The sequence below is a fragment of the Staurois parvus genome, unplaced genomic scaffold (genome assembly GCF_062004578.1).
Source record: "Staurois parvus isolate SC_StPar_1 unplaced genomic scaffold, SC_StPar_1.0 ptg000465l, whole genome shotgun sequence".
Taxonomy (NCBI): domain Eukaryota; kingdom Metazoa; phylum Chordata; class Amphibia; order Anura; family Ranidae; genus Staurois; species Staurois parvus.
Genome location: NW_028318261.1, coordinates 26617 through 170795, shown reverse-complemented (window position 1 = coordinate 170795; position 144179 = coordinate 26617). Strand labels below are relative to the sequence as shown.

At 44.0% G+C, this 144179-nt stretch overlaps 1 protein-coding gene across 1 annotated transcript; it reads right to left on the bottom strand.

Annotated features, from left to right (window-relative positions):
- Positions 1-36337: 36337 nt before the first annotated feature.
- On the bottom strand, positions 36338-101709 carry LOC149452763 (uncharacterized). Its single transcript, XM_089688997.1, has 5 exons — positions 101403-101709; positions 82476-82574; positions 61353-61500; positions 58555-58711; positions 36338-36931 (listed from the first exon to the last, which is right to left on the bottom strand). Exons 1-5 carry the CDS (start codon positions 101532-101534, stop codon positions 36571-36573), a joined length of 897 nt encoding a protein of 298 aa, XP_089545123.1. The 5' UTR covers positions 101535-101709; the 3' UTR covers positions 36338-36570.
- Between the last annotated feature and the right edge of the window lie 42470 nt (positions 101710-144179).

The window sequence follows — 144179 nt, the reverse complement described above, 5'->3', positions numbered from 1 at the left end:
AACTGGAATAACTCTATGAAGTTTTAACCAAAAAATATTCCGTATATGAATATGTAAAAAATAAAAAATAATAATAATAATATTATCCCAATATGGATGTAAGTATCGGAATAAAAGGATCATTAAAATGTATATGTGACCTGTAACAATATTTTTAATAATAAATTATTTTATCACTAATAAATAGATTTCCTCTTGATGAATCTTTTCTTCATGCAATGTCTATACAATATCTTCTTTAAGTTCTGTAAAGTAGAAACATTTTTGTTGAATGTGATAAATCAGTCACAAGTGTGAAGTATTGAGCTCTTGTTCAATCTTCTTCCCATATGAAGATCTCTTCTTTAACGTCCAAATTCCTTAAAGTTGGCTTGTAGGAGATTGTTACGCTTCATGTTTGATTTTAGATGTCATTTCTGTAAAGAAATGCAGTATCATTACTTTGGCACAAACATTGCATTATTCTTGCACCTTTTTCAACAAATATGAAAGATTATGGAACAATCAGTTTATGAGTTTGGAACACATATTGTGAAGTATCATTACTTCCTATTTCCTTTTACAGAAAACTTCTATATATCAATCAAAATACTGTCCTAATCCTGTCTAAAATTACCTAAACTAGAATACAAAAGTAGTGTGAAATTTAGGTATGACAGGACGCAATATTTCATCATAGGTCATGACCGCAAAACCCTGTTTTACTAAACAAAGAAAGGTTTTGTATCACCCCAGAGATGACAAAGGTTTATGCCTTTGTTCTCATCCCTATAATATTAGAAATATGTGTAGCTGTTTTCTGTGCTGATGTCATTACTCTGGTGTTAGAGTGTTCTTCAGTAATGCATGTGTTGCTGTGAATGTGAGGTAGAGACTTGTCTGATACAGCTGTATCTATCACAATGTGTTTGGCTAACAGTGCTCTTATCCACTGAGGATACCTTTCACGAAATTCTCTGAATGTATCTTCCTCAAGAATTCTTTTTAGTGAACTGTCAGGAGACTGTAATATGATACTATGTGACTTTACTGTGCTTTCTGAAGCTTTGATTGCATAAAAGAAACTCAACAGTTGTTGTGCCTCTGATGTAAAAGTTCTTTCCAATGGTGATAAATTTCTGGAGAAGTAACTAATTAGTCTCTCATTACCTTCTTTTAATTGAGACAAAGTTACTGAAATTGCATTATCAGATACATGAGTTTTCACAACAAAAGGAGCATTGGAACAAACCTCAATTGTACTTAATGCTGGCGCATTCTGCAAATCCTTTTTCAACACTTTTAAAGCATTATTCTCATTTGGACCCCATTGGTCAACTAAGTTATTTTTACTCTTCAAAAGATGATATAATGGCTTAACTTTCTCTGCGAAACCATGTATAAACTCTTTACAATGATTTATGTCTTTCAAAAATTGTTGCAATGCTTTATGAGTTGTAGGAACTGGAAAGGCAGTGATTGCTCTGACTGTTTCTAGCAATAATTGTCTTTTCCCTTGACCAATCTGCATGTGAAAGCATTTCACCTGACTTTTCATCAGCTGAACTCTTTCTGGGTTTAATTTTAGGCCTGCATCCTGTAACAACATAAATAACTCAGACAAAAGAGTAATTTGTTCGTTAACATTCTGCGTACTTAGCATAATTGTATTTACATGCTGAAAAATGCATTCTGGCCTTGAAAATTGTGATAGAATTTTTGCTATGGATTCATGGACTACACCATCACTGATGTCTAAACCAGCTACTAATCGAGTGAATGCATAGGTCTCTTTCTGCAACTTAAAAGCTAGCTTGTATTGACAACTTTTAGCTAAGGGGATCGAAACATGACTGTTATCGATTTCCAAAACAGAAAACACTTTGGATTCGGCCTTTAAATGTAACTTGATATTAGAATGATCAGGAACAACTGCTTTGTTATTTGTAATATGTTTATTCAGTGTCCTGAAATCAACTGACAAAGAATATGAATTGTCAGCATTTTTAATAGGCCAAATACAGTTATTTACTACTGATTGTGTTTTCTTTAAAATGCCAAGTTGTACAAACTCTTGAATAATGGCAGAAAGTGGTCCTATTGATTCTCGTGGTAATTTATATTGATTAAGGGCTTTAGGATCTTTTCCCTCAATATTCAATTCTGTATCTTTCAAAGTTCCTATGTCATTTTTAAATTTTGACCACAAACTTGGAAAACGTTGTACCAATTCTTTTAAAGCACAATTACCATCAGTATCAGGCCATTTTTGTGCTGTAGACATTTTAGAGTTGAAACCAACATCACTGTATATAGAAGGATCCATTAACATTGATTTGGGCCTAGATGGATTCCTCCAAATAACTTTGGTCATAATATCAATAATCCACTTTTGCTTATTGATAAAATCAATGCCAAGAATATTCTCGGTGGCATTACTATACCAAATATCAATGTTAGTTTTCACTAGCCCAGGTATTTCAAATGTTACATTAGGCACCTGTCTAGCAGTGGAATGACCTGTATTATTAAAACCTTTTATTTTACACATGGGTGAATTTGGTTTCACAGGTACGTTTTCTCTGGTAAGATTAATCTCAGATCCGCTGTCAATTAGGAATTTGATCTTTTTACCATTTAGTAATCCATCTATAAAAGGCCTTCCATTGTCATCCAATACAATTGGAGCGACAAATTCTAACGATATCGGGGATGAATGTGGACGTGATTCTATTTTTGGAACTGGTAATAAACCATTTCTGTCAGTGACAGCCCTTCTCACCCTGTTGTCAGAACAGTTGTTTCTAGTCAAAGTATGAATTTGTTTAACTGTTGAGGCATAAGGCAATTCAGTTACATTTTTATCATTACACAACACAGCAGGTTGTACAAAAGCTGCTTTTTCACTTTTTATTTCCAGTTTCTTTATTTGTGAGTCAAGTTTAAACTTCCAACAATGGCGTCTGATATGACCTTGTTTATGACAGTGAAAGCATGTGCTATACTCATTATGGCTCACTTGCTTGCATCTGTCGTTGTCATTCTTACTGGGACCTGTAGTTCCTGGCATAACTGTAGTCTGACTGTTTTTGTCACTTTGAAGCGCAGCTACCTCATAAGTGAGATTGCTATTTTTCAATTTTCTCCGAATTTTGTCAATGAAACTTACTATGTCATTCAAATTTTGTTTTTCCTCTGCTATGACAATGGTTACTGGGTCTAAATACGTGAATTTCTTTACAAAAGCTTTGATCATAGCTGAGTCTTCCTCATTTTCTACTCCAAATATAATTTTATATGCTTTGGAAAACTTATTTTTAAACTCAAAAGGGTCTTCACCAGCAGTAGTCTGAAGTAAGTCTAGCATTTCTACAGAAGGTACGTCTTCACCTGTTGAACATAACAGCAATTGTCGCAGTCTGTCTGTCGCGTCATTATGTTTTTTCTGATCTTTATTGTTAATAATAGAATTTTTAATTCAAGACATAAATTTAATTGGGAGCCACATCGGAAATAAATAATTTATGTCATGATTTGAAATCTGATGGCATTTGACATGCATTTCATATATTTCCATGTTGCTGTAGATATCTTTATCTGGATCATAAGCAGGGATGTCTTTTAAAACTTTCATTAATTGATTATGTATTTGCAACTTAAGTTTTGCAGTTTTACATAACAATTCTTTATGTTTAATTTGTGTTTCATCATCAGAGTCAATATCCGAACTTTCAGAAATATCGGACAGCCGTGGCTCTGATTTTGAATCACTCTGTTTGTCATCTGTGTTTATCATGGCAACCTGTTTACTGTCATTCTGCAGTCTTAACAAAAGATTTGTCTTTGAGTCAATTTGTTCCTCAAGATTCTCTATGCAATTACAAAAAATGTCACAGTTTGGGCAACTAAGAGCATCTTGAGACAAATTTTCATGCTTTTCTGTATTCTGTACAGTGCTACATTCTGACTGTTTTAATGTACAAGCTTTTTTAACAGGTAAATCAACATTCAAAATCATTTTGTTGAATATTCTTACTAAATTTAAGATGTTAGATATCTTTTTACGCTGTCTATGCACAGTAAATCTAGATTTATCTATCTGAATATTGGCCTGTAAACATTCGTTATACATATAGTGCCATAGCTGACTGTCTTCAGGATATAAAGAAACATCTTTAAACTCTAGCTTACTTTCATTAACTAAGTCATCAATAAATTCCATAATTGTTACTCACCGTAATCAGAAGATTTTCTCGTTTGACCTGGCTCAGTCACTGGACCTCTCGTCCAAGTCTGTTTAATCGCCTGTTCTGCTAGGTTATTTTCACCGTGTTTTCCCAAGACTTGACAATCACAGAATTGTGCGCAGTTTTCCCCCTTAACAAGGCATGGGGAAATCCGTAGAAAAAACGTTCGGCGGTGGCTGGCTCACCAAAATGTTGGATTTTTAGACACATATAATACTTCTTCTAGTGTCTTGAGGCGATTATGAATGAATGAGCCATTGAAATAAAAAATGAAGTGTGATTTTATTCTATCACACAATGGTGTAAAATAACAATGTAAAGCATATTATGAACAGTTCCATGTAGATAAAACTACTGTAAAAATGACAAGCAAACGTTTAAAACAAAGTCACCATTATCTGTCATGGCTGTCCTTGCCATGTGCAATTCTCATGTCCTTCTCCAACTCAAAGTCCGAGAGAGAAGACGGAAGTGACGTTAATGATGATCTCTTGTCTTGCAGCACCTGTTCCAGCATCTCAGACGTGTGTATGCAAGAGTTATGTAGCGTGTAAGTGTGTGTCTCTGTCCCTCAAGGCCCCCTTTATGCAGCATGGGTGTGTCATCTTAATACCTTGTATGGCATAGAAGGGAGGGGACGACACTCACATAATGTCTTTGATGGACAGGAACATATGTATGCTGATGTACATAATATTATAAGCTAATGACGTAAATGTATCAATGTTAGAAACGTATACTAAATATACACAGATACCATTAAAATACGTAATGTAATAGTAAGTCACTTCTAATAACCTTGACATAACTACCAAATACTTTTATGCCTAAATATAGTATACTCAACCTTCAACTAGTATATACTATTTCAGCTTAACTTGTATATCTTTTGGTCTCAGCTATAATTGAAGAATAGTAAATACTACCATTTGTCAAAGACCATTCACACATATTAATATTAATTATGACTAATCATAAAAACCAAATATTTTGCAAGCTTGCCATCAATATAAGTGCCGAATCATAATTTAGATTTAACACACACATATATACAGTGGGGATCGAAAGTTTGGGCACCCCAGCTAAAAATTTGTATTAATGTGCATAAAGAAGCCAAGGAAAGATGGAAAAATCTCCAAAAGGCATCAAATTACAGATTAGACATTCTTATAATATGTCAACAAAAGTTAGATTTTATTTCCATCATTTACACTTTCAAAATAACAGAAAACAAAAAAATGGCATCTGCAAAGGTTTGGGCACCCTGCAGAATTTATAGCATGCACTGCCCCCTTTGCCAAGCTGAGACCTGCCAGTGTCATGGATTGTTCTCAATCATCGTCTGGGAAGACCAGGTGATGTCAATCTCAAAGGTTTTAAATGCCCCGACTCATCTGACCTTGCCCCAACAATCAGCACCATGGGTTCTTCTAAGCAGTTGTCTAGAAAACTGAAACTCAAAATAGTTGACGCTCACAAAGCTGGAGAAGGCTATAAGAAGATAGCAAAGCGTTTTCAGATGTCAATATCCTCTGTTCGGAATGTAATTAAGAAATGGCAGTCATCAGGAACAGTGGAAGTTAAAGCAAGATCTGGAAGACCAAGAAAAATATCAGACAGAACAGCTCGCAGGACTGTGAGAAAAACAATTCAAAACCCACGTTTGACTGCACGATCCCTCCAGAAAGATCTGGCAGACACTGGAGTTGTAGTACACTATTCCACTATAAAGAGATACTTGTACAAATATGGTCTTCATGGAAGAGTCATCAGAAGAAAACCTCTTCTACGTCCTCACCACAAAAATCATCGTTTGAACTTTGCAAATGAACATATAGACAAGCCTGTTCTGTGGAGCGATGAGGTTAAAATTGAACTTTTTGGCCGGAATGAGCAAAGGTACGTTTGGAGAAGAAGGGGCACAGAATTTAATGAAAAGAACCTCTGTCCAACTGTTAAGCATGGGGTTGGATCAATCATGCTTTGGGGTTGTGCTGCAGCCAGTGGCACAGGGAACATCTCATGAGTAGAAGGAAAAATGGATTCAATAAAATTTCAGCAAATTTTGGATGGTAACTTGATGCCATCTGTGAAAAAGCTGAAGTTAAAGAGAGGATGGCTTCTACAAATGGATAATGATCCTAAACACACCTCAAAATCCACAGGGGATTACAGCAAGAGGCGTAAACTGAAGGTTTTGCCATGGCCTTCACAATCTCCTGACCTCAACATAATTGAAAATCTATGGATAGACCTTAAAAGAGCAGTGCGTGACAGACAGCCCAGAAATCTCAAAGAACTGGAAGACTTTTGTAAGGAAGAATGGGAAAAGATACCTCAAACAAGAATTGAAAGACTCTTGGCTGGCTACAAAAAGCGTTTACAAGCTGTGATACTTGCCAAAGGGGGCAGTACAAGATATTAACTCTGCAGGGTGCCCAAACTTTTGCAGACGCCATTTTTTTGTTTTCTGTTATTTTGAAAGTGTAAATGATGGAAATAAAATCTAACTTTTGTTGACATATTATAAGAATGTCTAATCTGTAATTTGATGCCTTTTGGAGATTTTTCCATCTTTCCTTGGCTTCTTTATGCACATTAATACAAATTTTTAGCTGGGGTGCCCAAACCTTCGATCCCCACTGTATATACAGACACACTATATTGCCAAAAGTATTAAGACACCTGCCTTTAAACGCACATGAACTTTAATGGCCAGTCTTAGTCCATAGGGTTCAATTTTGAGTTGGCCCACCCATTGCAGCTACAACAGCTTCAACTCTTCTGGGACGGCTGTCCACAAGGTTTAGGAAGGTGTCTATGAGAATATTTGACCATTCTTCCAGAAGCGCATTTGTGAGGTCAAACTCATTCATCCATATCTTTATGGACCTTGATTTGTGCACTGGTGCGCAGTCATTTTGGAACAGGAAGGGGCCATCCCCAAACTATTCCCACAAAGTTGGGAGCATGAAATTGCCCAAAATGTCTTGGTATGCTGATGCCTTAAGAGTTCACTTCATTGGAACTAAGGGGGCCAAGCCCAACGCCTGAAAAACATCCCCACACCATAATCTTCCCTCCACCAAATTTTACACTTGGCACAATGCAGTCAGGCAAGTACTGTTTTCCTGGCAATCGCCAAACTCAGACATATCCATCGGATTGCCAGACAGAGAAGCGTGATTCATCACTCCAGAGAACACATCTCCACTGCTCTAGAGTCCAGTGGTGGCATGCTTTACACCACTGCATCCAATGTTTTGCATTGCACTTGGTGATGTAAGGATTGGATGCAGCTGCTCAGCCATGGAAACCCATTCCATGACGCTCTCTATGCACTGTTGAGCTAATCTGAAGGCCACATGAAGTTTGGAGGTTTTTAGCTATTGACTCTGCAGACAGTTGGTGACTTCTGCGCATTGTGCGCTTCAGCATGTGCTGACCCACTTCTGTCATTTTACGTGGCCTATGACTTTGTGGCTGAGTTGTTGTTCCCAGTTGCTTCCACTTTGTTATAATACCACTAACAGTTGAGCATGGAATATTTAGTAGCAAGGAAATTTCAAGGATGGACTTATTGCACAGGTGGCAACCTATCACAGTACCACGCTTGAATTCACTGAGCTCCTGAGAGCAACCCATTCTTTCACAAATGTTTGTAGAAGCAGGTGCTTGATTTTATACACCTGTGGCCATAGAGGTGATTGCAACACCTGAATCTAATGATTTGGAGGAGTGTCCCAATACGTTTGGCAATATAATTATGTACAGTTGTGTTCAAAATAATAGCAGTGTGTTGAAAAAAGTGAATAAAGCTCAAAATCCTTCTAATAGCTTTTATTTCCATACACACAAATGCATTGGGAACACTACACATTCTATTCCAAATCAAAACATGAAGAAAAATATATCAAATTTGTGTTATTCCTCTAAAAAAATTTAAGAAAAGTGAATATTAGACTATTCAAAAAAATTGCAGTGTTTGTATTCTTCTTTACAAACTCAAACATTCACCTGTGAACAGGTATTCCAGCCCAGGATGATTGGACTACATTTCACAGTTCTTCTCTATTTCTTGGTTTTGCCTCAGAAACTGCATTTTTGATGTCACCCCACAAGTTTTCTATTGGATTAGCATCCGGGGATTGGGCTGGCCACTCCATAACGTCAATCTTGTTGGTCTGGAACCAAGATGTTGCACGTTTACTGGTGTGTTTGGGGTCATTTTCTTGTTGGAACATCCATTTCAAGGGCATTTCCTCTTCAGCCTAAGGCAGCATGACCTCTTCAAGTATTCTGATGTATTCAATCTGATCCATGATCCCTGGTATGCGATAAATAGGCCCAACACCGTAGTATGAGAAACATCCCCATATCATGATGCTTGCGCAAGCATGCTTCACTGTCTTCACAGTGTACTGTGGCTTGAATTCAGTGTTTGGGGGTCGTCTGACAAACTGTCTCCGGCCACTAGACCCAAAAAGAACAATCTTACTTTCATCAGTTCACAAAATGTTGCGCCATTTCTCTTTAGGCCAGTCAATGTGCTCTTTTGCTAATTGTAACCTCTTCAGCACATGTCTTTTTTTCAACAGTGGGACTTTGCGGGGGCTTCTTGCAGATAGCTTGGCTTCACATAGGCATCGTACTCACAGGTAACTTTAGACCTTCTTTGATCTTCCTGGAGCTGATTGTTGGCTGAGTCCTTGCCAATTTGGCTATTCTTCTATCCATTCCAATGGTAGTTTTTTGCTTTCTTCCACGTCTTTCAGGTTTTGGTTGCCATTTTAAAGCATTTGCGATCATTTTATCTGAGCAGCCTATCATTTTCTGCACTTCTTTATATGTTTTCCCCTCTCCAATCAACTTTTTAATCAAGGTATGCTGTTCTTCTGAACAATGTCTGGAACGACCCATTTTCCTCTGAATTTCAGAGAGAAATGCACTGTAACCAGCATGTACAACATTTGCTGCCTTCCTTCCTTAAATAAGGGCAATAATTGCCACCTGTTTTTCAAAGAATGAATGACCTCGCTAATAGAACTCCACACTGCTATTATTTTGAACATGCCCCTTTCAATTAGTGATTCAATTACACAGAATCAGCAGCATGCATGTCATGACTGTTAGGTCTGTTGGATTTCTATTACTTTACTACACCTGCTAGTAAATTATTTGCCATGTAGAAATATCATTTCTACCAAAAACAGTGATTGATCAGGTTAGTGATGTCTGACTGCTATTATTTTGAACACAACTGTATATATGCTCATGGCACCTAATAATTACATACATGCCCCTGTTGAGGCAATATTTGTGAGGCAACATCACTAATACTGCCCACACAAACTGTTGCTCAGGTCCTATAAGGGTCTAATACTTCTGGTCTTGGTAGGATGCAGTGTCCACAATGCACACTTTGCCTCTGGGGTGTGAAGCAGGGCATGTTTTTGAGCAAGCACGAGATGGCGCTACGCACCGGGGGTCATTTAATAAAACTGAGTGCAAAATCTGGTGCAGCCCTGCATAGAAATCAGTCAGCTTCCAGGTTTTAATGTAAAAGCCTAACTGAACTAGCTGAAGTTAGAAGCCTATTGGCAGTCCTGCACAGCTGCACCAGATTCTGAGTGCTCTAGTTTTAGTAAATCTACCCTACTGTGTCGTCTCTCTGATATCTGAGCCTAATGAGCAAGTGCAAATTGGACAGTGGTCATCGAGATAAGGTCTTGTACGAATAAATACTTAACTTGCAAGTTTTATTTTAGTAACATATCAATTGCACAATGGCTAAGTGGTTAGTACTTCTGCCTGGCAGTATCAGGGTCGCCGGTTCAAATCCCAACCACGGCACCACCTGCCTGGAGTTTACATGTTCTCCCTCTGCCTGCATGGGTTTCCTCTGGGTACTCCGGTTTCCTCTCACACTCCAAAGACATGGTTAATTGGATCCTGTTAATTGGCCCTAGTATGTGTATGTATGAATGTGAGTTAGGGACCTTAGATTGTAAACCCCTTGAGGGTTAGGGACTGATGTGAATGTACAATATATATGTAAAGTGCTGCGTAAATTGATGGCTCTATATAAGTACCTGACATACATAAAATTGTGGACATATGTATTATTAATATTTTCTCTGAACATGTGGACATTTGTTATATTTATGTTTTATTTATGGCAAACATGTAAATTTGCCTGGGTTAATAGTCTGTATTTCTAGTTACAGTGTACAGAAGTAAATAATAGGGCTGGACTTAAAGGGGTTTATTTACTAAAGCTGGAGAGTCCAAAATCAGACTCCCTTCTGCATAGAAACCAATCAGCTTCTAACCTCAGCTTGTTCAATGAAGCTTTGGCAATGAAACCTGGAAGCTGATTGGTTTCTATGCAGAAGGGAGTCTGATTTTGGACTCTCCAGCTTTAGTAAATAAACCCCAAAGTGTCCTGTCTTTGACAGTACATAGAATATGGAATTCCAATTATTTTAGTAAATATAAACTGCTAAATACCTTTTCTCATCAGCAGTTAGACCAGTCTTGTGACTTCCGTCAGTGTCCAGTAGATGTTAAAGCTTGTAAGAAGAGTTTTCATTTTGCTCTAGGAGGATGCAGAACCCCTGATCTCTGTCTGAACAATGCTGATTGGCCCTGGGCTGATTACATGCTCCCTCCCATAGAGAAAAAAAAACTCTCTAGCAATACACACTTAACTGAGCATGTGCAGCGTGACTCCACATGATATGTCTTATCAGGAGATAAGAGGGGGACACTGGAAGAAGTGGATGATCAGAGAAAACAGGATAAAACAGCCTTTATACACAATGCAGAGGATTAACCCCTTAGGTTCCACAGTAAGTATAACAAGCATGCTTTACTGCATATACAGACTGATTTTACTGTTGTGGGTTTAGTAACACTTAAAAAAAAACATGGAACAGCTCATGTGCCACATACGCAATGTAGGTGACAAATAGACTGTCACAAACAACAGAAAATTTCCCAATAAACTTATCAGTTAGCCTGCAGCCAAAATTGGCCCTGTCTAACAGCTTGTGTTAAAACAGAGGTTCTAGTTTAGTTTATGTGAAAACCACAGTGCCTCACCAAGGCCCCTCCGTATACTGTGGTCCTAACTCTATAGTTTTGAGAGTTTCCAACTTGGATCACATATATTAGTGGATAAATTAAGGGCAGGTTTGCCTGGAGGGAGCACACTCCTCCTTAAAAGGCACAGGAACACATTGGGCACCCAGCAAGAGCACAATGGCAGCAGAAGGTATCCAATGTGTCCCCGCGTCAAATTCGGCCAACAACCTGTACAGATAAGTGGCAACCCCCCCCCCATCTATAACTACTGTAGCTTTTACAGTATGGTGCACATGAAAGGGGCTTTGCACACTACAAACAACAGAAAATTTCCCAAATAGACTCTTGTATGCATTATTTTATTTTATATTTTTTTGTTTCAGTGTACAGGGAGCACTGACATACACTGGAAAAATACTGTGTGTGTTCTATAGGATGTGAGCACATTCCTTCCTAATGACACCCAAATGCGTATACACATTGTGAGGCGCTGGAAAATAAATAATTCAAGTGTGCTTTTGGTCTGTACATGTGCAATGGTAGTCATAGAAAATGAAAGGGCCCATTCATAACAATGTGCATCACCACTTCCATCTGAGTTCGCCTCAGCGAAATGAGCCAACACTCCACAGGTCCCAGAAGACTGCCAGGCCAATCAAGATGCGCAGCGCTACTTGTGCATGCGCAGTGGGCACCCGGCTGTGAAGCTGCAAGCTGTCACAGCCTGGCGCCCACAGTTGAGATACCGCACCAGGGAGAGAAGGGGCGGGGTAGGTGAACACATCGCTGGATCTTGGGACAGATGAATGTGTGTTTATTAAAAGTCAGCAGCTGATTGCATAAGCATTTCAATGGCTTTAACCTGCAAGGTTCTGCTGGTGCTGTCAGGGATACCACAGTGGGCTGTACCTTGAGGAATCAGGAACCATTTGATTTGGGGTTTTGCATTAACGAACTACAGTATATATAAAATGGAGGGAATACACATGAACAGGACAGAGACAGGAGATAAGGGGAACAGAAAGCCAGATACTGAGAGCTGGAAGCAGGATACAGGGAGCAGGTCAGAGGATACGGTTTCAGGATCAGGTACAAGGATCAGGCTCAGGCAAGGACATGCAAGAAGATCACTGAAGCGCTGAACCTCAGTTGTGGGAGGGATTATATACCTCCCAGCATCCCAAGTGGGCTCTAATTACTTGGACAGTCCAACTGCTGAGAGATACTCACTGGTGGCCATCGGAACTGCACCCTTTGACTCTGGGAACAACAGTGTCACCAGCAGATGACCAAAGTAATGACACAGGTCCTGACACTTCCCCCCACCCCTTGAGGAGCAGCCTTCAGACACTCCATTCCATCATTAACCCGAAAGCCCATGTGGGTGCAGGATAAGTCCAAAACGTTTTCCCCTTAGTATCTGATGACTTTATTGCACTCTTTAGACCAGAGTCTCTTAATGTCACCTCTTAATGTGGTAATTGGTCATGTGCCCCACCACCAGGGTCTGGAAGTTGACTGGTTACCCCGCCGCTGGGGTTCAAAAGCTATCTGGGTTTCCCACAGGTCGGATCCCTGAAGAGGTGCAACATCCGAAATTTACATGCCCCCAATGCAGAACATGTCCCAACACTGGGACACCAGCTGAAGGCTTAACAGCAAAATCCCTGGCCCATGCAATTACTCTGAGGTCAGGGTATCCCATTGCAACCGGACCTTCTTAGACAGAAACTGCTCCACCCTCTAACAGCCACACAGGTCTACCCAAGACATTGGTTACCCAGCAAAGGTCCCCTAATGCACCTGGGATTGCAGAGATACCACCTAGGTCAGGGCAAGGTTCAGATGGAACAGATGGTATCTAGAGGCAGAAGTGGATTTGTGCATGTTAATTGAAGCTGAATAGGAAATATCAGACCAGGTTTGGAGGTGGGGCTGAACAAAACTAATTTTACAATGCCCTTGTCTCACTAGAGAATTTACTGCATTGATACAATCCAGCAGAGCCTCCTGTGAATATACTGAATAATGTTCAATGAAATAAGGTTTATCATCTTCCAATAGCACACCAGAAATTCCACCTAAGACACACTAAAAGGAGGAGAATAATCATCACCACGCTTAGAGATACTAGACAAAGCCACCTCGCACAGATTTGAAAGAGTAAAAGTAAATAGAAGTGAGCGCTCCTAAAAGTAGCTGCTAAAACACCAAGAGGTACCAATAAAAACTTTGCAAAAACATAGATAAATAAGTGGAGTGTAGTGCTCAAAACAAATAAAAACAATATGTCCACATATATAAACGCATGTAAATGCGTAAACGGATATAAAGTCTGTATCAAGAAGAAATATATCAGATGAACTTGTGGCTCCAACCAAAAGGTGAAAAGTGCGCACTCACCGGAAGCGCATAGAAAATGCGCATATATATATAAATTTCCAGAGTAGACTGGCCAATCCGGTGAACTTTATCCTATGGTGTAGTCATCAAGCCTTTGGGAAACAGTATTGAATCCCTTGACCAGGAGTTCCTTCTTTATTTAAAATAGCCGCCCGGGCTTCTATCCAGCACCAGGCGGCAGTAGTGTGCTGTACTGTCTAGTTCCTCCTGAGGCCTTTCGTGCAAATAGCACTTCATCAGAGGAGAACCCCTCTGATGAAGTGCTATTTGCATGAACTCCTGGTCAAGGGATTCAATACCGTTCCCCAAAGTCTTGATGACTACACCATAGGATAAAGTTCATCGGATTGGCCAGTCTACTCTGGAAATTTATATATATGCGCATTTTCTATGCGCTTCCGGTGAGTGCGCACTTTTCACTTTTTGGTTGAAGCCACAAGTTCATCTGATATATTTCTTCTTGATACAGACTTTATATCCGTTTACGCATTCACATACGTTTATATATGTGGACATATTGTTTTTATTTGCTTTGAGCGCGACACCCCACTTATTTATCTAGATTTAAAAGAGTGGCTAAATTTCTTTGAAAAAAACTCGGTCCTCATCAACAAGAGAGTGGGCCAGATGGATGCATTCCAACAACAGTTCCCTCTGTCTGCTCTTACAAAATTCTATTACAAACCATGCATAATACAAAACCTCCTCAGAATGCAACTTGCAGCAATTAGCAAATGCTGAGATCTAATTCCCAGGCGCAGCCGATCTGATCTGATCTGACTTCGGTGTTATGTCAGGGATACCACAGGCATCCAGCAAGGATGATTAGATCAGTAGGCTGTACCTTGAGGAACCAGGCTGAATAAGGTTAAAATAAGTTTATTAAGACAAATGACACACTTCCAAGACCAACACCAGTAAACAATGTAATTGCCAAATTAACGTGATAGTGCAAACCCCCAAATCAAACCTAACTAACTATATACAAAATGGAGGGAACATACATGAACAGGACAAGGTCAGGACAGAGACAGGAGACAATGGAAGCAGGGAGCCAGGTAATGGGAGCTGGAAGCAGGATACAGGGAAATGGACACAGGAAGCAGGTCAGAGGAGAAGGTCTCAGGGTCAGGCTCAGGCAGGGACATGACTTGCAGGAAGACCTGAACCTCAGTTATGGGTGGGATTATATACTTCCCAGCAGCCCACGTCAAGTGCAGCCTAATTACTTGGACAGCCCAACTGCTGGGAGACACCCACTTGTGGCCACTGGAACTGTGTCCTTGGACTCTGTGTACAACAGTGCCACCAGCAGGTGACTCATGTAATAACATGGGTCCTGTCAGGTACCTATTATCCCAAAAGATGTGTTCAAGGTTGGTTAACCATCACTGTTGGTTTAATTACCTACACACCCAGCTCAGCCAAGCCATTCCTCTTTCTATGTAAGCTGGGCTCATTTCCATTGGGTTTATTTCCTAAAGCTGTAAAATGCAAAATCAGGCTCACTTCTGCATAGAAATCAATCAGCTTCCAGGTTTTATTGCCAAAGCTTAATTGAACAAGCTGAGGTTAGAAGATGATTGGTTTCTATGCAGAAGTGAGTCTTTTATGTTGCCCTTTAGCCACTCCAAAATGGCTTCTCCCTGTTGACTGATAACTTTTAAAAATCAATTTTTCTTATGGTACAATTCCCCCAATTTTTCCTTTGGAAAAATTCTTGGCCCTCCATGTCCTTTGTTTGCCAGTCCCTTGACTTTATGTTTATAAAATGGCCATTACTGAAACATCAACAAACATTTGGCACCCATTGATGTTATCAGGACTCGGATTTTGGATTCAAAATGTGATAACGTTTGTTGAATCAAACCCAGATACAATTGGTTCATCACTATTAGTGGTGAGCAAGGGTGGACGATGATCATTTTCAGTTCCTGGTTAGTGTATGGTAAAGGTATTTAGACTTCAACCCATTGTGCTGTAGATTGCTAGGTATGGAACTCAGATAGTTTGCATTTACTCGGAATTTCAGGTAAATATGAAATATTGCAAATTTATATTATGTGGCCTTTTATCCAGCCAGGTGGAGCTCTCAGCTCCTTTGCAGATTTTATTTTACCACCTGTAATGAAAATGTACATTATATATAGTAAAAATGACATAAAACACCAGCTTACTGATTAATGCAGAGCATATTTTGTATAAATAATACCATCCCAAATATTTTCTCTAAATTATTTTCCCCAATTTACGCTGGGTACAAGAACCCCAAATGTGTGTGGCGTTTGATACATACATCAGCGCTGTATGGTCAATAGACAAGTGAATATATTGTAAATTTCTAGGCGTTAGGAATTTTCTAGTACAAGGGTTGTGATCACAAGCCAGGGATGACATTAATGTACAGCTGGGTCAATGGTGAAAAGCAAGCATACTCAAACTTAAATAAATAGACATCACCCTAAAATCTGCTACAGCCCATTAGCTCAGCATTGACCTAAACAAACAGCCCTAAAATGATTATTTTACCTCTCGTGTATGTGGGAATGTGTAGGGAAGGGGGTCTTTACATTTTTATTTTTTTAATTTTGCTATATTTTACAATTAAAAAAAAAAATTCTAGATATTTCTTTACTTTTTGTTATTATCTTGCCTAGGGTGCAAAGTAGTCTAGCACCATCCCTGACTTTCAGAGGTATTTCTGACTAATGCAGGCCATAGATGGGTCGAAAATCAGCCGATTTTTCTTTTAAAAAAACGAACAATCGGTCGTTCAAGTGGCCGACGTTACCACCAATGGTAAAAAAAAATCGGCCGATTTTCATCCCGTCTACAGCCGGCAAAAAGTGTCCCTGCAGAGAGCTCCGCTATTTCTGACAGTTCCTTGACATTTACAGCGGTTGAAACATTGTATCTATTTGTTTCCATTTAGGATACAGATGTTTTTATTCGGAAACAAATAGATACAATGTTTCAACCGCTGTAAATGTCAAGGAACTGTCAGAGAACTGTCAGAAATAGCGGAGCTCTCTGCAGAGACACTTTTTGCTGGACTGGAATTCTTCTTATTTTCATCCTACTTCTTCTTCTTCTTCTTCTTCATCCTCATCCTCTTCTTCTTCATCTTCTTCATCTTCTTCTTCATCTTCTTCCTCATCCTCTTCTTCTTCTTCTTCTTCCTCATCCTCTTCTTCTTCCTCATCCTCTTCTTCATCCTCATCTTCTTCTTCTTCTTCTTCTTCATCCTCATCCTCATCCTCTTCTTCTTCATCATCACCCTCTTCTTCTTCTTCCTCATCCTCTTCTTCTTCATCATCCTCATCCTCTTCTTCTTCTTCCTCATCCTCTTCTTCTTCTTCTTCATCCTCTTCTTCTTCTTCTTCATCCTCATCCTCTTCTTCTTCATCCTCATCTTCTTCATCCTCATCCTCTTCTTCTTCTTCCTCATCCTCTTCTTCATCCTCATCTTCTTCATCCTCATCTTCATCCTCTTCTTCATCCTCTTCTTCTTTTTCTTCTTTTTGTCTTCCTCTTGCAGGTCACTGCTCATGCGCAGATTTTTTATCGGTAAAAAAATCGGCCGATTAGCCCATTAATGCCGTGAAAATCGGCCGATCGGCCGATATTTTTCCAACTTTACCAAAAAAAAAAAACGGCCAAAATCCCGAAAAACGGCCGACCAAATCGCCCACTAACGATCCGAAAATCGGCCGATTTTATTTTCGGCCGACAAATCGGCCGATTTTCGACCCATCTATGGCCTGCAATAGGCAGGGAGGATTTCTAATTCTGCTAGGAATAACTGATGATGATCACCACCCATTCCAGCTGAAACCAGCTTACTTGGGTGATTATAATCTATGAATTGTGGTTACCTGTAGACCAAGCTGTGTGATCAGTCACTTCTATTCATTAGGCAATTCCTTACCATTTCCTTCTGAATCACACACTAGAAAAGCACTGTCAAGCATTTCCTCTTCAAAGGGCAAATTGGCTGCTTGCACAAGGTAATTATTATCTGAATAGGGAATAGAAGAGGCACCTTCACTACTTTATGACAGGTAATATAGAATGATTTCCTTACAATTGACACTGAAAGATACATATGTCAGCGGGATTCCAGTTCATTCAGTAATAATGACTTATTCAAACAATATAAACCATTCAAAAAGTATTTAAAATGTATTTCCATCCTGTGCAGTCAAATTTGAGAAACTCCTTCCATATGTTTGTTATGTGTTACAATTCACACATAATCAGTGCAGAACCCAAGCCCTGGATTTTTTCACTGTTTGATAGAACACACAGGGGTTGATTTACTAAAACCGGACAGTATAAAAATAAATTAAAGTGTGCTTAGCCTTTAAAAGTCACCCACTGAATCCAAGTGTGCAAGTCTTCAAGTATTAGTGGAATAAAGTTCACCAGAGGCTGCAATTGCATTGTCTGCAATGGCTGGATGCCATGGATATACCAAAACAATTTACACAAACACACAATCCCACAGTCTTTAAAGGTTAAAGCGGTTGTAAAGGCTCAAGGTTTTTTTACCTTCATGCATTTTATGCATGAAGGTAAAAAAACCTTTTGTGTGCAGCAGTGCCCCCCAGCCCCCTCAATACTTATCTGAGCCCCATCGAGATCCAGCGATGTGCACGACAGCCTCAGCTGTCCTGGGTCTCTGCCTTCTCATTGGCTCAGACAGCAAGCAGGAGCCATTGGCTCCTGCTGCTGTCAATCAAAGCAAGTCAGCCAATGAGAAGAGAGTGGGCGGGGCCAAGCCATGGCTCTCTGTATGAATGGATACACTAAGCACTGGGTGCCCCCATAGCAAGCCGCTTGCTGTAGGGGCACCCGACAGAAATGAGCCAAGAGAGCCTGCGGGGGACCTGAGAATAGGAGGATCCAGGCTGCTCTCTTCAAAACCACTACACACAGCAGGTAAGTATAAACATGTTTCTTATTTTACAAAAAAAAATATTAACCTTTAGTATAACTTTAAATTCTCCTCCATTCCTTCCTCTTTTATAAGAGGAAAGGAGGATTCTAAAATGTAAATAGTATTACACTGTTCAGATTTGTGATCACTGTGATTGGCCATCATGGCAATCACATGGCACAGGACTGCTCTAATCAGCTCTGTGTCATTAGGCGATGCACTAAGATTTGTGAGCATGCCGTGGTCTTTTAGAAGAGGAAGTTGTCTGACTGGACATACCACAACAATGGTTCCTCCTGGAGTTCGTAATTAAGCTAAACATATCTTCTCACATCTTAATATTATATAGGAAAGCTATAAAAACTAGCTAATATGTGTCAGGAGGAAAAATATATTAAAAAGCCAAGCAGCAATTTTTAAGTTATTCTATATTTTTTGACCAAATCATCATTTTTTCTTGTTCAAAATTTTTATTTTGTTCGTAGGGAAGGGTAACAAAGATAAAACAAATAAAGTACACAATATACAATACTTATACAGTGAAATTTTTTGGAAGTGCAGTATTAACCGTAAACATCAGAACGGTAACAGGTAAGAACTGGTTAACAATATTAGGTTGGGAATGTGAAGGTGGGAGAAGACAGGGGGAAGGTATGCGACTCTGCTAATGAGAAGAAAAAAAAAAAAAAGAAAAAAGAAAAAGGAGCTGTAAAAGTAAAGGGGAGGGTACCAGAATAGTCAGGGGTGTTGGTTATGGAGTGAGAAGAGTTTCATCAAAGTTAGAGGGTAGAAAGTGTTCTACCCATGGGTCCCAAATCATCCTAAATTTGGGGATAGTATGTAAGATTGTGGCTTCTACTTTAGCATGGATCATCGCCTGGGTTACTTTGTTTCGGACCGCGGTAATGTTAAGCGACGTAGACTTCCACGATTTGGCAATGACCTGTTTGGCAGCTGTAGTAACCTGCAATAGAAGCTTAAATTGTAGTTGCGTGACTTCGGGTGGTCGTAGGTTAAGCAACGCTGTTAGCGGGTTAGGATGGAGGTGTTTAGACAAACTACATGGGCTTTATTCAAGGCAAACGAACGAAAAGCTTTATTACGCTTCTGCGGGACTTTAAGACCCTGAGTATTCAGGGTGAGAATGTTTAGGGAACCCATGGTAGAAACAAGCCGCGAAGGGGGTTGTAGAATGGTACCAAAGAAGAGAATTTTAGGAGCATAAGATAGGAGGATACTGAACGTGAATAGAGAGGAGGTGAAAACGCGGAGTCGCTGAGGGGAGGGGGGAGGGGGAATGTATTAGGGGAAGAAAACATAGGATGAAGGTAAGGGGCCTGAATTAGGCCTAGATGTGGTCCCCAGGTGCACTCTAAGGCAGGTGGACCGGGGAGCAGGTGTAGCCCGAGTGGCGTCAAAAACACGACACCAGGGGGGCTAAAGGCGAGTGCGCAGGTACACGGGCCGCAGGGAAGACAGCACATATACATATTGCAACGGTGTGAACCTGTAGGAGAAAGGACATCAAGAGTAAGGCATAATAATGAAAACATAAAGGAGGGGTTCGGGAGTTTCCAGGGTCAAGCGGCAATGGTTGTCCTACGAAAAAAAGAAAAAAAAGAGGAGGTCAACAGAAATACTGGACCAAAGACTTCTGTGCCGTTGGACCCTGTAACCCCAACCAAACATGGTAGCAACATAAGCAGAACAAGATTGTGTCAGTCAAAATAGAACCAATAAGTAGGGTATAAGGCACTGTGAACATTGAAATCAGTCGGAGAAAAGAGGGGTCGAAAGAGGCAATAGGTTAGAAATTTGAGCCCTGGGGGCTTAAGGAAGGATACAAGTTCGTAGCGTCTATCATCAGGTGTTGAGGGAGATGAGTAGCAACATCAAGTATCAGATCCGGAGGTAGCGAGAGTTCACTACGATGGATGTAGATTTGAAGGCGAGCAATGGAGATCCAGATTCAATCCATGGAGTCTTGCGGAGATGGGGCGGGCGAGGAGAAGCGTCCACGCTTGTGGGCGTTGAGTTGACCATGAGGGATACGCGATGGCTGGACCTTTTGGGGAGAGCATGAAGCAGATCGTCGTTTTGAGGTATCCGATGGCGTCTTGGAGGGCTGTAGTTGAAGTCTCTGTAATGTTTCCTGTAGTTCCTCGGTGGACTTGCAGGTGTGGTCACGAGCCTGGTACTGAAAACGCACTGCGAAGGGAAAGCACCATTTGTAGGGTATATTCAACTGTTGAAGTGCCTGAAGATGTGGTTTCATGGCTCTCCGTTTGGCGATGGTGTTGGGGCAGAGATCTTGATAGAGCTGGTAGGAGTGGCCCTGGAACGTGAGGGAGTCAGCGTTGCGGGCAGCTTGCATGAGTTGCTCTTTTGTGCGAAAATAGTGCATCTTAGCAATGATGTCACGTGATGGCCCGTCAGTGCGCTTTGGGGTTAGGGCTCTGTGGACCCTATCCATTTCCAATCACTCGATGGGTATAGCGGGAGCGAGTTCTTGGAACAAGGCGGTAACCGTGGATTGGACATCTATGACCGACTCGGGGAGGCCACAAATTTGTATATTGGAGCGTCTGGCCCGGTTCTCAAAATCCTCAAGACGCAACTGCAGCATCAAATTTTCGTCACGCAGTAGGTCGAGTTCGTCTCCGAGCGTTTGATGTGAGGTGTCAAGGTCATCTACCCTTTGCTCCAAGTCAGCAGTGCGTTGTCCTATCTCACGGATCTCGCTGGATAGCCTTTCAGTAATGCGGTCTGACGTCTGCTTCAGAGCCCTATGTAGCATCTTTTCAAAACGGGCCAGCAGGTCAGGGGTCGCGAGGTCAGGAGTGGAGGGGTGCATGGAAGTCTCCGTGTCCGGGTCTGACTCACCCTCATAACTGCAGGGATGGCTCGGCTGCTCCTCACTTAGGGCTGCATATTGGGACACTGCAGCTGGTGCAGGCTTGCTGCTATGCTGTGTAGCGGCGGCCATTTTGGTGGAGGCACGAGCCAGCGCCTCCTTAATTGGTTTCCCCGACGGCGGGGCTTGATGTTTAATTGTCCCCCTGACCATGGTAATGTGTGGCAGGGGGGTTCACAGGGCGGCTGCGGCTGATTGCGCCGCGGTACGAGGCAGGATGGCGGGCTGGGACAGCTGTCTTCCCTGCGGTGCGGGGAGAGCCTCAGGGAGACATGTCCATCACCGCCGGCCGCGCATGCGCACTCCAAATCATCATTTTTATGCATATTGCCCAACTCCAAGCTGTGTGAACTTGAATGCTTACTGGATTTAACCATATCAGGTGATGTGTATTTGTGTAATGAGGGAGGGTGTGGCCTAAGGAGATCAACACCCTATATCAAGGTGTGCCTAATTATTAGGCATTATTACTGTAATAATACCAGCCCATATCAGAACCCCACCTTCACCTGACTACCGTCTGAGTCAAAGTGGAGCTCTGTACCCGTTACTAATCCAGCCACAGGCCCATTCATCTGGTCCATTAAAGAGTCACTCTCATCTCAGTCCATAAAACGTTTGAAAAATCTGTCTTCAGATATTTCTTGGCCCAGTCTTTACGTTTCAACTTATGTGTCTTTATTAGTGGTGGTTGAGTTTCAGCCTTATTTATCTTGGCCATGTCTCTGAACATCTTGCACTTCTGAACATTTCAGGTAGGTTGCAGTTCTGGAATATGACAGCACTGGAGGATAATGGCTTCCTGGTAGCTTCACGTTTGGTTAACTTGCGTTTCTTTATCTCAACATGTTTCTTGCTACCCTGTTGACTATTTGCAACAAAACGTTTGATGGTTCTGTGATCAATATCTTAGCAATTTCAAGAGTGCTGCATCCCTTTGAAAGACTTTACAATTTTTGACTTTTCAGAGTCAGTTAAATCTTTTTTTGGCCCATTTTGCCTGAGGAAAAGAAGCTGCCTAATAATTATACACACCTTGATCTCCTTAGGCCACACCCTCCCTCATTACACAAATACACATCACCTGATATGCTTACATCCAATATGCATTCAACTTTATGCAGCTTGGAGTATGGCAATATGTACATCAGATGCAGTGCTGTAAAGCACGCTGCCACTGGCATCTAGAGCAGTGGTGACATGTTCTCTGGAGTGATGAATCACGCTTCTCTGTCTGGCAATCCGGTGGACGTGTCTGGGTTTGGCAGTTGCTAGGAGAATGGTATGTGCCTGACTGCATTGTGTCAAGTGTAAAGTTTGGTGGAGGGGGAATTATGGTGGGGGTTGTTTTTTCTGGGGTTGGGCTTGGCCCCTTAGTTCCAGTGAAGGGAACTCTTAAGGTGTCAGCTCAGTGCACAAAGACGTGGATGAGTGAGTTTGGGGAGAACTCGACTGGCCTGCACAGAGTCCTGACCTCAACCAGATAGAACATTTTTGGATGAATTAGAGCAGAGACTGCGAGCCACGCCTTCTCGTCTGACAACAGTGCCTGACCTCACAAATGCGCTTCTGGAAAAATGGTCAAAAATTCCTATAGACACCCTCCTAAACCTTGTGGACGGCCTTCCCAGAAGAGTTGAAACTGGTATAGCTGCAAAGGGTGGGCCAACTCAATATTGAACCCTACGGACTCTAAGACTGGGATGTCATTAAAGTTAATGAGAGTGTAAAGGCAGGCGTCCCAATACTTTTGGAAATATAGTGTATATATATATATATATATATATAAAAATTAGGTTATATTCCAATTTTGCTGCAAAAGAGGAAAAAAAACTTAAGGGTAACCAAGGATATATCAACACTAAAGTCTTGCAAATGGACTACGAAGATGTTTTAACAAATGAAAAGAGCACCAAATAGACCTGTGCATTTTGTTTTGATCTGTTTTTCAGACGAAAATTTCATTTTCAGAGATTCGGATGTATACAAATCTCCAAATGGACATAGAATTGGAACGTCAACAAATCCCAAAAAAAGTTATAACGCAATTAACAAATGCATTTGTTTCACTCAAATGACGTTACAGGATGCGATAGTAGTTTGGGCCCATGGGGAAATGAATTAAATTTTCAAATTTGTTTGATAATTTGGATTCGGATAAGGAATGGATCTACATGACACCAGTTGATATTGTCCAATCAGCTTACACCATTTCTCTTGGTGGGTTGGACTAGTGTCTGAAAATATAAAATCCTTCTGATTCAATATTATATTGAATACAACGAATGCCGAAGATATGAAACAAATTCCGACCACGAATCAGATCAACATAAAGAATATGACGAAACGAAAGAAAATTTACTAATGCATCCGAAACTAAACAAAATTTTCCACCATGCACATGTCTACCACCAATTCTACCATATGCAGAATAGTTACCAGCTGTATTCAGAAACATATGATCTAAGTTTACTTTTCCTTTGTATTTTTCCAAGTATGATTGTAAACCTGCTTAAAGTAAAGTTTATTCTGGCCTGAGAAGGGCCCAAGGTAAAAACAGCACTACAGTGCAGGCACCATGTGATGCCTGCAAGTACATGTGTTAGTCCTCAAATCAGTTCTTGTAACTTGTGGAACCCTTTGCATCTCAGTCCTAGGATATACATAGGTCCTCAAAATCTCCCTAGTTTAGATTAGACAAAGCCTTAATGGTGCTATACCCTAGCACCTGTCATTGGACTGTAAAGTAGCAGAGCTTCTACTTCCCAATATGGCTTTGGGATTTGAAGGTTAAATATCCAGGCTTGGCAACTGGAGTAGGCAAATAGCTGAGAAATAGAGGCTCTGTGTATTACCTGAGCCTGGGATACAAGGGACTTCATGAGGACATACACTATGGATCCCTTTTAACACTAACACAGATAGTCTGAATTTCAGCACTATTTTTACTATTTGCCCTGATGTTACAGTTTGGGTGAATAGCAAGGCTTGAATACCAAAGTAGATTCTAACATCTATTGGGTACTAAAATAAAGATAAAATAGATACACCTTCCAGCTCCGATAAGTGTAATAACATGGTTTCAGCCTTGTCGCTGGATCCTCCATTTATTTTGGTTGGTAAGTCACAAGTGAAGTCAAAATTCCTAACCTGTATACTTGCTTTGGTTTTTGGGTTGGCCTCAGCATGCATTAAAGCAAGTGAATCAACATGAGAGCTGGCATTTTCCGGAGATCAGGGATGGAGGCCCCCATATTACCGTTATGACAGATTTCCTGTAAACCTGTGCCCAGGTTATGCACGCTAAAGTGCTGACACATGCAAACAGTAAAAGCACTTTACGCAAGCTCTTGCTCACCTTTTTAGTTAGGTGAATTGTGGGGAAATGAATCGTCAACAACAGAAGTACAAAAAGCTTTTGTACCATTATTTTGGCAGTCTGCCAGCCCTCTAATCTTAGAAGCACCTCTAACAGCAGGTGCTTCTAAGCTGTTAAGCCCCTTTCATACTGACGGATCAATTGGGTCCCCCTGTCAGTTTTTCAGACGGACCTGATTGGATCATCCATAGCTCTCTATGGAGCGGTGGATGGCAGCGGACATGTATCTGATCGGATGCATGCGGAGGGAAGCAGTCATCCACCTGCTCAGCAGGGATCAGCGAAGAGTCCGATCTGCTTGACAAAGTCCACCCCAGCTGAGAGGGGCCTTAGGCTTCATCCACACGAGTGTATTAAAATACTCCAATCTATGCTGCATCTTTGTACCAAGAGCTGGCAGAAAAACCCAACATTAAAAAAATGTCTTATCCTGGCAAATAATTACTAGGGATGAGCTCAGTGTTCAGGCAAGCTGTATGTTCAGACCAAACACTGGCTGTTCAGATTAATATCCAAATGCCGAAAGTTTTGGGCATTAGACATCAACAAACACGACAGCTTCCAGATTTCAATGGTTGCTAGGAAAGCAGCCACTTCGTCCTTACCAACCGCTGACATCACCCAGCCCTTCGCTTACATGGCAAGGACTTCCCAGCCTCATAAGGAACAGCGCGAGCTACATCATCACCTAAATATGGCCATTTCTGAGCAATGATGTCACCATTATACCAGCCCCCTCCATGTGTCCTTTTCTGTTTTTTTAGATCTAAACATGACAGATCAGAGGTAGCCTGATGTAAACAGACAGAAGTCCGTTTAAATCTGACCACCCATGGAGCTTTTATGTCCACAGGATACAAACTGAATGGACCCGGATGTCAAAAAACTGACATCTGTCCGTTCAGCTCTGATTCAGCAGGGGATCCATTCATACATCTCCTACTGAAAGGAATGGAACCGCTTCATGTGAAAGAGCTCTAAGGTTTCCTGGATAGCATCAACATTTCACTGTTCTTGCTACTGCTCTTAAAGTTTATTAGCAACCTACCTCCATGGCTGTACTGTAGCCCTTGTTCTAACAATTCATTATCTGTATCCCTGACGTCAGCGATCAAAGTCTGATGTCTATCATACACAGCTGGTTCATATTGTCCAGGAGTATCATGCTGTTTAATTGAAATCACTGCATCCATTGATGTATCATCATGAGAGATTTTTGCAGACATTTCTTTACAGGTGCTCAGTGCTGTAAAACTAAAAAACTGATTTTTATCAAAAACACAAAATTTGTTTTAAAATAATGAGCTAATAAAATCATTAAATATTACATTATCCATTGTCTTTGCAATGGGGGATCTTCTGATATACACCCATGTACCTGACACTAAATGAAATGTGTCTGCATCTATCAAAGAAGGTAAAATCGAAAGACAATTGTATTTATGACTGCAGTGGTGGGGACACAAGTGAAAACATGGTGTCAGGGACCCCAGAGCCGGCCGCGATCGCGCACGGGTTTGCGCATGTGCAGTGTGCCCGGCCGCACTAGCGTGCGAGCATTGGGACCTCTGAGGCTGGTTACGAAGGAATTTCCGCATCAGTATGGGAGTATGGACATTCTGAGCAGGTTCCCACGAATTTTCCTCTGGCCCATAGCCTTTCCACTTGATCAGGTATTGCGCTTGACCACCCCTTTTCCTGCAATCCAAAATTGCCTCTACCTCGAATTCTTCTTCCCCGTTAATATCTATGGCCTCTGGTCTAGATCTGCGGTCTAAAAAGGGATCTGGTACTGCAGGTTTTAGCAGCGACACATGGAAAACCGAATGTATCTTGAGGGATTCGGGGAGTGCCAGTTTAAATGCCACTTCATTAACCTTACCTTCTACTTCCTTGATGGACATGTCAGTTTTAGGTTGGTTGTTGACAACCAAACCCGATCCCCGGGGTGTATGACCAAGTCTCCCTTTCTCCTGTCAAAGACCTTTTTACTATCTTCCTAGTCTCGGCCTGCTCCAAGTCCATCCCCACCATCAGGGGCCCTGGTGAACAAGCAGGTTGGGACTTAGATTCCGCGCCTTGGGAGATTCCGGTCTGTGGAACGCTAGAGGCTACCACCGGCAGGGACACAACACATGGTTTCTGTGTGTATAGGGTGGGGAGGACGCGAACTATATGCAGACTCAGATTTGCCACAAGGCCATATAGACTACGGTCTATGGCACCATTGCTTGCACCAAGCCCATGTTTAGTAGGTTAAGTAAGTGTTCTGGATCCTGTGGGGCTATCCTGCAGGATCCAGAATGGCCACAACTGTCCAGCACTGAAACAATCTCATACCTCCCAACTATGTAATTTGAAAATCAGAATTAACCTAGAGTAGGAGAAACATCATGTGCACAGCACTGTGAAAAGTGAGAGTGTAGAGAAACATACCTAGGGGTCAGCAGGTGGGAAAATATGGGCCAGTATCAATAAGAGAGAAAACCTGGGTCTAGCTATAAGAGGCATGCCCAGGAAACAGTGGGTGGTATAACATGCACCATTGCTAACTGGAGGGAGAGCATGCCCCCGAGTAGTGAATATAATATAGTTGTGCTCAAAAGTTTGCATGCCCTGGCAGAAATTGTGAAATTTTGGCATTGATATTGAAAATATGACTGATCATGCCAAAAAATGCTCTTTTATTGAAGGATGATGATCATATGAAGCCATCTATTATCAAATAGTTGTTTGGCTCCTTTTTAAATCATAATGATAACAGAAATAACCCAAATGGCCCTGATCAAAAGTTTACATACCCTGGAATGTTTGGCCTTGGTACAGACACACAAGGTGACACACGCAGGTTAAAATGCCAATTAGAGGTTAATGTCCCACATCTGTGGCTTTTTAAATTGCAATTAGTGTCAGTGTATAAATAGTCAATGAGTTTGTTAGCTGTTATGTGGAAGCACTGACTAGGCTAGATACTGAGCCATGGGGATCAGAAAAGAAATGTCAAAAGTCCTGCGTAACAAGGTAATGGAACTTTATAAAGATGGAAAAGGACATATAAAGATGTCCAAAGCCTTGAATATGCCAATCAGTACTGTTAAATCACCTATTAAGAAGTGGAAAGTTTGGGGATCTCTTGATACAAAGCCAAGGTCAAGCAGATCAAGAAAGATTGCAGCCACAACTGCCAGAAGAATTGTACAGGATACAAAGGGAAACCCACAGGAAACCTCAAAAGAAATACAGGCTGCTCTGGAAAAAGATGGTGTGGTTGTTTTTAAGGAATACAATACCGTGATTTCTTTTCCTACTTTCTCCCTTCAATTTCCCAATTCTGCCCTACCTAGCTCTACACCTTTCTCTGCAGTGCTCGAGCGGGGGCAACGGGCTCGGCAGTGCTCGGGCGGGGGCAACCGGCTCGGCAGTGCTCGGGCGGGGGCTACGGGCTGAGCAGTGCTCAGGCGGTGGCAGCGCTCGTGCGGGGGCAACGGGCTCGGCAGTGCTTGGGCGGGGGCAACAGGCTCGGCAGTGCTCGGGCGGGGGCAACAGGCTCGGCAGTGCTCAGACGGGGGCAGCGCTCGGGCGGGGGCAATGGGCTCGGCAGTGCTCGGGCGGGGGCAGCGGGCTCGGCAGTGCTCGGGCGGGGGCAGCGGGCTCCGCAGGGCTTGGGTGGGGGCATCAGGCTTAGCAGTGCTCGGGCGGGCTTGGCTGACTATCTCCTGTATCCTATCAGCAGTCTCCTGCATCCTGTCAGCAGACTCCTGCATCCTGTCCGCAGACTCCTGTAGTATGTCTTCAGTATCTGACCGTCTCCTGTAGTATGTCCGCAGTCTCTGACCGTCTCCTGTATCCTGTCCACAGTCTCTGACCGTCTCCTGTAGTATGTCTGCAGTCTCTGACCGTCTCCTGTAGTATGTCTGCAGTGTCTGACCGTCTCCTGTAGTATGTCTGCAGTGTCTGACCGTCTCCTGTAGTATGTCTGCAGTCTCTGAATGTCTCCTGTAGTAGGTCTGCAGTCTCTGACCGTCTCCTGTAGTAGTCTGCAGTCTCTGACCATTTGCTGTACTATGTCTGCAGTCTCTGACCATCTTCTGTACTAGGTCTGCAGTGTCTTACCAACTACTGAGGGGAAGCCTAAAGATGAAGGGGTGGAATTTACAAATTAAGGGGTGGATCTTAAAAAGGAAGGGGGGGGGAATTTAGATGGGGGGGTGCCCGATTTTAGTCTTGCCTAGGGCAGCACAAAACCAAAATACACCACTGTATATATGTATGGTGCTGGGGGGGGGATTAAAATTGTTTGGATGGAAGGTGTATGGGGGTGAGAACTGTATGTAATGGATGCTGTATGGGAGGTAAGAGCCGTATGTATGGATGGTTTATGGGAAGTGAGAACTGTATGTATGGATGGTGTATGATGAGGGAGGAAGGGTAAAAACTGTATGTATTAAGGCTGTATAGTGGAGGGGGTGTAAGAACAGGACATATTGCTGTTGAATGGAAGGAGGGGGGAAATAAGAACTGTATGTATGGATGCTGTATGGGGGAGGAGGGGTAAGAACTGTATGGATGGTGTATGGGGGAGGGGGGTAAGAACTACATGTATGGATGGTGTATGGGGGGGGGGGAGTAAGAACTGTATGTATGGATGATGTATGGGGGGGGGGGGTTTAAAAGATGTATGTATGGATAGTATATGGGGGAGGGGGGTAAGAACTGTATGTATGGATGATGTATGGGGGGGGTTAAAAGATGTATGTATGGATAGTATATGGGAGAGGGGGGTAAGAACTGCATGTATGGATGATGTATGGGGGAGGGGGGTAAGAACTGTATGTATGGATAGTATATGGGGGAGGGAGGTAAGAACTGCATGTATAGATGGTGTATGGGGGGGGGGGTAAGAACTGTATGTATGGATGATGTATGGGGGAGGGAGGTAAGAACTGCATGTATGGATGGTGTATGGGGGGGGGGTAAGAACTGTATGTATGGATGATGTATGGGGGGGGGGGGTTAAAATCTGTATGTATGGATAGTATATGGGAGAGGGGGGTAAGAACTGCATGTATGGATGATGTATGGGGGGGGGGTAAGAGCTGTAAGTATCGATAGTACACTGTATGCTGGAGGGAGGTAAGAGCTGCTTGTGTGGATGCTGTATGGGGGGGGGGGGGGGTAGGGTAAGAGCTGTAAGTATGAATAGTACACTGTATGGGGGAGGGAGGTAAGAGCTGCTTGTGTGGATGCTGTATGGGGGGGGGGGTAGGGTAAGAGCTGTAAGTATGAATAGTACACTGTATGGGGGAGGGAGGTAAGAGCTGCTTGTGTGGATGCTGTATGGGGGGGGGGGAATTAAGAACTGAATGCATGGATAGTGTATGTTGAGTTGTGTATATGAATGCTGTGGCAAATCAGATCATATCCATGCCATGTGGTGGCGGGCTGGAGACTTTCTGGCCTTTGGGGGGTGATGTATAGTAAATGATGATCATCCTGCAACAGATCCAGCCCCCCCCCCCAGCTTTGGCTCTGGTGATCCCTGCTGGCTGTTTGACAGTCAGGGAGGATGTAAACATTGCACTAGGATGGATGCATGCTGGGCAATATAATGGAGGGTTCTAGTCAGGGGATGACATTTATATATAGAGAGAACACTGATCTATACCTGTCCAGAATGTTTACATTTATCTGCACTGACAAGCTGCAATATAACACAGAAAAGCATGAACCATTCCAAGTGTTTTTCATATTTATTTGAGAAATGTAAATAGAAAATCCCTGTGCTCCCCGCCTGTGCTCTACCCTTATCAGTTACATGGTTCCCAGTTTGTGGACTGCAAACGCCTCCCCCTCTGTTATGGAGGAAATGAGAGGAGGAAGTGTTCTGTAGTCCTAACACATTTCTGTCCCAGGGTGCCAACTCTGCTTGTCTGTAAACATGGTACGGTGAGGGAGCGTTGTCACCGGAGAACAGGGACTGTGTTACTGGCATAATCACCAAACGAAGGCAGCCGCCACATCTAAGGACTGGAAAGCTGCAATATCCTGTATAACATTTCTGTTCTGGAGTTTAGAAATGCTTTAATCGTTCAGACTCTAAAATATTTACCTCAGATAAGAGGACCCACCAGCAGACGCTCTCTGTAGGCCTTGGCCTTGTCTGCTCTATAGTGTGTGTTTCCTTTTTTATCAAACAACTTTATTCTTTATAAAGAATGAAATGACAACAAGCAGGGAATGTAATGGTGTCTGCCATCAGTTACTAACGCGTTAGAAACAATTGGTTAGCGCACTTTCTGCTGAGCTTATGTGACCAGACTGCTGCCTGTCAAATATGGAATTGGTTGTAAAGCCTAGGTGTTGTTTTACCTCAATGTATTCCCTGCATTAATGTAAAACTACTAACTATTCCTCCCCCTCCCCACCTCTAAACACTTACCTGGCTCCTCTCTTCCACCCAGCACTGTCAGTGCTGCTCCTCTCACTTCCTGGCCTAACAGGAGACACTGAGAGGAATGGGAGCCATTCGCTCTTGCTGCTGTCAGTCAAATTCTGTGAGGAGAGAGAAAGGGGGGGGGGCGTGGCTGAGCCACACTGTGTATTGCTATGGACACACACTCGCCTGTGCAGGAGCTCCCGTAGTACATGGCTCGCTATGGGGGCACCTGTAGGAAGAGGAAGGAGGTGGACAGCGCCAGCAAGGGACCACCAAAGAAGAGGTAGGGAACAGGCTCTGGGCAATATCGCTGCACGGAGAAGTATAAGCACTTTTTATTTTGTTTTAATTACTTTTAGAATTGCATTAACCACTTGCCCTCCAGAAGATTTACCCCCCCCCCTTTCTGACCAGGTCATTTTTTGCAATACGGCACTGCGTTACTGACAATTGTACGGTCATGCAACGCTGCACCCAAATGAAATTTATGTCCTTTTTTCCCATAAATTGAGCTTTTGGTGGTATTTGACTGCCTTTGCGTTTTTATTTTTTGCGCTAAAAAAAAAGACCAACAATTTTGAGGGAAAAAAACTATATTTTTGACTATTTGCTATTAAACATGTCCAGTAAAAAAATTTTAAAAATCAAATTTCGTCATAAATTTACACCAAAATGTATTCTGCTACATGTCTTTGCTTAAAAAGATCCCAATACATGTAAATTAATTGGTTTACGTGAAAGTTATAGCATCTACAAATGGTGGTATATATACTGGGATTTTTTTAATTATTTGTATTAGTAATGGCGGCGATCAGCAACTTATCAGCAACTTATAGCGGGACTGTGGCAGACATTCTCACACTGGGGGGAACTGACTTGGTGTCACTGACATCCCCAGTGACACCAATACAGTGATCAGTGCTAAAAAAAAGCACTGACACTGTACTAATGGCACTGGGCAGGAAGGGGTTAACATGAGGGGCAATCAAAGGGTTAACTGTGTGCAGGGAGTGTTTTACTAGGGGGCTGTGTCAGTGTGCTTCATTGTAATCACACTGCTCTGGATGGCTGTGCTGCAGCTGTGCAGAGCAGTGGGCCCAAGCTGACAGGGAGGAGAACTGTTAGTAAACAAAACAGTCCTCCTCCCCGCTGGAGATCTTGGAAATCACCAGGTGCCGGCTAGTAATTACTGGACGGGACCCGGTGATTGACGGCTGCGAATGACGGTGCAGGTAAGGTGCGCGTGGCTGCTGTGTGCACCCTACCTGGAAATGAAAAATCACATATATATGCATGGTGTTGTGCAATCGTGCCGCCCTGTAGCAGTATTTCTGACTGTCTGATTTTTTTTTTCATTCAGTCACTGCTAGCAGCTATAGCCGCATGCTGTGATGATTGTATTCTAACAGAGAGGAAACCTTGAGCTTCGTCAGATTTGGCATTGCCAAATATGTACATTGAGCTGTGCGTGCAACACTAATCAATGGATTTCAGTGCTGGCTGCAGTGGAGGCAGCAGCTGTGTGCTACAAGATGAGTATAACGGGGGGAACTATACAACATACTGCCACTTTTTCTTTAGATGGGCAAGATGACAATTTCTCTTTATTATGTAAGCCCTGCTTTATGCTTTGCAGAATACACAATTTTATTTTACTGTTCCGATATTTGTTAAGCAGGAAATGTTGAGTCACGATAATGGAACACAGAATCCACTCCAGTGCCAATGTACAGTATAAAGAATATATCCATAATGTAACTGTAAATGCCACATCAAAATTATTTTCAGGTAAAAATTTCACTGATTAATAAAATACATGCTTACTGAATACACTATATAATTTCCTAATTTCCCCCTTCACTGTTATCTCATGATATACAGTGCTGAGACTAGCCATAGTCAAGGGGGAGATAACTATTATACAGAGGATGAAACTTAAAGCCCAAATCTGGAATTCCCCTCAAGACAATATTTTAGGCTTGTTTTTTAAAATTGCCATATCAAAAAGTCTTCAGGTTCAATGATGGAGAAGGATCTGGGGGTTTTGGTAGATCACAAGCTTAATAATGGCATGCAATCAGTGGCGTCCCGAGGCAGGTGCGGGGGGTGTGGTCCGCACCAGGTGACACCGACCACACGAGGTGACACCGGACACGCTCCACAAAAAGGTAAGTTGTAAAGCAAGGCGACGATCGTTGGCTTTCTTTACAACTTACCTTTTCTTAGAGCGGTCCGGTGTCACCCCGTGCGGTCGGTGTCACCCCGTGCGGACCGCACCCCCCGCACCTGCCTCGGGTTGCATGCAGACGATCAAGGTTGCATGCGGACGATCCTGCGGGGTTACACCGGTGTATCGGCAAGATGTGTCTCACATGTAGATATGTCCCCCTGAAGCAACTGCGCATGTCCCGGTTGCAGGCACGATCAATCGATGATAGAACTACTGCCATCATCGATTGATCGTGCCTGAAACTGGGACATGCGCAGTTGTCCCGGACCCGCTCCAAGAAAAGGTAAGTTGTAAAGAAAGCTGACAATCCCCGCAGAATGGATAGGATCTGCGGATTGAGCATAATGGATCGGAATCTTTTTTCCCAGCAGGAGCAAATTGGATCATGCTTTGCTGGGTTTTTTTTGCCTTCCTCTGGATCACCTGTGGGTGTAGGATTATAACTTTTTTTTTTTTAATGGTTGAACTGGATGGACTTTTGTCTTTTTTAGCCAGAGTATGTAACTATGTAATTATGTGATGCAGCAGGGATCTCTGCTTTTCTGGGCTGGTGTCCTTAATGATGCAGAAAGCAGTACCAATGTAATGATAACAAAAAAAAAAAAAAAGAGCGGAAGGCGCCTCTAAGTGCAGTATTGACAATGTATTTAGAAAACAATGGATAAATTGCACTTACAAGATAAATAGTTAAAAAGACTCATCGTGTGGTAATTAGATCCAGGTGGGACATCCAGCCGTCCAGCAGCAAACTCTGTCTATAAAATCAGGAAGTAGAGTCCAGGATGTGCCTGTGCATCAAAATGAAGCTAGGAGAGCAGAGTCGGATGTAGGAGGTGAAGGGGGCGGTAATGCATTTTGGAGCATGCTCAATAGCCTCCTTCTTCAGACCAAGAGGTCTAAACCACTCTGGACCACACCTCCTTCATTACAATACTACCTTCCACCCACTTTCTATACAATCTGATTGTACAATCTCTTTTAGATCTCCCATCAGCTATGTAGTAGAAAGGCCTATGTAGTACAAGGGCCTGTCTGATTTGATACAAATTGAAAAGATTGTTCAGGTGTGTCCTCTTATTCCATAAAGAAATTGTACAGAGATTGTACAATCAGATTGCATAGTGTATATCCGTCTTTATACAAGTACATAGGAGGGAGTCGAAGGAGACACTCAGTTGTCAGGCCCCGTTCACATCTACAGTAGTGAAAACACCATTATGGCATGTGTTTGTTTTGGGTGTTTTGAAGCATTTTCACTCGTCACGCTTGGGGCAGCCCATTCACTTAAATAGGCTGCACTACGCTTGACAATCACCCCAGAGAAGCTCCAGAACTTTTTTTGGAGCGGAGTACAGTGTGTTACCACGGTTTTTGGTGCGTTTGCTACACTTGGGGTACCTTTTAATATGTAATGACAACACAAACACAATGCACATTTGTAGCATGTTTCTGAAACGCATGGCAGCATGCATTTTATGTGCGGTTTGCCATGTGTTCGGAAACACACAGATGTGAATGAAACCTCATTGTTCTTACGTAAACACACATATTTTACTTTCAGGCTCTATTCACACCTAGAGTAGTGGGAGTGCACATTTTTTGGCTTGTTTTTCCAGTGACACACATAGGACAACCCCTTGATTTCAATAGGCTGCACTACACGTGTAAAGTAGCTCATGGGACATTTTAGCGTGATCTGGGTTGTGTGTTTTTTACTGTGCATTTTGCTGCGTTTGTCACTCTTTTTTTCACATGGCTAAATGTGTGCTTGTTTCTGTGTTTGGTGTGCCTTTAACAATTAATGGCACCAAAAGCACAACTAGTTAATTTTAGGTGTATAAAGGTGGTCATACACTATACAATCTGATTGTACAATCTCTGTACGATCGCCTATCCAATCACTCTGTATCCAATCAGGCAGGTCCTAGCACTACAAAGTTGATGGTAGATCTAAAGGAGATTGTACAATCAGATTGTATAGCGTATGATGAACTGTACAGAACCCAAGACACACGTCTCCCATTTTCAATTCTACAGCTCTATCCACATAGGTTGTTATCTGATCACTCAGCACTCTCTGTTAAATGAATTATCTATACAAACTGAAATTAAGATTAAAAAAAAATGAATGCCTGTGTATTTAGTGAGAACAGTGATCACTGATTTATTGCATTGGAAAGCCGTGCACCTGTGGAAGTGGGTGGTAATAATCTGCTGGCAGGGGGGAATGCAGCCACAGGTGTGTGCTAATGAGGTCAGCTGATGAAATCCTTCCTGTGTCTTTGGCTACGTTCACACTAGCGTTGTGTGCAGATGGCAGAGAGGCATTTGGGAAGCATTTTTACCGCTTCCCAAACGCCTCTGACAATCCTGCACATTGCAGCACATGGTGCATTTCCATTAAATCATACAGTGGCAGCTATACATATGTGTGTAAGAGTTAAATGCTCCAGTTATGGTCACTCTCAGTTTGTTGGTACATTAGATTGTTGTCCCACCATTTGAAATATCTCCATGTAGATTGAGACTACGAGTGTGTAACTGTCACAGGTGGGTTGCTGATTCCATGCACTCACTGATGCCACGTACTCACTTGTTGTCATTCAAGCCAGTAGACTGAGAATAGCCAGTGGCAATAAAAAGAAAATTACACATGCTGGGAGACATTTAACATTTGTCTGGAGTAGGGCTTTAACACAGGGGTTAGTGAAGAGGGATGCTTAGTTTCCCTGGTGGGATTTTGTCTCCGTTTTATTCTTTTGAAGGTTGAGAGATATTAAACCAATTATCATTTAGTTAATGCTGGAAGTAAATAAAATAGAAAACACAATGTAGAGTAAGCTACCAGAGGTAGAAGACATTATTGCAAACATACCCCTTACACATAGCTCAAAACAATTATCAAAATGCAAAAAAATAAATATCATTGCTGTAAATTTAAAGCAAAATATATTACTCTAATAAAAACTTGCACCAAAATATTGGCCCATTTCACTAGCAAGACGTTTAAGTTCTTGGAAATCAACAGGACATGGGTCGTCTGGTTTTTCACCATGGTCATAAAGTTGTAGATTTTCTTCTTCTAAGTTATCATTCATGCCAACATTGAGCTGTTCAGTTTTTGCTTCCACCTCCTCAGCTGTCCTGGGAAAGTCAACAAATGCTAACTGGTCATCTTGACCAGGCCATGGAACAAGATCTGAATCATAGTATGTTAACTCTGCTTCTCGGCGGACTACTGGCTGGAAGAGAGAATCATCCCTGTAGTTTGTAAAATCCATTATGTCATCGGGCTTCTCACATGTAGAAATAAGGTTTCTGAAGATGAAAAAGAAAATACTAACATAAGTAGACTACTATGAACAACAACAGTTCTAAAAAGTGTGTTTGTTGGGGTGATGGCTGCTTGATGCAAAAAAGTCACAAGCATTATGAAGTCAATTTTTATATTATTTTCATACACAGTAAGAATCTAGAAGTAGCTAGTCATGATTGTTCAGTAGCCTTGCCTTAATAGGGGTTGTTTAACAGGAAAATTACATCAGTTATACAGCCATGTAGTAGCAAATTCTGCAAGTGACTATGCATCATTGTACTGACTATACATGTTCAGCTACAGGACATTGTCATACATATCACTTACAATCCTTACTTGTAAAATAAAAAGCATATCCAACACCTTCCCACCCAAGCCTTAGACCACTATACTATACTCCTTAATGCAAAAGTCACATTTGAACCAAGATCACAGTGCTGTAGTGTAGTGCTGCACATTATGTGGGAGCAGGGCACATTACATGAGGGCAAGGCACATTATGTGGGAGCAGGGCACATTACATGGAGGCAGGGCACATTACATGGAGGCAGGGCACATTATGTGGGAGCAGGGCACATTACATGAGGGCAAGGCACATTATATGGGAACAGGGCACATTACATGGAGGCAGGGCACATTACATGGAGGCAGGGCACATTATGTGGAAGCAGGGCACATTACATGAGGGCAAGGCACATTATGTGGGAGCAGGGCACATTACATGGAGGCAGGGCACATTATGTGGAAGCAGGGCATATTACATGGAGGCAGGGTACATTATGTGGGAACAGGGCACATTACATGGGGCAGAGCACATTATGTGGAAGCAGGGCATATTACATGGAGGCAGGGTACATTATGTGGGAACAGGGCACATTACATGGAGGCAGGGCACATTATGTGGGAACAGGGCACATTACATGGAGGCAGGGTACATTATGTGGGAACAGGGCACATTACATGGAGGCAAGGTACATTATGTGGGAACAGGGCACATTACATGGAGGTAGGGTACATTATGTGGGAACAGGGCACATTACATGGAGGCAGGGTACATTATGTGGGAACAGGGCACATTACATGGAGGCAGGGTACATTATGTGGAAGCAGGGCACATTACATGGAGGCAGGGCACATTATGTGGGAGCAGGGCACATTACATGTGGCAGAGAACATTATGTGGAAGCAGGGCACATTACATGAGGGCAAGGCACATTATGTGGGAGCAGGGCACATTACATGGAGGCAAGGCACATTATGTGGGAGCAGGGCACATTACATGGAGGCAAGGCACATTATGTGGGAGCAGGGCACATTACATGGAGGCAGAGAACATTATGTGGAAGCAGGGCACATTACATGAGGGCAAGGCACATTATGTGGGAGCAGGGCACATTACATGGAGGCAGGGCACATTATGTGGGAGCAGGGCACATTATGTGGGTACAGAGCACAGGGCACATTAAATGGGACAGAGCTCATTACATAGGACAGAGCACATTACATGGGACAGAGCACAGGGCACATTACATAAGACAGAGCACATTACATGGGACAAAGCATAGGGCATATAACATGGTTCAAGGCACAGTACATGAAACAGTACATGGGACAGAGCGCTTTGCATGGGACAGGGCACATTGTCTGGGACAGACAGTTGGGCACAGTGTGGGGACACAGTTTGGCACACTCCTGTACCGGCTTCTGTCTTATTCTACCAGGCTTCAGAGGTGGCTTTCAACAGGCCCCCAGTGGTGCGCTGTTCCCTGCTGGCCCCTCCTTCCCATCTCCTATCCTGTCCATCCCAGTGATGCCACATACAAGCACCTGGGATAGACAGGAGGGGAGGAGGGGCCGGTGGGGAACAGTGCGCTACAGCCAATAGTATGCCAGCCGCTTCCCTGCACTTGTGTCCATGCGATCTACCTGTCAGCTGCCTGCGACTGACAGGTAGATTGCCATGGAACCCTGGTTGAGAAACACTGAGCTAGGCAAAGTAGGCTGCCACAAGGCCCTTGGCGACTGCCTACTTTGCCTAATTAAAGAGACACCTCTGCATGCAAAACACATTAAAATGCACACTTGGCTTGCTTTAACCACTTCCTGTCCGGACACTTTTACCCTCTTCCTGTCCAGGGCAATTTTTAGCTTTCAGCGCTATCACACTTTGAATGACAATTGCGCGGTCATGCAATACTGTACCCATATGAATTTTTTACCATTTTTTTGAGACAGATAAAGCTTTATTTTGGTGGTATTTATTCACCGCTGGGATTTTTATTTTTTTTACTATGTAAATGAAAAAGTTCAAAAATTTTGAAAAAAAGTGTTTTTTTAAATAAAATTTTGCAAATAAATAATATTTCATCATAAATCTTAGCCAAAACTTATTACGTTATTTTTTTAGTAAAAAAAAAAATCCAAATTAGTTTATAACCAAAAATTATAATTTTTAAACTTTTTTTTTTACATTTTATTTTATTTTTTTTATATTATTTTTTTTTTTTTTTTACATACTGTCACCCTAGCAGTACACTGTCACCATGGTGACACTACTACTTGTGGAGGGTGATGAAGATTCTTTTTTTTTTTACACTGATTTTACACCCATATAGGATGTAAAAGCAATCATTTCTCTTTCTCTCTGTCTGCATTCTTGCAGTCATTGAGAATTACTGAGTGAGCTGTGAGTGGTCACAGCTTGTCACATGGTACAAGGCTGTTGTGAATAGCCTTGTACCACGTGACCTCTGTGATCATTCACAGATTTCACACATAGTAAGCAATGATGTCACAAGTGACATCTTGCTTACTACTTTGCATGTGATCACTGATTCGCCAATCAGTGATCACATGATCGGGACCTCGTACAGAGGTCCCGTCCGACGATCGGTGTTTCACTGTGTCCGGAGGACACAGCGGGCACCGGATCGCGGTGGTGCGCGCTCCCAGGGAGCGCGCACAGCTAGAAAAGGCGAGTGCCGTTTATGGACGGCAACCCGACCCTGGACTGCCACCGCCCTGCCGTTTATAAACAGCAGGTGGACGGCAAGAGGTTAAGATTTCATATCAATGCATTCAAATGTTCATAAATCCCATGTTTTGAAAATGTATGTGTTCTACCACCAACCAGCTCATTTACTGCCCAGGACATTGCCATTCATTTAAAAAACAAGACAGATGCAATCTGTGATGAAATCATAACTGTTCAGTTACCTTCCCATACCTTAACATACCATGCCTACCACAACACAAGGTTAACAAACTTTTCTATGATGTCCCCCTAACCACCTGCAGTTGGACTCTATTCTCTCCTACTCCAGTCACCCTCTTGCTCTATTCTACACTTTGTAACCCACGTCTTCAATATCTCCTTCCTTGCTGGCATCTTCTCACCCCTATAAAACATTCACTGGTTACCCCCATACTTAAAAATCCCACACTGGGCCCCACCTGCCTGTGAGTAGGTGCAGGGTAGTGTAGCGGCAGTAAAGACACAGAGTCTAGGTGCAGGTAAACTCAGTTCAATGCAGAGATGCAGTGGGTAAAGATGCACCAACAGAGTCTGTCTTCAGAGGGTAAAATTCAGTCTGGCCGGTCCGGTCTCAGAAGGGAGGCTTCCGTGCAGGATTGCGAGTCTCTAGCATGTCCCTACTCATCTGGAACCTTTCCCTGATGTTATCACTTTCGCTGACAGATGGGTGCTGTTTCCCCACTCTAGCCACTTTGCAAAAAGCCTTCAAAAGCCCTGGGGCAGAGACATATAGGATGGCGACCAGAGGACACCTGGATGCAGCGTGGCCAACAGGAACACTGCCCCTAGGGATCAGGAAACCATACAGAAACCAAACTTCTCCTGACTTCCTCTCGAGGTTGTGGTACCGCTCTGGTCGAGCGCCACCTACAGTGGAGAAACCAGACTGCACCTGCCTACATGCCTGAACAACCTAAGACCTATATTTCCTTGCTCCCATATACCTAAAAAACGATTGGAACACCTAGTCTAAAACTATTTGTGCTAGTACCTCATTGATAACAAATTTTTGACACCTTACAGCCTGGTCTCCACCCTCACTGCTCAGGTAAAACTAACCTTCTAAAACTTACTATTGACTTCATAATTGCTGAAACCAAATGGCCTCTACTCTGTATTCATACTATTAGACCTTTCTATTGCTTTTGATGTAGTTGACTAGCCGATCCTCCTCAAGAAACCTTATTGATTTAGCCTCCAAGCCTCTGTTCTTACCTCCTCCTTTAATAGCCTTCCATGGCTTTCATTATTATCCCTGTGCTGCTGACACCCGAATCTGTCTCGCTAGTCCTCAGCCAGCTTCTTTAGTGCCCTTGTATATTTTCCTAATGACATGTCAGCATTTTTTCCAAAACAGAGCTCATAATATTTCCTCTTTGCATACTCACCTCTCCCAAATTCTCCTTCAAGACCTGTAGCACAACTATCAGCCCCCCTCATGCCATTGTGTTAAGTATAATCCTGGACTCTAATCTCTCCTTCTGGCCCAACTTCAACCCTCTCTCCAAATCTTGTCACTTTTACCACCATACCATTTTCAAAATATGCCCATTCCTAACCAATATATCACCAAGTTATTAATTCACGCTCTTGCTGTCTCTTCGCAACTACTGCAACCACCACCTCATTGACTTACCTTTGCACAGTCTATCCCTTCTTAGGTCTATCATGAATGTTGCTGCCAGACTTATCCACCTTAAGCACCATTCAGTATCCACCACCCCTCCCACTTCCATTCAAAATTTAAATTACTACTAACAACAACATACAAAGCCATCCCCAAATCTGCCCGCAGCTCAGAATATCACCCAAATCGTCCTCTTGACCTCTCCCAGGACCTCCTACTATGCATAGAAGCTCCCTTGTCACATCCTCCCATTTCCCATTCTCACCTTCAGAGTTCACTGGAGCATCTGTCATTCTCTGAAGCCTACCCCAATGTCTCCCGCTATCTCTTACTCTTTATGCCTTTAGGGGATCCTTGAAAATTCATGTCTACTGGGAAATCTTACTCGCCTCTACCAAAAAGTAGAACTTTTACTTTCTCCATCTACTCGTCCCTTCACAGCTATTACCATTTGTGAAAGAATTACCCCCCCTTTTTTTCTTGTTTTTTTGAGTGCAAGTTCTCATGAGCAGTGCCCTCTTAACCCTGTTTTGAATTCTTTTGTAACTCTACTGTCTCCCTTTATTTTGTAAAGTGATACGCAAACTGCTGGCAATATATAATTCCTGAATAACAAGCACATATATAGTTAAATCCAGTCTTAGAGCAGGTGTTGCAGCTACTGATATAAGTATTGAAGGTAGAAGTAAAAGTCCTGACAACACGTATTGAGAGTGCACATGCACACCAAATGCAGGTTTGATTTGCTTAATGCACATAATCCAAGTTTTGGAATGGCACTAACAAATATGAGTGAGTTTCTACAGTATATGTTTTATGTGTTTAATAAATATTTGAACTGGTACGTTATAAAAGTTTTATTTCCTCTGGCCTAATGGAAGAATAAGTGTCTTACTGGATGGTAAAATGGTGCTACAGAGCTTTTTATCTCTATAAAAAGCTCTGTAGCACCCTTTTACCATCCAGTAAGACTTATTCTTCCAAACAGGGATTGCTTTTAGGTCTGCGATGACTTTCTAAGATTAAAGTGTTACTAAACCCAGGACCCTGCATTCACTATATCTGGTCTCCCACAGTACTCAGAACATGGAAATGCAATTAGTTTAGTAAATATAAGCTGCTAAATACCTTTCCTCATCAGCAGTTAGAGCAGTCTTGTGATTTCAGCTAAGCACTGGTTAAAGCTTGTAGGAGGAGATTTCTTTCTGCTCTAGGAGGATGCAAATCCCCTGACCTCTGTCTGAACAGTGCTGATTGGCCCTGTGCTGATTACATGCACTCTCCCAAGAAAAAAAAAACCTCTCTAGCAATACACACTAAACTGAGCATGTGCAGAAGGGCTACGGTTCATTCTGTCTTATCAGCGTGGACATTTGAACAAGAGGAGGGGCAGAGAAGTCAGGATCAAGCCGCCTTTTTACACAATGCAGAGGATTAACCCCTTAGGTTCAGCAATGAGTATACCAAGCATGCTTTACTGCATATACACACAGATTTTACTGTTGTGGGTTTAGGTGTCCGTTTATGAACCAGCGGTAAATGATCGCTGCTCAGTTCTCCTGAATTCTCGGAGAACACAGTTCTCCTGCGAATGCCGTTTATGAAGCAGTGTAGATCAGTTCTCCGAACAAAGGGAGAATGGTCTACAAACGCTGGAAAACGGCTGCTTTTACTATAATCTCGCGAGATTACAGTTTACTAAACAGAGGTAAATTATCGCTGCTTAGTTTTCGGTTCCTCCGATTCTCCAGCTCTGGGCTGGAGAATCTGGAGGGAGAACACAGATCTCCAGTGAAGGGCTAAACATGTTCTCCGCTGAGCTCCTTAGTGTCATAAACTGTGAATGACCAGAGAATAGCTGCGATCCTCTGAATCGCAGCTATTCTCTGTGTCATAAACTGACACCTTAGTAACACTTTAACTCTTTAACCACATGCCGCCCAGCCACTGTAGAAATACGTTGGCAGGGTGGCACGGCTGGGCAAAACCACGTTTTAAAACGTGTGTTTGCAAAACAGGTAGGGGGCGCACGTGAGGCGCGCCTCCGCCCTACCTGTCCCGCCGATCATGACTGCGGACGTCAGTCGCCAGGTCACAGCCGGTCGTTTCCGGCTGTGTCCCGCTGATTAGTGGCAATCACTGACAGAGAGCAGGGCTGTAGTAGCTCTGCTCTCTGTCAGTTCCCTGTCAGCTCCTGACATGCTGAGCAGGAGAGAAGAGTTTATCTCTCTCGATCAGCTGCCCCCCCCCCCCGTGCAGAACACACCCCCGCCCCCTAGTTAAACACTCCCCTCACACAGTTAACCCTTTCAGTAAATAAAAAGTTAACCCCTTCCTCCCCAGTGCCATTAGTACAGTGACTTTTTTGCACTGATCACTGTATTGGTGTCACTGGGGATGTCAGTGATCCCAAGTCAGTTCCCCCCCCAGTGTCAGAATGTCCGCCGCAGTCCCGCCGTAAGTCGCTGATTGCCACCATTATTAGTATAAAAAAAAATTCAAAATCCCAGTATCTTTATCGCCATTTGTAAACGCTATAACTTTCACGTAAACCAATTAATTTACATGTATTGGGGTTTTTTTTTAGCAAAGACATTTTGGCCAAAATTTATGACGAAATTAGATTTTTACATTTTTTTTACTGTACAAGTTTTATAGCAAAAAGTCCAAAATATTGTTTTTTTCTCAAAATTGTCAGCCTTTTTTTTTTTATAGCGCAAAAACTAAAAACGCACAGGCAATCAAATACCACCGAAAGAAAGCTCTATTTGTGTGAAAAGAAGGACATAAATTTAATTTATGTTCCGTATTGCATGACCGCACAATTGTCCGTTAAACTAGCGCAGCGCTGTATGGCAAAAAAATGGCGTACATTGCAGTATCTATACCATAGATTGTAGACGCTATAACTTTCACATAAAGCAATCAATATACACTTACTGGGATTTTTTTTACCAAAAACATGTAGCAGAATACATTTTGGCTTAAATTTATAACTAACTTTGAGTTTACTATATATTTTTTATAGCTGAAAGTAAAAAATATTGTTTTTCTTTAAAATTTTTGGTCTTTTTTTTGTTTATAGCGTGAAAAATAAAAAGTGCACAGGTGATCAAATACCACCGAAAGAAAGCTCTATTTGTGTGAAAAAAAGGACGTAAATTTCGTTTGGGTGCAGCTGTGCATGACCGTGCAATTATCAGTTGAATTAGTGCACCGCCAAGTAGCAAAAAGAGGCCTGGTCATTAAGGGGGGGTAAATCCTCAGGAGCGCAAGTGGTTAAAGTCAACAAATCTAGAGACGTATTTGTTCACGAGAGGGTTAAAGTGGTAGGGATATTTTACAGAATTAGAGAATACAAAAAGGAACACAGTTAATGCACAGTTTTAGGGCTCGTTCACACTTGACTGTTTTACCAACTCTTGCCAAACGCCCCTATAGCGTTTGGCAAGCGTTGGTCCGGCGTTTGCGGAGCCTATAATGAAGTTTGGATGGTGTTACCGCTCCGCAAACTCCTCGGAACCGCGTCGCAAACGCCAGCCGGGCGTTTGCGGAGCGGCACCATAGACTAGAATAGGAGGCTTCAACGCCTCCTGAATCGACCAGAGGCATCCGTTTTGCCGCGACGCTACCGCTCCCATTAGAACAGCACCATGTGCTGCAATGGGCAGAATTGTCCGAGGCGTTTGGGAAGCGGTAAAAACGCTTCCCAAACACCGATCTGCCGCTTGAAAACAAGGCTAGTGTGAACGTAGCCTTAATGCTTTTGGAGAAGTTATGTTTAAATGTAGACATTTTTGCAGGTTTTTGTCAAATTTATATTAGTTGGCATTTGATAATATTCATTTATTATATGCACAGTGGTGTTTTTATGTATGACTTATTTGTAACATTGATGGTTAGTTTTTTAAATGCACTTAGATCGCTTTCTTTTTAGATGAACATTGTAGCTTTTTAATATTGCAACATTATAATGTGCTTTGATGCACATTTTAGTGCATTTTAGTCTTGGTTTACACTTAGCAAGCTCGTTGCGGGTCAATCACATCTGCAACCGCCCACAACCAAATCGTGCTGCTCTTACAAGACATCATGAATGACATCCCCACGCATTGCAGCCCACAGTGCGTTTATGAAGTAGGAACTGCAGTGAAAATGCATGGTCCAAAAGACCATGTGATTTCTCTGCAGCCGCGTTTTTAAAAAGGTGCACTTTTGTTTTCGGAAAACGCAGGCACGGTAGCCTGCACAAGTGGGAACCAGGGCTTAGTGAATCAACCCAATGGTGCAACACACAGCGGAAAAAATGTTTTTATGAAAATTGTTAGTGCAGCACTAACGTTCATGCTTGTGCAGATATAAATTTGTATGACAGTTTATTTGCAAGTCTGCAAATAGAAAAATGCTTAGTGACATTGTAAACTCAGTAAGCATAAATGTCATGCAGGTGCCCCATGTACTAGTTATGACCTAACAACTTACATTCTTTTAAAATTAATATTATTAATTTTATTCAATTAAAATTAAAGAATATGTCAACCCTAAGTGTCATATTCCTGATATGTGTCTGCTGTACCATGTAAAAGGTTGCCACCTCATCCCTTTAAACTCAAACACATATTAATTACAAAGGTTCTGTGGCTGATTAAGGTGTTAATTGAACTCACTTGGTGCCATATCTACATTAAATTAGCCTCAGAACCTGTGTAATTACTATGTGTTCAGGTTTAAAGGGATGAGGTGGCAATCAGAACCATGTACTTGTATGAAAAAGTATCCTGTTCTTCCTTTGTGTGAAATACCTGGTGTTCCTGCCAGTCTCTCTGCTTTCCTATTAAAAACTGACCACATTAGGCAGGAGAGCACAGCATGGTCAGTGTTCTGTCTGTGCTGTGAACTCAGCCTGTTCTCTTACATTGATCAGACTTGCACTGTTAAGATCAGTGTACTGTTTCTTCTCCTCCTCTAGCGCTATAAGATCCTTATACAGCAGAGAACAGAGGGTATGTGATCACTTATAAAAAAAAGGGGAAAAAGGTACTTAGAATGTTTTTTTTTTTATATCTATGGTTTGCCTTTCATTTATATTTTAATCTGAATGGGATATTTTATAAGTTCACATATACTTTGAATACATTTTTAATGTATTTTTTTAAAGGGAAGGATTTCATTATTGACACACATTGCATAAATAACACAATTAATTATTTTATTAAATTATTTATTTGTACTGGTTTGTAGATGGTAGTGTTGGTCTTCATTAGGGTGCTGGATAAAATAAGGGAGACCAGGAATTCTGACTTTAGTTGCAGCATGCCTGTTTGGGGATCATGACGAAGGTACCATCGAGAGATGGGCAGTAGCAGTCATTATATTTTCCTTGGCATAACATTTACAGGATAAGTTCACCTTTGGACACATGTTACATGTTCAAACCAGCTGCCACCTGACTGCTGTGAGCACCATGGTTGTTCATTGACTCTTCTTGTCAGAAGTATCGACTTGCCTATATAGGATTTACTAGCAAGCAGATACACTGACAGTCTGAAAGAGACCTGCACGGCACCCATGATCTGCTGATCGCTGGTGCAATGCTTTCCAGGCTCCTAATGCAAAAAGTAATAAATGCACATGTAACACCCTGCTATCTAATGCAGAATGTTGAAGCTAATACAAGATGGCAGTGTCCTGCAGAACAGTAGCATTCACAGGCTAAAGGACAGCCATATGGAACTTGTACACTTGCAGGACTTTACTAAGGAGCAGTGCAACTGGAAACTACATTTCCCAGAGGAGCTTGTGTGTGGGTGGGGGCATATATATCTAAAAGCTCAGGAAACTAAACAAGACGTGAGAGGGGAGAGACAGAGAGAGGAAGAAGTGTGCTGACTGCTGGAGTATTGGACCAGGCCATGGAGACAAAGTCAGAGAGGGAGGAGGAGCGGAAAGAGTCTGTCTTGACCTGTTGCCCAGCGAGCCAATCCGTAAGAAGGATACCAGACAGGACATCGAATCAGGACTGGAGAGTCTGTGGGTGACCCTGATCTGCAGAGAAAGATGGATCGCTAAGACCTGCCGGACACCATTGATCGAGTGAGAGAGTCCCATACACCCACTAACTAAGTAAACGCTGTTAATTTCATCACATCTAGTTCTCCCAGCCGCCATCATTGGAACACATTGCATTACAGTCTAATCATCCAAGCTGACTGCAGGACACACAGCTGCAGGTCAGAATACAGCAGTGCCAACTGAAACAACAATTTACCCTTCCCAGCTGAACAGGATTTCTACTACTGTTGCCTTTGGCCCTTGTCACCCAGAGAAAGTTGTTCTTGTTCACAGACACTTATGCTAACTGTTACACTTCACTACTTCAAATCTGTCCTTGTTTAGTGCCTTAAAGGGGACCTTACAACAGTTCACTACCATTAAGAGGAGAAGTACTTATTAACTATCATCTACACCTTTGATCATCTTCACACCAATTGGGCCCCAACTAGCGTGCAGAAGGCTCCATATTGTTCTTAAAGGGACATTGGTTGATTATAGACAAGAGCTCTCTCCATTTTCAAATCTAATCCCTGCCATCAGTGAGCTTACCTGTTTATTGATAGTTGTTCTCACTCAATGGGCATTCAACAATCACCTCAGATTGGAGGCAGTGGATTATTTCTGAAAGCAGGCCTGCTAACAGTTATTGGTACTTTACTATGGATGCTGTTACTTTTACTTAAAGTTGAGGAGAGTGATTATACCTGATGCATATGCCAATGCTATTTTGTGCTTTTTGATCAAGCTACGTTCAGATTCAATATAAACTTCATATTTGTTTACCCTAACTTGAGTGTGAGTCCATTTTACAGTGGTGACTTATACTGGTCTCAAGAGTATGGTGGTGTCAAAGAATCTGTGAATCCAAAAAATAAAGCATGGAACCATCTCAAATCACTGCCTGGTGTCAAGAGGAGAATGGGAAACAGGAATGGGGTGTGGTGCTGAGCCTTCCTGGAGATAATTGGACGAAAGAGCAGATGTTATCAGCCTGCATTCCTGAACACAGAGGAAGCATCATCGATATCAGAAGTAATCCAGATGCATCCAATGTGTTGGTTGACTAAATGGGAAAAAGGGATCCCTCCTTTGCTTGAAGGTAAGAGTATACATTCGTCTGACACAGTAACGGAACAAGTGTTCCGATCATGTGCTCCTGATACAAGAGTAGAGAGTTCATGAAGAGGTACCACTGAACCAGAGCCATCTACGTCTGCTGATACTGTAGGGGGCATACCTGCCACTTCACTGGCTGAACTAGGGAAGTTCATAGAGACCCTATAAAGAACTCAACATCTATTACCAGTCATAACTACCGCAGACTGAGATTCGTCTCTGGTAAGACCCCTACTCTCCTAGGGGCAAATGACTTTGATATGTGGGTTGACCAAGTCATCCGGGCTATAGAGGAATGGGAAGTAACAGATGCCACGAAGAGACAGAAGGTAGTGGAAAGCTTGCAGCCTCCCACCTCGGACATTGTACGAAGCCTAGAATGAGATAAGCCAGGCTGTACTTCCCATGAGTGTCTTGAGACCTAAAGGGAAGTATTTGGGTCGAGAACTGTACAGAGATGACCTATCTATTCGAGCACACTGATCAACAAAAAGGGGAGAAACTGTCCGACTGTGTTCAAAGGTTGGACAAGATTCTGCACCAGGTGGTTGTTCAGCGAGCGGTGAAGGCAGAAAGCGCCAGCAAGGCCCTATAGACCCAAATTCAGAAAGGAGCTCAACCCTTTTTCCAATTGTATAGAAACTCAGAGTTAGATTTCCCATGGTGCTGTGATGTATTCAAAGAGACCTTTAGAGAGGAAGAAGCTCTGATGGTGGCCAAGGCTAGAAGGGCAGAGGTTCAGGGTGGGACCCAGCCCAGGGCTTCCTTCTGTGTCACGCAAGCTATTTCAAACAGAGAGGAGTTGTCTGAAGCACAGGTCATGGCTTCTGGATGATATAGAGCAGACTCTGTCCCAGTTGGCTCAGGCTCAGGCCCAAGCCATGATTCAGCAGTCTTTCTGTGAAGTCCTAAGATTGTGGGACAGGTTATGGAGGCTCACATTACCATGCAGAAAACCATGTCAGAGATGGGACAAATGGTGTTGGCCATGTCAGCTGGACGATAGGAACCCAGCCCTGGGTACCCCAGATGTTGCTTCCAGTGGGGGAACCAGGTCACTTTCGGGTCCAATGCCCGCAAACCAAGTCAGCAGCCAACCTGGCAGTTAAATGTCTGCGAGGCCTCAATGAAGGAGCCAGCTGAGGGCCCAAAGAACATTCTGAGCTTTAATTCTCAAGGAACACAAATGTTAGAGACCGAACACACCCAGACTTCCACTGTTAGCTGTCCCTCAGAGCCAAGTCAGCTCCCATCTCCACTGACTGGGACCCTAGCACGGAGAATCAAAACACACCACTCCCGGAAAAACTAGAAAAGCCAACTTCCCAGAAGACAGCAACTAAACTTGGGAAAGCTTGCACCAGAAGAGAGACTCCCAGATGAGCTAGTAGGCCCATCTCCAGTGGTCTCTATTCAAGTGGAGGGAATCTACACCCGAGCTTTGCTGGATACTGAGGCCCAGGTGTATCTAATATATAGGGACTTTTATTACAAACACTTGAAGTACATCCCCATACGGAAGTTAAAGGAGCTAGAGATTTGGGGAATCAGGACTCAGAAGTATGACTCATTTGCTCTTTGGCCCCACCTTAACAGTAAGCGCTGAGACCTTTGATATTTTGGCAATCATTTGCCCAAAGTCTGTGGGGATAAAGCAGTGTTCATTACTAATTGGGACCAATACCAACTTGGTTCGCAGGCTCCTTAATCCACTGGCCGAGCAGAGTACGGGCTCCAGAAGTGGGGTAGGTTTGAAAGAATGGGCCTGAAGAGAAAGAGCTCCAGCAGGGGGGAGTCACCTGTCTGAGAGCCAGAGTCATGCTGAACTGGGACCAACTTGGGACCCTTTGTAGTACTGGAAATGGAGCGTAAAGAAGGAACTAATGGGGTGGAGATTGTTCTAGAAGTGATCATGAAAAAGGCTCTGCAGCGCAATAGGGGTAACCTCTTAGTCCAAGTCTGTAAAAACACAACAGACCCCATAACTTTGAAGGCCCGGGCTCTGTTAGGGCAAGTGAATGTAGCCACTTCAGTCAGTACACCTGATACGCCATATGACATTTTTGAAAGAGAGTTCTGCTTTCAAGATTCCCCTCTGTCAGAGGAGTGGAATAAGAGAGCCAGAGATAGACTGACAAGCTGGGAGAGAGTGTTTTCCAGGAATGATTACGATGTTGGACTGCTCAACATTGGATTCGACTCAAGCCATTTTAACAGCGAGCCCAAAAAGTCTCATTGGGGGACTTGGAGGATCTCAGAGAGCAGTTAGCCTGAAAAGGGCTGGGATTATTTGGGAAACAAGGAGTCCCTATGCCTTTCCTTTTTCTAGTGGTCCACAAAAAGAATGGTACCTTGCTAATGTGCATAGACTACAGTGGGGATCGAAAGTTTGGGCACCCCAGCTAAAAATTTGTAATCTGTTATTTTGAAAATGTAAATGATGGAAATAAAATCTAACTTTTGTTGACATATTATAAGAATGTCTAATCTGTAATTTGATGCCTTTTGGAGATTTTTCCATCTTTCCTTGGCTTCTTTATGCACATTAATACAAATTTTTAGCTGGGGTGCCCAAACCTTCGATCCCCACTGTATATGTAAAACCCTGAATAAGCGGACTATCCTGGATCAATATACAACGCCCCCAGATTGAAGATGCTTTGCAGTGTCTGTTGGGAGCCAAATGGTTTAGTGTCCTGGATTTGAAGAGTGGATACTACCAAATCTCTATGCACCCTGAAAATAGAGAGAAAACTGCTTTCGACAGTCCACTGGGGTTCTTTGAATTTGACCGCATGTCTCAAGGCTTATCTAGGGCGCCTGCCACTTTCCAGAGGTTGATGGGTTGATGGAATGTACCATGGGGAATATGAATCTAGTGAAGGTCCTAGTTTACCTAGATGACATATTAGTGTTTGGGAGAACCTTGGAGGAGCACGAAGAGCAGTTAGAGAAGGTATTCTAAAGGCTTTATGAAGAAGGTCTGAAACTGTCTCTAGAAAGTGACAATTTTATGGAAATTTCATTATCTATCTGGGCCATATGGCCTCTGCAGAAGGGGTGGCTACAGACACTAGCAAGCTTGAAGCTGTGGCTACTTGATCTTAACCCAGCAATATTACTGAATTAAGTTTGTTCCTGGGATTCTGTTCCTACCATCGTTGGTTTGTGGATGGATTTGCAAAAACAGCTGTACCCCTCACCGACCTTTTAAAGAATATGGAGGATGAAAGTGAACCAAGCAAGAGCCCTCTGAAAAAAGGACCTCAGGAGAACTTAAGCAGCCAGTGGATTCAGCAGTTTGAGCAAGCTTTTATTAACCTTAAGCAATGCTTAACACAGGCCCCAGTGTTGGCTTATGCGGACCCCTCCAAGACATATGAACTCCATGTAAATGCCAGTTGTAAGGAACTGGGGGCAGTTCAGTATCACGAGCATGCTGGGCTAATGTGACCTGTTGTGTTTGTGAGCCGGAGCCTCTCCCCAGCTGAAGGGAGTTACCCAACACACAAGCTAGAGTTTCTTGTTTTGAAGTGGGCTTTGGTAGACAAGCTGAAGGACTACTTATATGGAGCTGAATTCCTCGTGAAGACGAATTACAATCCCCTGACCCATGTGCTCACCACAGCTAAACTAGATGCCACTGGAGATCAATGTCTGGCTGCGCTATCTGGATTCCATTTCAGCCTAAAGTACAGGCCTGGAGCAGGGAATAAGGATGCGGATGCCGATGTTCTATCTAAAAGACCTCATGGCTGCCATACTACTGAGCCAAACTGGTTGCAGGTATTCCCAGAGGTGGTACAGGCCATGAGTCAGGGAGCTGAGTACGTAGTCAAAGGGGTGGCGTATGCTGTAGTGGTGGGAGCCTGGAGTGCCTGCTTCCCATCATATTATTGCAATGTGTCCCAGTTGAAAGGCGATACAGCTCTCCACTAAGGATATGCAGGAGGCTCAGGATTAAGATCCCCTCCATCAGCTTACAAAAAGAGGCATTATGTGGGAGCAACCAGACCTGCTTTGGGTGGATGATCCCCAGGATGCTAAGGTTATCCATTGAGAGTGAGATAGATTGGAGCTGAGGGATGGGGTGGTCTACTGAAGGGGCCCCTCAGACCGAAGTGAAGATCTATGGCAGGTCTTCATGCCCACAAATTACAGGAAAATGGTGTTGAGGTCACTGGGCATTTACGGCAGGAAAGAACCTATTTGCTGGTGAGAGACCGGTTCTATTTGCCACGTATGAAATCAGAATTGGAGGAGTACTGCCACACCTGCCTAAACTGTATACAAAAGAAGACATTACCTAAACAAGCTGCTCCTTTGAGCCACCTTCAGAGCCAAGGACCAATGGAGCTGGTGTGTATTGATTTCTTGTGTCTGGAACCCAATTCTAGTAGACGGTAGAATGTCTTAGTCAGGGGCGGACTGACAACTCATGGGGCCCCTGGGCAATAGGGGATCATGGGGCCCCTGTGTCCTTGCTCAAACTCAAAAAAGCCTATGAAAAAGGTACCAGGGGCATCTCATGGGGCCCCCTACTGACCCCAGGCCCTAGGGCAGTGCCCGAATTTCCAAATGGCCAGTCCGCCCCTGGTCTTAGTAGTGACAGATCATTTCAGTAGATATGCTCAGGCATTGCCCACAAAGAATCAGCAAGCATCCACTGTGGCCAAAGTGTTAGTAGAGAAGTTCTTTGTACATTATGAGCTTCCACAGACAATCCACTCAGATCAGTGTAGAGACTTTGAAAGCAAACTGAATAAGGAACTGCTGACTTTGCTAGGAATCAAAAACTCCAGAAGTACTCCTTATCACCTTCAATGTGATCCTCAACCAAAACGATTCAATAGAACACTTCTGAACACATTGGGCACCCTGCCTTTGAAAAAGAAGCAACAGTGGAGTCAACATTGCTGCAGTAGTGCACACTTATAATAGCACTGAGAATGATGCCACAGGCTTTTCCCTCTATCGTCTGTTAATTGGGATGGAAGCTAAGTTGCCCGTGGACTTGGCCTTTTTCACCGCTTCTGATGACTTGCCCAACCACATCACATTAGGGGCATGTAGAGAGACTGAAATATCAGTTGGAGACTGCTTATGAGGAAGCCTCCCAATCTGCAAGGCAGAGAAATAAACAATGTTATGATTCCAAGGTGAAGCTACAGGATTTACAACCCGGAGACCGAGTACTATTAAGAAACCTTGGGGTTCCAGGAAAACATAAAATTGCAGCTTGCTGGAAATCTCAACCATTTATCATTTGTAGGAAGTTACCAGATCTACCTGTCTAGCAGATCCACCCAGAGGGGAATACACAACAGAAGAAGAAAAGTGCCTCTAAGTGCAGTATGAAGGACATTTATTCTGGAACAATGAAAAAACACTCTCATGGTAAAAGTGTAAAAAGAAGCTCATAGGTATTGTGGACTGTCAAGATGGTGTCCAATTCCTCGCTGAGTATGCCTTGGTCCTCCCTAGGGGAGACTATAGACGGAGAAAGCTGGCCAGCGTGTGTGTGTCTTGGAAGATGGGCATTGGAACGCACCCTGGAGCGCAATGTCGGTGTCAGTGTGATGACAAAGGACCAGCATGCAATGCGACACGTTTCATTACACTAGCTGCCATCACCCAAGGTGGATACTAAATATTCCCAAGGGACAGTTCTGCCATTTAAGACAGAATTGCACCTCGGACTAGGACTATATCATGGAGAGCCAAATTCTTGGATAAAGGTTATCCATCCACTCTGGTGGAAAAGGCCTTTTCTTTTTATCAACACGGTAAACCACTCAAACCCCACAAAAATGAGATTCATCACCAAATTTCACCAACAATATCACAAAATGGAAGGCATTATCCATAAACATTGGTCTATTTTACTTCAAGACTCCCATCTGCAGGATATAATAGATAAAAAACCCAGCTTCACCTACAGGAAGGCTCCTAGTCTGCAAAATAAATTGCCCCCTAGCAAATACAATTGTACTTCGCTTACCAATAACCCCCTTTGTGTGCTACCAATAAAGGGCATGTATCAATGTAAAAAGGCATTATGCAAGACCTGCAAATTTGTAGAGAACAGACAAAAAATCTTTATCACCAAGGGTAAAAGTTATGTTCTAAGTGATTTTTACAACTGTTCCACTGATTATGTAGTCTATTGCCTGACTTGCCCTTGCAGCCTATTATATATACGCCGAACCATCAGACCACTGCGTGCCAGATTTGTGGAACACCGTCGGCTTATTGAAGACAGAAAGGACAAACATAGTGTCCCCTGTCATTTTTTAGAATTCCATCAGAAATCCACAACAGGTTTAAAAGTTTTGATCACAGAAGCCATACCTAAACATCTTTCTGAATCTGAGTGTTTTCTAAGGTTATGCTCCCAAGAAACATACTGGATTTTTATGTTGGACACATTGTCCCCGGGTGAACTTAATGAAGAATTAGATGTCAGTACCATCTTATAATGTCATTCCATATATGGAGCATTTGCAGTATGTTCCTGCATTTCCACTACCCTTTGTTAAATTAATTACTACAGCCTCAATCATTATAAATTTATTTAATTTACTATTTATTATTATTAATTATTCCTTATACTTGCCAATACATTGTATTTTTATCATTATTTCTATTTTTTATTTTCATTATTTTTATCTTTATCTCTATTTCTATTTTCCTACATTATTTTAATTTTTTTTAATTATTTTATTCATTATTGTTTATTATTTACTATTTTTCATTTCTTTCTCTGCTTTATTAATTTCATTATTTTTTATCCAAGATGTCTTCATTAGAAGCGCTATTTCAATCGGTAGTGCTCATTAGAGTTCTCTCTCTCTCTATATATGTATTCTTCCCATTACTGCATCAGCCTATGCTTGAGAAGGGAGCACGCTTGCCCTCTATTGGCCTCGTGCATGCTCTGAAACGCATCGCATTGCATGCTGGTTCTTCCTACGTCATCACGCTGATGCCGACATTGCACTCCAAGGTGCGTTTCAATGCCTATTTTCCGAGACAAACACGCTGGCTGGCTTTCTCCATCTACAGTCTCCCCTAGCGCGGACCACGGCATACTCAGCAAGGACTTGGACACCATCTTGACACAATACCGACAGCTTCTTTTTATACTTTTACCATGTGAGTGTTTTTTCATTGTTCCAGAATAAATGTCCTTCATACAGCACTTAGAGGCACTTTTCTTCTTCTGTTGTGTCTTCACCTAGAGCCTGCTACAGCCTCAAGAGCTTGCCGTAGTGCTATGTGGACTTACATATATTGGACTTTAATATGTATTTTTACTTTATTCCTTGGCATCATGATTTGGGGAATTTATGATTTGAGGAATTTGTCTGCACTGATTTTTCTGTTCTTTGTCTTTAGCTTCAGAGGGGAAGAAAGGCCCAGTTAAATCTTGGCACCGTAATCATCTCTTGCCTTTTTCTGCCATGCAGACTTCCCCCAGACTTTCCCCTCAGCCTATCCCAGCTCCAGAGGAGGAGAAAATCGATGAGGAAGAGGGGGTAGAAATTGAAATAGATTGGCGGCCTCTTCTAACTGCCAGAAAAGACAGTATGTTGACGCTCACCACTGTTTCAGACTCACCCGCTCCTTTGACAAGTTTTCAACCAGAGATTCCTTCCACTGCAGAGACAGGCCCTGCAAGTCTGGTTGAGCCTACCTCTTTGCCAGACCCCACTTTTGAAGGGTTCTCAAGCAGAGTCTGCAATAGAAGGAGAAAATGTCACCCCTCAGGAGGAGTCCAGGGAAAGAAGCAAGATAAGAGCACCCAACAGACTTATGATGTGTTGGGAGAAAGCTCTGAAGAAGCCTTCCATTCCAGTCAAAGAATTCTAGGAGCTCCCATTTACAACTTATTGGAGCAAATCCGAGAATCTGTAAGCCCCTCTGCTGACACCATCCCTGAAGAGGTTTTTGCAGCTATTTCTTTACTTCTTGAGCAATCAGTCTCCTAACCCTAGGTAGGAGCCATTATTACAGCAATTGATTAACAATGCATACTTGCCAGAGATTCACAGGGAACCTGAAAATTACTAAGCAACCCTTGAGAGTAGTGCTACACACATTTTTTTTACCTGCAAAAAAAATGTGCATTTATTATTTTTTGTAGAAAGGTGAACTTATGCTTTAAAACATGCACTGAGTAGACCCAAACAACAATATCAATTAGACCTGAAGCTGGCAATGCAAAGCCTTCACAAAGAAATCCTCCAGCTGGCTTCTCTTCACACTGCATTTGTACTCTGCAGCCTTATTCATACCTATAGGACAGCAGTACTCATGGCAGTCTCCAGTGGTACTTATGAGTATGACCATCCTGTATGAATGAATGGAGCTATGGCACCTGCACAGTGTGAATAGAAGTCAGACAGAGATTTTTTGGGGGAATGCTGCGCTGGGCAAGCAGGGTCATACAGCAAACATCACTGGATCAGGACTAAAGGTAAGTATGTAACTGGGTAGGTTGCTTTTAGTGGGGTGGTAGAATAAATTAAGGATAACTTCACCAAAGTTTAAATTGTTAAACCCTTTCTTAGTTTTGAATAGAGTGGGGAAGGATTGTAATATCTCTCATTCCTTTATTGCTGTCTATGACTCCATTGAGAACATTTTTCCTCACTTTTTATCATTGTGATACCAGGACAAAACTTTTGGTAATGGAGATAACTAGGGATAGGAAGAGAAAGACAGTAATAAAAACCTTTAGATAGTAAATTTGATGGCACATGAACTCTGTGGACATTACTTGGTACCTACAGTATGATTGGCAATATAAACAACTCCACTAGTATTAGCCCAACACGGCATATGGGTGACATTTTGGACAATGAATATTCCATATATAGCAAAACTCCTGCACAGGCTGCTAGGATATTAGGTAATTTTTTTTTTGTATGGTTTAATTGTAGTCATTGGAACAACAATTGATTTCTATAGGCTGCTTTAGGTTTCACAGGCTGCAGGTTTCACTATTCTCCCTCTGAATTCTGGAGGCTTCTAGAACATAAGAAGTAGAGCGTCAGAAGTGTACCTTAATATTTACTGTATTCAGTACCAGCCAATAACCTGAGAGGGATGGCCCAGTAGGTGACTGGACAGGCTGATAAACAGTGTGAACTGGACAGTAGCAAGGTCTTCCTGTAGAAGGGATTCCACATGTTTGGGTGGGGGATGGCTATTTAATCAAGGTCCTAGCTGTGGCAGGGCTGGGGGGTGCCTACTTCTAAAGTTATCTTCAAAACCCAGAGACCACCCCTGAGGGATCCAGTCTGCAGAATCTCACTAGAAAGCACCTGGATGAAGCTGAATGGGCACAGCTGTTCCCTGGCCTTGTGAGTACTGATTGTTCCACAAGATCCTAGTGACTGTGTACTATTGGGATATCTGAGCAAGCAGTCCTTCTTTCAGTGTCCCTACCTCTGGACTTCCCGTTAGTCATTTAAAGGGGGACTGTGTCATGAAGTTTTAACTGAAGATTTGTTTCTGAGGATTTGAACACAGAGAGGAGTGTCCTCTTATTGCACTTCATAGTCTGGAGTATCCCATACCCTGCACCCTCTCCAGTGTTTACATTTCTAGCAATAAATCATGAAAGACAATCCCCTAGACTCCTCCTTGTGTCAGTGTGCTTGAACTGTGCTCTGTGTGCTGGCAGCCTCCGCACTAGTAGGGGAGAACTCTTATCATCATTATCTGTGCTGTACTCATCATCAACCAGCAGCCCTTCCGGGGGTTCCACTACACAGACATTTCCTTACCCTCTACTGGAGCACACTAGGCCCTCTGTACATGGACAATAATTCAGAGTAGCACCATAATCTTCACCATAGGTAATCACTTTTAGCAGGCTTCTGGTCTGACTGTGGCACTGTTCTCCTTCAGATGGAAGTGGAATACACACCGGAAATGGATATGCTGTCAACAGGAAAAGGGATTGCTGGATTTAGTGCAAAGCTGATTTATAGTTGAATTCTGGGGAAAAAAAGACCCTTGCAGTGGCTCCTCCAGCACTGCAACAATTAAAGTAGTATTAAAACCTCTTTTGTTTTCACATCAACAAACAGGCATCCTTTAGCAGTATGCTAAAAGGTTCCTGTAGAAACTCTTTGAAAAAACTCACTTTTGCCATTATTCAAATGCATCCTCTGATTCCTGCACATTGCCTTCACAAAAGTCCTGTTGGGGAGCATACACTAATAACATTATTTTCATTAATTTAATTATGTTTACTGGGATGTCTCATTGAAACTAGAACCAGCGCACATGTGTCCACTGTCATTAATAAATTGCTGATGAGGACTCTGGGCCAATTTACACATTGCCCTATAATCTGACCCCAGAAGCACGCACCAAAGGGTGGCTCCATGTGTCCCTGTAAGGGAAAAAGAGGCACCCTAAATTCAGATGTTGGGGCTGGTGCTTCTGACTATGAAAGAAACGAAAACTTTAGACTATCAAAGTATAGTATAGTATACTTCGTAAAGCTGGCCACGCATGGATCGAAATTCAACCAGTTAAGAAGGGACCAGCCAAATTTCGATCCATGTATGGGCATCCTGATTGTACAGAAGTCAATCTAGTCAATCTAGTGCCTCCTGGAAGATCAGGAAGAAATTTCTTTCCCTGTTGGAGCAAATTGTGCAAATCATGATTTATTCAGGTTACTTTGCCTTCCTTCGTTCTGGATGTGGGTATAGGATTCTGTCTTTTTTTCAACATGACTAACTATGCAGCTAAAATATCACTTTAAAGGATCAAGGTTTTTACCTTCATGCATTCTATGCATGAAGGTAAAAAAAACTTCTGTGTGCAGCTCCCCTTTTAGCCCCTCCTAATGCTTACCTGAGCCCATCTGGATCCAGCACTGTGCATAGGAACAGCAGCTCTCTAGGGACTCTTCCTCAGCCTCTTCATTGGCTGACACAGCAGCGGGAGCCATTGGCCCCCACTACTGTCAATCACAGCCAATGAGCCAATGAGGAGAGAGCGGGGGAGGGACAGAGCCAAGCTTATACATGAATGGACACACAGAGCAGCGTCAAGCTGCTTGCTCTGGGGGCACTTGGCAGGAGGGGCCAGGAACACTGGCAGGGGACCCAAGAAGAGGAGGATTGGGGCTGCTCTGTGCAAAACCACTGCACAGAGCAGGTAAGTATGACATGTTTGTTTTTTTGTTTTTTTTTAAATCTGCCTTTAATATCACTTTTAAATGCTTGCTTTGTCTAGGGAGAACACATAAAGCAAATATACTTACCTTATTTATCTTCCCAGTTCTGTCAGTTGCATGCATTCTGATACCATAAAGTACTATGCAGGACCAGCATTCCTGCATTATAAGTGAGGATGCTAAAGGCCCACCCAAATTATAGAGGGTCACAGACAGAAAAGAGCAGTGGCTCTCAGGGAAGCAATGGATAAGGTAAGTATATTTGCATAACCTTGGAGAGGAGAGGGGAAGACCTTTCAATCATGCACTCTGTTCCATTTCTGGGTCCTATTTCATTCATAAAATCTGTAGTACATGGAGGAGCTGGGCAACAAAGGTGGGCATAGTCAAGTTCTCTTAATGAGAGCCTGTTATAAAACCTTAGTTTTATTAAAACTCACCAAACAGGAAGATTACAGCTATAGGAGTGAGGGGCACAGACGGAAGAGGATTTCAACTAAAAGAGGAGGCATCAGTACAAGGGACACATGCTATTAAATGTAAGCTATGTGTCTTGCACTTGGTGCTTCTGTTTTTTATGTTGGCTTCACTTAGGCTTTAGGCAAAAGGATTAGCATACTAGTCATTTAACAGAAAGATATCAGAAAGGGCTGCCCCATATTCTCTCATGAAACAGGTGAAAATGAGGCCCTGTATTCAATTTATTAGTAAGTCAGTCAGATTAATACAGAGCACAGTGGCTCCAGTGAGGCTACTCTCAACAAAATCAGGGTAACCCATGAGAATGAGACCTAGAGCTGAAGATCTACCTGTACAAAGTCTGAGAATGCCAAACAAAATGTCTAGGAGACCAAAATCTTTTAATACTGGTATTAGTTTATACCCAGCAAAGATAGCATAGCCCACGCATTTTGTGGGCTCAAAGATCTACTGATCTTCAGATCCTTGGTATTGTTTATAGTTTACACGGTAAATAATGAATCCATTTTTGAGTACTCCCAACTAGTTATAACACAAGCCCTGAAGAAGGGGACATGTTTGAGCACCTGAAACAAGTTGGCTGTTTCCTGTTTTCTTCTAATGTAGTAATATCAATATAAGAAGAATTTGGACTTCTAGTCCTTTTACTTAACACACTCATTTTTGTGCAGCATATTCTCCCATGACCAGTTCTCTTTAATAACAAATGCTTTTAAATCAGTGCAAAGTAGACCAAAACAAACAGTTTTCAGTGGCTTAATAGACAGACTGATTTCTAATTGCTTGTTATGGGTTAATGGGTCTTGCAAATTGATCTTTGTGAAATAGATAGATTAAGATCAGTTCCTGCATTCTTGTTTCACTATGCAGGTAAACATAACTATCTCATTATTCCGTTAACTCACATACTTTGTGTTTTGGAGCAACAGAACCCAGGGGGGCATTGTTCTTCTGAAGGATCACATCTTGTTCTGCCAATGCCAGACACCAGGCGTTTTGTACATCTTCCCCCAGAGCATGCCTGCCCTGAGCAACACTCTTCATCTTGCCCACAGTCCTGATTTGAATGACACAGGGGATCATGAGTGCTTTAAGGCACAGTGTATACTGGCAAGGTGACATTTTAACATATCCAGATAGATAACAATACACCTACATACACAGTAACTTCTCTGCATAAGAATAAAAGAAAAATGCATTATTGTATTAGTTGTCAGAAAAGCACTTCATTTTAGAAATAGTGTTAGAAATAACATATAATATCAATTCCATATAGGAATTACATACATAATACACACACTGTAGATATGCATATAAAAAGATTATATAGTCCTGGCCAAAAGTATTGGTACCCCTTCACCTTTTTCCAAAGTGTTCACATTTGTTGTGAAATACTGTTAGTCAAAACTAACATATTATTATTATACAGTATTTATATATTTAAAGGGCATCCACCATTCCTAATTCTATAGTCCACACAGCAGACACTTTGATTTTTCTTTATGACTTAATATATTCTCAATAATCTTAAACCAAATAAAAATTGCATGTACATAATTTTTTATACCCTTGACTTAATATTTAATTGCACACCCTTCTGAGGAAATAACTGCAATCAAGCATATTCTGTAGCTCCAAATAAGCCATGCTTACTACACTTCTCCAGTGGCAATATATCCCACTCTTCTTGAGGAAACTGACACATTTATCTTAAATTTTAAGTTCTTATTCCAGTTGCGTTTCAATTCTTTCCAAAAATATTGTTTTGGAATCAAACAGGATTTATAGCAGGCCACATCACAACACTCCAATGCCTGCCTTTCAACCACTTTTTGGTTTCTGTTAGATGTGTACTTTGGGTCATTATTCTGCTGGAGGGTTAATGACCTGTGACTGAGACAAAGCTTTCTAACATTGAGTATTTTGTTTAATTCCAGAATGCCTTGATAGTCTTATGATTTCATAGTGTCACACACAGATTCAAGGAATCTTGTGCCAGAGGCAACATTGCTTTCCATTAAAGTGGTTCTAAAGGTTAATTTATTTTCCTTTAAAATAACAAACATGTTATACTTACCTGCTCTGTGCAATGCTTTTGCACAGAACATCCCCCATCCTCCTGTTCCCCACTGGCACTTTTAGCTCCTTACCCTTGTTAAGTTCCCCCAGAGCAAGCTGTTTGCTCTGGGGGCACTCTTATATGCTCGCACCCAAGCCACCTCTGTGTGTCTATAGGACACACAGAGCATAGCTCAGTCCTGCCCCCCTTTCCCTCCTCATTGGCTGTGATTGCCAATGGCTCCCACTGCTGTATCTAAGCCAATGAGGAGTCGAATACCTGGGACAGCCAAGGCTCCCATGCATAGCGCTGGATCATGATGGTGCGCAGGTAAGTATTAGTGAGGCTAAGGGGGAGCACAGCACAGAAGGTTTTTTACTTTCATGCATTCTATGACCTTCACCCTTCACAACCACCTTAACATTGTGAAGCCTCCTTTGCATATTAAAATAGGAACAGTGTTCTTTTCCTCTGTAAATTGCTGTATCTTACCAAAACACTCTAATTGTTTTTAATAAGCCCAAAGTGCATTCTAACAGAAAGCCTGTGGCATGTTAACATACATTTTGGCAAGCTCCAGTCTGGCTTTTTTGTCGTCACTTTTATTCAGATGGTAATAGATATTGCGACTTGGTATTGTTGTACCCTTTAAGATGCAAAGTCAAGAGGATGAAGTATACACATGCCACAGCTTTGAAGGCTTACATTGTGGTATTTCAAAAATTATCCTCGCTATTGTGTTCAGTGGGAAATAGTGCCTGGCAAATGTGACCCATTTAACTGAATGGGGCTGCCCTGCAACCACATGCCATGCATTTGGTTGAGGCACAGAGGTGTGGGTTTTTGGGGGTTTAAATAGGCAGTGAGGAGGTAAAATATTGCCTCCTCACTGCCTGTCAAATACTCTCTGGAAAACAATCCACCCACAGATTTCTCTTCAGAAGGCAACAAATGAGCCATTACTAGTCTATAACCTTCTACCTTAAAAAGAGAATAACTCTACTCCAAGTTCACTATATGGATATGTTGATCATATTCTCTCTTAATCTCCTTCTCATGAGAGAATTCAGTTCAGCTATTCTTTCCTCATAGCTGAGCTCCTTCATGCCTCTTATCAGTTTGGTTGCCCTTCTCTGCACTTTCTCCAGTTTCCCAATATACGTTTTGAGAATTGGTGCCCAAAACTGAACTGCATATTCAGGATGAGGCATTACAAATGATTTGTACATGGGCAAAATCCTTTCTCTCTGGAGTCTATACCTCTGTAGCACCCCTCTAGATAGCCACCGGCAACACAGGAGAAGGACTAAGTGAGTAGACCTGCACCCCCTGGGCCAGATAGGGCAAGGAGCACTCTGGTGGGAAACCAGATTAGTAACTACCCTGGACTGTCTTACTTTACCACGGTAGGCATTGGACCCCCGAATTATGGATTCATCTCAGATAGCTGGATGAGAGGAGGATTCATCTGGGGTCTGGGGTGGTACAACTGGAGATGCTGGCTAGCTCTCCAAAAGAGACTGTTTTGCTGTAAAAAAAAACTTGTATATAGTTCCAGGATTTTGTCCTGGGATTCTCAGTTCCATTGGGCATCCCTTATTCTATCCAAGTTCAATTCCCCTAATAAAACTTCAAAAAACAAGTTCCAGGACTGTTTACTGCCTCCTGGATGCAAGTTGATGTGAAAATGTGTGTTGGCTGGCTGTGCAGGACTATAGGGGGACCCAAAACTATGGCAACTCCTAAGGGGGTAGTGCTACATGTGGGGGCTCATCCAGGATCTCCTATAGCAACCTTTATGGCTGTTGCCCCTAGCAACCAGCAACCAACGAGCCAGAGAAAAGTGCTGCAGCAGTGGAAAGTGTCACGTAATCGGCGGGAAAGGTGTGCTGCTCCGCTGGAATTGTGACTGTCGTGTTTGAAGGACTGTCACTATTAATGTCGTTGCCAATAGCAACCATGCCGGACTTATCTGAAAGTCTTTACACTGTTCCACAGGTAGCTTTTACCAAGGACTATGCTCTGTATGTGTCTGCCAATGTTCATAAAATGTCTACTGCCATTATTGTCTTGCCTGCCATTGTGTGGAACAACTGGAACAGCTCATCAGTCTACAAATGACCCTTTGCTGCTCAAAAACTTGCTCCTACAATAGACTATGTATACTGCATGCCTGCTTATGACAATAAAATATTCGCTATCATCATGCTTGCCATTGCCCAAAGCAACCGGAGCAGCTCATCAATGCCTACAAGTCTTTTTGCTGCTCCTCAGGTGGCTACAACAAAAGACTAAGTTTTGCAAATACTTGCATACTACAGTAAAGTGTGCTCTATTTCTACACTGCTCATCAATGCCTGTAGCAACCAGGGAGGGTTGCGGCACTCGAGTCACACATCTGTGGCCTGTGCTCCACTGACAAAGCTTATGCCTGCATTGTCAGTGTTTGCCACATGTTCGTGCTTGTCATTGCCCGGAGCAACTGGAATGGCATGTAACCCAGTGGATTACATATGCTCAGCTGCCCTGCATCAGTTGAGCTCAGTGACTCTCTTTTTACCATGGTGTTCAGCGGGGGAGGGTATCCCTTGCCGAGCTGTTGTCCTTGGCAACTGCTGCGGATCATCATCTCTACAACTGTTACTGACACCCAGTCATCCAACAATGGCTGGAGCCAAGTGTCCTGTCCTTGCCAACCAACTGCCAAGTGTTACTGCCAGGATTCATCTATAGCAACGCCTGCAATTTAGTCAGCGTACTCCAGCCCGGAGTGGCAGGGGTTAAGTTCCTGCATGGCAGTCTGGCTGGTGCCAAAGAGTCACGAGGAGTGGCGTGGCCATGCCTATACATCTGCCCAGTACACCCAGCATGCTGTGTGAGAATGTGAGAGGAGGAAGATGGCGGCTGCACTTCCCGTGGGTCTGTGAAGTTTCATACTGGAGGTTACTCTAGTAGACACCTGGGTACTCTTACAGCTTAGAGGCTGATTTGCTCTAGGACTCATGGAGGGGTTGGAGACCCCTATAGGAGTGCGGGGAGTCCAAAGTTGCCATTTGGGGGGTTAAGCCTGGAAAAGGCAGTGACCGTGACATCCCTGCCGACGGTTGATTGAGAGGACCCTGACCGAGATGAGAGAGGGATAGTGGACCCAGGTGGATAAGGGAAGCGGCAGCCGGCAGGCGCTCTGGGCACTTCCCCTTCTAGGGACTTCAGTGGAGGGGTGGGCTCACAGTCCACATCCCAGCCATAGGTCATAGCAAGTTGGGCTCACTCTTTTTAAATCTATACCATCCAGCCAGAGTGTTCCTGCCCAGTGCCCATAGAAAAGGTGCTATTCTCTCTCTAAAAACCCTGATCACTATACACTGAGTGCCACTGCACAATATCTCTGACCGTCTCCTGTAGTGTGTCTGCAGTCTCTGACTGTCTCCTGTACCATGTCTGCAGTCTCTGACCATCTTTAGTACGTCTGCAGTCTCTGACCGTCTCCTGTATTATGTCTGCAGTCTCTGACTGTCTCTTGTATTAAGTCTGCAGTCTCTGGCCGTCTCTTGTATTATGTCTGCAGTCTCTGATCATTTCCTGTAGTACATCTGCAGTCTCTGACCGTCTCATGTATTATGTCTGCAGTCTCAGACCGTCTCTTCTATTATGTATGCAGTCTCTGATCATCTCCTGTAGAAGGCCTGCAGCCTCTGATCATATCCTGTAGTATGTCTGTCGTCTCTGAACATCTTTGGTAGTAGGTCTGCAGTCTCTGACTGCCTCCTGTATTATGTCTGCAGTCTCTGATCATCTCCTGTAGTAGGTCTGCAGTCTCTGATCATCTCCTGTAGTATGTCTGCAGTCTCTGAACATCTCTTGTAGTAGGTCTGAAGTCTCTGCAGTTTACCGCACCAGATGACACCAACCCTAGTGATGCCACTGGTTGGAGAGACTGGTTGGACTGGGAGAGACTGGTTGTAGCATGGAACAGGTGCGGGCACTGTGAGGTGCCATTAACCAGGCTGCTACCCAGCGATCTGCCACCGTGCACATGTACGGCCAACCTACATAATGGACTGTGTACTGAGAAGCAGGAACAACGAAAGGTCGGAGGATGTCTTGCTTTGGAGCTTCAGAAAGGGGTAGAGTCTCAGAACCGCGACTCCCCCGCACCAGCAACATACCCCATCATCAGAGGTTGGCCTGCAGTAATGTACCTGCCACTCAGAGATGCTGCTGATGGGCCGGTGCCCTCCAGCACTGCCCAGCACAGGACAGCTGATGTCCCGGAGAAGTCGGTCTCGCCCTCCAGCCCCGCGCAATCCGTTTGGAAGGAGCCAGTCAGTGAGGAAGGCAATTACTCATGGTTCCACCATTAAACTGCCCAGCCCTAAACATTACTAATAGATGGACACAGGATTCCCATCTTGGTGGGCCTTGCTTTTGTGTTTCTCTTCGGACTAAGCCAGACTTTGCTGTTCCAGATAGGCTGATCTTAAAACATCTCAAATACCGCTTTGTTGTCTGATTAGTATACACAAACTTGTAATAAACTACTTGCCCTCCAGAGGATTTACCCCTTTCTGACCAGGCCATTTTCCCACAAATAGAGCTTTCTTTCGGTGATATTCGATTACCTCTGCATTTATTTATTTTTTGTGCTATAAACAAAAAAAGACCAACAATTTTGGAAAAAAAACAATATTTTTGACTTTTTGTTATAAAACATATCCAATAAAAAAATGTTAAAAATCAAATTTCTTCATAAATTTAGGCCAAAATGTATCCTGCTACATGTGTTTGGTAAAAAAAAAATCCCAATACGTGTAAATCTATTGGCTTATGTGAACGTTATAGCATCTACAAATGGCAGTGTATATATAGTGGAGTTTTTATTTTTATTTTTTTATACTCGTAATGGCAGCGATCAGTGACTTATAGTGAGACTGCGGCAGGCATTCTGAAACTGGGTGGGAACTGACTAACTGCCACTGACATCCCCAGTGACACTAATACAGTGATCAGATCTAATAAAAAGCACTGGCACTGGGCGGTGTTAGGAATTCCCTCTTTCCTGGAATCCTTATATTCTTATTTCTTATATGCCGCGCGGCGTCTGGGTGTGGCACGGGCTCGATCGATCGGGCAATCAAAGTAACCAAGCACACGGGTAGGATACAGGAAGATTGCAAAGTTTATTACGTACATTACAGTTTATAAAGGCAAAAACCACAAACCCAAATATCCAATAGTAAAACAGAACCCCATAAGCATCCAATAGTAAAATAAGACCTTACTTATCCAATAGCAAAGCGTACCTGTTATTTTTCTACCTAGATACCAGATGATGTTCACCTTAACTTACTCTGTTAAACTGTTAACCTCAGTCAGTACATCTTGCCGTTTTGGCTGTGTTCCCAGACTTCTTATCTGAACATTTATCTATGTGCTATATACCTGAAGCATACCTGTGTATACCTGAAGCATTAGCCCTAGCTCATTTTTCCCACAGGCGGGAAGGGGTTAATATCCGGGGTGATCAAAGGGTTAACTGTGTGCAGTGTGTGTTTTACTAGGGAGACATGCTGTTTTGTATCTCTCTGTTGTGCAGAGAGATACAAAACAGAATGTCTATGTTTACAGGAGAGAGACCTGTGTTGTTTATACACAGGTCTCTCCTCTGTCAGCTTTCCCTGATGATTGGTGAGTGCTGGCCGGGAATCGCCAGCCAGGACCTGATGATTGACATCTCTAGCCGCCAATAGCAGTGCACTCCCCCCCACTCGGACATGCAAATCACATATATACAGTTAGGTCCATATATGTTTGGACACAGGCACAATTTTCATACTTTTGGTTCTGTGTGCCACCAGAATACATTAAAAGGAAACAATCCAAATTAATTTGAAGTGCAGACTTTCAGCTTTAATGCAAGGGGTTGAACATAAATATCAAGTACAAATTTTAGGAACTGCAACCATTTTCATACACAGTCCCTCCATTTTTAGGGGCTCAAATGTAATTGGACAAATTAATATAATCGTAAATAAAATGTTCATTTTTAATATTTTCTTGAGAATCCTTTTGGACATTACCAAAGACTGGGTTTCCTCCTTTCTGATGCTTTGCCAGGCTCTAACTGTAGCTGTCTTCAGTTGTTCTTTTTGGGTCTTTCTGTCTTTAGTTTTACCTTCGGCAAGTGAAATGCACGCTCAATTGGGTTGAGATCAGGTGAATGACTCCGTCATTGCAGAATATTCCACTTCTTTTCCTTCAAAAGCTCCTGAGTTGCTTTTGCAGTGTGTTTTAGATCATTGTCTATCTGTATTGTGAAGCGCCATCCAATCAACTTTGCTGTATTTGGCTGAATCTAGACTGACAGTTTATCTCTAGACACTGCAGAATTCATCCGGCTGCTTCTGTCTTCTGTCACATCATCAATAAACACCAATGACCCAGTGCCACTGGAAGTCATGCCTGCCCATGCCAACACACTGCCTCTACCATGTTTTACAGATGATGCTGGGTGCTTTGGATCATGAGCTGTTAAAAGCCTTCTCCACATTTTTTCTTCCCGTCATTCTGGTACAGATTCATCTTAGTTTCATCCATCCAAAGAATGCTTTTCCAGAACTGGTCTAGCTTTTTTAGATTTTTTTTGGCAAAGTCTATTCTGGCTTTTCTATTCTTCAGGCTTTTGAATGGTTTGCACCTTGTGGTGAACCCTCTGTATTTGCTCCCGTGAATTCTTCTCTTGATTGTAGACTTTGACAATGATACGCCCACCTCCTGGAGAATGTCTTTCACTTGTCTGGATGTTGTGAATGGGGTTTCCTTTACCATAGAGAGGATCCTGTGAACATCCGCCACTGTTGTCTTCTGTGGACGTCCATGCCTTTTTATGTTGCTGAGCTCACCAGTGCATTCTTCTGTCCTCAGAATGTACCAAACTGTTGATTTGGCCACTCCTAATGTTGCTGCTATCTCTCTGATGGATTTGTCTATTTTTTGAAGCCTTACAATGGCCTGTTTCACTTGCATGGACAGCTCCTTTGAATGCATGATGTCGGTTCACAGCAATAGATTCCAAATGCAAATACCACAATCAACTCCAGACCTTTTACCTGCTTAATTAATGAAGAAATAATGGAGTAGTCCACACCTGGCCATGAAACCGCTTTTGATTCAATTGTCCAATTACTTTTGGTCCCTTGAAAAAGGAGGGATGGCTACTCTTAAGAGCTACAATTCCTAAACCTTCCTCCAATTTGGATGCACATATCCTCAAATTAAACCTGAGAGTGTGCACATTCAGCCCACATCCATGATATAACTATAGCTTGAATATGTTTTGGTAAAAAAACGGATTTAGCACAGCCCTGCTGTCTTGTAGTAGTACTTCTGCTATAGAGTGGAGGGCAAGTGGTTAATAACAAGCAACAGTGCTCAGATCTACAATGGAATAGAAATGTGAGAGTCCATATATATATATATATATATATATATATATATATATATATCTCCACATACACTATATTGCCAAAAGTATTGGGACGCCTGCCTTTACACACACATGAACTTTATTGGCCCACCCTTTGCAGCTATAACAGTTTCAACTCTTCTGAGAAGGCTCTCTGCAAGGTTTAGGAGTGTGTCTATGGGAATGTTTGACCATTCTTCCAGAAGCGCATTTGTGAGATCAGGCACTGATGTTGGACGAGAAGGCCTGTGTCAGGGATCCCGGGTCCTCGGCGGCGCGCGCATGCGCAGACCGCCGATCCGTCCCAGCCGGCGAGCGCAGAATCCTCGGCGATCGCGGCGGCCGCGCATGCGCAGTAGCGATCGCGGCCGCACCAATGGGAGAGCAGGGCGCCCTATTTAAAGCTGCCTGTGCATCTCCAAGTTGCCGCAAGGTCTTGTTCCAGTCCTGTAAGTACGCTTCCTAGTTGCCAAACTCTGCCTGTTCTGACTTATGCTTACCTTCTCCTGCTCTGACCCCGGCTCGTCCCTGACCATCCTTCTGCCTGACCCTCGGTACCTCGTTGCCCGCTACCTGTTGAACCTGGCTTGTGACCCCGACTATTCTCCGCTTACTCCCCCTGTACCACGCTGCCCGCACAATTCCGACCCGGCTAGTCTGACCTCGTCCACTCCTGACAGTTGCCCATCCATCCCGCTCGGATCGGGATCTGTCATCCCATCCATCCCGCTCAGATCAGGATCTGTCATCCCCGTCACAGCAGGCTCAACCCGGGCACATACCCCCAGCGGGACCCCTCTGCCACCGCCGGGGGTGCCCAGGAACGCGACCTGGTTTCAGTCTTGCACCAAGTCCATCCCCACCATCAGGGGCCCTGGTGAAAAGGCAGACTGGGACTTAGACTCCGCGCCCTGGGAAACCCCGTGCCGTGGACCACTAGAGATCCCGTTGGGTGGAGCCTGACAGTACCTTGCGGCGATGACTGAGCCTGGAAGGGGAACTTCCCCTCTGGACGACATCTGCCAACGGATGGAGACCCTTACACTGGGAATTAGGGGCCTACAGGAGGGTTATACGGAATTGGAGAGTCGCATGCAGACTTTAGCTACCTCTACCAGGGGGCCTGGGGAACCCGCACCAGAACCCCGTGTCCCCACATTGGAACGTTTTTCTGGAGACCAAGGGAGATTCAGGGCCTTTTGTAACTCCTGTCAGTTATACTTTGACCTCCAGCCCCGGACCTTTTCCTCCGAATCGGTGAGGGTAGGGTTCATTATTTCCCTACTACAGGGAGGACCCCAGGACTGGGCCCACTGGCTCCGAGAGAATCGAGACCCCCTGTTAAAGTCGGTAACGGTATTTTTTGAGGCTATGGCCCTCTTGTATGACGACCCCCTGCGCACCGCAACGGCCGAGAGGGCCCTATATACGCTCAGGCAGGGTCACCGGACAGTGGAGGAATATGCCGCCGACTTCAGGCGTTGGCGTAGTGACTGCCAATGGAACGAGGCGGCTCTGCACCACCAGTTCCGCGTAGGGTTAGCTGAATCCCTGAAGGACGAATTGGCCCGAATAGACATACCTAGCACTTTGGAGGCCTTAATAGCTTTGACTATACAAATTGACCGCCGGTTGCGGGAGCGCAGGCAGGAAAGGGGCAACCAAGGACGAGGCCCAACGGGAACACCTCCTCAGGCTTCAACCCTGTTCCAGCCGGCAAGCCAGAATCAGGATGCTATGGATACTCCCGAAACCGGTCCATCGGGAAGAATCCGGCCGACACTAACACCCGAGGAACGCCAGAGGCGTCTTGCCTACCATCTCTGCCTCTACTGTGGGGGAGCAGGCCATATGGTATGTACCTGTCCAGCCAAGAGGGGTAAGTGCTCCGCTATTTTCTCTACGGTATCTTCTAACAGTGTGGGCAACACTAGTTACCTAGCGGTACCTGTGTCACTTCAGCTACCAGGGAGAACAGTAGTGACCACGGCTATTGTGGATTCTGGGGCGTGTAGTTGCTTCATAGATTTAGACTTTGCAGTTCAGCAACAAATTCCTCTACAAACCAAGGAGGTGGGATTGAATATTTTTCTAGCCGATGGGTCACGCATTAAGTCAGGGGTGGTGGACCACGAGACCCCACCTATCCGTACTACCGTATCGACCCATCACGAGGAACTCCTTCGGTTGGACGCCATAGCATCCCCATTATTTCCCATTATTTTGGGGCTCCCGTGGTTACGTGCCCATAATCCCCAGGTGGACTGGAAAGTGGGTTCTATCCAGTTCCTCTCCACATACTGCCAGCAGCACTGCCTCCCTAAGATCTCCCCGATACCGCCGACCGTGTTGTGTCTAGAGACAGATGCGGAGCTGGCGCGAGTCATTCCTTCAGTCTACCATAATTTTCTGGATGTGTTTAGCAAGCGGGGGGCGAACTCTCTCCCCCCGCACCGAGCTTATGACTGCCCAATTGATCTCCTCCCAGGGTCGGAAATCCCATTTGGGCGGATATTCCCCTTGTCCAAACGGGAGTTAGGGGTGCTAAAGGAATATATAGATGAAAACCTCCATAAGGGGTTTATTAGACCCTCCACGTCGCCAGCCGGGGCGGGCATTTTCTTTGTGGAGAAAAAGGACAAGTCCCTCCGGCCCTGCGTAGATTATCGGGACTTGAATAAGGTCACAGTAAAAAACCGTTACCCGCTACCACTGGTCCCCGAACTTTTTCAGAGGCTGAAGTCTGCATCTGTCTTCACTAAACTAGACTTGAGAGGTGCCTATAATTTAGTCCGTATCAGAGAGGGGGACGAGTGGAAGACAGCATTCCGTACCAGATTCGGGCACTATGAATATTTGGTTATGCCCTTCGGCCTATGCAACGCCCCTGCCACCTTCCAGCATTTCATAAACGATGTGTTCAGGGACTACCTAGATATCTTCGTCATCGTATACCTAGACGATATCCTTGTTTTTTCCCCAACCTTGGAGGACCATAGAGGTCACGTGAGGCGCGTGTTGGAACGGCTCCGCCAACACAGCTTATATGCCAAGGCAGACAAATGCTGCTTTGAACAAAGTAGTATTTCGTTTCTGGGTCTAACCATCTCTCCCACGGGAATAGCCATGGATCCCCAAAAGGTTTCGGCCATTTTAGATTGGCCAGCGCCCACCGACAAGAAAGCGGTCCAACGTTTCATCGGCTTTGCTAACTTTTACAGAAAGTTCATTAAGAACTTTTCAGGCCTAGTGTCCCCGATCACCCAGCTGACCAGGCACGGGGTTCGCTTCCAATGGACACCTGAGGCACAAAGGGCTTTCGAAGCCTTAAAGGAGTTGTTTACGGCAGCTCCTATTTTGAGCCACCCTGATTCGTCCTTGCCATATGTCTTGGAGGTGGACGCATCCGAGAATGCGGTCGGGGCGATCCTGTCCCAGAGGAAGGGCATCAAAGAGCTCATGCACCCGGTGGCTTTCTTCTCCAGGAAACTAACTCCTGCGGAAAGGAATTATGATATCGGGGATCGGGAGCTCTTGGCAATCAAGGTGGCACTAGAGGAATGGAGATACTTGTTAGAGGGAGCGGTACACCCAATATTGATTTTTACGGATGATAAAAACTTAGAATATCTGAGGACAGCTAAACGTTTGAGGCCACGTCAAGCCAGGTGGGCGCTGTTCTTTTCACGGTTCTTTTTCCACATAACCTATCGGCCAGGGTCTAAGAACACAAAACCAGACGCACTCTCCCGCATGTTTGGGGATCCCGAGGAGAATCCCAGGCCAGACACTATCCTGACCCCAGGGAATTTCCTAGCCCTCCAATCGGAGCTCCATTCGCAACTGCAGACCGCGTCCGTAGGGATGCAAGGCCCACCCGGTGTCCCCTTATTAAATAGGGAAGGACTTTTCTGGAAGGAGGATCTGATTGTGGTCCCTGAGGAGGCCCGTACCTTGGTATTAGGATACTGCCACGATCACCCGCTGGCCGGGCACTTTGGGGTACGTAAGACCTTGGAACTGCTGCAGCGTACTTTCTGGTGGCCTAATATGGCCAGAGAGTGCGAAACCTACATAAAGACTTGTCCCGTTTGTCAGAGAAACAAACCCACCAGGAACAAAGCTTGGGGTCTCTTGCGCCCATTACCCATACCCGACAGGCCATGGACCATGATTTCCATTGATTTTATCGTGGAACTTCCACCCTCTCAGGACCACACAGCAATCTTCGTGATTGTGGACCGCCTGTCCAAGATGGCCCATTTTGTACCCTTAAAGGACACACCTACGGCCCTTGAAACAGCACGTGTGTTTATTAAGGAAGTAGTAAGACTCCACGGAATTCCCAGGGACATTGTATCTGACAGAGGGGTTCAGTTTACGTCCAGGTTCTGGAAAGCTCTATGTGAAACCCTGGGGATTAAGTTATCGTTCTCTTCTGCTTATCACCCACAGACCAATGGCCAGACGGAGCGTACAAACCAGACCCTAGAGCAGTTCCTCAGGTGCTATACCACCTTCCTCCAAGATGACTGGGTTACTCTCCTGCCGCTTGCGGAATTCGCATATAATAATGCGAGTCACTCTGCTACTAGACAGTCCCCGTTTTTCACAAACTATGGGTTCCACCCTGTATTCCTGCCAGATCTAATCCCAGAGGTCGCAGTCCCAGCCACGCAGGATATGTTGACCTTTCTGTCAACCAATAGCAAGGTATTGCAGGAAGCAATGGCAAAGGCCCAGGATGACAACAAGAGGGCGTTTGATAGGAAGAGAAGAGGGGAATTGAGTTTGCGGCCAGAGGACCAGGTTTGGTTGTCCACCGCAAATTTAAAAATGTCCTGCCCTTCAAAGAAATTGGCTCCCAAGTTCTTGGGGCCTTTCCGGGTCAAACGTAAGGTCAACGAGGTGGCATACGAGCTGGCACTGCCCGACTCTATGAAGGTTCATCCGGTCTTCCATGTGTCCCTGTTGAAACCGGCAACTCCAGACCCCTTCCCGGATCGAAGGTCTAAGCCACCGGAGGCAGTAGACGTGGATGGGGAGGAGGAATTTGAAGTTGAAGCTATCTTAGATTGCAGGAAGAGGGGAGGCCAAACTCAGTTTCTGGTTAAATGGAAAGGATATGGGGCGGAGGAGAATTCATGGGAGCCGGCCCCAAATGTGCACGCCCCAAGGCTTGTGCGGGAATTTTTTCGGAACCAGCCGTTGAGTAGGGTCGGTTGGGCATCCGGAGGTTGCCCGTAGGGGGGGGCAATGTCAGGGATCCCGGGTCCTCGGCGGCGCGCGCATGCGCAGACCGCCGATCTGTCCCAGCCGGCGAGCGCAGAATCCTCGGCGATCGCGGCGGCAGCGCATGCGCAGTAGCGATCGCGGCCGCACCAATGGGAGAGCAGGGCGCCCTATTTAAAGCTGCCTGTGCATCTCCAAGTTGCCGCAAGGTCTTGTTCCAGTCCTGTAAGTACGCTTCCTAGTTACCAAACTCTGCCTGTTCTGACTTATGCTTACCTTCTCCTGCTCTGACCCCGGCTCGTCCCTGACCATCCTTCTGTCTGACCCTCGGTACCTCGTTGCCCGCTACCTGTTGAACCTGGCTTGTGACCCCGACTATTCTCCGCTTACTCCCCCTGTACCACGCTGCCCGCACAATTCCGACCCGGCTAGTCTGACCTCGTCCACTCCTGACAGTTGCCCATCCATCCCGCTCGGATCGGGATCTGTCATCCCATCCATCCCGCTCAGATCAGGATCTGTCATCCCCTTCACAGCAGGCTCAACCCGGGCACATACCCCCAGCGGGACCCCTCTGCCACCGCCGGGGGTGCCCAGGAACGCGACCTGGTTTCAGTCTTGCACCAAGTCCATCCCCACCATCAGGGGCCCTGGTGAAAAGGCAGACTGGGACTTAGACTCCGCGCCCTGGGAAACCCCGTGCCGTGGACCACTAGAGATCCCGTTGGGTGGAGCCTGACAGCCTGGCTCACAGTCTCCGCTCTAATTCATCCCAAAGGTGCTCTATTGGTTTGAGGTCAGGACTCTGTGCAGGCCAGTCAAGTTCCTCCACCCCAAACTCGCTCATCCATGTCTTTATGGACCTTGCTATGTGCACTGGTGTGCAGTTATGTTGGAACAGGGAGGGGCCATCCGCAAACTGTTCCCTCAAAGTTGGGAGCATGAAATTGTCCAAAATGTCTTGAAATGCTGATGCCTTAAGAATTTCCTTCACTGGAACTAAGGGGCCAGCCCCTGAAAAACAACCCCACACCATAACCCCCCCACTCCCACCCCCCCTCGCGCAAACTTTACACTTGGCACAATGCAGTCAGGCAAGTACCCTTCTCCTGGCAAACACCAAACCCAGAAGTTTGGAGGTCTTAAGCTATTGACTGCAGACAGTTGGTGACTTCTGTGCACTGTGCACTTCAGCTTGCGCTGACCCCGCTCTGTCATTTACATGGTCTACCACTTTGTGGTTGAGTTGCTGTTGTTCCCAGTTGATTTCACTTTGTTATAATATCACTAACAGTTGACTGTGGAATATTTAGTAGCAAGGAAGTTTCACTGATGGACTTATTGCACATGTGGCAACCTATCACGGTACCGCGCTTGAATTCACTGAGCTCCTGAGAGCGACTCATTCTATCACAAATGTTTGTAGAAGCAGCCTGCATGCCTAGGTGCTTGGTTTTATACACCTGTGGCTATGGAGGTGATTGGAACACCTGAATCCCATCATTTGGAAGGGTGTCCCAATACTTTTGGCATTATAGTGTATATTGCTGGATGTAGGGATCAGTGAAAAATAACCATCTATGGCACACAAACTCTGGCAGCTCCTCACCAAGGATCAGGGAAATCTCTCACAGGCATGTAAAATAAGAAAAAGCAGGATGCCAGGTCAGTGTGGATAAAAACAATTACAACGCTTTATTAAGCTCACATACAGAAAAGCTGTGGACTGCTCCAGTGGCCAGGACGGCATATGGTGGAGGCTTGCACCATATAATAAGACCAACAGCAGCTGAAGACCTACAGTAACTTGAAAAAGTATTAATTCCCCTAGAAATTTTCCATATTTTGTCATGTTACAACCAATAACGTAAATGTATTTTATTGGGATTGTATGTAATAGACCAACATAAAGTGGCACATAATTGTAAAATAGAAGGAAAATGATAAATGGTTTTCAAAATTTACAATTTACAATTACATGTTCCCAATTGGATTTAGGTCTGGACTTTGACTGGGCCATTCTAACACATGAATATGCTTTGATCTAAGCCATTCCATTGTAGCTCTGGCTGTATGTTTACAGATGTTGTCCTGCTGGAAGGTGAACCTCCACCCCAGTCTCAAGTCTTTTGCAGACTCTAACAAGTTTTCTTCTAAGATTGCCCTGTATTTGGCTAAATACATCTTCCCATCAACTCTGAAACAGAGCTGAAGAATGTATTTATTGAATTTGCATTCTCTTTGTCCCCAGTCACCCACTCCAAATTATTTTGTAAAGGGCCTACATGCTTGGACCTGACCTTTTTACTATTAATATATTTGAAGAATTTTGGGGGGGGGTCCCACTCTCTTTTGCAATCTGACTTTTGTTTTGAATTTTTGCTGTATTTATTTCCTTTTTACATATTCTGTCATGCTCTTTGTAACATTTAAATGATGATAGTGTTCTTTGTTTTGTGTATTTTTTTAAAAGCGCTTTTCTTATTGTTTATAGCTTTATTAACTTTAGCTGTGAGTCACATATTTTTTTTAGGCTTTTAAACTAATTACCAATGGGAATGTATTTTGCAGTGTATTCGTATACAGTCATTTCGAGGAATTCCCATTTCTGTTCTGTGTTCTTTGATGCCAATATTCCTTCCCAGTGTAAGTCTTCAAGAGCAGCCTTGGAAAATTTGCAAGCTTAAAGTTGAGTGTTTTTATCTTTCCCGTATGTGCTTGTTGTTTACAGCTAGCATTAAATGAAATTGTGTTATGGTCAGTACTACCCAGATGTTCTTTTACTGAACATGAGTAATAAGATCTGCATGGTTTGAGATAACCAGGTCCAGCAGAGCATCATTTCTAGTTGGCCCCTCTGTGAGCTGTACCATAAAATTGTCTTGTAATAGGTTTACAAATTTTTGCCCTTTTTAACCGTTCCAGCAATGCCATTACTCCAGTCAATTAGTAGTTAAAATCCTTCATTATCATCACTATCCCAACAGTTGCAGCCCTTTCTATCTGTGCAAGAAGCTGAGTCTCCACTTCCTCATTAACACTGGGTGGCCTATATTAGACACCAATGATTAACTTTGAAGTAAATGCACCCATATGCAGTTCCACTCATAATGCTTCAGCCTCATCACACTCTCTTTCCCACATACTTTGAGATCACTTCTCACATAGAGACAGACACCACAACCTTTATGTTTTATCCTGTCTCTCCACAAAAAAGCATAGCCAGGAATACTAACAGCCCAATCATGCCATTTGCATTTGTTTATTATTTACAAAGTCATAGATCATAAAACAAAGTCATAGATCTTCTCTTCGCACTATGGAATAAAGAATAATTAATGTATTTACCTAAATCAGTTTTAACCTTTTTAACAGCACATTGGGATTCTTTGGAATAAAGTGATGGGGCACCAATAGTTTTGGACACAACTGTAATTATCAAAGCAAAAGTGACCCCCAACATCTAAAATGCAAAGAAAAGTAAATCAGGGTTAGCCTGCAACATTTAGACTTTTCTATAAGGAAAGTAGAAGCAGAAAGAGCTAGTAGCAGTTAAAAAGCCTTGGTGGTGATCTAGACAGGTCAATCTACAGATAAATGATCAGCTGGGATTCAGAGAGTAATGGAAAAGGCATGTGGCAGGACTAAACTGGAAAATGGATTGCAGAATTATTGGTCATATGCAAGAGCTTATAGCTAACATGAATCTGTGTTGATTGTGAGAAGCATTAAAAAGAACTAGTCAGGAATGGACATTTGTAAGAATCTCTACTTTTAAAATATATGTAAACCTTAAAATAATTACATTTAGTGTGCTAAACTTCTGTGTATCCTAAACCGTTGCCATTTACAAAAAAAATAATAAAAATGAAAAAAACCCACTTGTTTCCACCTTGATCTCTTGCAGCCTCTTTGCCATCATTCTTGTCTACATGCAGGCACTCCAGCAATAATCGCACATCATTTCTCACGGTGGATTCCCTGATGGGGACAACAACAGTGAAACATGCCTGTGCATAGGCAGGGCCACTTGTGGTCTTCATTGGCAGAACATGTGACAAGATGCCAACACAGATGTACAGTTGGGAGACAAGGACAGAAAGCTGTCAGACTATAGCTGGTAGTGCCTGAGCAAGGATATTTATGGCAGGATTATATGGTACTATTTTAATGAAAGCTGCAGATTAAAAATATTGAAAATTACTTTTGTCATTACTTTAACATGTTGATGCATATATTAGATTTTAGTAATGAGGTTCAAGTTGTATTACCAATCCTGCCATGCCACTCACAATTCCGGCGGCAACTCACTTAGGCTCCGACAGGAAGAATGCAAGTTCATAAAATATAAAACAAGTAATTTGAGAAGTAGGGCTGCACAACATTTCAATAGTATAAACAATTCAATAATATAAATTATTACAGATTATTACAAATGCACACTGATGACTGCATCCATTTAACATTTGTGCATAGCAGAAGATCAAAAATGTGCAAAGATTAGCCTTACAAAAATGATCACATGCATCACATCATATCCAAATTCACACTTTTTGTCAAAGGGTGCAAAGAGTTTTCAAATTTATCAACTATGGACCAGGGTCCTACATCGTTAAGCAGCAGAGCATGGATTACCCTCTTTCAAAGCAAATCCAAACTCAATTATGCCACTTCAACCACACTAATTAGTTGCTTTGGGTTACCTCACATATTGTTAAATGAGAGCACCCTATTGAACTGTTGGTTGTTCAGCGCTTTGCTAAATAAAGATATTTATATTCCTAGATTGTAAGCTGCGAGAAGCAGGGCCCTCCTATCCCTCTTGTATTGAACTGTACTGTTGCTGTATTGTCTCCCGTTATATTGTAAAGCCCTGAGCAAACTGTTGGCGCTATATAAATCCTCTATAATAATAATAATATTTGCATTTACATGATACCTATACATACATTATTCCTACATTACCTACACAAAAAAGTCAGAAGACTTTGAATGTGGAGCGAGTCTAGCAGAGCTGCTTCTTAAAGTTTTTTTTTTTTTTTTTTTCATTTTGGATACAGTAAGGGATGGAAAAAAACTGTTAGTTTATTTTGCCATCTGATTTCCATTTCAGCTCCATGGACAAAACACAATAGGAAATCCCTCCAAAGTTAGGGAATCCTTGGGTGTCACCAGGGTCACAGAACTAGTATCCCCATTGGAAGAGTCTCCCTCTATTACTGTTCTGGTGTCAACCTAAAATCTGAAATTTCCTTTTTCTTTCACTTTGAAAGTTAACGGTAAACAGGACAAATATAGAGTGTGAATCTTCCTAACAGGGGCACAGACAGAATTGAAAGCTGACAGGTGTTCTAATCCATCTCCACTATATCCAAAGCTAAAAAACATTTGCCTTTAAAGGATAAGTTCACCTTTCGTAACATGTTACATTACACCCATATAACCTGTAACATGTATCAAACAGACCAACCCCCACTCCCTGTTGTGACAGCTAGCGGGGGGGGGGATCTTCTTCTCCCTACTAGGTGGCACAATGTTTTAAAAATGTGCGGGGCTCCACCTGCCCGGCATTGCCATTCATTCACCAGGGGTTCTGTGAATAAATTATCTAGTCCCAACAGCCTTTGTGGCTTGTAGTTCTCCATGCAATACCATGGCGCTGTGGAGTGCCGTGGTAGTTTATTGATTTTTTTTCTGTCAGTATACCCCATACGGGCAAGTATCTGCATGAAACCTGCATAGCACCAGCAATCTGCAAAAAAATTTGCATTTATAATTTTTTGTAAAAAGGTGAATTTATCTTTTAATGGAAGAGGGGTTATTAAAGCATATTTATGGTCACAATTTAAAATTATTATATTCATTTTCCCATGTAATTTCAGTTATTTCTAGCCTACTCCTATTAATCTGAATGGTCTTGAAGTTTGTAAACTTACTTTGTGAAGAATCCCCACATTTACTACCTTGAATTCTGCAATACATATTCACTATATCCTGTATTCACACTACTGAAAAGCACTGCTGTGTCGCAGAATTCCCAGAGCCTGTCTTTTGAATTACAGATGTGCTGAGAGTAGGAGTTTCAGGAGGCAGAGTCAGTACTTAATTAAAAAGTTATCGCCAGATAAGCAGGCCCAAAGTGATGTAAAAATTGGTCTGGTCTATAAAGGGTATATAGGAACGAGAATTGATGTGATTAAAGGATATCTAAACTAAAGAACCAAAAATGTTAACTAGTAGTAAAGCCTAACTCAGATTATTCTTAAAAATGTTCCCTCCCCCTCCTTATTCCAATTCTGCATACCCTGTATAAAAATCATGTGCGTATCTACCTATTTCTAATCCAGTTTGGTCATATGGTCCAGCAGCTCTGGGTTCAGAGAGCGGCTGCTGCAGGGCAATAGAGAGAAAGCCGATAATGGCTGGGCTATGGGAGCCTATGGATGATGTCATGGCTCTGGGAATTCACTGCTGTCCCTGCTGAACCGGCCAAGATTCAAACCGTCTATGGCTGCCTTTAGACAGGGGAGCCGCAGCTGCTAAATCACGTGACCATACTAGACTGGATTATGAAAAGGTAAGTACACATATATTTTTATTCAGGGTGTATAGGATAGGTAAGAGTGGGGATGGTCATTTTTAAGAATAGTCAGAGTAAGGCTTTATTACCACTTTACATATTTCGTTTGGATATCCTTTAACCACTTTGGCTTTTGTAACATTGTACCCTTTATGGATCTGAGAAATGTTTACATGACCATATGCAGATATCCTGCTCCCCCAATACCTAAGTTACCCACACTCACTTGTTACCACAACTACATGATGGGAATTTGAGAATGAGTGTAGTGGTACTGTAGTTTTATGCTGCCTTCATTATGAGTTGTATTAATCAGAGGCATCCCTCTATACAGAGAACACATGGATGATTGCATCTGTGTGTTGCAGCTCCTTCATAATCCTGTCCTGTCACATTTGGGGTTCAAGTGGTACTACTTGAACTGCAGTACAGAAAAATTAGATCAAGGGCCTGACTGTACTCTCTGGCAGGGGTGAGTGGCTCTCAAGCATGGCTGACTGGAATAAAATACATGTTTTGGTAAGTAAAATAGATTACCCATACTTCATGTGTATTCAGCTGCTTGCCTATAGTTCTGTTTAAACTCTTTGTGTGGTACCAGATGAGTTTCACTTATTGTGTCTGTAAACACAATGAACACTTACACAATGCATATATATTTTTATTTTTTCATTTAATTTTTAATAAACTCCTCACCATTTCATTTTCTTTACATTTCCGGCATTCAGCAGAAAGGGATGTAGAGTGGCAATACTGGTTCTCTGGGCAGTCACTTGACCCATTACACACCTCCACCTGTGAAGGTCCAAAAAAGGGCAGAAATCAGATGTATGTTATATGTACTTAAAATTTCATAAGGAGTAAATGCACATGAAACTGTGTGAAAAGTAAAACCACTACTATACCATACCACAACCTGCTGAAGTTGTTCTCTTTGGATATGGTTAAGTAGCTCCAAACCATGGTTCTATGCCATGAATTTGATACTGATATTGTTGAAAGCATCTTGAAAGCAGTACCATCTGTAGTGCAGGTTTCTCTGTACAAGTTACAGCTTTCTTACAGGATCCTCAAAGACATTTGCACTTTTCTGAAATAGGTAAAAGGAGAAGTTTGCAGCCTCTTTCAACCGTTTGACCTTTGAGTAACCCTTGAATTAATTTTCAGGTCTTGGGGAACCCCCTACTAAAACCAATTCATTGTGGGTCAGTGGATGAAATTCCCCCCTCACATTGTAGTCAGAATGCCACCCTTACAGATAGCTAAAAAGATAATTGGTGTTCTGCTTTTGAAGATACGACGCGGTGTTGGCCTTGGAACTATGCAGTCACCATCAAATGGGAGTTCAATCCGTCACAGATCAAGGAAACCCTAGCAACCTCAGGAGGAACTCAGTCTGAGAATGGCTGAGTTAGCGCTTTCTGGCAAAACAGGCAGAGAACCAGGAGGTGCTAAGCTATCAAACCACACTGTGAAAGTCGCAATTTCCTCCTGGTTGCTATTGGTATAACTTCGGTATATAGTAAGTAACCCTCATTTGGACATGGCCAGGCCATATGATTGTTTGCTGAAGACCAGGCACAGTACTGCTGAGGAGCATGCCCCTCTCCACAACTAGAAAGTGGAAATAAAGTGTGGGGTTGGGGCAGAACCAGGTGAAAGAAGTATTACGTTTGTGGCAATAGAGTGTGGTAGGTATTTGCAAAGATTAGCTGAACAGAATTACAGAATCCTTTGGCTGGTGTGCAATTAATCTCAGGATTTAGATTGGAATTCCACATTAAAAGCATAGTAAAACATTTTAAAACAATTTTAAATATCTTTAAAGAGATTCAAAAACTGTAAAAGGGAGGGCTTTTTTTCACCAGGAACGCAGGGGAACACAGGAGGAATGCAGTTCCGGCACGTCCAGCACTTAATGTATGTAACAGCAAGAGATGCTGGGGTCTGCTTGAGGGTCTATTGATGCTAGCTGCTGGGGGATTTATTATTCCTGGTGGGGGCTCTATTGGTGCTGAATGGTCAATTGTTGTTGAGGGGGTCTATTGCTGCTGGGGGATCTATTTGCTGCTGACTGCTTGGAAATCTATTGTTGCTGGTGGGGAAGTCCATTGTTGCAAAGGGTCTATTGTTGCTGGTGGGGGATCTATTGGTGCTGAGGGGTGAATTGCTGCTGAGAGGGATCTAATGTTGAGGAAGGGAGGGGTCTATTGATGCTGGCTGCTGGTGGATCTATTGTTGCTGGTGGGGGTCTATATTTGCTGGGGTGGATCTTTTATTGCAGGGGGAGTATTGTTGCTGGGAAAATCTATTGTTGCTTGGGGGAACTTTTGTTCCTGGAGGTTCTATTGTTGCCAGCTGCAAGGGATCTATTCTACTGCTTTTCTTGTTATCATTAACAAAATTCCATACAAATTACTTAGCACCACAAAAATGATACTTGGATATGTATTCTTTAAAAGGGGTGCTAATGGGGGATGGGTAAGAGGTGGAACCAGGAAACGTTGCTTGGAAGTAGGTAGGATACAGAGTCGGGGGTAGAGAGAAAAAAGCCCTGATAAAAAGTATCAAATCTCAACAATAAAATTTTAAAGTGCGTGTCAAGCTATAAAAAATTCTTTAGATTTCAGAGCCCCTCTCAGATTTTTATGGCTATCTGTTCTTTCATAAAGAGAATTTCCCTAATTTACTGTCCTGCAGACAATGTTTTACCAGGTAGGAAGCAAGGGAATTTTCCAACATCAACACAAATAGAAATGTATTTTTTTTAGTAGATAAAAGGTAAGATTTGTATTTATATCTGTGAATCTGCTGCAGATTGCCCCTCACTTCCTGTCTGGTAAAGCCATTGCCATCAGGACAAAAAGTGAGGTGAGGAAAATGTCTCTAATGGAGCTGAGGGTGGCAGCTAAATCCTTCCTCCTCAATCTAAACTCAACGTGTAAAGGCAAAATGTTTTTCATTTTGGATAGAGTGAGGGTTATAACCCTTGTAGGTTGTTTTTTCTTGCCAACTGTAAACCATTGGAGATATTTACCTTCACTTGTTGTCCCATAACTAAAATAGGAAGTGAGAAGGAATCCCTCCAAAGGGAGGAAATCATGGGGTGTCACCAGAACTCGTGTCCCCATTGGAAGATTTCTCCTCTATTACTGTTCTGATATCAACCCCAAATGTGGGATTTTCTTTTACTTTCAATGGTAAATGGGACAAATAGAGAGAGTGAATCTCCCTAATGACACAACATCCCTCCATCCCTCTCCACTCTATCCAACACAAAAAAAAGTCAAGTGGACTCTAGAGCAGTGGAGACGTGTTTTCTGGAGTGACAAATCACACTTATCTGTCTGGCAAACCAATAGACCTGTCTGGGTTTGGAGGTTGCCAGGAGAACCGTATTTGCCTGTCTGCATTGTGCCAAGTATAAAGTTTGGTGGAGGGGGGATTATGGTGTAGGATTGTTTTTCGGGGGTTGGACTTAGCCCTTTAGTTCCAGTCAAAGGAACTCTTAAGACGTCAGCATACCAAGATATTTTGGACAATTTCATGCTCCCAGGTTTTTGGGAACAGTTAGGGGTTGGCCCCTTCGTTTTCAACATGATTGTGCACCAGTGCACAAAGCAAAGTCCATAAAGACATGGATGAGCGAGTTTTGGGATGGAGGAACTTGACTAACCTGAGTCCTGCCTCAACCTGATAGAATACCTTTGGGATGAATTAGAGCAGAGACTGCGAGCCAGGCCTTCTCATTCGACATCAGTGCCTGACCTCACAAATGCGTTTTTGGAAGAATGGTCAAACATTCCTATAGACACACTAAACCTTGTGGACGGTCTTCCCAGAAGAGTTGAAGCTGTTATAGCTGCAAAGGGTGGACCATCTCAATATTAAACACTACAGACTAAGACTGGGATGCCATTACAGTTCATGTGCGTGTAAAGGCAAGCTTCCCAATACTTTTGGCAATATAATGTATATGAAGGAGTAATGCTGTCCCCCTAGGATAGGAAGTGTGTCATGACTACAAAACATCTCCCTTTCTCATCTTCCTAGAAAAGGGAAGGTGTTCTGTAGTTTTATAGCTCCCAACTGTCCCTGATTTTGAGGGACTGTCCCTGACTTGGAATAAAGTCTCTCTTTCCTCCTCATTTGTCCCTCATTTTGGTCTGATCTATTTAGTTGTATATAAAATGCACTATTTATCTTGCAAAAAGTGTTGAAACCTTGCTAAACGGTGCTAAACATTTAATCCAGTTTCTAAATTGTTGCATTTGTAAATTTCAAAAGTCAGTATAAAGGAATAATAGTGGTAAAAAAAAACACTTGTGGGTTTAACTAATTTTTTTGTATAATTCTCCTTTAAGGGGGCGTGCCCTATGCCTATATACTTTTGCTAATAGGTGTTCCTTGTTCCCATCTCAAAAGGTTGGGAGGTATGTAGCTCACAAAGGGGAACTGGGTAGGGCTGAGGGCATTGGGCGAGGTAAGAAGTACCTGCTGTACCGATAATAGTTTTCATTATCCTATGCTTTGCCTGGCTGTTTTGATCATGCAACCTTATGGCACTGTAGTGTTGGACCTTGACACTAAGCCCACCCCGACACATTCTCTTTGCCCCTGGATATGATGGACTTACCCACTGGCCAATAGAAATGTGTAGAAGGTGCGAGGGGGTAGGCAAGCTGCAGTTCAAGGAGAAAGTGGTAAAGATTTTCCAGACTAGATTGTCCAGCATTTGAACAGAGCGCAGGAGAGCTCCTACAAGTATGGCACTTCTTGATGCCGGTAATTCATATCTATCAGCAGCTTTCAGTATTAATAAATTGAAGGAGGCTCTTTAAGTATAATCAAAGCATGTAAATGTTTACATCTCATTTTATGTAAGTTTTATTAACATTTATATGTAATAAAGGTGTGGATACTAACATTTATAAGTAATAACACCACAGATCCAGGGAATATTAGATTGCCTCCTGGGGATAAGGAAGGAATTTTTCCCTTGCTGGAACTAACTGGATCATGCTTCATAGGGGTTTTTTGCCTTCCTCTGGATCAGCTGTGGATATAGAATTGTGTATATGGAGGTTTTCCATTAATTTTTTTTCTGTTGGTTGAACTAGATGTAGTAGACTTGTGTCTTTTTTTCATCCTATGTGACTACGTTATCTTCATGTAAACTTGTGCTCATAAACAACAATAGCAATCACATGATCACTATCATTCCTTCCCTTTGACAAATGATCTATAGACCTGACTAAACTCCATATACATAATGATGCAGCATATGTTCCTCAGAAATATTTTTACAGATTATGAGTCATTTGTGACTCACATGACAGTGACACCTGGTAACAGTAAGAAAGAATTCTAATTGCTGGTTAGTTTCATGGATACCTAGGACTGTTTATTACTGATCTTGACATTCAATAAAATACTGTATATCATTAAATATTTACATAATTCTCTCTGCCCTAACAAATGTCTAAAGAATGTGTTATCTACTATGGAAACTAACATTCAATTTAGTGAATTACTGCCAGCATAATAGTAATATTTATCATAGTTCTTGCATACAAACTTTACAATGGTGATGTGAGAGTGGGTGATAAAAATTAGTAGGAGTTGTAAAATATTGCATAGCATTCAATGCCACGCTACAGAAAATGGGGCCAGCAGATCATTAGCATGCTTTAAAAAGAGATAATTCTACCACTTTACAAAACTCTGGTCTGGCCACATCTTAAGTATGCCGTCCAGTTCTGGTCACCAATCCTTAGGAAGGAAGTGCTTGAACTGGAGAGAGTCCAGAGAAGGGCAACAAAGCTAATAAGGAGACTGGAGGACCTCAATTAAGAAGGACGACCACAGACATTAAAGTGTCATTATAACCATACTATGAAAAGCTCTCATAACATGCTATATAACAGAGTGTGCATACTCACAAAGCCAGTTTGTAGATGAGAGACTCAGCAATAGCATGCAAATGCCAAGCTGCAGCAAGCAAGGCCAGCAGACTATTAGCGTGCATTAAAAAGGGTATTTACTCAAGAGGTAAAAGTATTCTACCACACTACAAAAAATCTGGTTATGCCACATTTTGGACATGCCATCCAGTTCTGGTCAACAGTCTTCAAGAAGGATTTTCTTGAATTGGAGAGAGTCCAGAGAAGGGAAACTAAACTAATAAGGGGGCTGGAGGACCCCAATTTTGAGGAAAGGCTACACACATCAAGCTTATTTTCTCTAGAAAGGAGATGCTTAAGAGGAGATATGATCACAATATATAACTATCTAAATGATTCTAGGATAGGGAGAAAACTATTCAGTCTCAGATGACTCAAGAAGACACATGCCCACTCAATGAAGCTGGATAAGAAGCAGTTCAACTTGGAACTCCCCTCCACAATTGGTGGTATTAGTGGGATGTGTTTGATAATTTAAAAAAAAAAAGTTTAGATGGGCATCTTATCGAACACAATATACAGGGATATGCGAAGTGGTGGAGACATAAATACATACACACACAACAACACATGTTGAACTGGATGGACCAATGTCTTTATTCAACCTTACCAACTATGTAAAAAATAAATAGCCAGCAGAAAAGCCCAGTCGTGACCTGTCAAAGTCACACAGTCATACAATTGCTCCAGTCTGTTGCATTAACTAAGAGAACTCAATAGGTACCACATGGTCGCTGATCGCCGCCATTACTATTGAAAAAAAAAATTACAGTATCTATACCGCCATTTGTAAACACTATAACTTTCACATAAACCAATTAATTTACACGTATTGGGATTTATTTTAGCAAAGACATGTAGCAGAATACATTTTGGCCTAAATTTATGACATTTGATTTTTAAAATTTTTTTACTGGACATGTTTAATAGCAAAAAGTCAAAAATATTGTTTTATTCTCAAAATTGTCGGTCTTTTTTTTTTATAGCGCAAAAAATGAAAACCGCACAGGCGATCAAACACCACCAAAAGAATGCGCAATTTGTGTTGAAAAACATCCCGGAAATTTCATTTGGGTGCAGCGTTGCATGACCGCACAATTGTCAGTTAAAATAACGCAGCACCATAACGCAAAAAATGGCCTGGTCAGGAAGAAGGGAAAATCCTCTGGAGGGCAACTGGTTAAGCTGGTCTTATCTAGTTTTATTACACAGGATTTTTGTCACTTACAAAAACTCTCAATCTTTTATCAGCCACAACATGTTTTGCAGTACTCAACAGAAAGATCAGCATCAAAAATTGGTTTTCTAAATATTTTAAGTCAAATGTGTTTGCAGTGTATCTGATGTTTATAACTATTCTCTGCAAGAGCTGTTCGGTTGTTGCACTTTAAATAAATTGTACAGACTGAACATTGTAGCTAGCTAAGCTAATACATAAATTATTTTATTAATAAACAATATCTTCTTGGCTGTGTTTTTATCCCTATTTTGCTAAATCTTTCTGTACACAGTATTTTAAAATTAAATGGTGCAATAAGTTAAAAATATGCATCTTTTACAATCACACCCATTTTAAATGAATGCCTCACCCTAATTAAAGTACATTGTTCACCAACAATGACTTGCTGAACCCATAGCAAAAAAAGCTCTTCCTGGAATTTATTTTAAATGTTGGCAATACATTATAAAAGGAGAGGATATCTCAGCTAATTATTACCCCTTATTGCACTCTGTTACTTCCCTGCTTCATTCTTGGCAGTTTCCTTCTCTATCTTGGATTGGCCGGATACATACTGTCAAGATGACTATTTTGCCGAAGATCCTGTACTTTTTCCGTACTCTTCCTATTCAGGGCCCTGCGTTTTTTTCTTTGTGTACTGCAAAGCTGGATTCCCAGTTTTATTTGGACTCATAAATGTCCAAGAGTACCTAGAGCCACTCTATATACTCATAGATTACAGGGAGGTTTGGGAGTCCCACACGTTTCTAGATATTACTTGGTGGCCCAGATTTCCCAGTTGTCTATGCTTCATGCCACGACAGATATCCCGTTATGGGTACTATTGGAATTACCCAACTGCACTCTGCTTTCCTTAACTGCATTGCTTTGGCTCCCGCCTAAGCTACGCCCTCTGGATTTGAGCCCTATCATGCTTCACGGTTTACAAACCTGGGATTCTGTAAAATATTCGGGTAATTTGATTTCATCATTTCTACCTCTTTTGCCGATCATGCATAATCCTTTATTTCTGCCAGACGTAGAACATCCCCCTTCTTTCTCTTGGTGGACCTCCCATGGCTTTGTTATTGTACATGATTTTTTGAACACTCGTACATTTCCTTCATGGGAATCTCTTCAAGAATCAAGGGGTGTCCCGCCATATCGATATTTACAATTGCGCCACTGGGTCCTTTCCCTCCGTCGTACTTCTACATACCCTTACCGCAAAATGTCCTTTGAACACGTTTGTCAGCACTCCCCAGGGTCCCCTTGTTTCATCTCTGTAATTTATGCCTCCCTTAACAGTAGGTCCTCCTCGCCACCCCTGTCTTTTATGTCTCTCAGTGGGAGCGAGATCTGGGTGGTTCGATTGCAGCGGAGGATTGGTGTAGGGCCTGGGGGACGGTGGCGAAATGTTCATTCGAAACAGTCACTCTTGAGGCAGCCTACAAAGTTCTCCTGCGGTGGTACTGGGTCCCGGCTCGGACTGCGCACTTTAATCCTACTGGCGGAGATAGATGTTCTGGAATTGTGGTCTACGCTGGGACGTCTTACACATTTGATGGTCGTGCCCGCGATTGATAAGCTTCTGGTCTAGGGTTTTTGGTTTGCTACAAACGCTATTTCACATTATGGTCCATAGGGATGCAAGGGTGGCCCTTCTACATTGCCTACATTGCCCAATTCTGGGTCTGTCTAGATCTTAGCAGAAACTGACATCCTACCTATTTATTTTGGCCAAACGCACCATAGCTCAAGCTTGGAGAACACCTTCGGTTGTCTTCCAAGGGGTGAAGACCCGGATGAATGATATGCTGATCAATGAACAGATGTCTAGCATTCTTCATGATTCTCATCCGAGATTTCTTAAGGTTTGGGAACCTTGGATATGATATTCCTTACCATCCCTGCCCCTTACTAGTTATGACCCCTTATTATTATTATACAGTATTTATAAAGCGCCAATAGTTCGCTCAGCGCTGTACATTACAAAGGGGGACAGAACAATACCAATGCAATGCAAAACATGAGGGGATTGAGGGCCCTGCTCTTTCGACCTTATAATTGCTGCCTGCGCTAGCCCTGGATCCGTGACTCTTCTAGTCTCCCTTTCCTCTATGCTTTCTTTCTGATTCCTTTTTTTTTTTTTTTCTTCTAACCTTTTTTCTTTCCTCTTCTCTTTACGGTATTATGTTGGACTACTGCCGATAATAATTGGTTCGGCTGTTTACCGTCCTTCCTTGCTGTTATTGGACATTTTATTATTTGGCTAATACAAGTCAGCAGGATGTACCTGTTCCTGAGATATTGTCCCCCACAGCCATCTCCTCCTGTGCCACCTTCCCCTCCCTCCTAGATTGTAAGCTTGAAAGAGCAGGGCCTTCGAAACCCCTCGTGTATTGTATTGTTACCGTCTTGTCTCATGTTCTGTCCCCCTTGCTACTGTACAGCACTGAGCATACCCTTTGGCACTATATAAATACTGTATAATAATAATAATAATATAATATTGTTATGCTCGGCCCCTGCGTGGGCGTATATTGAGCTTGTTGTGTTCATAAAACAAAACTTTCTTAATAAAAATATTGAAACAGAAAAGGAGAGGATATCAATATACCTATATATCAGTCAAACAATGAAGTCCTTATTTATGTATAGGTTATGTCACTGACACTTCACTTACATGGGCATATCTTTCATCAAGAATAACAAATAATGAGAGATCTGATAAACTACACAGTGACTTCCTATCCTCAATTAAAATGCATATTTTCTTCGGAATTACTATAACTTAGTGATACTCAACTAGGAAAATAGTTATTGGCTGGAATTGTAATGTACACCTGTCCTAAAGGCCCATATGCACTGTTATCACGGGAGTCCTGAAAATTCTAGCTGCCTGACTGTACCTGTCTTCAGTATGTCTGAATCACAGACCAGAAAAAGAAAGCTGCAATGAAAGTCTATAATCTGTTACCCTTTACATACAGCCTATAGTAGAGTAAATCTGTTGACAGAAATTTCTGTTTGTGTTCAAACATGAGGCATTCGGCATGGCACTGCACAGGTTATTGCATGTCCTCTGTCTGTAGTTTGAGAACTGACACTTCCTGCGATGAAATTACATATCACAATCCCTGGGTCCCTCAGTTTAGAACTGGTGCAGATGAGAGCTAAATAATAATTAGATCTGACACAGACACAAAAAGGCAGAACAATTAACAGAGAGATCACCTCGCCTAAAGATAGGTATTTTCATCACATTAGTAGTACATGATACAACACATAGGAAATGGCAAGGCATACATTGGACACTGAGGAACAAGAAGCTGCCTGTCCCATGAATACATGAACATAGGGGAAATGATCAGCCACAACATTACAAACTGCAGCCACAACATGTGAGCCCATCATTAAAAGGTAAGGCAAACAATGGACACAGATAATATAACTACACTAATACCTAGTTAAAATAACAACTTAAAGCAGAGTTCCAGCTGAAAAAAAAATACAATAAAAGTCAGCAGCTACAAAAACTGTAGCTGCTGACTTTTAAAATACAGCCACTTATCTGTCCCTCCGTCCAGCAGTGTCCTTACCATGACTGGTTTCACTGGCTGGCTTCTCTCCCTGGCGCTGGCATTTTTAGTGTAGGCACCCGGCTGTGACAGCTTGCGGCTTCACAGCCGGATGCCCACTGCGCATGTGCAAGTAGCGTTGTGCTTTGTGAATAGCCCTGTAGTCTTCTGGGACCTGTCACGTTTCCCAGAAAATTACGGGGAGGGGGGGGGGGACAACTTCCACTTTCGACTGCCTAGGTGATCACAGCGGAAGTGGGGGCGGGTACCTGTAAATTTTGGGTACCCGCTCCCCAAAGATGCCAATCCTTAATGGGGAGCGGGGGACAAACCGTTGCAGCAAAACTTCCCCTTTTGGGTGGAGCTCCACTTCAAAGTGTAACATGTCTTTACGTTATTCTTAGGAAGCTGATGCAACCAAAAGTTCACAATTGAACCGCATGCTGTACACACGTATATGTTTGCACAAACATTACATGTATACAGTTCAAAGACAGGATTCTACATAAGTTCTTGTTGCCAGCAAGATCCTACATAAAGTCATACACAAAAATGTTTAAAAACTGGTGCACTCAGAATCTGGTGCAGCTGTGCAAGGAGTTCATTCAGCTTCTGTCTTTAGCTTGTTCAGTTATGCTTTGGTAATAAAACCTGAAAGCTGATTGGTTTCAGATTTGCACCAGATTTTGCGCTTTCCAGTTTTAGTATATAACCCTCAATGCGTGCATGGGGCTTTGCAGGTCTAGTCCCTCCCCTTGCTGGTGTAAGTACTCCGGCTGTAAATTTCAGATACATTGCGTGCAATAAAAAAAAATAATGAAATAATGTAGGAAAGAATACTGAGCTGTATGAATGTACAGTAGGTCTTTTATATCTGCCTGGAGTTCAGCTCTAATCAGTGGCCCTGTGTGTACATTACAGGCCATTGATAAGATGTTCAGTTGATAAAACTCTAACTCAGTATTTATTGGTAGTCAGTGCTGCAATGTGCTCAAGCAATCATTCTAAATCACAAGGAGCTTTAAGAAGATAGCAGCAGCAAATGTCTAACTACAGTGTGGAAAGCACAGGTGTCTACACCAGGACTGTGAACAGGGGAGGCATCAGGAATTTAGCTATATGTGTTTTCTGCTCTCACTAGGTTCTATATCACATACCATCCATCTGCCAGTGCAGAATTACATCAGATCGCTGAAAATTGGATACTGCCCAGACATCACTTAGAACATTATTTTTATGTTTTTAAGTTCTATTGAGTTAATAGTTTCTACATGCTTAAGAAATTCTTGCGAATATGATATCCTTTTGGAATTGTTGTTCAGGTATACAAGAACCTGTATAAACTTTTCCATAATATACTGTAGGCTAAGGCTGCAAAAGCCTGTACACTTGGAACACTTGGTGTGATCAATCCAGATAGGGATGTTTCTGGAACCATAGTTCACCCAGGAGTCCACATTCATGCTTATACAGAATTTGGAGATTGCATTAGCATGTACATAGGTCATTTATTTTATGAGATCCTCTGTTGCATTTGTCATCTTAAATAAAATGAAAGGATAAGTGCACATTTTAAGAAATAATAAATGCACATATTTTTACAGCAAAAAAATGTGCAGTTTTCAGCTCGTACCTGCATATAGCCTGTCAGTAACAAAGCGGGAAGGCTTGTGAATGAACTACAAGCCGTAAGATGCAGTGACTGATGGTGGTTGTGAGGGATAATGTCACCAGCACATCGAGGATTACCAATATGGGTCCAAAAGTTTTAATGAACAATCACATAGTTACAGCAAGGCAATGTTTCGGAGTCTCGCAGGACCCCTTCATCAGGTATGTGACCAATGGTGGTGGTTGTAGTCTATCCATTCACAGGAAACTGTGGGCGAAGTCATGCATGGCCACGCTGTTTTTGAATTATGACAGCAGGCACAGGGAGAAAATCCCCCACCTGCTGTCACAGGCTTGGCCCACTGTAAATATGATTATTCCATATCTGAGTGGCCACTGGAGAACCTAACAATCCATGTAGTAGTTGGTGCTACTACAGTGACAGCCATGATCTTTCGGGTCCCACTCAGATTCTGCATGAGCGGTTTCCCCTCTATACACCGATTACAGGGGGTCCCTCAGTTGGCATTGCTACCATTTACAGAACATTGTGATTTTTTTTCAATAAATACAAGGCATTCTTTGGATGAGGTGACATCAAAATATCCACCTCATCCATCTATAGAATGCCTTTCATTCTCTATTTTAAAAATACAAGACGTTATTTGAATGGCTGCAGTGCAAAGAGTGACACTCTGTGGTTAGTACGCAGAAGAGAAGCCGCTCACACAGATCCCGGAAGATAGCGATTATCGCTGTAGTAGCGCTGATCACTGTAGTCAGCCAATCAGATATGAGATATGCATGCTCACGCTGGTCCAATGTAATCATGCAATAAAGGTCATACCTGGAGTTGAGCCTTAAGAATGGTGAAAGGCACAATCTTTTCATACATCCTGGATTCACATTAAATGTTTTTTTCTAAGTGCAGCACCCTTCTAAATACACTAGGTGGAGCTAGACCCTGATGGCTCGAGAGAAGCTGATTAGCAGCTCAGGTGAGATAGTCAGAGGGGGTCAAAATTTGGTCAGGACTGAGAGACTCTGCAGGCCAGCTCCTCTGGAATTTCCCCCTGCTCTGAGGCTATCGGAGGAGGGCCTTGGAGGCAATGGGTGGATCTGAGGAGTGGTAGGCTGCACCTTTCAGGGACCTTTGCCAATCCCCAACAGGAGGCTTGGCAAGGGGCTGGACTCCTTAAAAGGTGTTGGAGCCTGCTCAGTAGTAGGAGCTGGAGTGGAGTGTAGCAAACTTGCTCATCAGAGTTGGACGCGGAGTTCCCCTTTTTTATTAGAAGTATTCCTCAATCCTTTATTTCCTACCCCCTCCCTTCCTGAGAGGCACAGGGACAGAGGTGTAAGTGTTAAAAGTTGCTGGCAGGCTGGAGCAGCAGGGGGCCCAGCGCTACAAAGCCCCCCATAGAGACAGCAGCCTCTCTGTTCAAGGGACCTGTGTGATTTCACACCTTGGGGAAGGATGGCAGAAACTTCTCAAGAGTTCAAGGCATTCCCCAGAAGCACAAACAAGATAACATTTTTAACAGATCTGGTTTTCCCCTATGTTTCATATCATGGATTATGACAGATGTTGGTTTTAATTCATAGTCTGACCGACATCCCTCCCTAAACAGGTATTGGCCAGTTACTCAGAGCCACCCCCCTTGCTGGGGGACTTTAAAAAAGCACAGGCTGTAGGCCTGAGGATAAGCTAAAGACATCTCCTAATTTTAACATCGTAACAGCAGGAGATCAAAGACCCTTCGCTCTGCAACTTGGATCTGCTACCCCAAGGCTTAACATGGCAAGTAGCTTAACCTTTTAACTTCTCCCTGTTATCTCTTGGCTGTGATATGCTGTTTTTATATATAAATATATATATCTAATTATATTTTCTTTGTAAATATTTTATTGCACCTGTTTGACTCTTTTAGTAATAAATCTTTCTTTCTGAAAGTGTTAAACTGTTTCTAAGCGCTTACTTGCAATCCACGAACTCCTGCCTTTTGAAGAGACGCTACTGTGTTTGTTTAATCCTCTGCCCAATCGGCCTGCAGTGACCGTATTGGACAGGCGACTTTTCAACCATTACAGTGTATATTGGATAAAGAGAGTTTCCCCTTTCTCTGTACAAAAAGGGGTGGTGGCAGTGAAGGGTTAGTTGCGTAATTAACCCAACACAGTAACAAGCGCATTCAGGCTGCCGGTGCGTCGATTGCGTTCCATTAGCTGGACAATCGTTGTGCAGGGCGCAGCTGAGTGTGGCATTGTTACGCGCGTCACACCGCGGTTTTAGATCGGCTGGTCCTTCGGTCACGAGTTTGGTGAGAAGGTCTGGGGTCTGATACCGCGGGCGTGACGTATTATTGTTGGTCGTGGTCGTGCGATTGTCGCATGTTGAGGGTGGCGATTGGGCGACCGTGACATGGAGGACAGGAGTTGGGGTGGTAGAGTGGCAGAGGAGTGTGAGTCAAGAAGATATGAGGCTGGAGGAAGAAGGCTGACAGGAGGCCTGCTGGGATGGAGCCAGGCTGCAAGCCTGGAGACAGAGAAGAGGAAAGCTCAGGACTTACTGGTCCCCTGAGAGAGGATCGCCCACGTGGGAAGGAAGGAGCTGCCCAGCTGATAGGCCTGGTAGCAGCAGCCATTCCACAAGCTGTGCAGGAGAGGATTTGAGTGAGCACACCTACACCCCCTGGGCAGATAGGGGAAGGAGCATTCTGGTGGGAAACCAGATTAGCCCCCTTCTAATGACTGTGCACCATAGCTGAAGGAACAAGAGCCAGATCCCTTGCTCAGGAAAGGAACGTTACCAGATTGCTGGGTGAAGAGTAGTTCATCTGGGGTCTGGGGTACTACACCTGGAGTTGCTGGCTAGCTCTCCAACAGAGATTGTGTGTCTTAAAGGAGAAGCTGTGAATAGTTCAGGAAGTTTGTCCTCAAGATTTTGGTTCCCTTGGGCATCCTATACCCCTTACCCCACCCAAGTTTAATCCCCTCAATAAAAAAAACAAAACGCTCAAGGCCTGATTTCTGTCCACGGATGAACATGTGTGTGAAAAATGCTGATTGACTGGCTGTGCGGGACTTTAGGGGGACCCAGAATTCAACAGCAACATCCAAGGGGATAGTGCTACATAATAATAATTCTAAATATTTTCTCTCAGATTGGAAATTTTTATTTTATGTTTTATCACTTTTTTTGTTAGAACCAATTATATGTATTACAATAATAAATACATATTTTTATTTAGTACAAAAACAGTGTATTTAAAGGTCTTATAACTGTTATTAATGATTATAGTGAGCTCAAATAGAAGCTATTATTACTTCATTTATTTATTTCAGGCACTTATTTAGCGCTATCAATTTACGCAGCACTTTTCATATATATTGTACATTCACATCAGTCCCTAACCCTCAAGGGGCATACAATCTAAGGTACCTAACTAACATTCATACATACACATTCTAGGGCCAATTTAGACAGGATCCAATTAACCTACCAGCATGTCTTTGGAGTGTGGGAGGAAACTGGAGTACCCAGAGGAAACCCACACAGGCACAGGGAGAACATGCAATCTCCAGGTAGGTGGTGGCATGGTTGAAATTTGAACCAGCGACCCTAGTACTGCCAGGCGGAAGTGCTAACCATTTAGTCACTGTGCTGCCCAGCTATGACAGCTGTATACTATGCTGAGCCCTTTTTAGAAACATAAAGGGGATCATTTTATGCATCTATTTAGAGCTGATCTGTCAGTTTCATAGCGATAAATCTATTAGTGCATATGTACCATTTCTTTGGTTCTCTCACATATTGCTGAATGGGTCTTGAACTAAACTGCAGGGGCTGCCTGCGTCTAGCAGATTGTGATCTTCTCTGATTTTTTGAGTGCAGTGCAGCATAGAAAAAATAGTTTATGGCTCCTAGCAGGGACCAAATTGAATCAAACCGGTACAAGGATGCCTTCCTATTATAAATCCTTATAAAATCAAATCGTACAATGCTAAGAAGAGGGTTATAAATATAATGTCCGAAATGGCAATGTGTCAACTGACATATGTCCCAATAAAGGGGGTGCGATGAGCAAGTATACATAAATATATAAATGATCAAATAAATATAAAATTATATAAGTAAATCCTGGTGTCATCTGATGAGGCCTGAAGCTAAAAAGATCTTCCCTCCAGGGGATGGGTCATCAAATGTGAACACTGTAAGCCAAGTATAAGGATATCCTTATTCCTTCTAGGAGTGGTCGTGCATCACCTCAGATATCCTTAAGGAGTGGTAGCCCGTACTGGGATGGTGGGTCTGCAGGTTTAAAGCACTCCCCTGCTTATGCTCTGGCAGCCCCGGGCCTCCTCTCTGCCACGGTCAGTGATTTACTTATATAAGGTGCAATTAATATGCGCATCCGGTGAGTGTGTATTACCTACACCACTGTTCGCACCTTTTGACTGATCAGGATTCACTACAGTCACCCGATTGGAATTTTATATTTATTTGATCATTTATATATTTATTTGTGTATACTTACTCATCCCACCCTCTTTATTGGGATATATGTGAGTTGACACATTGCCATTTTGGACATTATATTTATAACCCTCTTCTTAGCGCTGCACGATTTGATTTTATATGTTCCTATTTATGGTGTTGTTAGTTACCCATTCATGTGCATAGTCGCTCGCTCTTACTCACGTTAGGCGCTCACTTTTCTTTCTATATAATTATAAATCCTTTTGTGCAGATACAGTAACACCCCAGTCACACCAATCCGACTTTGAAATTGTGCGACTTCCAGTGAAGTTGCGCGATTTCAAAGTCGGATGTCATTCCAACTTGAGGTGCGACTTGCAAGACATCTGTGGATTGCAAGAAACAGATGTCTATGCAAGTCGCACCTGAAGAAATGCATTCACTACTTTAGAAATCGATGTGACTCCAACCAAGTCATAATCTCATTGATATGACAACTTTAATTGTGGACAATAGGGTGCAACTTGCCATGCGATTTACAACTCACATGGCATGGCAAATCGCATGGCAAGTTACACCCGCTGGTCCCAAAGTGTAAAGATGCAAATTAAATGTAAAAATGGCAAGAATTACAACTGACCCAGGCCTTTACTGGCAGCTTTTAAGGCACACGGAAAGAAAAAGTAGAGGTAACATATTACATTTGCATAGTTTATTGGTATCCCTTGGTATACTATACAATCAAATGTATTTTTAATGTGTACTTTACTAAAATATTCTGAAATGAAACTTTCCTTATGGAGTTGTTCCTTTACTGCCTGAACCAGTGAAACTTCACTCCGTAGTTGCTACTAATTGAGCTTTAGCAACATTTTGGATAGTGACAGAGCACATGTAACCAGCGATAAAGAAATCTGAAATTCTATGCCTGTCAAAGTGTCTCTGATGGCATAATCGCAAGCGCAACGCGGCTTTTACACCTGGTTCACACTAGTGCAAGCCGTGCAGCCTGTGTTTGCTTGGGGACGGCAGCCCATTCATTTAAATTGGCTGCTGTGCTGCATGTCCCACACGAAAAAAGTGCATGCACCTTTTTAAAAATGCAGCTGCAGGGAAACCTCATGGTCTTTTTGACCATGCAGTTTCTCTGTGGTTCCCGCACCCGCAATCATGCTGCGGGCTGAAATTAGTGGGGATGTCATTCAGAATGAATGGTAGCCCAGCGGGTCTTGTAAGAGCAACGCAATTTGGCTGCGGGTACAGGAACCAATGTGATTCCCGCACCCACAACCAGAACACACACGTGGGCTAGTGTGAACCTAGCCTTACAGTGTTGTATAAGTAGCAAGTACTGCTGTCTGAATATGTTGTTTATGCACCTAGAGTAGGGGTAGCATACACTTTCAAGTATTATTATATTGTTAATATACAGGATTTATATAACGCCAACAGTTTGCGCAGCGCTTTACAAAATGAAGGTAGACTAATGTGTAACATAAATACAATACAATTTGGTACAAGAGGAAACAGAGGGCCCTGCTTGTTAGAGCTTACAATCTAGGCAGAAGCAGTAAACTCTACCGATTTTTTTTTCTTTTTTGTTAAATGACCCCCCCCCCAACACATAATGTCCTAGTATACACCACATACTAGCACATTATGATAAACCTTTTAAGAGCCACGCAGCGGTACGCTGTCACCACTGCTGGTGCTTCCATTTTCACCCACTCTTTCTTCCGGGTTCGCACTGTCTAACTGTTTGAATGGCTCAGCCGTGATGACGTCACTACAATGCATGTGCATGGAAATTAAGATGACGCTGCATCGCTCTCTGCATAGATGACACACTCAATGTGCCCTGAACGCGGAGCTATTATGGATGCGCTGGTGACGTCACCGGCTGCAACCACAGTTAGTATCCTCTAACTGGCGTAAGCTTAGAAGATAATCACAGTACCAGGCAGGGGCGTCCCTAGGGTTGGTGTCACCCAGTGCGGTAACACTTGGTGACACCCCCTCCTGCCTGCAGAATGGATCGGATCTGCTGATTGAGCATAATGGATCGGACTCCGATTCATTATTCTCCCCAGTCCGCAGATCTGACCCATCCTGCGGGGATCGTTTGCTTTCTTTACAACTTACCTTTTAGTGAAGCGGGTCCAGTGTCACCCCGTATAGGTTGCATGCCGACGATCCCCACAGGATGGTTCGAATCTGCGGATTGAGCTTAATAGATCAGAGTCCGATCCATTATGTTCCCCAATCCGCAGATCCGTTCCATCCTGTGGGGATCGTCGGCATGCAAGCTATATGGGATTCGCTTCACGAAAAGGTAAGTTATAAAGAAAGCTGATGATCCCCACAGGATGGATCTGATCCATCCTGCGGGGATCGTCGGCTTGCTTTACAAATTACCTTTTCGTGGAGTGGGTCCGGTGTCACCCCATGCCGTAGGTGTCACCCAGTGCGGTAGGTGTCACCCGGTGCGGCGTGCACCCCCTGCACCTGCCTCGGGACGCCACTGGGTAAGCTACATTATAAACTTACCGGTAGATACACATGTATATCAAGACTTTACTACCATTTTAAGAACAGATTACTACTCAGCATTTTTTTTAAAATAAATATTAGTTTCACATATCAATGGTTATGAAGTAATCATTACAGAGAATTAAAAAAGTCAAGCTATCTTAATAAAGAAAATGAATGTCACCTATCCAGAGCCACCCATTAGGTCAGTAAATACATTATGGCTTTTGAAATGCTACTTACTTGGCTGGAGATGTTGAATTTTTCCAAGACATTCCTGCCCCCATCTAATCTGCTGTGGTCCTCAGGAGACAGGGAGGCAGGGGCGGATGCTGTGCACACAATGACAAAGAAAGCCAGCAGCAGAACAGTCATTGCTGGGCTGGATGGCAGGCAATGGATTGTTAATTATCATGCATATGAAGGATAACAGGGTGCAATGATATAAGCAGAGAAGAGCTAGTAGGGATTGTCTGTACAGTACTAATATGGTGTACACAGCTAAGCAGCCATTCAAAGAAATTTCATTCTAATGGAAGATAATGAAGGAGAACCTTCTAGGCTAGAGCATCCCCTAGTGGGTACTGACTATTAGTACATGCATTTCACAGTACAATGGGGAGCCAATAGGGTCATTAGTAAAGTACAACAGTATATACATGATAAATAGAATATATAGTAAATTAATTTGTGGATTCAACTACAGCCATGTAATATTTTGCTGTGTTTTCTAAAAGCACGCTAAAATTGCTGCATGCTGCATCTTTGGTGCACTTTCAGAAAAAACACGGCAAGAATGCCCAACCTCATAGAAAGTCAATGTGACCATGGCTTCCACCAGCTTATCAAAAATACATTTAAAAAACAAAGAACATAATAATATATTATAACATCACAAACAATAACAAAAAAAAGAAAACAAATTAAATTAAACCACCACCAAGGATTAAAAACAAAAAAAAACAAAACTAAGGAACAGTGCCCCAGACAACCACACACAAATATACCACAGTGCTGACTGCTTTATATACTAGAGCTGTTTCAGTGCTGAACACCATCACCGTAAGGACCTGTTCACACTTGTGGTACCCTCTAGAAAGCGTTCCTTGAGCCCTGGTTCACACTGAAAACGATGCGAATTCCGCACCGAATCAGAATCGCACCCCGTTCATGCGAAACGCTGCGGGTGTGTATGTTAAGTTAACAACACACTGAAAGCGGTCACACTGAAAACGAGGTGCGATGTGCAGAATCGGATCCCTTAAGTGTGAATACCTATGCGATCCAATTCTAGTGTGGACCCAAAAAAGTGTCCTGCACATTTTTTAGCGTAGTGCACCGCTCACAAATCGCATGTGATTTGCACAGAAATGTGGTTCGGTTCCTGTGCGAATCACATGCGATATACCAGACTGCATATATGTGCACCCAGGCTGAGTGTTAATTTTTCCATCAAATTTCAATGCAATGCTAGTCATAGTCTATTGACTAAAATGCCATTTTAGTTTTAGTCATATTTCATTTTTGAAGGAAGAGGATGAAGGAGGCATGGTTTTGCCTCTGAAACAGTTCCTGATTGGCTACTAGCACCCAGGCTTTTCACAGCTGCATCTGACAGTTCTTCCACGGCTCTCTGACAGCTCTCTGACAGCTTCTCTGGATCTTATCACTGCCTCTCCATGATCCCATCGGCTCCAGTCCAGACTATTACTACTACTGATGGCTTCCCATGAAGCTAATTTTATGCCTGTTTCATTGAAGCTTGTGAGTGCATCACCATTGTTTTTATATATTTTATATGAATAAAACCTTGCTGTGCTATTGACGGCCTGGTGCTTCTCTCTCCCTTCCCCTTACTATAAAAAAAGGTCCCTCCCTTGTTTATTGATGAAAATTGGCATCGATTATCATCACAGATTTTGACAATTGACAAAATGTTTGAACTGATTTTCGTCTAGTTTTCATACTGAAAACATGCCTCTGAAGAAAATTATGATGTAAATATTTTTGTCAACGAAGTTAACACCAGTTCCATGTTCAGATCAGTTTTCAGAGGGCATTTGACAAACAGTGAGAAGAAAATATATCACATCCACACCGCCTGATTTAGCCCAGTAATTGCTGAACTATAATCACATGCATTTGTACACAGTTGCAGGGTGGTTACAGAATGGACTTGCACTGGCCGAGTTAAGCAGCAGTAAAGCCACCAAGTGTGACATACTGTTTAGCTTTGCTGCAGACGTGAAGCACTGCATTGTGGCTGTGGAATATGTACAGCCAGGAATGGCTGGAGCTCATTGTTCAGGCGGGTGATCAAGGGGGCAGTAAAACTGCATCTCATCTGCCTTGTTTTACCACTCACTGGCCACTGGTGTGAACGAGGCCTAGTAGTATCCTTCACTGTCTGCGCTGTTTGTTTGGAATGCACGAAAATGCAAAAAAAAACGCACCAGATTGTGCCAAAAATGCATCAAAAATGTGCATGCAGAAATTCATCCAGAATGCATCTGGAATGCTTTTCTATAGTGTGAACTGGCCCTTATACTGTGATGCCATTAAAGTTCATGTAAAGGCAGGCGTCCCAATAATTTTGGCAGTATAATGTATCTATAATCTGCAGATTTGCCCTTAGTGCAGTTCATCTTCCCCTAACAACAGGGCCATCCCCAGCAAACAGACGACACTCACTTCCCCAGGAGTGCATTGTCCAGTATAAGCAATCACTAATCGCCAGTGCTAGATTCCAATATGTCTGCAAATATATGACCTTTCAGGCAAAATTCAGTCCATTTTATACTTGCAGTCATATACAAACAGCATGTGTGCCACATGCACAAGCAAACCACCAAACGACAACCTACCATGCTAATTATTTGTGCTTCAGTTCAAAGGTGCCTGCTGATAGCAGAAGTGAGTAATGTGGAGATGAGCTCATCAACCTGCTGCTTCTCCTTTCAATGTCCAGTCACAGGTTGGGGAAGGAACAAGACCTGTATATGTTACTTGACTGCAGCAAAGAAAAATCAGGTCTCCTACCCTGCCAAAAAGAGATGTGTTTCCAAGACTGTGTAAATCTCAGAACTGGATTTACAGAAATACATACCCTTTGGCAGGATAGACAGGTCCCCTATATCTATTTTATTTACGTATTTAGATGTTTTCTTGGAGTTTAGATTTAAGTGTTAAGGGCTCAGGTAACATATGATTCAGGGTTAGCAGATGCTTTAGTGTAGGGAATAGGGATGAGCTCTTGGTTCAGTCTGAACGCAGGTTCAGACCCAGCCTTGCTTGCTTCTTCTGCTGTCCATGGTTAAGGTCTTTAGCAACCAGTGGCATCTCTGGCCCTCATCTTTTACTGGCAGGTATACAGTCATGGCCAAAAACAGAAGATAAGTAATTTACAGGAAATGAGTATGATCTGGTATTCTGACACTTCTCTGGCCACATTCTTGTCAGAGGTGAGTGATTCAGAAAGAAATGATGAAAGATTCACATAAGGGCCGCCATACACAGCTCAATTTTCTCTCATTCAGCTCGCAGGCTGAATGAAAGAAAATCAATCAATTCTCACAGCCACACTGATGACGTGGATGGAAGAATGTAATATTATATGGTATTCTGTTGTACAGCAGCACAGTAGTTTGGTGGGTAGCTTTCCTGCCCTATATCAATAGGGTCTTCAGTTCAAATCTCAATTGGGACGCTACCTACATTGAGTATGTGTGTTCTTCCTGTGCTTTTGTGGGTTTCCCCTCAAACTCCAAAGATATTTTAATATGGGTCTGTCTAAATTGGCCCTAGTGTGTGCAAGGTAAGGCCCTTAGATTGTTATCTCTTTGAGGGCAGGGACTAATGTGATGGCGCTATATAAATCCTGTATATTAATAATAATAATAATGTACAGTACGTAAACATGCTATGTAATTTGTTGGTGCTATATAAATACCTAAAACAAGCTATAAAATTGTATATTTAAGTCTTGTAACACATGTCCACAATGGAAGTTTCAGTGTTTCCATCCTGACAGATTCATTCAAAAATTATGAAAAGCCTTTGGGCCACACAAGAAGAATCAATGGGTTAAACATGACCCACAAGGCTCCAGCATGTGGCAGAAGAGCTGACGGCAATACTGGATGCAGTGGGCGGATGAGTGTGTTAATTTAGGTTAAAAGGTAAAAACAAAATGAAAAAAAAAATGTAAGATCGGGGGCGAAGTCCATCTTTCAGCAGACATATGCCAGTGCTGAATGCATTGTGCAGCTTATCACTGAGTGCTATATGTTTCATAGAAATAGATGCACGTTTCTATTGCTTATGAAACAGAACATTTCATGCGTAAAAATCAAGGTTTCATAATGGCTGTTTCACTGACTTTGAAGCCTCTCTAGGTAAATACCTTAAGCCAGACCTGACTGGACAAACATCTCAAAGAAGCAAAGGTGCTGAGAAACAATTTGAAAGCTCAGCAAGGAGATGAATGATCTAGCCTTAGCTTTGGGGCATAGGTGTGTGTGAGAGCAATAATTGATCATTGAAGTGTGCTATACCTTGGAGGCTTGATCTCTGAATGCCCTACTGTGATGTGATCATGGGTAAGAGTTTAGTAATCTGTGATAGTTAGGCTTATCTTTCTATGCTTATCATAGAGAAGTGAAATGAGAATGCATAGCCACCATCTGGCACTTCAGTCTGCTGGCAGGTCAATAAACATGGATGTCTGGCTTGGCTGAATATCTGTGAGAGGGGATATGGAAACAGGTTATCTTAGGGTAAAGAAGTAGCAATAGGAACAATCACTGGCAATCATGCATTGGTCCTGTTGACATAAGGGTGTTGCCCTGCAGGGACACGTCTGGCACTGCAGGATCTGAGTCCCTGGCGGCGTAGTATGTTACTGATGGAAGCCTTTGTTATGTTGGTCCCAGCTCTCTGCAGGTCATTCACTAGGTCCCCCCGTGTGGTCCTGGGATTTTTGCTCACCGTTCTTGTGATCATTTTGACCCCACGGGGTGAGATCTTGCGTGGAGCCCCAGATCGAGGGAGATTTTCAGTGGTCTTGTATGTCTTCCATTTTCTAATTATTGCTCCCACAGTTGATTTGTTCACACCAAGCTGCTTGCCTATTGCAGATTCAGTCTTCCCAGCCTGGTGCAGGTCTACAATTTTGTTTTTGGTGTCCTTCGACAGCTCTTTGGTCTTCACCATAGTGGAGTTTGGAGTGTGACTGTTTGAGGTTGTGGACAGGTGTCTTTTATACTGATAACAAGTTCAAACAGGTGCCATTGATACAGGTAATGAGTGCAGGACAGAGGAGCCTCTTAAAGAAGAAGGTACAGGTCTGTAAGAGCCAGAAATCTTGCTTGTTTGTAGGTGACCAAATACTTATTTTCCACCATAATTTGCAAATAAATTCTTTCCAAATCAGCCAATGTGATTGTCTGGATTTTTTTTCTCATTTTGTCTCTCATAGTTGAGGTCTACCTATGATGCCAATTACAGGCCTCTCTCATCTTTTTAAGTGGGAGAACTTGCACAATTGGTGGCTGACTAAATACTTTTTTGCCCCACTGTATGTCCGATTCTTTCGTATAGAATCAGTTCGGTCAGAAGTGGCCTCCCTACAGGAGGGGTTTTTTTTTGGTATCCATACACATCAATGACGTATAGCTGCATGTACCGATATTCATTCCTCATCAAAGATTTCTGCGGTTTGCAGTAGGGGCTCAGCATTTCCAGTTCATAGCACTACCGTTTGGACTGGCCACAGCTCCTATAATGTTTACAAAAATGTTTGCTCCAGTGTTGGGGCTACTCAGAACTCAGGGAGTATCAGTCACAGATCTGAAGCAGCAGGTGGTCCTTATAATGCAGATTCTGGAACAACTGGGCTGGGTGCTCAACCTCAAGAAGTCGGCCCTGGAACTACTGCAGAACCTGGAGTACTTGGGGATGGTCCTAGACATGGTTTAGGCAAAAGTATTTCTGCCTCCAGGAAAACGTTGCTCCCTGAGGAACAAGGTTTGCAGTTTGAAGGCCAAAAGGTATCCTTCAATTCGCCTCTGTAAAAGGTTGCTGGGGAAGATGGTGTCCTTGTTCAAGGCTATTCCCTATGCTGAATTCCTCTCCAGACTGCTGCAAAGGTACATTCTGTCTGTTTGGAACAAAAAGATTCTGACCCTGGTTTACTGCATATCTCTATCTCCAGAGGTGCAGCAGAGCCTGAATTGGTAGTTTTTAACTCACAATTTGGAGAAGGGAAGATCTTTTTGGCCAGCGATGTGGATGTTGGTAACCACCGATGCAAGCCTTTCAGGTTGGGGGGCCGTTCTGGAGGAGGCCATAGTTCAGGGAACATGGCTTCCACGGGAAAGGGTTCTTCCCATCAATGTCCTGGAACTTTAAGCAGTGAGGCTGGCTCTGAGATATTGGACATCCAGGTTTCATGATTGGCCTGTAAGGATTCAGCCCGACAATGCCACAGCAGTCGCATACATCAATCACCAGGGAGGTACCAGGAGTCGAGGTACCTAGAAGGTGGTAAACTGTATTCTGGCCTGGGCAGAGAGATATGTTCCAAGTCTGTCAACAGTGTTCATTCCAGGTGTGGAAAATTGGCAGGCGGATTATCTCAGTCGCCGGCAGTTGATTTCAGGGGAATGTGCTTTGCATTTCGATATTTTCAAGGAAGTCTGCCAGCGATGGGGCTTCCTATTGGTAGATCTATTGGCATCCAGGTTCACCAACAAGGTTGGTCTTTTTGTGTCCAGGGTAAGGAACCCACACGTGCCAGTGGTAGGCACCTTAGGAATCCCTTGGAACCAGTTCTCATTGATTTATGCCTTTCCTCTGATCCAGCTGCTGCTGCATCTCTTATGCAGGATTTGGGAGGAGTCTATTCTGGTGATACTGATTGGAGGGCCTGGTACGCGGACATAGTGAAGATGGCAGTAGATGGGCCATGGGCCCTGCCGTATCAGCCAGACCTGTTGTCTCAAGGTCTCATATTGCACCCAGCTTTATGGTTGCTGAATTTGATGGTGTGGCTATTGAAACCCAGATCCTGAAGGATAGGGGCATGTTGGATTTTGTCATCCCCATCATATTGGATACTAGCAAGGGAGTTTCTAAGAACATTTATTACAGAACCTGGAAGGCTTGCATTGCCTGGTGTGAGGTTCAGAAATGGCAACCATGAAAGTATGTGATTGGCAGGATTGTCTCATTTCTTCAAACCGGGTTGCAGAAGAATTTGGCTGTTGGTACCATTAAGGACCAGGTTGCAGCATTAGCTATTTTTCTTCCAGAGGCCCATTGCGTCTCACTATTTGCTCCGCACTTTTTTAGAAGCAGTAATGTGTATGGCCCCTCCTGTCAGGTTGCATCCTTGGGACCTGAACTTGGTTTTGGAGGTTTTGCAAAAGCCATCATTTGAACCTATTGGAGAGATTCCACTGGTCCTGTTGACTCGTAAGGTGTTTTTAGTGGCAATCACTTCTGCAAGAAGATTGTCAGAGCTGGCAGCTCTATCTTGCAGAGAACGATTTCTGGTTTTGCATTATGATAGAGTGGTGTTGTGACTCCATCCCTGCTTTTTACCAAAGGTAATTTCTGGTTTTCAACTCAATCAGGACATAGTTCTGCCTTCATTCTTTCCTGGGCCTCAGTCAGCAAAAGAGAGATCTCTGGATGTGGTTCGTGCTGTAAGGGTCTTCTTGAAGGTCACAGCACAAGACAGGAGGTTGGATGCTCTATTTGTGCTGCCAGAGGGACCTAGGAAGGGGCAGGTGGCATCCAAGGCAACTATTTCTCATTGGATCCACTAATTGATCATTCATAGCCTATGGTTTGAAAGGTAAAGTCCCACCCTTTTGGGTGAAAGCACACTCCACCAGGAGTATGGGGGCATCTTGGGCAATCCGCCATCAGGCGTCAGTGGCTCAGATTTGCAAGGCCGCTACATGGTCTTTGGTTCACATCTTCACAAGATTCTACCAGGTGGATGTAAGAGCCGCAGAGGATTCTGCCTTTGGCTGCAGTGTTTTTACGAACGGAATGCTTTGGGACATCCCACACAGTCATAAATAGCCTGCTCTGTGTCCCATGATGTACGATAAATAAAATTGCATTTTTTTTACATACTGACCTGTAAAATCCATCTCTTGAAGTACATCACGAGACACAGAGGTCCTCTTTCGGGAATGTTATTGTTTGCTACAAAAACTGAGGTAGTTCTTGTATAAGAGGGGTTATATGGAGGAGGACCTCCTCTCTGATTGGTCAGCCAGTGTCCATTCACCTATAGGTGGCTTATAACCCACATAGTCATAAATAGTCTGCTCTGTGTCCCGTAATGTAGTCCAAGAAATGGATTTTACAGGTAAGTATGTAGAAAAAAAATCTATATTTTTTTTTTCTTTTCTTTTTCAAAATCCTGTGACAAAAAATAGTATCTGCAAAAAACTCACCATGCCTCTTATCAAATTCCTTGGGGTGTCTACTTGGCAAAAAGGGGTCATTTGGGGGGGTGTTTGTACTATCCTGGCATAGGGCCTCAAAAACTCTGATAGGTAGTGAGGAATTGACATGAGGAAATATGCCCTATGAAAGCCTGAAGGTGATCATTGGATTCTGGGGGCGTGTATGTAGCTAGGCTCCCAAACAGTCTTTCACATGTGGTATCCCCATACTCGGGACAAGTAGCAGACTGTGTTTTGGGTGTTATTCTAGATATACCCATGGCATGTGTGAGCAATATATCGTTTAAGTGACAATTTTGTGTAAAATTCTGTCATTTTCCAAAAATGTGAGGCAAAAAAAAAATCTTCCATGGACTCTACATGCCTCTCAGCAAATTCCTTGGGATGTCTACTTTAGAAAAAGGGGTCAATAGGGGGGGGGTTTGTATTGCCTTGGCATTTTAGCACCTCAAGAAATGTGACAGGCAGTCAGAAAGTAAAAGCTGCGTAAATTCCAATATATACAGTCATGGTCAAAAATGTTGGCACCCCTAAATTTCTGTCAGATAATGCACCACTTCGCCTAAAAAACTGTTGCAATTACAAATGTTTACTTGTTTTGTTTGTATTGTTATGACATGAGCCTCAGAACCTGTGTAATTAATATGTATTCGGCTTTAAAAGGGATGAGGTGGCAAACCTAGCAATAGGTATTCAAGAAATTAGATGCGTGATTTACACCCCTTGAAAGCTTTAATGTGATTCTAAACGCTTAGGGTTTTTTACTTTCATGCATTCAATGCATGAAGGTAAAAACCCTTTACTATGCAGCCCCTCCCCTCATGATTCAGCAATGTGCACGGAAGCATGTGTTTTCCCAGGTCTCTCTCTCCTCATTGGCTCAGACACAGGTTCCCACTGCTGTCAATCGCAGCCAGTGAGGAGGGAGTGGGGGGGTGTCAGGGCCGAGCCCCATTCTGTGTGTCTTGTGGTCACACAGAGAGGAGCTCTGGAGCAAGCATGCATGAGGGGGCACTCTACAGGAGGGAGGCACCAGTAACGCCAGCTGGATAGGCAAGAAAAAATCACCCATTAGTACACCCCCTGCACAAAACACTAAACAGTTAATAATATTTTGAAATTCCTTACCATTTTGGAGAAAAGTGTAATTGAATTTTCATGACCTCATCTCTGTAATTTTAAAGATAACGGCATCTGCTCTGCCAAGGAGGAAGTGTAACAGCGTCTCCTCTCTCTCTGCAGTAAAATGAAACTACAGTTCCCATCAATAACAGGGAATTGTAGTGAATGTGAGTGCGTACACTAGGCCTGTACATGTTGAATGTGTCTGAGAGTCTCGGTCCGCCCACCATTGCAAGTGAGGCTAAACTACATCACTGCTTCCTGGAGAAAGAGCTACAGAAGGCATGTGCCAGGACCAGTGGCTGGGGGAATAGGATTCATAGCGGTCACTTGTCTTACAAACAGGAAACCAAAGATAATTCATGGTTTGATTTGAAAATGAATAGGCTATTTCAAAGCAACTACTGCGTGTACTAGAAAATGGAAATCAGCAATATGGTAATGTAAAGAGTTTTTGCCCAGGGTTCTACTCTAAGGTGTTCTTTAGATTTTGGGCTGTGAAAAACTCTCACACATGTGAGGAGAGGAGTGGTAGAATGTGTTTTGGTGTGTAGTTCTAAGAATGCCTACACTGTGTGCTAATAATACATTATTTGCCAAAGGTATTGGGACGCCTGCCTTTACATACACATGAACTTTATTGGCATCCCAGTCTTAGTCTGTAGGGTTCAATATTGAGGTGGCCCACCCTTTGCAGCTATATCAGCTTCAACTCTTCTGGGAAGGCTGTCCACAAGGTTTAGGAGTGTCTCTATGGCAGTGTTTCTCAACTCCAGTCCTCATGGACCCCCAACAGGTCATGTTTTCAGGATTTCCATTATTTTGCACAGGTGATTTGATCAGTTTCACTACCTTAGTAATTACCACAGCTGTTTCATCTGAGAGAAATCCTGAAAACATGACCTGTTGGGGGTCCATGAGGACTGGAGCTGAGAAACACTGCTCTATGGGAATGTTTGACCTTTCTTACAGAAGCGCATTTGTACGAGAAGGCCTGGACTTTGAACGCATTTGGACGAGAAGGCCTGGCTCACAGTCTCTGCTCTAATTCATCCCAAAGGTGTTCTATCGGGTTGAGGTCAGGACTCAGGGTCAGGGTTTTTATGGGCCTTGCTTTGTTCACTGGTGCGCAGCCATGTTGGAACAGGAAGGGGCCATCCCCAAACTCTTCCCACAGAGTTGGAAGCATTAAATTGTCCAAAATGTCTTGGTATGTTGACACCTTAAGAGTTCCCTTCACTGGAACTAATGGGCCAAGCTGATCCCCTGAAAAACAATCCCACACCATAATCCCCCCTCCGCCAAACTTGACACAATGCAGTCAGGCAAGTACCGTTCTTCTGGCAACCGCCAAACCCAGACACATCTATCAGATTGCCAGAGAAGTATAGTTCATCACTCCAGAGAACACATCGCCACTACTCTAGAGTCCAGTGGCAATGTGCTTTACACCACTGCATCCTACACTTTGCATTGCACTTCAGCATGTGCTGACCCTGCTCATTCATTTTACGTGTCCTACCACTTCATAGCTGAGTTGCTGTTGTTCCCAGTTGCTTCCACTCTTTTATAATACCGCTAATAGTTGACCATGGAATATTTAGTAACAAGGAAATTTCACGGATGGACTTATTGTACGGGTGGCAACCTATTACGGTACCATGCTTGAATTCACTGAGCTCCCGAAAGTGACCGATTCTTTCATAAATGTTTGTAGAAGCAGTCTGCATGCCTAGGTGCTTGATTTTATACACCTGTGGCCATGGAGGTGATTGGAATACCTGAATCCAATAATTTGGAGGGGTGTCCCAATACTTTTGGCTGTCTAGTGTATGTTATAAATTGACACCTTAATGTAAAAAAATTCATTTTAATTTCCTTTCTCCACATTCTCCAAAAGCATGGTAAAAAAGTATGTCTTCAATAGACTCACTATTCCTTTTCATGGCCTACCTGTGATAGGCAGTCAGGAAATTGAATAGAAGCCTGAAGCTTCTTCCTGGAGTTTGGGCCCTTGTATGCATCTACACTATGAAAAATTCTCACATATGTGGTATCCCCATACTAGGGGGTAGTAGCAGAATGTTTTTTGGAGTGTAAAATGTAAGTATGCCTATGTTGTGTATGAGAAATTATTTGTTAACATGACAACTTTGTGAAAAGAAAAAAAAATATTTAATTTCTTCATTTTCCAAAAAATTGTGGCCAAAAATTATAACTTTACTACTAAAATTATAATTTTACTACAACAAAATTCACCATGCATGTTACTAAATACCTTGGATTGTCTTCTTTCTAAAAGGGATCATGTTGGGGGTATTTATAATGTCTTGGCAGAACTGAGCATTTTTAATTTTTTTTTTGCTGAGTTATGTTAGGAGTGCTGAGTTGTTAGGGATACTGTGTTGTTGGGGGTGCTGTGTTGTGTTAGGGGTGCTGTGTGTTTTAGGGGTGCTGTCTTATGTTAGGGGACGTTGTGTTGTGTTAGGGGTGCTGAGTTATGTTAGGGGTGCTATGTTGTGTTAGGGGAGCTGTGTTATGTTAAGGGGCACTGTGTTATGTTAAGGGGTGCTGTGTTGTGTTAGGGGAGCTGTGTTATGTTAACCACTTCCCGACCGGCCGTTGTATATAAACGGCCGGACGGTGGCAGTGCAGGGTCGGGTGGCCGTTTATAAACGGCCTCCCCGCACCCTGCTTGTGCGCGCTCCCTGGGAGCGCGCAGCACCGCGATCCGGTGCCCGCTGTGTCCTCCGGACACAGTGAAACACCGATCGTCGGACGGGACCTCTGTACGAGGTCCCAATCATGTGATCACTGATAGGCCAATCAGTGATCACATGCAAAGTAGCAAGCAAGATGTCACTTGTGACATCATTGCTTACTACGTGTGAATTCTGTGAATGATCACAGAGGTCACATGGTACAAGGCTATTCACAACAGCCTTGTACCATGTGACAAACTGTGACCAATCACAGCTCACTCTGTATTTCTCAATGACTGCAAGAATGCAGACAGAGACAAAGAGAAATGATTGCTTTTACATCCTATATGGGTGTAAAAGCAATCAGTGTAAAAAAAAAAAAAATCTTCATCAACCCCCACAAGTAGTACAGTGTCACCATGGTGACACTGTACTGCTAGGGTGACAGTATGTAGAAAAAAAAATAAAAAATAATAATATAAAAAATAAAATAAAAATGTAAAAAAAAATATTTAAAAATTATAATTTTTGGTTATAAACTAATTTGGATTTTTTTTTTTTTGCTAAAAAAATAACGGAATAAATTTTGGCCAAGATTTATGATGAAATATTATTTATTTGCAAAATTTAAAAAAAAAACACTTTTTTTCAAAATTTTTGGACTTTATCATTTACATAGCAAAAAAAATTAAAATCCGAGCAGTGAATAAATACCACCAAAATAAAGCTTTATCTGTCTCAAAAAAATGGTAAAAAATTCATTTGGGTACAGTGTGGCATGACCGCGCAATTGTCATTCAAAGTGTGATAGTGCTGAAAGCTGAAAATTGCCGTGGTCAGGAAGGGGGTAAAAGTGTCCGGTCTGGAAGTGGTTAAGGGGCACTGTGTTATGTTAAGGGGTGCTCTGTTGTGTTAGGGGAGCTGTGTTATATTAAGGGGTGCTGTGTTATGTTAAGGGGTGCTGTGTTGTGTTAAGGGGTGCTGTATTGTGTTAGGAGATGCTGTGTTTTGTTAAGGGATGCTGTGGTGTAAAGGGGGGCAGTGATGGGAAAAGAGGACATTATGGGACTTCTTTAAAGAGGGGACCGTGATGTAGAGGGGACTGCAGTGTGAAAAGCTAAAGATCAAAATGTGTTATATCGCTAACGAGATTCGGACTTCTGCTGGAAGGAAATTTTTCTGACTGGACCTCCATAAATTTTAATTCAAGACCCCTGCTGTATACCATAGTTCCACCTCAAATCCTTTCTGACCCCCCCCCCCCCAAATTGTCCATCCAGTACAAATCCTCTTCCTCCCAGCACAAATCTTCTCCACCCCTAAATCCCCACTGTAGTACAAATCCTTTTCTCCCCCAAATCCCCCCAGCACAATTTTACTTCCCCCTTCTAGTAAAAATCATCTCGGCCCCTCTATCCCATATTCTATATCTAGTACAGCTGGTGGGGAGAGATGGCATCTTTTGCAGAGTAGGTGATTGTGGCATCTGGGGTGCCCAGAGTCCTTGGCCCTTGTGAAGTAAATTAGTGGAGCCACACACAGGGACAAGTTCTGGCACTGCGCTCTGGGACTTGTTGAAATCCCAGGACAGTCTTGTGGAATCAGAGATCATTGGGAGGTATTGTACAATAGTTTCTATGATCTGTACAATTTATTTCCAGTTCCTGGTATGAGATACTCAGAAGCCTGCACATGTACTCATGCATGGTTGCCAACATTTCAAAAAAGTTTTTAGAGACACCTGTTTTCTCTGTGTCCATAAAGCTGCTGTAGGCAGAGCACGTTAATTAGGGGTGGGGCATTCATTTATTGTGGGCATGACATATCATTAACATATTTATTTCAATTTATTTTAATCCTTATGAATATTAATTTAAACATATACCTATATAGCAAAAATGGCAGGAATATACTGTACAATCACCTGTTCAGTAATGCTGGATTCACACTGGATGGCTGGATGGAGATAACTGTGCGTACTGGATGGAGATGACTGTGTGCACAGGATGGAGATGAAATTGTTCAGGATGGAGATGACTGGATGAAGAGGACTGTGTGTACCGCATGGAGTAATATACTGTACGTCTATCTAAAAGTTTAGATAGACTGTAAGTAGAAAACGTGTTGTTAGCTGACAAAGATGGCATCTTTTTTTCATATAGTACTGTCCCGACTGTGAGAAATTGGGCAGTGACATCAGACATAGACCGCAAGTTGTGGAGCGGCCATCTTGGATGAGGTCTAGAGTGAGCAAACGCTGATGCTTTTTAATAAGGAAAAATGCTGATGTGCCATGTTTGTTTGTAAGCGCTTTTTTATTGGAATAAATAGCTGGTTTTAAAAAACGTAATGCACTATGTATGCTTATCTATTCTGACCCATTATACATTGCCATTGGAAACCTGGAATATTACTGGCCTGGAGGAGCTGTTTCTATTTTATGCTTTTGGACTGGCTTAGTCCGGTGCATGGTCTGTGAGGTGGTGGAGTGTTAATTCATTTATCACTGGTGGTCACAATTGATGATTGAGGGGAGCACGAGAGAACACAATATTGAGGTATTGAAGATATGACACTATATTATTTTTCTCCGGAGGCTATATCTCCTATGAAGAGGAGGAAAGAAGAGGAGGCTGTATATTGGAAGAATCTTGTCTGGACATTTGTTATAAGGCGGTTTTAGATAGAGGAATAACAAGTGGAGGATGAAGTAAGAATCACACACGGAAGGATATTGAACAAGAAGAAGGAGAAATTTTAATCACTGTAGGGGTCATTTAGTATATAGATGCTGTGAGAGACTTTTATTTGGACTTTCAGGGGAGAAAATGATATCCTGGCATCTAGGATTTGAACGTATATTTGATTGTGCACAAAAGGGGATACCGGTTGTAAGGAATTTCATCAGTTTATATAATTGGGCTAAGCTGCAGTCTTCTGAAAATCTAGATCCCACCACCACAGAACTTCCCTCCCTGTAGTTCTCTCACTGCAGCTGATACGCGCACCCCAGAGGAAGGCGGGCTTGGCGTGATAAACTCCGAGGCTACCTGCACCACCTCTCACCCACTCACACTGCAGAACCAAGCCTAACAGGCAGGCTACACCTCGGAGATGTTCAGTCTGGAGGCATCCCCCAATGGCAGCGTGTGAACAGCTGCTGGGGTAGGAGAGGAAATAGGGAGAAGGATCTCTCCCTGCATTATTCTCTGTGTATTAAAATATACTAAATGGCATCTATATGCATCACACAACCTTCACATTATCATATTTGTATCCCTGATTTGAATAGAAATAAAATCTGACGGATATACTCATAAAATGGTGCATGCTGTTTCCAAGATTCTAGCCACCTGGAGCACAAATAACCTCCAGGGCTGCCATAAAAAAAATAAACTATAAAAAAGGTTAGTGAATTATGGCAAATGCCAGCTTCAGCCTGGAGGCTGTAGTTTTTCTTACTCCCATTGCTCTTTATTATCCATCATATCCTGTATCCAATGGGTGTCCTCATTGACCAATATAAGCCTGCTGAATGGGTTAAGGCCAAATGACAACTGTTCATTTTTCTAAGCCTGTCAACAATACCCACCATCATGTGAACCTATTAAATCTAATTACTCAATTGTTTTAATATATGCAAAGGGAAAAATGGAATAGCAAAAGCATAAATGTAAAATAACAGAAGTTTATCACATACAGCTATAGCCCTGACTGATGGTCCCTGTAAGTAGCAAGAGCTGCACATCCCAGGCATTCTCACCACCATAATTTGGATCTCTACTCCTGGCTTTGATGGACAGCACAGAAGAAGAGGGGGAGAAATGAAATTTAGCCCCACCCATCCGAAGGAAGTGACAGGTAGGCTGGGCAGCAAGGGAGAATAACCAGGGGCATTGGCTTAGGCAAAGAGAACTGTGCAGTTTTTAGCCATGGGGAGCCTATGGGCAGAGAGAGATGGGAAGTTCAGGCTAAAGGAAAGCAGGGAGACAGAGAATCCTTGGGAACAAGAGCAAGGGTGAGGTAGGTAGTTGGTTCCACAGACTAGAAGGGAGAGAAGACAGCTTGCACAGCCAGAGGAGAGTTTTCCCATGAGGTTGCTGACATGTACACCAAAAGAAGGCAGGTCAGGAGCAACCATTTCTGGGGCCGGCTGCATCCCCTCCTACCCAAACTGCAGAACAAAGCATCACAGGCAGGCTGCACCGCGGGGATGTTCAGTCCAGTGGGAGCCTGTCAGGGAGCAAGGAGCCAGACACACAAGGAGGTGCAATTAAAGGTAGGTTTATTATACAAAAACAAGACAGAGTCTTTGCAAGTCCAACAGCAGCAGCGGATGACTTGGTAGGACAGTAGCCAGGAAGGATGGTCACCAGAGCCGGGGTCAGAAGCCAGGAAGGATGGTCGCCAGAGCCAGGGTCAGAAGCCAGGAAGGATGATCGTCAGAGCCGGGGTCAGAAGCCAGGAAGGATGATTGCCAGAGCCGGGGTCAGAAGCCAGGAAGGAGTCTTGCCAAAGCTGAGTCAGTATCCAGGAGAGCAATGAGAACTTAAACAGGAGCTGTGCAACAGACAGGACACAAATGCAATGGACAGCTACAAACAGCAGACCTATATGTGATAAGCTGCCACCTCCTGGGGGAGGAGCTGCAGAGGGCTGAAAGCATAAAGGATCCCACAATGCTTTGCAGACACCTAAGATGGATGCCAGCACATGGAGCAGCACAAGTCCTGAGGAAAGGTAGGACCTTGACAGAGCCCCCAATAAGAGCGCATGAACGACTACCTCACTGTCAAATGCGCGCTCCCGATGTGACACATCATGATTGCCTGTGTGTCACAATGCGGGCACAATGTGAAAAAAGCTCCAACAGTTCAGTTCCAGTTGTGGCACCGGCCATGGTCAATGTGAATGACAGAAACTCACTGTGTCCATGAGCAGATCCGATTTCCGGGATGCAGCCCTGGACGAGCTCTTGTCGAGACATCTGTTCAAAAAACGCAATTGTTATGGCCAGTTTGTACAACCACAATGCCTGCCTTGACACTGAAAACTGGAGTTACAGCATATCCATGTGAAGATGGAAATGACCAGCTTTGAACTCTGGTTGGTGCTGGCACTTAAAATTTACTGAAGATGTAAATTAAGCACTCTACAACTAAACTGCCTCCCAGACAAAACAATTAAACTAAGGGATTGATTTACTAAAACTGGAAGTCAAAATCTGGTGCAGCTTTACATGGCAGCCAATCAGCTTCTAACTTCAGCCTGTTAAATTATGCTTTGACAAAAATCCTGGAAGCTGACTGATTTCTATACAGAGCTGAACCAGATTTTGCATTCTCCAGCTTTAGTAAATCAACCACTAAGTGTTTACTTGTCACTCTACTTGAACCACTAGCCTACCGTGCACTTTCACCCCCTTCCTGCCCAGGCCATATATTAAGCTTTCAGAGCTTTCAACTGCGCAGTCATGCAATAATGTACTCAAATTACATTTTTATACATTTTTTTTAGACAGAGCTGTCTTTTGATGGTACTTAATCACCACTGGGTTTTTTATTTTTTGCATTTTTCTTAGTTTCTGTTATAAAATTTTGGAAATAGGTAATTTTTCTTCTTCACTGATGTGCACTAATGAGGCTGCAGTGATGGGCACTGATAGGCTGCACTGATGAGGTGGCAGTGATGGGCACTGATGAGGAGGCACTGATGGGCACTGATAGGCGTGATGGGCACTGATAAGCAGCACTGATGGGCACTGATGATCAATGTAAATGTCCCCTGTGTGAATTGGCAGTTACCAGCTCTCCTCTCCTCTTGCTATGACAGCGCGTGAGGAAAGGACTGCCGATAACCAGCAAGTCTGTTTATAATGTGACCTATACACTGCACCACATCTGCATGTGTTAGTCCTAATGTGGCCTCGGACTTTTATTTCCCCATTCTTTCCCATATGCCATCTTGCCTTTCCTATGTACCTCCTTCTTGCCAATAAATACCCCTTCCAAGATGGCGTCTCTATGTCCTGAAGAAGGAGAGCATGCTGTTATTCATCACATCTGGTCTTGACGTCACTTCCGACTGCCTAGCTGTGTTCCACGCCGATCGGGAAGTCCTGGGGTCTCACGAACAACCCACTAGTGTGACCACAGCCTTGTCCATCTGGTACTGATGACAGCCATATACACAGCGATATATGCCTATTTACATCTTCCTTTATGGCGCTTGTTCTCCTTTTCCCTTGGTTTACCTTCCAGAGTCTTCTCCTGCTCTAACCTATAAACTGCCTCCTAGTGGACAGTTTTTGACCTTCAAGGTCTTCTTGGACTGTACTACCCAGTGTGACTGACACCATTGTTTTTCCCCCTGTTGCACCCAGTTGTTTATTTGCTTTAGTATCTTGGAGTACTACTTGTGCTGCATAAATTGTGATTACTTTGGTGTCTTCATTACCATTGTCTTCCCAAATTGTCATTTATCATTATCATCTTTACCCACAATTTTTTATATCTTAGAAAACCTCTACACAGTCTTCCATTCCGGTTTCTTTTTACAGGGTTATAAGATTGCTCATTCACGTATGCACACCATTTGTGCCTAATTTAGGAAATTGGAACACATGATAGTTTTTGCCAACCACCAATGGTTGGATAAATTCTTTCTTTCTAAATACATTGTAAACACCATATCACCTAGAGGTTTAAGAATACTTAAGGTTTGCCCCTTTTTGTCCCACGAGCTCAACAATGAATGGGCCCAAATTTCTGACTTCTGCACCCACAAGTGGATGCAAGTTATTATTAAACAGCGGGAAGCAAACTTCCATGATTTCCAGAACAAAATCACCACTCTATTCCAGACCGTACTACAACTCACATCTCATCTTCCCCTAGCATGGTTCAAAACCCTGAAGAGACATACAAAAAAAAGAGTATCAGACCATTCAAACTAAACTCAGCATCTGTAAGGGACCGCCCGGCGGTACCACTAGCACTCCACTGAATAGGCGTCCCCAGCGCACGGAGTCTAAGTCCCAGGGTGCTTGTTCACCAGGGCCCCTGATGGTGGGGATGGACTTGGAGCCCCCCGAGACCAGGTCGTGGCTACTGGGTGCGTTCGTCAGTGGTAGTGGTATGCGCCAAGGGCTCCCATGGGAAAGAGTCTGATATGAGGAGGTCAGAAGACCCCATTGCGAGGGATGGGCGGATGGATGAGCAAGGTCAGACGGGCCGGGTCGGTAACAGAGAGGACGGTAAGGTACAAGGCAGTGGGCAGAGAATGGTCGGGTCACACGCCAGGTCAGCAACAGCAGGTCAAATCTAATAGGGGGCATCCAGGAGAGAGGTCAGGCAAAGCAAGGGTCAGAATAGGAGAAAACAGCAAGGTCAGGTACAATCCGGGTCAATAACTTACAGGGTACAGGTTCGCAGAATCACAGGATGCAGGAAAGACCAGAAGGCACTGAATGACAGCCCAGGTCCATTTAAATATACCGCCCTGCGCTGCCATTGGTGCCCAGCGGGCGGCTTCTACTGCGCATGTGCGAACTCAAACGCCGCGGCCGGCCTGGACTTAGTGCCCATGTCCCTGCACAGGGCGGTGCACTGTACCTGCGCCGGGACCATCGCGGCGGGGATCGAGGAGATCCCTGACATTGCCCCCCCCCTACGGGCAACCTCCGGATGCCCACCCGATCTCTCCACCACGGGTGATCGCGAAAAAACCTCCGGACAAGTCTGGGTGCATGGACATTATGGGCTGGCTCCCAAGAATTGTCCTCAGGGCCATAGCCCTTCCATTTGATAAGGAATTGGGTCTGGCCCCCCCTCCTTTGGTACTTCAGGATTGTTTCTACCTCAAATTCTTCTTCTCCCTCGACCGTCATGGCTTCCGGGGGTTTAGATTCTCGGTCAGGGAAGGCATCTGGGATCACTGGCTTCAGCAGGGACACATGGAAGACTGGGTGGATCTTGAGTGTGTCAGGAAGGACGAGTTCGTAGGCCACTTCGTTGACCATCCGTTTAATGCAAAAAGGGCCTATAAATTTGGGTCCCAAATTCTTCGACGGGCAAAGCATCTTTAAATTGGACGTCGCTAGCCAAACCTTCTCCCCAGGCCGCAACACCAGGTCTCCCCTCCGTTTCCTGTTGAATGCCTTCCTGTAGTCTTCCTGGGGCCGACTGATGGCCTCTTGAAGCTTCTTATTGTTCGCGGAAAAACGTTACCACATCTTGCGTTGCTGGTACTGGGCATTCCGAGACCAAATCCGGGAGGAAGACGGGGTGAAAACCATAGTTGGCAAAGAACGGGGACTGTCCCGTCGCTGAATGGCGAGAGTTGTTGTACGCGAATTCCGCTAGGGGTAGAAGTGGCATCCAGTCATCTTGAGTAAACGAAGTGTAGCATCGTAAGTATTGCTCCAGGGTCTGATTGGTCCTTTCGGTTTGAACGTTAGTTTGAGGGTGGAACGCAGAGGAGAGGGACAATTTGATGTCCAGGGCTTTGCACAGTGCTCTCCAAAATCTTGATGTGAACTGGACCCCCCGGTCCGAGACAATGACTTCGGAGACCCCATGCAGCCTTACCACCTCACGAATGAAGACTTGCGCAGTCTCGGCTGCCGGTGGGGTTTTCTTCAACGGGATGAAGTGGGCCATGTTGGACAAGCGGTCCACGACCACCAGGATTGCCGTGTGGTCTAGAGATGGCAGAAGCTCGACTATAAAGTCTAAAGTTTTGCCAAGGTCGTTCAGGAATCGGTAAGGGTCGCAGCAGACCCCAAAACTTTGTTTCTTGATGGCTTGTTCTTCTGGCAGGTGATACAGGACCTTACATAGCCCTTACAATCTTTAGCCATGTCCGGCCACCAGAAGGAGCGTCGGAGAAGTTCCAGGGTCTTTTCTGGGCCAAAGTGCCCCGCCATCAGGTGGTCATGGCAATGCCCCAAGACCAGGGTTCGGGCTTCCTCCGGCACCACAATCCGATCTTCCCTCCATAGGAGTCCCCCCTTGTTCTGGAGGGGCCCTCCGACTGGGGTAGAGACTGTTGTGGATGCCTCCATTATCTTGGAACGAAGGTCCGACTGAAGGGCCAAGAAGTTACCCGAGGACAGGATGGTGTCGGGCACTGGGATCTCCTTGGCGTCCTCGTACATACGTGATAACGCATCTGGCTTAGTGTTCTTTGATCCAGGCCGGTACGTGATGTGGAAGTTGAATCTTGAAAAGAATAGTGCCCATCTTGCCTGTCGCGGGCGTAGACGCTTGGCGGTTCTCAGATATTCCAGGTTTTTGTGGTCAGTAAAGATTAAGATGGGGTGCACAGCACCTTCCAGCAGGTACCTCCATTCCTCTAATGCCGTTTTGATCGCCAGTAGTTCGCGAGTAGTTCTCGATCACCGATATCATAATTCTTCTCCGCTGGGGTAATCTTCCGTGAAAAGAATGCTACAGGATGGAGCAATTCCTTGGTGCCTTTCCGCTGGGAGAGGATAGAACCTACTGCATTCTCCGATGCATCCACCTCCAAGATGTAGGGCAGGGCGGCGTCTGGGTGACCCAAAATGGGTGCCGAGGTGAACAGCTTCTTCAAGGCTTCAAAAGCTTCCTGAGCCTCTGGTGTCCATCTGAACCAGGTTCCCAGCTTGGCTAGCTGAGTAATGGGGGAGACCAGACCCGAGAAGTTCTTGATGAACTTCCGGTAAAAATTTGCAAAACCGATAAATCATTGGACGCCTTTCCTGTCCGTGGGTTCAGGCCAATCCAGTATTGCAGCGACTTTCTGAGGATCCATCGCGACCCCCGCAGTGGAGATAATCAGGCCCAAGAAAGTAATGCTGGATTGTTCGAAACAACATTTCTCTGCCTTGGCGTACAACCCATGCTGCCGCAATCGCCCCAATACCCTCGCTACATGTATTCTGTGTTCCCCCAAAGAAGGGGAGAAAATCAAAATGTTGTTTAAATAGACGATAACAAAGACATCCAGGAAGTCCCTAAAAATATCATTCACAAAGTGTTGAAAAGTGGCCGGAGCATTGCACAACCCGAACGGCATGACCAAATATTCAAAGTGGCCGAAGCGGGTGCGGAATGCCGTCTTCCACTCGTCCCCCTCCCTTATGCGAACCAAGTTGTACGCTCCCGTTAAATCCAGCTTTGTAAAAACCACCGCTGCTTTTAAGCTTTGGAACAACTCCGGTACTAATGGCAGTGGGTAACGGTTCTTTATCGTGACCCTGTTCAACTCCCGGTAATCGATACACGGCCTTAAGGTTTTGTCCGTCTTTTCAACAAAGAAAATTCCCGCCCCCGCCGGTGAAGTGGAAGGGCAGATGAACCCCTTCTGGAGGCTGTCCTCGATATATTCCTTCAGGGCCCCCAATTCGAGCTCCGAAAGGGGGAAGATTCGCCAAAACGGAATTTCTGAACCGGGTAACAGGTCAACGGGACAGTCATATGGGCGGTGGGTTGTAGAGTATCGGCTCCCCGTTTGCTGAACACATCCAGAAACTCATGGTAGGCTGCAGGGATTACTTGTTTTAATTCGGCTTCCCCCTCAGAGCACAGGAGGATTTGGGGGACCCCCGGGCCCGGAGTGTGGCAGTATACCCGACAGTATGGGGAAGGGAACGAGATTACTCCGGTCTCCCAGTTAATTTGGGGGTTATGGGCCCGTAACCATGGGAGCCCCAAAATGACTGGGAAAAGGGGTGAAGCTATAGCATCCAGGCGGAGGAGTTCCTGGTGCTGGCCGGCAATGACAGTGGCGATGGAGGGGGTTTCCTGGTTCACTACCCCCGATTTTATCCGGGAACCGTCAGCCAAATAAATATTGAACCCCTTCTGTTTCAATTGGAGGGGAATACCCTGCTGGTGAGCAAAATTAATGTCCAAGAAGCAGCTGCATGCCCCCGAATCAACTATGGCCGATACTTCCACGGTCCTTTCTGGAAGCTGAAAGGAAAGGGGCACCACTAAGTATTGGGATGGACTAACATTGCCAATGGACAAGGAAGAAGAGGTGCACTTACTCAGTTTCTGTGGGCAGGATCGTACCATATGACCAGCTTCACCACAGTAGAGGCACAGGTTCTGGGATCGCCTGCGCTGGTGTTCTTCTGGAGATAGTTTAGGCCGTGCCAGGCCGAGTTGCATGGGTTCTGGGATATATCCAGGTGGCCGCTTCTGGATGTTTGGCCTAGTTGCTTGACTGGGACCTTGAAATGACCCCCAGGGATTTCCATGACCCTGACAGGACCTCTCAAACCTGCTTTCCCGCAGTCTACGGTCAATCTTGATGGTCAGCGCAATTAAGTCCTCTAAAGTCTCAGGCACCTCCACCCGGGCGAGCTCATCTTTCAGGCCTTCTGATAGGCCTATACGGAACTGATGCAGGAGTGCAAACTCGATCCAGCGTGTGTCCCCCATCCAGCGCCTAAACTCAGACGCGTACTCCTCCGCCGCTCGACGGCCTTGCCGGAGCGTGTACAAAGTAGCTTCAGCAGAAGCTGCCCGCTGTGGGTCATCATATAGGATGGCCATTGCATCAAAAAAATTGTCAACCGAACTAAGGTGAGGGTCATTTTTTCCCCGCAGTCGGTGGGCCCAGTCTTGGGGTTCACCCTGAAGGAGGGAGATGACGAACCCCACCTTCACAGATTCAGTCACAAAGGTCCGTGGTTGTAACTCAAAATAGAGAAGACAGGACTCACGGAATGACCTGAAGCGTGTGCGGTCCCCGTGGAAACGTTCTGGTAAGGGTACTCGGGGTTCGGCCACCGGGAGTGGTGCGGAAGCCCCAGAAGCCGGCACAGGGGCTGCTGCGGCCGGGGGTGCGGGGACCACGGCATGTGGGGCAGGAACGGATATAGTGCAGGTCTGGAACTGATTCTCAATCTGCAGACATCTGTCCTGCAGGGCCGATACAGCCTGTGTCAAATTAGATAGGTGCCTGCAGATCTCCTCAAGCGGCGAGGGCCCTCCTCTAGACTCAGTCATGGCCTTCTGGTACTGTAAGGGACCGCCCGGCGGTACCACTAGCACTCCACTGAACAGGCGTCCCCAGCGCACGGAGTCTAAGTCCCAGGGTGCTTGTTCACCAGGGCCCCTGATGGTGGGGATGGACTTGGAGCCCCCCGAGACCAGGTCGTGACTACTGGGTGCGTCCGTCAGTGGTAGTGGTATGCGCCAAGGGCTTCCACGGGAAAGAGTCTGATATGAGGAGGTCAGAAGACCCCACTGCGAGGGATGGGCGGATGGATGAGCAAGGTCAGACGGGCCGGGTCGGTAACAGAGAGGACGGTAAGGTACAAGGCAGCGGGCAGAGAATGGTCGGGTCACACGCCAGGTCAGCAACAGCAGGTCAAATCTAATAGGGGGCATCCAGGAGAGAGGTCAGGCAAAGCAAGGGTCAGAATAGGAGAAAACAGCAAGGTCAGGTACAATCCGGGTCAATAACTTACAGGGTACAGGTTCGCAGAATCACAGGATGCAGGAAAGACCAGAAGGCACTGAATGACAGCTCAGGGCCATTTAAATATCCCGCCCTGCGCTGCCATTGGTGCCCAGCGGGCGGCCGCGGCTTCTACTGCGCATGCGCGAACTCGAACGCCGCGGCCGGCCCGGACCTAGTGCCCGTGTCCCTGCACAGGGCGGTGCACTGCGCCTGCGCCGGGACCATCGCGGCGGGGATCGAGGAGATCCCTGACAGCATCATTCATAGAGACCTTGAAGATTATAACCTTGGGAGAGTCTTCAACTGAAAAATATCCAATAAAACCCACTCATCCCACATTCCCAATCTCTCCACCCATCATCCTGTCCTGCTTATGACCCTTAAACCTTACCCCCATGTTCACCCCACACCCAACCAGCCCTTTTTCACTACACACTAATCCCTAATATTTTGCTCCCAAAGGGTGAAATGCACATACCCCAATACCAAAAAGTCCTCTAAAAACCATGCCATTTCCTTATGTTTTCCATCCTCCACTCCTTCCTCTGTCTCCCAACCCATTCCCTCATGCATTCCCTCCCAACACATCCCTTCTTCCCTCCCCCCCCCTACCGCTACCACCTCCCCACTCCTTCCCACAGAGGATCCACAGATTACCCATTCTGCTCCTTTTTTTACATTCAACTTATCCTCACACCCTCTGTCTGCCTGCAAGATCTCATTACTTAATCAAAGTCTTAACTTTGCCCCATCTACCTATCCCAATCCATTTACCCTATACAAGGACCTAAGCCTCTTTAATAGGAACATCACCCTTAAAAGGTATTTCAACACCTGTTCCACCAATAAACAACCTGGCAATACTGCAGAAGATCCCAACCTCACTCCTCAACCTACAGTCTTGGATAATACTATGGACTCCATCGCTCTTGGGCTTTTAGAAAAATTATATAACGATGCCAATGAGGTGTTGGATTCAGCCCCCTTCTCAGAACACCTAATAACCTCCCCCCAGTTAAACATACCACAGTTAAACCTGACCTCCGAACATGTGGTCTACTGTCCAACTTGCCCATGTGAAGTCTTCTATGTCGGAAGAACCATACAAACCCCTGTGGAAAAGATTTGGGGAGCATCAACATTTGGTTGAAGAAGGTATCGACAAACACAGCATTCCTAGACATTTTCTGGAATTTCATGGCAAATCCTCTTCTGGACACAGGGTATGGGTCATTGAGTCCATCACTAGGACATTCCCCGTGGCAGAGCCATTCAAATATCTCTGCCAAAGGGAACCATTCTGGATTTATACTCTTGACACCTTGTCCCCGGGAGGCCTCAATGAAGACATCGAAGTGAGTGCCCTTTTTTCCCTGTCCTCTCTTTTCCCCAGCAGTCAATTCATTTTGTTACTTGCGTAGAGTGTATACATAAATATATACCACGTAATGTCTCCACCTATATTTGAACCTGTTTACATTTGAATTTTCCATCCAGGCCAGTCTCTACGTCATTCCACATGGGACCCATATGGTCCATCCATCAGATTCTCTAGTTTGTAAGTACCACATGAATATGACATGCCTATTGACATTGATCTTTCAAAGCATCTGTATCCCATACATATACTGTATGTATCGTGTTTTTTATAAATACATAGATGTATGCACTTCTGTGTTCAATTTACACATGTAACCCATACCCCATACATATAAGCACCAAGATCAATATATCATGTTTTTATGTATATATGTATGTACTGTAAATACTCATATGTATTTTTTATAATTTATAAATTGTCCATGTTCTTATATTCATTATCTTATATGCATATTCATCACTATATTTATATTTTTTATACATTGTTAATCTTTTTCCTTATGTGTATCCCCATTTAAGTTGAGTGTTATACTTTATTTAATTGCAAAGAATCAAAAAAGAAAGGCACACTAGCCTAGTGCATTATCCCCGTGGGTTTATTGATAAAAAAGGCTAAAAACATACTCACAAACATAAGTGATATATGGTACGTGAAGCCAATATTCGTGGCACAATAGATGTAAAGACCCAAAATAACCCAACGCCAACAGAAGCGCCATCCAGAATCCAAGATAGCCAACATGTTTCTAGGGTATCCCTCTTCATCCATTGTGCCATGAATGTTGGCTTCACGTGCCATATATCACTTATGTTTGTAAGTATGCTTTTAGCCTTTTTTATCAATAAACCCATGAGTATAATGCACTAGGCTGGTGCGTCTTTCTTTCTTTTTTGATTCTTTGCAGTTTTGCTGGACTCCCCCAGTCGTAAGGAGGGCAGCAAGGCCTTAACATCCCTGGATTTTGGGTTCACAGGGGACCCTGTCGAGCAGGGTGCACTGACAACTCATGGGGCCCCTGGGGAATAGGGGATCATGGGGCCCCTGTGTCCTTGCCCGCACTCAAAAAAGCCTATAAAAAAGGTACCAGGGGAATTTCATGGGGCCCCCTACTGACCCCGGGCCCTCGGGCAGTGCCCGAGTGCTCGAATGGTCAGTCCGCCCCTGCTGTCGAGTGACCCTGGTTTATCACACCCATGCGCAGTAGGAATTGTTTCATATTTTATTTAACACCAGGTTGACTGGTCATTGTAGCCCCACAACTGTTTGCACTGCCTCCCTTAAACCCACAAGGTATTACGGGGTTTATGACCTATACACTGCACTACATTTGCACGTGTTAGTCCTAATGTGGCCATTTCTCATATGCCGTCTTGCCTTTCCTATGTGCCGCCTTCTTGCCAATAAATAGCCTTTCTAAGATGGTGTCTCTGGCCTGAAGAAGGAGCGCATACTCCACAACGCACAGCCATTGCTGTTCGTCACATCTGGTCGTGCCGTCACTTCCACCTTCCTAGCTGCATTCCATGCCAATCAGGAAGCCCTGGGAGCCTCCAGAACAACCCACCAGTGTGCCCACAGCCTGTCCTTCTGGTGGTCCGGGCACGGTACTGATAACAGCCATATACACGGAGATAAATGCTAATTTACATCTCCCTAAGTTCTCCTTGTCCCTTGGTTTACCTTACAGAGTCTTCTCCTGATCTAAGCTGCCTCCTAGTGGATGGTTTTTGACCTACCAGGTCTTCTTGGATTTTACTACCCAGTGTGACTTACACCATTGTTTTTCCCCCTGTTGCGCCAATTTATTGTTTATTTGTTTACAATGTGATCAGCTGTGATTGGACACAGCTGATCACATAGCAAAGGACCACTGTGATTGGCCCTTTACTGCGATCTCTGAGAGGAATGTCAGGGTCTTATTCATGTTTATGCCTGAGTGGGCGCATGGCCAAGTGGTAAGGTGTTGATGTCGTAAACCAAAGATAATGGGTCTGATCCCCATCTGTGTCTGTGTGTGGCCTAAATTCTTCAGCTAGTGGCTTGTGTTCAGTTATAATAAAAAATGCATCTTGTGTGTGTTAATCATCATGTTTACATATTGTACACAATATGTATAGGAGAGAACACAGCAAAAACAATGAACTTTCAGATTCTAATGCCTTGTACATACAAGCTCTGTATTTGAAAGCACAACGTGTACAGAATGCTCTTACAAAGCTTTCAGCACATTTCAAGCAGCTAAAGCTTGCTAGCAGGACTGGTACTAGACTATTTTGCGCCCTAGGCAAGACCGGCTACTTGCAACACCCCCCCCCCCCCCACACACACACACACACACACACGGAATTACTGACCGAGGAGCTGGGAGTAAGTGATGCTCTACAAGAAGCAAGAAAAAGAATGTGGCACGTGAAGCGCATTGCTGCAAAAAGTGGGTGTGGTTTAAATTACACTAAATATTGGGCATGGCTTAAAGGGGATGTGGACAGAGTCTGAGATGACTAACATAGTGCAGAATGGAGATGAAATGGTAGATGACCATGTTCAGGATGGTGATGACATGGTAAATGACGGTGTGCAAGATGGAGATGACTTGGTAGATGAGACTGTGTGCAGGATGGAGATGACTTGGTAGATGACTGTGTGCAGGTTGGAGATGACTTGGTAGATGACTGTATGCAGGATGAAGATGACTTGGTAGATAACTGTGTGCAGGATGGAGATTACATGGTAGAGGACTGTGTGCAAGATGGAGATGACAGGGTAGATGAGACTGTGTGCAGGATGGAGATGACTGTGTGCAAGATGGAGATGACATGGTAGATGAGACTGTGTGCAGGATGGAGATGATTTGGTAGATGACTGTGTGCAGGACAGAAATGAGATGGTAGATAACGGCATGCAGCATGGGGATGACAGGAGATGACTGTGTGCAGGATTTAGATGACATGGAGATAACTGTGTGCAGAATGGAGATGACATGGTCCATGACTGTGTCAGGTCAGCAAAAAACTACCTGCGTCCTCTGGCTCTGGCTGCCCGCTCAGGCTACCTCTATCGGCCTCCACTGATCGTTCCGGTTGACCACTGGCTGGCTCTGGCCTCCACAGTCCGTTCTGGCTGACTGCTTAGACTGGGGCTGGTTCTGGCCTCCACAGTCTGTTCTTGCTGACTGCTTAGACTGGGGCTGGCTCTGGCCTCCACAGTCTGTTCTGGCTGACTGCTTAGACTGGGGCTGGCTCTGGCCTCCACAGTCTGTTCTGGCTGACTGCTTAGACTGGGGCTGGCTCTGGCCTCCACAGTCCGTTCTGGCTGACTGCTTAGACTGGGGATGGCTCTGGCCTCCACAGTCCGTTCTGGCTGACTGCTTAGACTGGGGCTGGTTCTGGCCTCCACAGTCCGTTCTGGCTGACTGCTTAGACTCGGGCTGGCTCTGGCCTCCACAGTGCGTTCTGGCTGACTGCTTAGACTCGGGCTGGCTCTGGCCTCCACAGTCCTTTCTGGCTGACTGCTTAGACTCGGGCTGGCTCTGGCCTCCACAGTCCGTTCTGGCTGACTGCTTAGACTGGGGCTGGCTCTGGCCTCCACCACACTCACTCTGGATCTCTCTTCTCTCGACTGTGTGTCTCATTGACAATCTATCTTTGCTCCTCCTTGCTCTGGTTGGGACTGCAGCAGCTGTCCTTCACACTCCAGGCTGTGAGGTCCTTGTGACTAGTCTGCAATTCAGACAGCAAAGCGGCACTCTCCTCTACCACTCCACATGCTCCCACAACTGATCGGCTCAAGTCGGGCTGGCACCCCTTGGGTCGCCATGCCCCCTCACTCAGTACTGACCAATCAGCAAACAGGCAGGCAGCACCTGACTTCCTGGAGGTGGAGCAGGTAGGGATCTCTCTGACTGTTTGTGTTTCCGTTTTGATTCATCCGGGCGCCGCAACCATTTTCATTTTAACTGGCATGTCAGAGTTGTCCGTGAGTCCCAGGCATGACTGAGCCCTAGGTGGCAGCACACCCTAGGCACTTGCCTAGTTCACCTAGCACCGGCCCTGCCTGTTAGCAGTTTGCATAAATGTGACAGTCAGCTCTCCTATTCTGATTTATGTCTAAAGTGAGACTAAACCCTCTCAATTCTTTTTTTTTAAATAACAAACATGTTATACTCACCTGCTCTGTGCAGTGGTTTTGCACAGAGCAGCCCTGATCCTCCTCTTCTTGGGTCCTCTACTGACCATTCTGACTCCTCCCCCCTGAGCAGTGCCCCCATAGCAAGCCGCTTGCTATGGGGGCACTGGTTCGTGCTTGTCCCCGAACCCCACTCTCTGCATCCATAAGACACAGCAGAGTGGGACTCGGCCCTACCCCCGCGCTCCTTCCTCACAGGCTGTTATTGACAGCAGCAGGAGCCAATGGTTCCCACTGCTGTTTCTCAGCCAATGAGGAGGGAGAGAACCGGGAAACCCGAGTCTCCTGTGCACATCACTGGACCGAGATCGGGCTCAAGTGGGTATTGGGGGGGGGGCCGGAGGGGGGCTCAGCACTCTGAAGGCTTTTTACCTTCATGCATACAATTCATGAAGGTAAGAAACCTTAAAGGATAAGTTCACCTTTTGGACAAAACGAGGCTGTAAATCATTGCACCAGCAATCAGTAGATCGCTGATGCCATGCAGGTCTCCTGCAGACCTGTCAGAATATCTGCTAGCCATACGGGAAGTACAGGATGTACGGCCAAGCAGATATTCTGACAGGAAGCTTGAATGAACTACCACGGGGCTCCACAGCACCTTGGTAGTTCATTGAAAACTACAAGCCCACAGCCGCTAAGGATGTCGGGATTGCAGTTCATTCATTCACACAAGTCAGTGAATGAAAGATGCAGTCGTGTGGGCGGAGCCCCATACAGCCGCATTGTTTTCAAATTTGGCAGATAGTACAGGAAAACTTCTCCCCGTACTATCTGATGGAGGGAGGGGGGCAGCTAGGGGAACATGTTACATGTTCCACCCTAAAAATGGGTAAAATGTTCCCAAAGGTGAACTTATCCTTAAAGCCTTTAGAGCCACTTTAACATTTGCATGCTCAGCCACACTCTTCTCTTTTGACATCATCAGGAGGCCGGCTGTCTCTTCTGGGTTCTTTGAGGTGGCCTCCTGATCATGCGCTGTGCAGTGGATGTGCAGTGTGGTGAAGACTGACCCTAATCCTCCTGAGATACAGACATCATACATCCCAGTAGACAAGTAGGCTTCGGTTCAAACTCTGCTGCACTGCATGGGGGAGTCATTCTCACCTAGGTGAGTAACCCTGAAGTGTGAGGCCAGGAGCAGCTGAAAAAGTACCTGACCACCCACCCTTCCAAAAAAAAAAAATAATGTCCAATTGTGTAAGGAAAGGGGGAAGGAGTCGATCACAGAGAATCTTAAATAAGGGTGAAGGTCGGCTTTTCTCACTTTCTACCACTAGATGTCCCCACCTATCCTTGTTGTTTTTCTTGGAATCATGCTTTAGTACTTCTCTTTTGTTCTGGGGGATGCCTGACTCTAGATGTGCAAAGCTGGCAGAGACATCCCTAAAACACTTGCAGCTGGAATTGCAGTGAGAGGTGGTTCTACAAAGTATTGACTCAGCAGGACTGAATTCAAATGCATCCCACGCTTTTCGCATATTTATTTGTAAAAAATTTGAAAACCATTTATCATTTTCTTTCCACTTCACAATTACTTTGTGTTGGTCTATCACATGAAATCACAATGAAATACATTTACGTTTTTTGGTTGTAACATGACAAAATGTGGAAAATATCAAGGGGTATGAATACTTTTTCAAGGCACTGTATGGTAGGAAAAGTGGACTTTAATGCCCAAGCCGCCGGCGGTCTGAGGTTGTGTACTGAGATGACTCTATCACTCTGACAGCTCTCATATAGTTACATAGTTAGTCTGGCTGAAAAAAGACAAAAGTCCATCCAGTTCAACCATTAAAAAAAAAAAGTTATAATCCTATACACACAGTTGATCCAGAGGAAGGCAAAAAAAACAGCAAAGCATGATCCAATTTGCTCTTGTAGGGCTAAAAATTCCTCCCTGATCCCCCGAGAGGCAATCGGATATTCCCTGGATCAACTTTACCTATAAATGTTAGTATCCAGTTATATTCTGTGTATCTAAAAAAGAATCCAGGCCTTTTTTAAAGCAATCCACTGAGCTGGCCAGAATCAACTTTTGGGGGAGTCTATTCCACATTCTCACAGATCTTACTGTGAAGAAACCTTTCCGTGTTTGGAGAATAAATTTATTTTCCTCTCAGTAAAGCTTCTTATCTGGAGCCATTAGGATGGGCTCCTGATCATGTGGAGTCACATGCCTCCTGGCATTGCAGTCCATTTAAAGGGCTACTGGTGGCTGCCAGGAAGGGGTTAACATGATAGAAGAATCGTAGTAAATAACAAGACTAAATTTGTTTAACATTTTTAGAAGAGGAAGGAGAATAATACACAAGCAATAGTAATAATGAAACACATATACAACAACCATGCAGAGTGCACGAGCTTCCCGTGGGGTTTATTCAGGGTAGTAAAGTTTTTGTACTCATAAGATGTTTAAAATCAGGCTGAGCCAGTCGGACAGGAAGCACCAGTGAGCATTAGCTAAGGGGATTGGGAAGGTCACAGCACAAGGCAAAATGATAACATCTCTGGGCGGGAGCATATATATAATTATAATTTCTGCATCATCATTGCTGACATATAACAATTAAAGTTGCTCATAGATTATTGTAAAAATACACAAAACAGAGATTCCAAAGGAGCTTCATAGTGGATATAAAGGCTATTTATTTTTCTACAATAAAAAAGTTATATTTACCTGCTCTATGCAGTGGTATTGCACAGAGTGGTCTCTTACCTCCTTGTTTTGGGGTCCCCCATCAGTGCTTTCCACTCTTGCTAGTCCCTCCATAGCAAGCCAGCTGCTATGGTGACATTCCTGAAGTGCAAACTCCTGAGCCATCCTGTGTGTATCCATAGATGCACATAGCATCACTCCGCCCTGCCCCCCACTCCCTCCTCACAGGATTTTATTGACAGCAGCGGGAGCCAATGGTTCCCACTGTTTCTTCTCAGTCCTGTGAGAGGAGGAAGAGAGGAGAGCAGTGGAACAGCTGAGCACAGCGCTGGATCAAGAAAGGAAACAGATAAGTGTTTAGGAAGGTGGGGAGGTATACATTTACTGGGACACTTTTTACCTTAAATTGTTACTAAACCCAGGACCCCGCATTCACTATATGTGGTCTCCCACAGTGCACACAACATGGAAATGCAATTATTTTAGTAAATATAAACTGCTAAATACCTTTCTCATCAGCAGTTAGAACAGTCTGGTGACTTCTATCAGTGTCCAGCAGAGCACTGGTTACAACTTGTATGAGGAGTTTTCTTTCTGCTCTAGGAGGATGCAGGACCCCTGGCCTTTGTCTGGACAGTGCTGATTGCATGTGATCAACTCAGGGCCACTCTCCAAGAAAAAAAAACCTCTTTAGCAATACACACCAAATTGAGCATGTGCAGTGTCTCCACACGATATGTCTTTTCAGGAGACGAGCGGGGCACTGGAAGAAGGGGAGGATCAGTAAAGTCAGGATCAAACAGCATTATTACACAATGCAGAGGATTAACCCCTTAGGTACCACAGTGAGTATAACATGCATGCTTTACTGCATATACAGACTGATTTTACGTTTGTGGTTTTAGTAACACTTTAACCACTTGCCGACCGCAGATAGCCGAATGACAGCTTTACCGCAGCCGGCCAGTTCTGGGAGGGCGTCATATGACGTCCTCCCGTGATCACGCTTCCCGCTCTCCCGGCGGCGTGCATCGGGAACTGTAAGTGATGGCTGTGTCCGAGCACATCACAAAGAGGTGGGTGAACAACCAATTACAGTGGCTGTTTACATTTGTGATCGCTCGTCATTGGCAGTGCCCATCTGTGCATATCAGTGCTCTTCGGTGCCCATCTGTGTATTTAAGTGCTTATCAGTGCCCATCTGTGCATATCAGTGCTAACCAGTGCCCATCTATGTACATGTGCTGTGTGTGAGAAATAACTTGTAAATATGACAGTTTTGTGGGGGGAAAAATAAAATAAAAACGTAATTTTCCAAAGAATTGTGGAAAAAAATTACAACTTCAAAAACTCACTATGCCTCTTACTAAATACTTTGGAATGTCTACTTTCCAAAAAGGGGTCATTTACCCCTGGTTCAAATATTCGTGTTTCTGCAGGCCACGTTTAGCGCGTGGAAAAAGAGCCCATTCACTTGAATGGACTCCTGTGCTCCGGGACATGCAGGGAAGAAGTCCCTGCACTTCTTCTGAAAAGCAGTTAGCACGGGAACTTCGGTTCCCAGTGCGGTTGTGATTTCCAGTGCGGGCGGCGTGCCATTAGAATTAATGGCACCTGCCCGCGGGTCCGCATTCTTTTGTGTGGGTGGTGTGGCTACACGGATTTTTGTGCGGATCCGCAGCGGCACCACCCGCACATATGTGAACCTAGCCTTAGGGGGTATTTGTACTGTCCTGGCTTGTTAGGGCCTCAAGAAATGAGATAGGCCATCCGTACATCATGTGTGATCAATTTTCAGTGATTGGTACCATAGATTGTAGACTCTATAGCTTTCACACAGACCAAATAATATGCACTGATTTGTGTTATTTTTACCAAAGAAATGTATAAGTATAAATTTTGGTCAAAATTTATGAAAACAATTACTTATTTGCAAAATTTTATAACAGAAACAGAAAAACGCATTTTTTTCAAAATTTTCAGTCTTTTTTCGTTTTAAGTGCAAAAAAATAGAAAAAAACCCAGTAGTGATTAAATACCACCAAAACAAAAAATTTTTGTTTCAAAAAAAGGACCAAAATTTTATATGGGTACAGTGTTGCATGACTGAGTAATTGTCATTCAAAGTGTGGGAGCACTGAAAGCTGAAAATTGGCCTGGGCAGGAAGGGGGTATAAGTGCCCTGTAGGCAAGTGGTTAAAGTGTTACTAAACTCACAACAGTAAAATCAGTCTGTATATGCAGTAAAGCATGCTTGTTATACTCACTGTGAAACCTAAGGGGTTAATCCTCTGAAGTGTGTTAAAAGGCTGTTTGATCCTGTCTTCTCTGATCCTCCCCTTCTTTTACTGTCCCAAATCCATCTGCTGATAGTATAGAGCCCTTAGAGGCACTCTGCACCTGGTCAGTTTGGTATATATTGCTAGAGAGGTTTTGTTTTGTTGAGGGTTTTTTTGGGGGCGTGTACATTTGATCAGCACAGGGCCAATCAGTGCTGTCCAGACAGAGGATCAGGGGTCATGCAGCCTCATAGGACAGTCAGAGCAGAATAAAAACTCCTTCTACAAGCTTTAACCAGTGCTCAGCTGGACACTGTTAGAAGTCATAAGACTGCTCTAACTGCTGATGAGGAAAGGTATTTAGCAGTTTATATTTACTAAAATAATTGCATTTCCATGTTGTGTGTACTGTGGGAGACCAGATATAGTGAATGTGGGGTCCTGGGTTTAGTAACACTTTAATGAGGGGAAGGGAATGCATTAAGGTAAAAAAGTGTGTTGACTTTAGAACAAAAATAATACATTTTGTTAACATTTTTACTAACATTCATTTCCTTTTTTCCTTTTTCTTTTTTGCATAGAATGGCTTTTTTATTGTTGAAGTAGATTGATCTAGGACAGGGTTGTTTGCATTTGAGATATTGATCTCCATAAACAATATTGGTAATAAAAAATTTGGATAAACAATCATTTAATTTAGTGTGGTCCGGTATGCTCCTCTTTTCCTCTTCTTCAAAACAGTAGTGAAAATATCAGACCTCAGAGGCAGATGTTTCTTGATATATCCCCCCCAGCTGGGCAGAGTTGCACCATTCCAAGAACTGGCATCTCCACTATTTTGTAGAGGAGGGTATGAAATGGATGCATATAAACCTATACAGGTATGTAAGAAACTATCCTACAAGTGACATTCACATTTTCTTTGTGCAGTGAGCAGTACGCACCACTGCTTTGCCCAATGCACATCTTCGACGCACAGGGCTGCATTTACCATTAAGCATGTGCTTAGGGCACCAAAGGAAAAGGGCACTACAGAATTGTTCTCCTAGCTATCATGCTCTTCCATTTCGCTGCCAGAGCTGTTTTTATTTATTTATTTATTTTGCACACATGTTAAATTACAAATATTTGGCCTAAATATATTTTTTAAGAGCAGAGGCCCTGGATAATATTGAACTGAATGTATGTAGGTTCGGTTCTCGCTGGGTGCAGCATTAGTAATATTTGGGTGCTGAATCCAAACTCCATTGAAGTCAACAGGAGCTGAATGTTAAATAACAGGTCTGGCCATTTTCTGGGCTAATAGGCTAGGGATTGTCAAACAAATGGCATGGAGGGATGGGCACTGCCCTGGGGACTGGGAACTGTCTGTGGTTTTTTTTTTTTTACTTTTGACACTTTTTTTGGAGGTGGAGTAGGGGTACTAAACTACTCATTCACATGGGGGGGGTGGGATCTGGGGACCCCCTTATTAAAGGAGGCTTCCAGATTTCAGTAAGCCCCCACCCACAGACCCCCACAACCAACAACGAGGGTTTGGGGGAAGAGGCTACTGTCCCGATCAACATGGGGACAAGGTGCTTTGAGGGGAGCTCCAAAGCATCCCACCATCCTGGGGGGGAGCAACGTTGTTTTTTTAACAAAAAAAATTTAGCTTCTTTTGTTTAAGTTCTGGGGAATCCTGCTGACAGCAGATGAGCCATGATTGTTAAGGACATGGCAGCTAACTGCTCCTTAACAACCAGGCTATTCAGAATGAAACAAACCAAATACCGAAGATACAAAACAAGCACCAAAAATGAATAGGGTCCAAGCCAAGATCTCGCTGAGTCCCCGTGAGTCTGCTGTTGTCCCTAGAGAGCTGTGTGGGGGCTGTGCTGAGGTCAGACCCCATGTAATGACCCGCCTGGTGGTACCTCTAATAACCCACCGGATAGGATTCCCAAGAGAGCGGAGTCTAAGTCCCAGTCTGCTTGTTCACCAGGGCTCCTGATGGTGAGGATGGACTTGGAGCAGATCAAGACCAGGTCGCGGCCCCTGAGTACACCTACCCATAGTAGAGGGATCCGCCAGAGGTATCTGCAGGGTGAGAGCCTGATGTGAAGAGGCGGATGTGCCAGAGCAAGGTGGATGGATGGATGGATGAGCAGAAGTGTGGTCAGACAGTCCGAGTAGGTAGCCGTGGGAGCAGCGCAGTACAAGGCAGCGGGCAGAGAATGGTCGGGTCACACGCCAAGTCAGTAACAGGAGATCAGATCTAACAGGGGGCATCCAGGAGAGAGGTCAGGCAAGCCAGGGGTCAGAGCAGGAGAATACAGCACAGTCAGGGACAATCCGGGTCAGCAACAATCAGAATAACGAGGAATACAGGATCAGGAACACAGAGAGACCAAACGGCAATTCATGTCAGCGCAGAGCGGATTTAAATACCGCGCCCTGCGCTGTCATTGGTGACAGGCGCGCACCCGTGGCTCCGAGTGCGCATGCGCGAGTTCTGTCTCTGCCGCGGCCGGCCAGGACCTAGTGCCTGTACACCAGCGCGAACCAGCACACTGCGCCTGCGCCGAGCCGCACGTCACGGCGGCTCCTGACATTGCCCCCCCCCCTATGGGCAACCTCCGGGTGCCCAACTGATCTCTCCACCGCGGGTGACTACGATAAAACTCCCGGATAAGCCTGGGGGCATGAAAATTTTGGGCTGGTTCCCACGAGTTCTCCTCGGGACCATAACCCTTCCATTTGATCAGGAACTGAGTCTGGCTCCCCCTTTTCCGGCAGTTCAGGATTGTTTCCACTTCAAATTCCTCCTGTTCCTCAATGGTTATTGCCTCTGGAGGTCTGGACTCCTGATCCGGGAAGGGGTCTGGCATAGCTGGCTTCAGAAGTGACACATGGAAAACTGGATGGATTTGGAAATTTTCTGGAAGAATAAGTTCATATGCCACCTTGTTGATCATTCGCTTCACCCGGAATGGACCCACAAACTTCGGTCCCAGTTTCTTCGATGGGCAAGACATTTTCAGATTTGTTGTTGCCAGCCAGACCTGATCCCCAGGTTGCAACACTAGTTCCCCCCTTCGCTTCCTATCGAAGGCTTTCTTGTTGTCCTCTTGAGTTTTTGTAATGGCTTCCTGAAGAACCTTATTGTTGTTAGAAAAAAAATTCAGCGTGCTTTGAGTAGCAGGGACTGAGCTTTCGGCAACCAGATCGGGCAGAAATGTGGGGTGGAACCCATAGTTCGCAAGAAACGGGGATTGCCCTGTAGCTGAATGATTTGCGTTGCTGTAGGCAAATCCAGCTTGTGGTTGGAGTTCCAGCCAATCATCCTGCAGGAAGGACGTGTAGCATCTCAAATATTGCTCCAATGTTTGGTTTGTCCTTTCCGTCTGCCCATTTGTCTGTGGGTGGTAAGCGGAAGAGAGGGACAATCTGATACCCAATGCTTCACATAATGCCTTCCAGAACTTCGAGGTAAACTGGACTCCTCGATCCGAGACGATGTCTTCAGTTGGCATTCCCACGGATGCATCCTGCAGCCTGGAACGTAGCTCCGTCTGGAGGGCAAGGAAGTTTCCCGAGGACAAGATAGTATCCGGCTTCGGAACTTCCTCAGGGTCCTCAAACATGCGCGAAAGGGCTTTGGGCTTCGTGTTCTTGGAGCCTGGTCTGTACGTGATGTGGAAGGAGAACCGTGAGAAGAAGAGTGCCCATCTCGCTTGGCGTGGTCGTAAGCGTTTTGCTGTTCTCAAATACTGTACATTTTTGTGATCGGTGAAAATCAGAATAGGATGCGTGGCTCCTTCTAGCAGGTATCTCCACTCCTCTAATGCGGTCTTTATGGCCAAAAGTTCTTGATCTCCAATATCGTAGTTCCTTTCCGCCGGTGAAAGTTTCCTCGAGAAGAACACCACTGGGTGCAGGAGTTCCTTGGTGCCCTTTCTTTGGGAAAGGACGGCCCCTACTGCATTTTCTGAGGCGTCAACTTCCAGAACATAAGGCAGGGGGGAATCAGGATGACTGAGAATGGGAGCGGTGGTGAAAAATTTTTTCAGAGTCTCAAATGCTGCTTGAGCTTCTGGCATCCATTTGAAACGGACCCCTTGTTTGGTCAACTGGGTAATGGGGGAAACCAGACCAGAGAAGTTCCTGATAAACTACCTATAAAAATTAGCAAATCCAATAAAGCGTTGTACGCCCTTCTTATCCGTGGGCACTGGCCAGTCCAAGATCGCGGAGACCTTCTGAGGATCCATTGCGACCCCCATAGTGGAGATGATCAGTCCCAGGAACGCAATACTGTGCTGCTCGAAGCTGCACTTGTCAGCTTTGGCATACAGACCGTGTTGGCGTAATCGTTTCAATACACTTGTCACATGACCCCTATGAGCTTAGAGTGAAGAAGAGAAGATTAATATGTCATCCAAATAGACAACCACGAAAACATCAAGATAATCTCGGAATACATCATTGATGAAATGTTGGAACGTGGCCGGGACATTGCAGTCCGAATGGCATGACCAAATATTCAAAAGGGCCAAATCGAGTGCGAAACGCCGTTTTCCACTCATCCCCCTCCCTTATACGGACCAGATTATATGCACCCCTCAAATCTAGTTTTGTGAAGATCATTGCTGATTTCAGTCTCTGTAAGAGTTCTGGGACCAGGGGCAGTGGGTAGCGATTTTTTATCGTGACCTTGTTTAGCTCGCGATAATCTATGCAGGGTCTTAGGGACTTATCCCTTTTCTCTACAAAAAAGATTCCGGTCCCAGCTGGTGATGTGGAGGGGCGAATTAACCCTTTTTGGAGGTTCTCATCGATATACTCTTTGAGGACCCCTAATTCTAGACCGAACGGAATCTCTGAACCAGGTAAAAGGCCAATGGGGCAGTCATATGTTCGGTGTGGAGGAAGGACGTCTGCCCCCATTTGCTGAAGACGTCCAAGAAACTGTGGTAGGCCGGAGGGACGACCTGCCTTAGATTGGAGTCTCCATCCGTGCATAAGAGGAATCGAGGAACTGTGGAGCCCGAGGCATGGCAGTGTTCCCGACAATACGGGGATAGGAACTGAATGGACCCAGTTTCCCAATCAATCTGGGGATTATGGGCCCGCAACCAAGGAAGCCCCAAAATGACTGGGAAAAGAGGGGAGGCTATAGCGTCCAGTCAGAGGAACTCCCGATGATGACCAGCTACCGTAGTAAAAATAGTAGGAGTCTCCTGATCCACCAACCCCGACTTAATTCGTGACCCGTCGGCCAAAAATATGTTAAGGCCCTGTTCCCTACTCTGGAGGGGAATTTTCTGCTGACGGGCAAAGTTAAAATCCACAAAGCAACTGCATGCTCTGGAGTCAATTATAGCCATCACCTCCACGGTTCTTCCTGGGAGCTGGAAGGAAATAGGTATGGCTAAGTAACTGGACTGTTTAATACTTTCTGCAGATATAGAAGAAGAAATAGAGGCAGACTTACTCGTTTTCAGCGGACAGGAACGCACCATATGACCGGCCTCTCCACAGTACAGGCAGATGTTCTTGGACCGTCTCCTCTGGCGTTCCTCGGTCGATAGTGACGGCCGAGCCAGTCCCAGCTGCATGGGTTCGAGGGTATCTTCAGGTTCTGGGGTCCTGTTCCACTCTAGCGTATGTTGTACTGCGCCCCAGGGGGGTACCCATGTTGTTCTCTGACCCTGGCTGGTCCTCTCAAATCTGCGTTTCTGCAGCCTGCGGTCTATCTGAATGGCCAAGGCAATAAGATCCTCCAAGGACTCACGTAGACCTACCCGGGCTAGCTCGTCTTTAAGAGCCTCGGAGAGCCCTACACGGAACTGGTGGCGTAGGGCAGCGTTGTTCCACCGGGTATCTCCCATCCACCGTCTAAATTCCGACGCATATTCCTCTGCTGCCCGGCAGCCCTGTCTGAGGGAGTATAGGGCCGTTTCTGCGGAGGCTGCCCGCTGCGGGTTATCATATAATATGGCCATAGCATCAAAAAAATCTGTTACCGTCTCTAGGAGGGAATTGTGGTTCTCCATCAGTCGGTGAGCCCAATCCTGGGGTTCATCCTGGAGCAGGGATACAATGAATCCCACCTTGACTGACTCCTTGGAAAATGCACGTGGCTGCAGATTTAAATAAAGTAGGCATGCGTTCCGGAAGGCCCTGAAGCGTGCTCGGTCCCCGCGGAAGCGTTCTGGCAGTGGAGCACGGGGTTCTGGAGTAGGCAGTGCGGTTATAGCTCCCGTAGATGGTCCTGGAGATTCCCCGGATGGGGCAGGGGAAGCCGTACTCTGGAAAGTGGTGACAGGTGCAGTCAGCGTCTGGATGCGGTTCTCCAGATGGGTGTATCCATCTTGCAGTGTCTTGACAGCTTGGGTCAGGGCCGCCAGGTGCTGGCATATGTCCTCTAGTGGGGATGGTCCTCTTCCAGACTCTGTCATGGCCGTTTGGTACTGTAATGAACCGCCTGGCGGTTCCTCTAATAACCCACCGGATAGGATTCCCCAGAGCGCGGAGTCTAAGTCCCGGTCTGCTTGTTCACCAGGGCCCCTGATGGTAAGGATGGACTTGGAGCAGATTGAGACCAGGTCGCGGCCCCTGAGTACACCTACCCGTGGTAGAGGGATCCGCCAGAGGTATCTGCAGGGTGAGAGCCTGATGTGAAGAGGCGGATGTGCCAGAGCAAGGTGGATGGATGGATGAGCAGAAGCGTGGTCAGACAGTCCGAGTCGGTAGCCGTGGGAGCAGCGCGGTACAAGGCAGCAGGCAGAGAATGGTGGGGTCACACGCCAGGTCAGTAACAGGAGACCAGGACAGGAGATCAGATCTAACAGGGGGCATCCATGAGAGAGGTCAGGCAAGCCAGGGGTCAGAGCAGGAGAATACAGCACAGTCAGGGACAATTGGGTCAGCAACAATCAGAATAATGAGGAATACAGGATCAGGAACACAGAAAGACCAAACGGCAAATCATGTCAGCCCAGAGCGGATTTAAATACTGTGCCCTGCGCTGTTATTGGTGCCAGGCGCGCACCCGCAGCTCCCCGTGAGCCTGCTGTTGTCCCTGGAAAACTGAGCTCCGTGAGGGTCCCTGTCTACTGATCGAGTGTCCCTAGAAGCCGCCTGCTGCTGAGTGTCTGCCAGCCGCTTACCGTGAGTGTCCCTAGAAGCCGCCTGCTGCTGAGTGTCTGCAAGCCGCTTACCGTGAGTGTCCCTAGAAGCCGCCTGCTGCTGAGTGTCTGCAAGCCGCTTACCGTGAGTGTCCCTAGAAGCCGCCTGCTGCTGAGCGTCTGCAAGCCGCTTACCGTGAGTGTCCCTAGAAGCCGCATGTTGCGGAGTGCCATGAACTGCCCCTATTGTGTGCCCAGATTACCCTTGCCTGAACTGTCCTTATTGTGTGCTCGGATTAACCTTACCTGAACTGCCCCATTGCGTGCCTGGATTATAGCTACCTGGACTGCCCCCCTGGGTGCTGGGGCCATCGCTACCCAAAGCGCCCTATCGTGGGCCGGATTACAATTATTTTGGGCTCCTCCCCTCTCTTCCCCTTTTTGGTACCTGGACGCTACCTTCCTCCCCTGAGTGAGTGCCTTCCATAGTTTAATAAAGCTTTGTATGTTTACCATCTTCTTTGTGTGTTCTGTCCTGCCTACGCTCCGTCACACTCTCTTCCTTTGCTGCAAACATGAAGTACCGGCATTGGATGATTGTTGCCAACTGCAATTATCTCACTGCTTACATTCTCTTC

What these genes read in the sequence shown, in the direction of transcription:
- LOC149452763 (XM_089688997.1), bottom strand. Translation starts at nt 101,534, where the DNA reads ATGACTGTTCTGCTGCTGGCTTTCTTTGTCATTGTGTGCACAGCATCC. An exon ending in AATTCAACATCTCCAGCCAA is followed by an intron (nt 82,575 to 101,402) that starts GTAAGTAGCATT and finishes GGACCTTCACAG; the next exon opens with GTGGAGGTGTGTAATGGGTC. An exon ending in AATGTAAAGAAAATGAAATG is followed by an intron (nt 61,501 to 82,475) that starts GTGAGGAGTTTA and finishes CATTCAAATCAG; the next exon opens with GACTGTGGGCAAGATGAAGA.